The sequence below is a fragment of the Parasteatoda tepidariorum genome, chromosome 2, assembly GCF_982258835.1.
Source record: "Parasteatoda tepidariorum strain Cologne lab strain chromosome 2, Ptep-v5.0, whole genome shotgun sequence".
NCBI lineage: Eukaryota > Metazoa > Arthropoda > Arachnida > Araneae > Theridiidae > Parasteatoda > Parasteatoda tepidariorum.
The window spans coordinates 125,293,247-125,407,761 of NC_141756.1; the positions used below are offsets into that span (position 1 = coordinate 125,293,247).

Genomic DNA, 114,515 nt, shown 5'->3' on the forward strand with positions numbered 1-114,515 from the left:
CACTTTTGTTGTTGTTGTTAATTTACGTCGCACTAGAGCTGCACAATGGGCTATTGGCGACGGTCTGGGAAACATCCCGGAGAATGATCCGAAGACATGCCATCACAATTTTGATCCTCTACGGAGGGGATGGCACCCCCGCTTCGGTAGCCCGACGACCTGCGCGCGAAGTCGAGCACTTTACGGTAGCACAGTTTAACGAGGACCAATACCGCACACCCTCGGTCCCTACGCAGACTGATCCAAGTGGTCACCCACCCGCACACTGACCGTAGCCAGTGATGCTTGACTTCGGTGATCTGCTGGGAACCGTGTCTTAACGATCAGTCCCCTGCGGGACGATTCACTTTTGCATGCAGTAACAAATGGCTTTTTACAAATTTAGTATTTCCATTTGAACTGGTTAGCAACATTTGCAGAAATAGGCAACCGGAATCTTTACATAATTATGAAATCAGTTCGTAAACAAACAATAGACTGTGATGAACATTTCACTAAGCATGCCCTTAATTATTTAATGAAATAGGTAGTTTGAAATATTCCAGTATGTGCATCAGCATTAGTCAATGTTAATTAAGATTTCTGTCAGTTCTTTTGTTTTATTTCTCATAGTAATAATCGCAATAGCGTTTTTTTAATTTTTCAACATAATCATGTTTAGAATTATTTATTTAAAAGCTCAGCAATTTTGTATTGCACTTTTAAATACAAGTAAAATTTTGCGAAGAAATTAAATTTGTGTAACATAAACCCAGTGTCGGTATAAAAGCAGTTGCTTTATCTTCATAATTATACAACAGGGGTCTGTCCAGGCCGAATTTACTACCTTTTAGCGGTACCTTCACAAATTCAACTTTAGGAAAAACGGTAGTTTCACAAATTCAACTTAAGGAAAAACGGTAGTTTCACAAAATACTTTTTCTTAAAATTTTGTTTTTGTATCCCTTAAGAAACGATAAATCCATATTTTTACCATATTTTTGTGTTGATTTTTTTGATATAATTTTAAATTTTTCACAAATTATGTCTAAATTTTCACAAAATAGGTACCTCTCAGAAAAACCTAGACAGACCCCTGTACAAGTTCAATGAGCTTAAGTTGCTGTAATGACCGATCTTTTTAATACCTTTCCCCCCCCCCCTCCCTTTTTAAAATTGGTTAAACGTAGTTTTTTGCAACCCTATTAAACTTTTATTACTTTAATCACTTATTGCAGTAAGTTTATTATACCTTACTGTAGCTCATTATGGGAAGATTTCTGTATCCTGATCTATAGCTAAATAAGTTTTCAGGCAGTGGCCCTCTAAAAAAAATAACATAAAAGGGGGCCTACTGAAGGGATATTACTCATAGCCATCCTCAGACAAACTTCTACTTGTTTTATTTATTTATTTTAGTTTGCAAATTTGAAATAAATTTATAACTTTGATGATTATAGTCGGCATGATACGGAAATATTCCCCTCATTAGTACTAGATAAAAATTAACTAACAATTGTAAATAAAATTCTGTTTTCTTAGTTAATCTATCTGAAAATATTACACAATTGATAAACCTTATGTGAGGGTAAACTTATCAAGGGTAACCAAATTCATGGCTGTTGGAGTATAACTACTGACACTTTTCACTTTACTGGGCACAAGCAAAAAGTCACTAAAAATGTATACATGTGCTTTTCTTAGTTGTTATTATGTGTTTGTGTGAATATGTACTAAAGACCTAATAAATATCCATTTTTAAAAATATTTTTAAGAATATGAGTATCTAGGGGTATGAGTATCTCTATCAGTACCTACACTGAAGTGTTAGCCTATGTTGTACTTAGCATTTTAAAAACAAACTCACCACGATACCTATTTTTGTCAAATTATCTTAAAATGACCAGATCTGAAAGTGTGAGCATGTAAGGGGCAAAAATTAAATTCATAGTTCCATAATATGAGTTTGTAGTTATGTATTGTCTTGATTTTGGATTATAAATCTCAAAATACTTGAAACTCTACTTCTTTAAAAAGGTATCTAGTAAAAAATCTAAGTAAATATGTGCACTACATATATATCATCACGATATTGCAAACTCATGTTTTATCATTCGCTTTTGTTTGGACCAGAGGGGTCATTATATTAAGCGTCAACTGTATTTATATTATTTCAGTGTTTTCACTACAGCGCGAGAATCTCGCTTATTTTTTTCTTTTCTCGCATTAAAAAATTATTAACACGAGAAGATCGCGCACTCTATTAATCAATTTCAAAATGAGCGAATTTTGGAAAAAAATTAGTCTTCTGCCATTTTGAATAATATCTGTTTCACTTTTCTTCCTTGATCTTTCATTATTTTCAACACGGATCCCTGTTATGTAGCTCTTCCCTATTTACCAGTATTGTTCAGAACAGGTGCGAACAGCAAAACACAATCCCCCCCCCCTCCCCGAATGACGGAACACCTTTCAGAACACATTTATCTGCAACCACGTGTTCACGGAAGGTAAGATTTCTTCATGTAAGACATTAAAATTTTTTTCAATTTTTTCTACAAATTTTCTAAGTGATTCCGAATTGTTCAGCATCTGTTACAAGGTCATTTAGCACTCAAAACCGAATTAAGACAAAATATCGTATACAAATGACTGATAAACATTTGAGCAACCTAATGAGAAAAGCTGATGAAAAAGTAGATATAGAACGTTTTCCATATGATGATGCAGCAAAAATATTCAATGCTTTAAAAATTAGAAGATGTTAAAAGTGTATTATAATTAAAGAAATATTTTTTTTCCAAGTCTATTCACGTTTTTTTTAATTTTTAGAAATCTCACTTAACTTTTTGAGAAAGGGTGAGAAATTCTCTCTCATTTTTTTTCTGTAATGAAAACACTGTATTTTATACCATATAACTCAGCTAGAGACTGAAGCTTTAAGTGGTGTTAGGTGAAAACTCTAATATAACATTTCTTGTTCTTATAAAACAGAATGTCTGTTTTTTTTTTAATTTCTAAAACATGGTCACTGATTTTGCCTGTGAATAATTGCAGTCCTTACAATTTATGCAAATTCTTAAAAATATTTATTTATTATTATTATTTTTTATAGAATTGTTAAAATTGGAGGTGAGTTTTATCCTTGAATAGCTTTTTCTGGAGTCCTTACGCATGGCAGGGATACCCGTAATGAGTGTATCAGCACCCATTAATGATCCTGTTGCCGTTATGAATTCTTACAGCTCATATGTATCAATGCTCCAAGATCCTGTTGCAAGTAAGTTTAATACCTAATTAGTCATTGGGACTTGAAAAATCAGAATTTATTTTCACTTAAAAATTTCTCATTGCAATTTAGTAATAGAGATTACGTAGATATATTTAGTACTAAAGATGTACTTAATGAATAACTATATATTTATGGCTCATGTTTTTTTATTTTGATAATGTTTACAATTCTCATTCATTGATATTCATAAAAATAAAATAACCAAAGTAATATACTTATCAGTAAATCTTACTTATCTGCATCAAATACAAAATTATTCTTCAATATTTTTTTGTCTCTTTTTAAACACAACTATATACCAATAAATAAATCATTGTATTTATCTGCACTTGATCAAAAAGCATACTTAAATATTCTTACTTCTCATTTTTAATTTAATCATATCCACATTTCTTTTTAAAGCAAAACCTTGATCAAATATATTTTATGTATTTATTGTAGTAACCTGCAATTATAGCTTATTTTTTATTTATTTATCTATCATTAATTCACTTAAGTTTATTTATCTATCATTAATTGCTATTGATTTTTATATTGCGAAACTTTAATTTTCTCTTTTTCTTTTCTTTTATAGAGGATGAAAGTAAATTGAAAGCTTTGCAAGAATTAAGTGGAGAGGTTGAAGTAAGGTTTTAATTTAATATAGTAAAATGCTGTATTCATAATGTCATTTTATCGGGTATTCTAAATTAATTTTTTCAGTTTCAGATATGACAGTTTATTTTTCGTAATTTCACAAGTTATATATGCCACAATTGAAGTCATTGTGCCATTAAGCCCAGCAAATTCAATTTTGACTATGGAATTACAGGAACCTTTTAAACCCCACCCCATTTTCTAGTTATTGAAATTGGCCTCATATTTTTTGGTTTAATTTTTCACTTTTTTTTTTTGCCAATTTTTTTCTTCTTTCACATTAAATGTAATTGGCAGTTTAGTTTACCAATAAACGTATTTATTAAAAAATTAACGTTTTAGTACCAATTGTATCAAGGTCATTGAATTTAATTGAATGGCAAATAAGAATTTAAATTTTAAGAATTAAGAAGCATTAAAGTGATATGTTTAGCTCAAAAGCTTTTTAAAAACTGTTTCAGCAAGCTGAGACATAAAATCACTATTTATCTTCCCTCCTATGTTAGTATTAATAGACTATTAATGGTAAACATGTTATTAGTCTTATTACTCTAATGAAGGAAAAAAAATATTTATTTTGATACATCACAGTTTGAATTTGATAGTTAAAGACTAGAGGCACACCATTGAAATAAAGCATACTATGTTTATAAAATTATATATATATATATATTTTTTGAAATAACAAATAAAAATAAAAGAATTTGAATAGATGTTTGACTAACAATAATAAAAAGAATAATATTTAAATAAAATATTTATGTTATAATTTTGTAATTAATGTATCCTTTTATTTTTTCAGACTATTGTTAGCAATCCACAATATCCTTCAATTTTTGATCATGCTATAAAAATTTTCATCAGAATTTTAGGAGATGGAGAATCACAATTAATTGCAGAAAAAACTACTCATGTATGTATTTTCATGTCATACCAATGGATCATTTTGCATATTTTGATGTGTGTGTGTGTGTGTATATATATATATATATATATATATATATATATATGTATGTATTTTCATGTCATACCAATGGATCATTTTGCATATTTTGATGTGTATATATATATATATATATATATATATATATATATATATATCCTGTATTATTTTTTATGAACATAGCCAATCTAAATTTTTTTCCTTTACTCTTTTATATTTTTTTATCTATACATTGTCAATTATTAGTTAACATAACTAATAAGTTTATTGAACACAATTAATAGTCATTGATATGGGTTTAAGATACCAAAATTTGAACAAATCAAACTCATTTTAATATCTTGGCAGAACATTCAGGTTTTCTCTATTTACGCTTGATCTCAGTTTGCTTTTATACTCAAGACTGCTGTTTTTAAAAATTAGATTAAATCACTGTTAGTAATTGTCCTGATAATCTTGATGTTTCTGATAAAAAGTATTTTATCTGTGTTTGTCCTGAATTTTATGTGTGTATAGAATATTCAATTTTCCAGGAATAAAAATGCAGATTTTTGAAAAAGTAGATTTAAAGAATGGAAAAATTTTGATCCAATATCTTTTTTTTTTTTTTAATGCTTGTCAAAGTCGCAATATTTGATAGTTCCAATATAGGGACTGTCTATTGATTACTTACATGGCTTAGATATTTAGGCCTTACCCAGAGGATTCATTGTTTCAACCTCGTTGGGAATTAAGTCATTCAATGAAGAGGAAAATTGATAAGCAATTTTGCAACATCAAATTTTTATGATGTCGATTTCAAGGGTGATATGCTTACTTATTATTTTCGCCAAATACATTAGAAAATCTTGTAAGATTTCCCAGTTTTGTCTAAATTTTGATTGTTTTCTTTCATGTGATTTCAGTTAACAAGTAGTCATAAAACTTTTAAATGATGGGTTGGAGGATTGCTCACTAAAATTAGTGTTGTACATAAACGTTAAGCAACATATTCATTGCATTTTAGTTTTGAGATTATTGAAACCCTACTTTAATTAGATTAAAGAAATCTTCAACTCAATTACACATTTGAATTATGTATTGGTATGAGTAAAATATTGACGAATTAATGCTGTTCATTTTTTTTTAATGCAACAGTCCCATCAAATTTTCCATGTTTTGATTTGGAACTATTATTTGTTTTTCTGTATTGATAAAATTATTCTGGAAACTGTTAAAACGTTTTGCTATGAACAAGTAATTTTTTTGCTGTGAAATTTTATTTTGTTACTATTAAGTAGAGTAAATTATACTTTTTAATTAACTGTTCCAGAAAATGCTCTGCTGTTCCAATTTTATCCTGTTTTTATTGATGTCCTGGTTTTTTCTTTGGCCTGCTACAAAGGCTGCTTAATGTCTTCAGCTTGGGCAATGTTTGTATTTTATTTAATAATAATGCATAAAGACTTTTTTTTTTAAGTTTAAAGGTATTGCAGTTTTTTGTCTATTCAAGTTTTTAGAGATTTATTAAATGTTTTTAAATTTACTAGCAAATAGGATATTCCATATTTTCATCATATAATTTCAAAATTAAATTTGAGAACTCTACTTCTTGTTATATAATATTTTAAGCATGAAAATTTGTCTGTTGTCTAATATTTTATTGACAATTTATTAAAAATATAACATATCAGACCTAATTAGAATTTTAATATTATGATAAATTGTCATGAAACATACATATTTCACTGTGTATTACAATATTTTTCAAATTTAATTATTGACTTTGGTCAAGTTTTTATTAACCAAACAAAATATAAAATTATCATTGTTGAAAATTATCATATACTCAATATGTATTCAAATTTACTCAATATAAATCAAATATTGTTATCACAATGGTTAAGAATGAATGTTTTGTTGCTCAACTAATATGACTCTTGTTGTTTTGAAAATATTTTTTAAAAATTATTATTTAATTATATATTTTAATTTGCTTTTTTATTACGATTTCCTTAAAAAATATTTCCACTGAATTGTATTATTTTTTTCAACAACTTTGTGAGACAATTTCCGAAATAATTCACTTTCTCCCTACGAATAATCATTTGCTACCTCATAGCAAACCAACCTTGTCTTTAATGTTCAAATTATTAGAAGTAAGTGACAACTATCTTCTGAATATATATATTTAAAAAAAACTTCTTTTATTAATAAGTCGTTTGTAAATCAGCCAGCAGTTATGTATAATTTCAAATAGTAACAATTATCGATCAATTTAATTTCCCTAACAGTATAGTCAGAACAAGAACTTACAGTATATTTTTGTTCTGCATGCATTGTTATTTGTTGAGTATAATTGAAATACATGAAAATAAAGAGCATGGATCTAGAAAAGTTTAAACTTCTAGTAATTCATTTTTATAAGCCATACTGTGTGATTAAAAAAAGTGTTATATTTTACTGAAATATTGGGTACAAGCTGAAATACTAGTACAAAAATTGTGCAAAGTAAAGTTTATTTGGTCAAAATTTTGAATAGCTGAAAATATTTTTTGAAAACTAAAAATTTTCTTCTCTAGCATTATTAATTTACTTCTCTACATTTTATAATAATAAATAGAAGATTAAGAGTTTGTATTTCCTTCAAATTGTGGGAAAAGAGTGGTGCTTTTTATTACAGAATTTAAAGTGAAAATAAAATTTGACTTACTGTGCTTCATCTCAAAACCGAATTCACTTTAGAGAACAACTTATTTTACTTATTTCGTGTATTTTATATCGTATTCATAACTTTTATCCGATTTCATTCCTACCCTTTAATGTGATTTTATTCATACCTTTTATCTGATTCTGTATACAAACTTATTCCATTTACAAACTTATACAATTTTGTCAGTTATAATGGTATGACAAATAAAGTGGTGCCTGTATTTTGTCCATTGAACTGTTTTACCGTATTGTTTGGCGCAGCATGTCCTCTTTTGGACTTTGTGCCACTAAACCATACATTCAATTCAATTCTCAAAACCGAATTTTTTATTTTAAATACTTGATAATTTTTTTAAAATTTTTTCAGAACTTACCTTACTACAAAAGATTGATGTTTACATCTGAACAGATTAGCTAATACAATGTTGCTATTTATAATTTTGTTGCTTTTATGAGAACTTGAAGAGAAATTATGCAGATTCCTTTCTCAACATATATTTCCTCTATATGTTTAATGTTAGAATTTTATGACTTCTCCTATACTGATTTTATTGCTGTTTTATTATTATTCAAGTATTCATATCAAATATTCATATTTCAGTTGGAAAATGTGGAAAACATTAGTAGTTCTTAGAATAATCATAGAGTTTCATAAGGCCACCATGCAATGTGGAGGTAAGAATGTGTTATTTATATGATTTATCATTTTCAATGAATTTGCTTTTGTATTAATATATTTCACAGTTATTTGTCATTTTACATTACTGTTGCTACTATTTTTTTTATTAATGCATCTTAAACTAAATTTTTTTTTTAGATTTTACACTTGTTTGATTAATTAGTTATTTTGCTCTTAAAAGTTCAAATGTCGGCTTCCATTACATTGATAAATGCTTCTATGAATAATTCTTGATAAAATGAGGGAATGAAAGAAGTAAAGAATAGAGGAAAAAGAGGAAGATAATTCTGCAATGATTCAATTTATAAATAAACAGAGGATATAGAAACATTGCAGAGAATTAGTTCTGCAATGAATCAATTTATAAATAAAGTTTATTGGCCTATAATTTGCAATATAAATGTTAATGATCACAAGGAGTGAACTCATTTTAAATTCTCTACAGAAATTTCTTGGCAAATTGTTCCTAAAATTTTTTTGTTTTAATTTCTCAAGATTTTTAATAGACATTGCTTAAAAGAATTCCATATTTTTTTGCTTTTACTAAATGAAAAATTCTGAGGAATATTGTTTTTCCAATCCAAATTGCTCTGATCCTTAAATATATATATTTAATTATAACGAGTCTTAATCATAAATTTATTTTTTAAATGTTATAAAATGCTTTTTTTTGCACTAAATTTAAATGAAAGTCATAATGAAAAAAAAAATATTGTGGGCTCTTTTTAATTTTGGTGTGAATAACTCAAAATATTAGGGGATATAAAATATCAATGATTCCCCCACAACACAACAGGACAATTTTATTAATACTTTAAATTATTTTAACTTTTTTGACTATTTTAAAGTCCAATGTGAAAGAAACCTTTAAAATTTTCATGATTTATTAAGTACAGAAAAATAAATTTAAAAAATAATTATGGAGAAATATAGAAATACTCTCAATTCAGTGTTTATAAGTTTCTCAATTCATTGGTAATTTGTTCTAAATAAATCTTTTTAATGTAATTAAAACCTCTTTTTTTTTACTTCCATGGGTTAAATACTTCTGTTATTCACTTATTTTATATTGTTCGTTTTGGTATTCTTCACCATCCTGTTAAACCACAATATGCCAAAACATCAAGCATATTAAAATAAAACTTAACTGAGTGAGAAATCTAAGGGTTGCATGCAGTGATGTGAAAATAATGATATATTTAAAAAATTTAGCTATTACTAACACCTCTTCAACTTACAACAAATAAAAAAAATTCGTGAAGAATAGTATAATCATCGTTTGACTTCAAAGCAAAACAAAGCATGTAAAATATTAATTATGATATGGTTGTGTCGCTTGAAAATAGGGTTCAACAAATTTAAATCTATGTATTTAAATAAAGTAGATTTCATCATAAATTTAATAGCTTGCAAATATTTTAACTGAATGCAATTTTCTGCTGTATTTTTTTTTTTTAAAGAAACTATATTCTTTTTAATTTTCTTGTTGAAATTTTACGAAACATTTATGTGTTTTTTACTTCTAAAATTTTAATTAGAAATTATTGACTGTGGATGCCTTTTTTTGTTGTGTGTGTTATTTATTTAATCAGAATTGGTTTATGACAAACTCTTTATTAAAGAAGAAAAAATATGGTGTATAAATATTTAATTCTCTGCATTGTTCAATATGAATACATTTTTGTGATTATAAAACAAGCTCTACCTTTATTGTGATAACATATGAAATTACAATAATTATATGATGTGTTTACCATATCATATAATTATCATATCATATAGCATCATGATATTAATTATGATTATATTTATAAAAGGCAAAATATTTGAAAGAGCAATAGTATGATGTATGATTATTATTAGTATGATTCTTAACAGCATCATGAAATCGATTGGTTACATTATCATGCTACATACTGATTGTGTGAAGAAAATATATTCTAAATTGTAAAAAATGATTAAGCTGTTGTGATTTTCCAATTATTTTTAGACACAGATGTTTCTGCTTTGTGTAAAGAATACTTACAAAGAACTGCCTAATTACTTGCATCATATATTTGAAACACGGCCTACTCCAAAAGTAAAGGATTTATCGGCAGCTACGTTGGAACCTTCATTGAAAGAAACATTTACCATAACACCGATTCAAATTCAGACAAGTGAAAAAAGGCCCAGATTCAACTACTGAGATGGTGAGTAAGAATAATTTTAAGAGTCTTTGTATCAGTTTTTTTTTTAGTTATTAAAATAATTATTAGTTCATATGATATGAAAATTTCAAGTCTTGTGTTTAAAAGCCTTTTTAAATGCATGTAGATTAGATTATTGTATTTTTTCTCTTTCATTTCCTGAGTAAGCAATAAAAATAGTTATTTGGCTAAACCATTGTAAAATTTAAACTATTTGACGTAGCTTTGGTAATATTTAAAAATTAGCTTACTCACAAGTATAAAAGGGTTTCCATTCCTAAAAAAGCCTTAAATTTAATTATGGTTTTAGGAGCCCATTAAAAGGTCTTTTTTTTCTTACTAAACCTTCTTAAAGCTCATTCATATTTTAATTTTGAGGACTTCAATTGCAATTTATAATTGTTTTCATTATTATTCTTAGTGCTATTAAATTTCAAAAATGATATTCAAGTAAAATAAAAAAAGTTATGAAGTAACTTCATTTGAAAATTTAATGTGAGGAGCATTTTTTTCGTAATTTAATTCTAAAACATGCTTGGAATCTTTTTTCTTGCTTAGCTAATTCGAACTTCAGGTCAATTTTTAGTGGTATTTACTTTAACATCGCTTAAAAAAATCATATATGCATGCTTTCAATCTGTATAAGCCTTCAAAGTTAAGAAAAAATTTTACTATTATTATAATAGGTGCACTACCTTTTGACCTGAGGGGCCACATGCACAACAGATTGACCTATGAAGGGTTGCATGCCCAAGAATTTAGACAGGCATGCTGACAGCAATTATAGGTAGTAATTGTTTTATAAACATCATTGTTCTAGGCACTAAATTCTTTTTATCAGTTAACCTTGTAATATATTTACATTAAATTAAATACTTTTAAATATTTAAAATTAAAAACTGATTACCCAGGGGGGGAAAAACACAATCAGAAAATCAGAATCAATTTATAAGAAAAGAACAGATAATTAGAAATAAATATTAAAAAAAGGAAAAATTCATGTTTTTTTATCACATTACATAATGCAAAAGTCCATTTAAACATACATTTTAACATTAAAAAATTTTAACTTTCATAGAATTAAATTTTAAAAAAAATAAATATTCTACTTAATAAAATAAATGCAAGTTAAATTCTTTTATCAATGGAAAGTTTGTAGGGATAAAAATGATTAAAATTAAAACAAAACCCTTTCAGTGCAAAATAAGATTCAACATTTAGTAAGGAATATACTCCAACTTTAAAACATTAATTTTAAATAAATTATAAGAGCAGGGACTGGAAGAGAGAAGCAAAAGAAAACATTAATTTTGATCTTCAGAATCTATTTTTCAATTATTAGTAAATAGTATCAATTTAATCTACGGATTTATCAACTTAATTTCAATAACCAGGGCTGATTGTGCTCCGGAAAAAATCCGGATTTTTCGCTAACAGTGATCCGGAATTTTCCAGAGATCGAAGGTCCAGATGTTTCAAAAAATCATTGATCACAGAAGTTTCCGGAAATCAAATTTTCAAAGGTGGAACTTAAAAACACAGTTTATTTTGTTTGTAAGGGAGAGCCAGATACATTTTTTATTAGTAAATAGTTATAATCATAAACTCAAGAAAAAAAGACATATTTGTAAATTTTAATTACTTCTGCAGGTCATCATAGGTATGTGTAAAATTTTAAATATATTTTAAGTAAACTAAGAAATATTGAGAAAAAGGAAACAAACTTTGTTTAAATTTTTTTCTAGTTTTTCAATGTAAACTTTTTTCTTTTTTTTAAAAAAAACTCAGGAAATTTTCTGGAATTTTAACTTGGCCTCACAATTACCCCTGAATAACTTACGGAGCTACCTATGGTTTTAACTTGTAATTATACTATTTTAGAATAATTAGATACAGTACAAACCTTAAGAAATTAAACTTTTTAAAGTTTTTATTTAAGAGTTTTTATCCTTTGTTCGATGTCTTATCCCACAGTTTTGAATTACCTCTACTTGTTTAGTTTTTTTGTTGCATTTTTGATACAAAGTTTTTAAGAGTAAACTTTTTCTAAATTAAGCTGAAGATATGTTAATTTTAATGATAACAGTATTATAATAATATTTTATTTTTTGGAAAATTAAAATATTTTTTAGAATGTCAGGCATTGTTAATCTTTCATAGTATAAATATTAAATTAAATAAATATGAAAGATTTACATACAATTTCTTTTGACTACAAATTGCATAAATTTTTTTTTTTTTTTTTTACATTTATAATATTTTATAATTTTTTTTTAAAAACATGCAGTTGACTTAACTATCTTTAATTACATATTCTAGCTAAAAAAAATATTAAGTTAAATTTAGAATTTGGAAATTTACTTTTCAAACTAAGTTTTTATTATGTTTCAATTTGAATGACTTACAAAGATTGAAAAATAACCTTGTTAAGTCATTGAAAAGACACTGTATTAGTGTAATATTTATTTAACTTACAACATTACCTGTGTCCTTTTACATTGGGTTAGTTCTCTGCCTTGGAGGTTTTGGAACTTGCTCTTAGGTATTCTAGCTATATAATTCAAAAACAGAATTTTTTTTATTTGCTTTAATTTTGAGATAAATATTAGAGTTATTGAATTTTTTTTATTAACAAACAATTTTGTATTGAATTAAAACATCTTGAAAATAAACTTTAATTTTTTATGCAAGTAATTTCAATGGTACACAGACAGTTTTTTATTTTATCCTTTTAAAAAAAATTCATATGAATTTAGAAATTGAAAATTTGATTGATGATAAAATTGAAGGATCAAGCCAGAATCAGTAAGAATGTTCATTAGGTTTCCAAAAATTATGAATTGTATTCAATTATTTTTTAAAATTTTGAATCTTTTCTTGTTTGTTTTTCTTGATAGAATTATTTAAAATATTGTTAAAAAAATTATTAAATTGAGAAAAATGATGTGACGTGAAAAATATGAACTGGATTATTCAAAAAGTCAACTTTCAAATGACTGTTTACTTTTCACAAACCGAAGGACTTCAAGCAAGCTCCAAAAGCTCCCTGTCCCTGAACTCACTCATCCTCTTATAAATGTCATACTTTGTTGCTTATAATACATAATGAAGGCATAACAATTTATTGTATCGATAAAGTTTAATTGGTTGTTCTCTTGACCAAATTAAATAACATGATTCTCCAATTTTATGTGTGTTTGATGAAAAATGCTGAGCTAAAAATTACAAAATTACTTTCTTCTATACTTTCTGGCATTAAAAATTGTTACTTTGTGATTTTTTTTTTATATTGTTGATATATTTGATTTCTTTTACAGGTCAATTTAATCCCAAAGGCTACTAAGTCCTTAAAGGCACTGGCAGAGCTACCTATAATTGTTGTCTTGATGTACCAGCTATATAAAATAAGTGTTCATAAAGATGTCACAGAATTTACACCTCTGATAATGACAAGTATTACTCTACAACCCACAGCTCAATGGAGGTAACTTAATTTTAATATTACTTACATATTTTTTGATAATAGAAAGTTTAATATTAGTGACTATGCTTCAATGTTGAAATAGGCTATGAAGTGATAAAGGTTTTAATAATTGTCTCTTTGTTTGCCAAATTACTCTTGGATGATAATTTATCGATATAAGATAACTGAGAAATCTCTGGAAATATTAAAAATGTTGCACTTGCTTTAAATTCCAGAAATTGGAAGCAGTTTTCAGTTGATAATGATCATTGTCAATATTTACATAACTTTCGATTTATCTGGCATTGACTCTCATATTTGCTATAAACTATTTGCTTTATTAAAATTTTCTTGTATCTAAATAAAAACTAATTTAAATTTAGCTACATGAAATATCACTAAAATATATAATTTTGATTAATTTCAGGACAGTCATGAAAAAATAATTTTTTAATCTTATAGAAAATCTCATGCATCCAATAAAGTTTCAATTAATTCACAACATGTCCTATATAAGATAACAATAAAGTATTATCTTTGATAAAATGCGGATATATAATTTTCTAATTCTTATTCTGTTTGGATCAAATCATCTAAACTTAGAATATAATTTTTTTTAAATATCTTACAACCAGCTCATAATTTAATTAAGAAATAGTTAGCCTGAGAAATATTTGTCAATATCACAGAAAATTTGATATTTTTTAATCTTTTTTAAAGCTTATTAATCCTTTTTTAATTAAAACAACTGTTTTATCCAAATGAAATCAGATTTATTTTATGGGTCTCAGTTTTTATTCTTATCCTTGATTGAATGTCTTTTCTTTTTTCTTTGAAAAGGCTTGCAGCAAAAATATTGCAAAGTGTTAGTTTTTTCTAAATATCTTAAAACAATGTTATATATTCAACTAAAAAAATAGTCTAAGGAATATTGACGCTATCTTGTATAATGTATTTTATTACTTTGTTACACTTATTAAAAATAAAACTTTCTTAATTGAGACAAATATTTTACTTTGGAGTACAATGTAACCTATTAAGTTGATCAGCCCATTAGGTATACCAAGACTATAATTAACACCACTCTTGCATCACCTCTTAAAATACTGACCATTTCTCAAACTAGTCCATCAAATTGGTACATTACAAATGGCCAACTTGCATGATTTTTGCTGTAAAATCTATTTTATTGATTTTTGTTTTATCCTTGACTGGCTTGTCATTTTAATTTCATTTTTATAATGTTTACAGTGAAAATATTGCAGAAAATATAGAGAGAAACTTTTTAAATTAACTACTTGCATGCAGGATATACCTTAATGTCTTTCTTTTTTACTTATTTTATATTTTATACCAAATGATCAAGTCAGAGTGGTTTTATACAGTAAAACTCTACATTATTGTTTTTTACTCATTCAATTGTATTCTGTGAAAGAATTTTATGTTCAATGACTAGGTGGGACAAAGTTAAGCATTAAATTTTGTGCATTTAATTTGTTCTTGGGGAGAAAAAGACAAAATGCAGAATGTTTGCAGAAATTTTATTTTTTGTTTTGTTTTATTTTAGGAGCAATCCATCTTTCAACAAAGAAGTTTATGTTGACTTTATGCATGCATAGATAAAAACGTTATCTTTTCTGGCTTACCTAGTTAGAATATATCAAGTGAGTAGGTCAATGACTAATATATTAAGAATCATTCTCTACTTTTTTTTAATAAATATTTTTTATAAAGTCAAGCTAATGAAAATAAAAATGGAGTATATTCATATATGAAGCAAGGTAAAAGAAAGGCTTGATATGATGATATATTTGGTTAATCCCTCCACTCGTATTTCCTTGCTTACTTGTTTATTAGTTCACAATGAAGGAGGAAATTAATTTTTTTTAGAACTATTTTGACTATTGGAATTTTTTCTGATTATTAAATTTATTTTATTATGTTGTGAATGGAAAATAATTTCTGAGCATTTTATTTTATTTTTTACTACTGTGATTTAACTGTATCATTAATACAGGAACCTCCAATTATAAAATCACTGAATTGTAAAATTAGCTGCTTTTTACTATTATTTCAGTTAGAACGGAATCATTTTAATATCAAACTATGTAAAAACCATCTTCTAATAAAATTATTATCGTTATGTAAAGACAAAATTTTGTATGGCTTTTGTTTAAAACAGTGAAAAACTTTGCTTTTTTTGTTTGAATGATTAGAATTTTCTATATTCTCAAGTTTTGAATAAATATAAATAATAAATTGTTGTCTGTTGTCTATGAACAAAGTTACTGGTGTTGATTGTATTTTGTGTTGAAATTGAAGGGCAAAAGTTTAAAAAATTAGGAAAAAGGGAGTCTAAGGGAATCCAAAAGAAAACTGTTTATGGGCTAAGAAAAATTGTAAAATGCCTATCATTCAATGTCATGGATCCTCAATCATTCAATAAAGTGAATCTAACTTCAATGGATTTAAGAAGAACTCTTGATTTCTTAAAATAAACTATACTGAAAAGAAAAGGATATTTAATGTTTTAGAAACTCTGATATGTTTTCAAACTATGGTGAATCTTTAATTTGAAATTTTGCTTATCAAATATAATATTTTAAAATCCTCCTGCAAGTTAAAAAATGTTGCTCATGTTCATGTCAAATGTAGGTTTTGCAAAAATAAAACATAAATGTAGCAATCAATTTAGTTTTTAATCAATTTAATTTAGTTTAAAATTAAACTTTGAAATGACTTTTTCCTACATTTTGGTTTTTAAAATTTGCTGCTTTTTAAAATCAAGTGTTCTAAAAATGGATGTGATTTTAATAGGCAGCATGCTCTGTATTTATGTTTATCTGAGTAATATTATCCTAAATTAATTTCAAATTATCCTAAATTAATTTCAAATTTATTTAAATTAAGATAATAATTTAACCCAGCTGTGATTTTAATTTGATTTTTTTTTTGTAGAATATTGTGAATGAATATTCCTCACAGTTTGCTAAAGGAATGATAGGATTGTTGTGTCTATGTCCGCAAGAAGTGGCCCACTTGCACAAAGTATTGCTTGTAGCAGCCCGTCATATTTTAGCCACAGAGCTAAGAGATAGTAAATGCTTTTTTTATTACTTAAATATGTCTTGTTTTTTTCCTTTATCCTGAAACATGTTTTTTTTCTCTTTATTTTTAAATAAATGACTCATTTTTTTTAAAAAAATTTTTAACTTTAGATACCATTTGAAAAATATTGTTTGAAATGTTCTCTGTGTGTACTAGTTCTCCTTATTTTTTGAGAAATTCTTTTATTTTTGTACCATTTTCAGAATTGTGCATATATAACTAATTATATCTAAAAATTAATAACTCTAAGAAAAGAAAATTTAATAAAGATTTAATAGCAGGATTGTTTTAAAAAAGAATAGCAAAATTATATTTTAAAACAGTCTTTCTCAGTCTTAAATAATTTATAATTTAAATACTATTATTTTAAAAATAAACTGTGTTATTATATATCTATTATTTGATAAGATAGAGTAAAATACTTTTCATAACTATGAACGAACAATTAAAAAAAGTCTCTAATAAGTCTCTAAAAAGTCTCTAAAAAGTCTTCAATGTCTCTAATATGTCTAGTGTTACACGTCAAATTTTATTTAAGATCATTCAAAGCATTGCTCTTGGCCTGCTTGTGTGATTTTAATATAAATGTGGCATTGTGTTCATGATAATCAAATGTGGAAATGAAATCACTAGTTTTTCTCTCTTTTTGTTTCTCTGAACTGATTTTCTTTCCTTTTTTCACTGCCATGTTTAAATGTGTGATTTCTATGGTAGTCATCAGTATCATTATTAGATTAGAATACTAAATGGAAAATATTTAAAAAAAATTCTATTTTTATTACTATAAAAGTCCCTAAAATTCCTTATGTGTAAAATATTTAGTACATTATGCAAAAATTATCATGAAATTTATAATATTTCATGAAATCTACTGGAATTTTTCCTATGCTGATGGGTAAAAAACTAATTTTTTGATGATATACATTCAAATCACAACTATACAAATTTCTTACCATTTTATTTTTTGAAACTTACTGCCATGAAATAATAATAAAAACAAGTTTGTTAAAGCTGGGGGCTTGTTAAAGTCTGTCATCTGGGAGCAAAACTATCTACAAATTTAAATTTTATGTATATTTTTTCCTTAAAACTCCTTTTTGGAAATAGTGTTTTTAAAATTAAAGCTCTTGTTTTTCTTGTTTTTTTTTCCATTTAACATTTTGTACTCAACATTTATTTTAACATTTTGTGATTAATAAAGTAATAAAAGTTTCAAAATTTAAAATAAATGTTGTGATTGTCCAGTTTTGTATTACATATTGCATTGTTTAATTTTATTGAATGATTTCAGAATACAAAATGTTCCGTGTGTGATGGTTGCATCTTTCGAAGGTTTTCTTTCTATCTATGAACTGAACGTTGAAATGGGAGGAGATCGTATTTAAATAAAACAGCACAGGTAGAAAATATTTGCTTCTTAAAAATAATAATAATAAATATGAATTGTGTATTATTCTCTTCAGAGTTTGGAATTTTTTGGCTGGTAAAACTTCCCATAAAAACTGTGGTTGGTTAGATTTAAAAACATCAAAACTATCTCAAATTTTTTTGTTCATAGTTAGATTTTTTTTATATATATATTCGTCATGGAACAATCTACCCAATTTTGGGTTTACGACTACTGCTAATGTTCAACTCCGTAGCCTTTTAATGTTGATATAATCCAGGAGACAATGAAACTCCTGTATCAGTACTCCCAGAGGTATGATTTGTTATCGAAACATGGAGGACTTTGTGACTCGACAGATTTAACGTGCATCAGTCACCATTTACTACACCAGGAGTTTTCGGCCGGCGCAGATCGAACCCACGAACTCTTAGTGCTCCAGTGCCCTACCAACCAGGCTATCCCAGCCTCATAGTTAGACTTTGTAAAAGTTAAGCATTACATAATTATTGAGTAGCAATAAACTGTAACTCAAAATTAACTATGCATTATTTAAATTATTATTAAATGCTGATCAAAGTGTTTAAAAATAGTTAGTTTTTTCCTTTCTCATTTAGTTAGTCTAAAAACTAGACATTGCAAGGTAGTTTTGTGTTAAACAACTAAGACAATGGGGTTTCATCAAGCTGTAATTTCTGGAGTTTTCTTTTTTAAGATATATTTAAAAGAAATAGCTGCTTTTACAAATGACTCAAAATTGCTATGAGATTTAAGGATAAAGTTATTAGGGGTCTGTCTAGGTTTTTTTTAGGGGTACCTATTTTGTGAAAATTTAGACATAATTTGTGAAAATTAAAAGTTACATCAAAAAATCAACACAAAAATATGGTAAAATAAGAAATTATTTTCAAAAATTGTCACTACAAATAAAAATCATTTATGATTAGTAAATTTTTGTCCATGTACAGTAGAGCGCCGATTATCCGAACTGCTCGGGACCGAATGCGGTTCAGATAATGAATAGTTGGAAAGTTGTTTAAAATCTAGTTTAAATAATTATTATTTATGCACTAGCTTCCCTTCACACTTTTTCTAGGCTTAGGACTGGCAGTACTATCTAAAATAGCTCTGGCGTGTTTAAAACTTTATTTTTTAAATTTTTAAATATTTATTTGTATTACTTTTTCTTCAATTTGAATTATTTTTATCATATTTCTGCTTTTTTATCATTTTTTTGTCAATTACTGATTTTTACCACATTTTTCTTCATTTTCCATTGCAAAAGTATCCAGCAAAAACTTTTGTTTCAAAGAAGATGCTCTTTTTGTGCAGCCATATCCTTTATTCTTTTTAAATTAATCAACTGAACTGGATCAACATCATTTTGACATTCTAACCAATTCATTGCAATATCTAATAAATTGCATGCTGCTATATGAGAAAGTCCACTATCTTGAACTTGATCACCTACTTCTTCCTCTTAGTCTGTGGAGTTTTGATTTTCATTCAAAATTTCAACAACAATTTCATCATCAATTAAAATTTTAAATCCTGAGTCATTTTCATTGTCTCGACACCAGTCTTCTATTTCTTCTGCTGTATAAACCTGGCACCTTTTCACCCAAAAGAAACTTCATTCAGAAACTTCAGTTTCGTTTGTTTTTCTGTTAAGAATTTTATTCCAAGATTTAAGATTCCAAGCACTGTTATTACTAATCATTAACCATAAGTGACAACTACCCATCCTTCAATTGTAGAACTTCAGCACTTGTCTATTCATAAACACCTTCCTCGTTCCAACCATTGTAGATTGTCAAAATGAAGCTTGCGTTCTTTTAAGATAATTTTCAATTGAAGAGGGCTAAAGGGGTATGTAGGTTAAACTGCTGAAAAAGGCTGTAAATTAAATATGGTCTTCAGATGTAGTGGATATTTTTCATTCTTCTAAATTTAGAAAAATTGTCGATAAGTTAAAAAGAATTCTAAACTTAAAAAAAAAAGAAGGCGAATTCGGATGCAGTTCGGATAATTGGACGTTTGGATAATAAGGGTTCGGATAATTGGCGTCTTACTGTATTAAAAAATAATTTCGCTATTGTTACATTTCGGGCTTAAAATTGTTTCCAAATTTAAAAATCCATTGTTCACAGTTAAATTTCAACTTGCATTTAACAGTACTAGAAATAAGTTATTTTCATTATGAGAAACTTTTCGACTAGGTCATTCAAAAAAAAGTTTCACAGAGAAAAAAACGTTTCATACAAAAATAAAGATCTGTTAGAATAAATTTACAATAATGTTGAAGATAATATTCAAATGTTTAGAATGATGTTTGAATTTTGTCTTCCTTTAAAGTTTATAGAGAGAGAATCTCATTGCTTCATTTTAAAAAACTCTAGGATTTATAGTTTCTTTATGGGGATACAGAAACAAAATTTTAAGAGGTGGAGAATCTTTGAACTTACTTATTTTAAAGTATTTTGTTAAACTACCATTTTTTCAAAAGTTGGTTTTGTGAAGGTACCGCTATACGGTAGTAAATTTACCCTGGACAGACTACTGGTTATTCTTTGAGTTTATGCAATTCATTTTCTATATACTCATGCATTTTAAAACTTATTTAAATAATCTTAAAATTTCAGGATTTCAATTGGTCTGTTAAGCAAATATTTTAAATTAAATGTGAGTGAAAAGTATAGTTAGATATTCATTTATTTAGTTTTTAAAATTTTTTGAGTGCAATAAATTTTTTTGATGACAATGAATCTTGAAATCTATGACAATTCTAATGCTCATTCATACTAGTTGTTAAAGATTAAATTTTTTTGTTATAAAACTGAATGCAACATGTTCATTATTTTATTTTATAATATGTTTAATTGTTTAGATTAGTAAGTGGCCATTATTTTAAACTTTATTTTAAATCAGTTTTACTTGTAAAACCAGTTTGTACTCGTTATGAACATTGGTTAATATGTTAAGCATAGGTATAGTTTGTCTATGATATGAACTCTGCCCACCACAAAGTCTGTGGCCATCTGCTGCTATGGAACCAATAATAGTGCATTTCAGGGAGGGTAGCTTCTCTTCATTATAGGGCGAAGAAAAGGATTCCCTTTCTTTCGTCGTTTCTCGAGCCAAAAGCTGTTCTAAACAACGACCCCACTTTAAATAGTTATACTTCGTTACCCCATATAGATGGCAGCACTTTTTAAAAATTTTTACTCATTTAATGTTTTTCTGTTTTATTTTTTCAGGATTTTCAAAAAGGGGTCAGCACTTGACTTATTTCTAGAGTTTTCTTAATGATTTGGCAATTTATATTTTTCTTATATGTGGGCGTCTTTTTATTAGATCTTAGTCTGTGTACTTTTAAATCATTACTTAGACTTACGCTGTGAACTTTTAAATTGGGACTGTTTGTCATTAATTTTTCTTTGCATTTCCTTATTAATTTTTTTAATTGCTTTTTCTTATTTAGTTTTCCATTATGAGGCCTTGGGGACGCAGTCAGTTTTTGATTTCACTACTGACAACTGAAAGGCTCCTGTGTGTTGGCCGGCAATGTGTCCCCTGATGAAGTACTGTCCTGCCAGAATTGTATTTCTGACTTTATAAATTAAAATAAAACAAATTTGGATTCAGTTGCTTTTCGATTTTAATTTATTATTTTAAATATTACTTACTTATTTTGTCTTTTTCTGAATTTGTCAATTAGTTTTATTCTTTGATTAGACCTCATTACCATAGTCACCTCCACAGGTCCAGACAAATGGTTAGGGGAATTCTTACTTTAGACAAACTATATAAAGCAATGTTTTTGCGGTTAATATAAGATGGTGGCTTTTAAATGTCTAAGTGTTTAATATTTTGGTGTGACGCATGATAGAGTCGCACTATCTTATTTAATTTATGAGCTGAGGCATTCATTGATGTCTTGTGGCCAAAATGAGGCAGTGAGTGAGTCATTCATTAATGTTAATTTTTTTAATAAAATTTTCTAAAAATTTTAAATTTTTTATTTATTTTTACTTAACATATATTTTTGGAATAATTTCTAACATGGATAGATGGTTGGATAGTTGAATAAAGACCTATGTGATTTAAACCAAACAGTTTTTTTTTAACTATTTTATATAGTTAAATTTTATGTTCTTCATATAAATTCATTCAGTTTAATTGTAACAAAATAAAAAAAAAGGATATTTTCTTCCAATTTTGAACTTAATTTCTAATGGGAATCTGTATTATTTCAAATAAACATAGAAAAAGTTTTAAACAAAAATATCTATCTAAACATTGTTGGCATTTCAGCCCGGAAGAAACATACAGGGTATCTGCTCACCTGGAAAATCATGAAAATTCATGAATTTCGGTATTGAACCAAATTTGTCATGATTTTAGTTATATTTTCAAAGAAATCATGGGAAGTCATGGATTTAGTTTGCTGAAAAATCTAATTTTTTTAATTGAATTCCTCCCCCTCTGCCAATTTCATGGTGTTCCAAATATCTAAATTTCTAACAAAATCCCCAGTCACAGTCATATTTTATTAAAGTATAAAATGTTTTTATTGTGTTCTTTAAAAATTATGGTTTTCTATCAAAAAATGAAAGAACATCATTTCTAGAGCGAATTATCTTTTATACTTCTGTGATTTCAGAAATTTTGTTTTTATTTATTTTTTTATTTATTTTATAAATTTAAAATTCTAGCTAAAGCAAGCCAGTCAATGGTGAATTTTTTTATTCCGAAATGAGAGCAGAAAAATCAGGAATATCTTTCCTTTCAGATGAACAAGAAAAGTCTCTTTAGAATATAATTTTGCAGGAGAAAGAGAAAAAAAATTATTTTATTTTTATTTTTTTCAGCTATTTTAATGCTTCAACTTTTTCTTTACTCTGTTTTTTAAATTTAAAATCTGTAAATATGAAGATGCAGAGTATAACAGTTTTGGTTATACCTATCATTTCAATTAATGTTATTACAATGCTTTTTTAAATTTATGGTTGTTTTTATCAAAGAAAATAGTAACTTCATTAAGTCATGAAAATTTCTTGGAATTAGTCATGGATTTGAAAATCTAAAATGTAGCAGATACGCTGAACATATTTCTTCCAGAACAGTGGAAGAAACTGAATAAAACAAAAAAAAAAAGAGGGCGAACTGGAAAAGAATTAAAAATGACAAATACAATTGTTTAACAATAGGTATTATATAACTCGTATGTAAGCAAATTAAATTCAGTATAGTTACAAAAAGTTTGTCACATTAACTTAAAAAAAAAAAAAAAAGAAGAATTATTTGTTAGTTTTAAAGAGAATTTTAAAATCTATTTATCATATTATTCAGGAGTTGGTTTGGGTAATCATACTTAACATTATTTGATAATGAAAATTATTATGCTATTTGTAATTAATTGTGTGAATTCAATATATGATTTTAGTGGTATCAATGTTTAATATGTGATTTGTTTATTTAGTGGTATTGATAAATTGATTAGGTTCTTTTAAGTAATGTAAAATAAAGTTGTCCATAAACTATTGAAAACATAACCTAAATTCTTTTATATAAAATATTAATAAATATCACTTATTTTAATTTTTTAAGAAATTCATAATTTTTTTCTTCTTGTTTTCACTTATTTGAGAATGACATTAAATAGCTCTAAAATTAATGTTATTATTTAAACTAGATTGCTATTTTAAACTGTTTAGATATCTGATATTTCTTTTTGAAAAAGGGTTTATTCCACTTGAGTTGAAAATTTAAGAAATTGGAAATTTAAATTTAATTTGTAAGAAATTGGAATTGGATTATTTAAATTTAGCTTAGATTGATTGAGTTGATATTTAATTAACCAATTTTTTAATTACAGGCTTTAAAAAATTTCACAACAAAAGATGTTGGGGACTTTTTGGAAATCTTTAGTCAACAACAAAACTGTCCCTTATTGATTTTTTTTTTAAATGATTGAAATTTTTAATTCTTTTCCTCTCAAGTAAAATACATAACAAACATCTCATATTTTAACATTTATAACTCAGTTTGCAAATTCAGGTTGCTCAGTTTATTAATCTTAAGATTTATTTTTTGAAACCTATTAATATTTGTTTGTTAACCTTATTTATGACTTTAATTTGGAATTTTTTAATTATTTTCATAAATAAACTGAAGTCAGTCTTGAAAGAAAATCAGTAGGTAAAATTAAATTAATATCTCTTTTCAATTTGTTTTTAATATTAAAATTTATGTATTTCCTTAAAAATGTAAAAAATTTTTGCTGTTAAGGAAAAATAAAAGTTACATTTTAATGTAAACATTGGTAATTTTTATAATTACTGTGAAATGATCAAGTAATGATGTAGCAAAGAATGAGATGGAACTTCAACGCTTACCTGCGTAAACAAAATTTGTACTATTAGTGTATCTAAAGCGTTTTTTGATGCTGACCCAAGTTAAATTGAGATTATTATTTTAAAAAAAAATTATGGAGATGGAACAAAAAATAAATAATGATGAAGTGAAAAAATAAATAGAGATATGTATAACTTAGAAGAAAATTTTTGTTTATTATTTAGTGGTTGATGTGAAAAGATGTACAAGGTTAGCTGTTATTGCTTTTATCTTGTTTGCTGTAAAAAATAAATTAATATAATGAATGAAAAAAATCTTTATAATTAATTTAATATATAAGTCCTTATTATAGAAAGGTACATTCTGAAGTCAGTGAACTATAAATGTCTGAAAATTCTTCTAGATTGTGTTCATTTATCAAAAAAATAAGTTCTGTCTTGAAATATTTTTAGAGTGGGCACCCATGGTGACCACTTATTCTTCAAACCTAATGTGTCGACGACCGATATCGATTGGTCACCGACTCCCGTGGAATTAACTTTTTATATCTTTTCATTTAATACTCAATTTTTGTAAGCGTTTTTTTGCTTGGATTAAGCTATATATATATTTTTTTAAAAATCCTTACATGCTCGAAGAATAACAAAATGTTTATGATTTTAGGTTAGAAGGACCACTTAGACCTACTACAAAGATTTCAAGTCGTGCTTTGTCCAAATTTGAACCTCATTCAACGAGTCATCCTGTTGAGTCTGTGGAAAAAGAGCCATCTATCTCAAGTAATTCCTTCTTATTGTTGATGTTTTCTTCTGAGCCTTTTCAACCCAATTCTTTGGTTCCATCTTTATTTGATTCATTTCTTTTTAAAAATAGAAAATTTAAGCATATTGAATCTTTAAACGTTTTTCTTCTGCTTTTAAAAACTATGTAAGTGGTTAAATATGATTTAATTTCAATTAATCACATATTATTGTATAATACAGTCAGACCTCGCTATAGTGAACCTTCAAGGGGCCGAAATTTCAGTTCACTATAACTGGGAGTTGATTATATCCATACTGCAAACAATTTTAATTAATTTTTCCAAACTGCTCCCTTTTATTACACATTATTTAAATAAATGACCAATGAAAAGAAATACAAAAATGATTAAAGAACAATATGTAGTAACAAAAAATGTGTTCACTTATATTTTTTATTACTCATCGTCGTGCGTGCAAAAGATTTAGGGATGAAAAACTGAGATAAAAGAAGCAAATAAGAAAAAATGCTTCTGGCTACTTTTCACTCAATAAGAGGTCTTAAAAATTGGTATATGTATTTTATGTAGGAATTTCGAAATTACCAACAAATGAAGGAAAAAATCACTCAAGGGCAGAAAAAAGTTCAGAATATCCAATTTCCTCTCATCTTTTGGTTCGCTATATCCACAAAAAATGATATTATATGTGTATGGCAAGGCACGTGAGCGAGCATTTCGTTCACAATGTTCAGCAGAGTTTAACTGTATTTTATTAATTCAGGGTGATGTATTTTTTTTAATGTGACTTAGTTGTTAAAAAGTTAATCTTTTATTTTATTGATTAATAAGTTCTTCCTTTATTTTTCATTTTCCAAATATTATATTTTTTTCATTTATTCATTTATTTTGTTTAATTCAAAGCATTACTTTTTGGTTATTTATACTATTTGATTTAACTTAATAAATATGGAATAACTTTAGCCATCTATGGATTATTTATATGTTTGTTAGTTTCTTTTTTGAATGGTTTGATATTTGTTGTTAAAAATGTTTTTTGTCTTCAGTTATGTTCTTTTTAAATAAGTATCACTTGAATAAGTTTAACAATTTTTTTTATGTTTTATTTCACTCTTAAAAAAATACTTTCTACCAACCCAATAATAATAACATGGTGCATTTTTAAAAAGTACTTAAAGGTGCTTTTTTTCTTTTTTTAAAAGCCCTGAAAGATGCTATTTTCATTGAGTGTTTTTAAAAAGTGTGTAATTTTCCATTTTCGAAAATCAGATTTTTTTCTCTACCATGTTGATTTTCGACACATAGTATGCAAAAGCGTGCTTTACACATTGTTCTATTCAGCATTTCCACAATTCATCCAACCACAGGCTACTTCGGCGCATCATTGGTCTATAGAGTATGAAAGCGCCAATCTTTTTGCATGTTTAGTGAAATACTTGTGAGTTAGCAAGCACGTCCACTGAGCTGGGATAAGTGAGATTCTTGCACTCTCATGTGCAAATCATGATTTAAATCAAATGATTTTTTTTTTAAAAATCATTGATTTAAATCAACAGATTTTTTATATATACATTGATTTGAAAAGTTAAAAAACAGTGTTTAAAATTATTGATACTTTTATTATTTTCTTTTCTTAGTTTTAAAATTTATTTTAAATGAAGTGCTGCATTAATTAATTTTAGTTAACGAAATTACTTTCATTCTTGGTGTGTGATAAATTCCAACACATTAGAAATTACATTTTTAAAAATCTTTTAATGCTTGAAATTGAAAGTACAGATTAAAGAAAACATTCAGGGCTGTCTTAATATGGACTTGCATAGCTGTAGAAAGTTATTAATAAACATGAATTTTTTTCACAAAAAAAAAATACAAATAATGTTAATTTAAATTCTACCTTATGATTGAAAAAGCATGGAGGTAAAATCTTCATTATATTTTATTGGTGGAAAATGTATATTTCTAAAGCTTGAGGTTATATTAAAAAAAAATACCCTAATTTGCCAAAAATGGAATAAAAATGCTGATTGATTCAGATATTTTTTTCTGATACAGTGTCATTCTTCCCCTTTAAACTCTACTTAAAGCAGTAGGGTTATTAACTGGTAACAGTGTGCATGTTTACAGTGTACATCTTTGACATTATCAGAAAGAAATTTTCTGAAGAAAAAAAATTCCAATGAGTACATAGATAGATTTTTTAATTTTTTTTTTTGTAGCTTAACTTATCTATTTTGATTTGGAATTAAGAATTAATATTTTGCTATAAAAATTTATAGATTAAATATTTGTTTATTTTTTGATGAATGACTACATTTATAAACACAGTCTGTTACATTTATTTTGTCATTTTAAAAATCAAAAGAAAGAAAATCACAATTTTAAATTAAAATTATGGTTTGCTAATTGAAACTTTGGTTTAATAGTTTAAGTATTCTTTAAATTCTCTATTTCATCTAGTCTTTAAATTTCAATCTTGCATTTGTTTCGAAATGGTTGCTATGCTATGTATTATAATGAAAAATTGTTTTAGGTAGTTAAATCTTCTAAAATATTTTTATAATATAGTTTAATATTACTTTCATATTGATTAAACATTTATAAAGTTTTTTTTAATTATAAATCCAAGTTCTTACAATATATTTGAATAAAAATCAAAAAAATTCGATTTAAATAAAAAAAAATCTGATTTTTTTTTTTTTTTTTTTCAAAGAAAAAAAAATCAAAAAAATTACAAACCCTGCTCGTGTGCAACTCTGCTGCATTTTGCAAGATATTCTCAATTTCAAGCTTCATTTTCCACCCTCTGATATCGAGCTGAAAAATCTCTCCAGTATTTTATAATGGCTGATATAATCAAGAAAAGAGTTCTTTGTCAGAAACTTGTTATTTTATCATGATCATGTAAAGTCTTTGAAAATTATTTTGCATTTTGTTAATGTATATAGTGCTTAAAAATATTTTTTAATTGCTTAAAAAGTACTTATTTTTTGTTGAAAGATTTGACTATACACCCTGAATAAGATTTTAAATTAATTGTTCTGGTTTATTTCCACAGATATCAAGTCCAGTCCTGTCCATAATCTGAAACTGGGCTATACCTGGCCTGAAGTTGAACTGAATCCTCCTTACCTTGGTCTGACATTGAGTGAAAAATAAATTGAATTCTAACATTACATCCTAATTTGGGTGTAAGTAACGGAAACCACTTGTGTACTGTTGATGTTCCTGTTAGATATGAAATATCTTTTTGTGATACGGAACAGACATTCTCATCTGTTGCATGAAATATGTATATTTTTCATCAGATATCATATATGTATCAGCTCATCATTTGTGTACAAAAATGGAAAACATATGTAATCATATAAAAATTTCAAGGCTGTGAAAAGTTTTCATTGACAATGTAATAGTTGAAAAAAAATTATTTGAAAAAAAAATTAGCCTTATTGAAAAAAGTATCTTGATTTTGTACAATGGGCCTAAAATTTTATTTATTATTAGGTGAAAAAGTTTTTTTAATTTTTTATTTAGGTGAAAAAGCTTGGTTAAAATAGGAACGCACAACATGCGGTCCGCCAACTGTTGTTGTGCAGCCCGCAGGAGCTGAATGTATAAAAAAATTTCCTTTTAATTTAGTTTTTTTTAATATTTTATTTAGTTAAAATATTTCATTCAAATTTATATTACTCTATAAAATATGTATATTTTTAGCGCTTTCATTCTGTAAGAATTTATATCTCTCCTATATATATTAGTAAATAAACTAATTATTGAGAAAAATCGAAAAAGCTTTTTTAAAAAAAAGTATTGGTTGTTTTAGTTTTAAATAAATTCAAATAATTAAAAGTATTTAATTTTCTGAAGTATGTTATTAAGTTTTCTGACAAAAATATTTAATGCTTAGAACATTAATGTTTTTATAAAAATTATCATATTTGCCGCAGACATGACTAAATATGTATGCGGCCCTTTGTTTATCTACCTGCTGTGCAAGTGGCCCTTCACTTAAAAAGCTTGTGCACCCCTAGTTTAAAATTTTAATTTTTTTTTCAAAGCAAAAGCATGTTACAAATTTTAGTTTTTAAGTTTAAAAATTTAAGATTTAGAAAGAAAATTACTTTTTTTGAAAAGTTATGTATGAAATTTATTATTCAGGTCACCTGGAATCTGAATTAGAAATAATTGTTTTTCAGGTTTAACTGTATTTTCAATTTTCAACTATAGGTATTTTCCATCTATAGGTTAGATTACTATGCAGATTCCAGATATTTAAGTATATATTACAGAAAGTTTAAGTATAATATTTTCACATGGGACTCTTCTTACTTATTTCCTAACTTCCTAAACTTTAATGTAATGAAAGAAAATGCTGTATTGAGTATTTATTTTTCTTAACCGCTTCCCTCTATTTGGAATAGTGAATTTGTAATGAAACTGGGAAGAAGTTCTTCAATAGCAGGTGTATATGGTCATATAAAAAGAATCATTATGCATAACGTTGTTACATAGCCTTATTATTACCATAAATACTCAGAATAATAAGTTTAAAATATATTAAGTAAAACTTGCCTCCATCAAATTTTTTAAATGTTTAATATCGATATTTTCGTCATATGATCGCCAATTAGCAATCTTTCTCGGAATTGTTCCCATCCTTCTCCCAAAAGTGGTGTAATAAAGTCAGGTGACAAAGAGGGAACCAAATGCTAATTCCTGGTAAATGGATACATATGCAGTAAAAAAAAACTTCAAATAAATATGTAAATAATTTAAATGGTTACATTTTGAGCAAAATAGTTTCACATGCTTTTTTTTTTCTTTCATGATTTGGGTTGATCAGTATTTTCTAATCTCATGTCCGACTGTTACTGTACGCAGAGATGATTGTGCTCCAGAAAAAATCTGGATTTTTCGCTAACCGCGATCCAGAAATTTCTGGAAATCCAAAGTCCAGAAGTTTCAAGAAATTATTGATCACATTTATAAATAAAAATATTAGAACTAGAATTTATGTTTGACATCTCTTCCATTTGAAACTATTTTTTCTGGTAGAATAATAAATGTGATTAGAAATAAAAATAAACTTATACATAATTATTAATTTAAATTATGCTGCATGTAATTTATTTAGAATTTCATGTTGTGAAAATATCAATGGTTTAAATTTAAAAAAGACGGTAATTTTTTGAAACGTGTCATTAATGATTTTACTCAAGAAATGTTCAGGATTTTTCAGTTGGGATCACAATCACCCCTGTGTACATTTGTTAACTTAAAAACTAATATTTGTATTATGATTTGAAGAGAAATTTTTTAAAAAATTGAAAAAATTTTTTATGTATGTTTTTGAGCTTAAAAAAAAGCTTAACTTTAGGCTCATTCTAAAAGACCTAAATATTTTTGGAGAGTATGTAACTACAGCGAAAACTTTTTATGGTCTCAAAATTTTGAATATCGAAAAAAATTGTTTTTCATGATACACTCTTATGTCTATGTTTTTTTCTTTTTTAATTGAGAGTTGTAATAATTGCAGATTGTTTTCATTCACTGTATTCTCTGTCACCCAATGCTTAGACTATAAGCCATTTGTTCTTTCATTACTTATTTGTTTGTTTGTTTTTTCTGATTATTTAATTATTATTTAAGGTCTGGGATTTTATATTCAGAACACAGATATTTTGGATGAACTTAAAATATCAACAACTGAGCATAGTATGCAATGATAGAAGGGAAATTTATTTTAATGTCAAATAACGATGAAATTTATAACTATTTTTTTTAAATAACAAAATGAATTATATCTACAGCCCCTGGACAAATTATTAGACACAGTATTAGATTCTATGTAAAATCTTAATTATCAGGTGATAGACTATACAGTGTGTCTAATAATTTGGCTAGGTATGATATATTGTTAAACTATATCATGCAAAATTATATTCTTTAGTATCAAAATATGAGTTGGTTTTAGTTGTTTAAAATGCTTCTTTTTTTTTGTTTAGTTAGTAGTCTCAGATGCCCAGAATCTATAAAATTGTAATTTCTATTAAAAAAAAAAATTTTTTTTCTTCATAAATGTGTTATATTTTTGTAGTTGTGGTGGTTGTTCACATTTTCAATAAATCTGAATCTCTTGAATCTCAATTCTTATTAATAATTGAACTTTTTAAAACAGATTGCAATGCTTTCTTTTCAATAATGTGTTGTCTCTAACCCAAGTTGCAAAATGAAATCTGTTCAAAATTAATTGTTATTTTTATAGGCTCATATTTCATTTTCAATTGACTATTTCATCAAAGCAACATTTATCATTGGTTGAAATTCAACAGGGTTCCCACGGTCCTCAGAAACTTAATTTTTTTTTTTAAATGAGGGTCTTTAAATGTACTTAATTTTGGTGCAAGGCTTTTAAAAGTCCTTAATTTTTCAGTATCACTATACATGGGTGCCACTTTTCAGTCCCAGGGACTGAAATCAGTCTTGAGAAAAATCAATAAAAATCAAATTCTATCAATTAAAAAAAATTTTCTTTTTTTTTTCATTAGAAATTTTGTAATTTTTTTTTTGTCGAAATAAAAAAATATTGTATCTTAATGATAACATATGATATGGTATTGATGTCAGGACTTTAATTTATCTTCTTTTTGTCAGCTTCACTAAATCTCATTCTTTCAAGTCTTGACAAATAGGATTGCCTGAACTTTATCTACTTGTATAATTAAATTTTGTACTATTAATGAATCTAAGTCTGCTCTAATTTGCTTCCTCCACCATAACCTATCGTCATGCTGGTCAAAGTTAAATCAAGATTATTTTTTTAAAAAAGAAAGAAATTATAGTGCTAGAGCAAAAAATAAGTAATGGTGAAGTGAAAAACAGGGATATGAATGGTTTCAGGTTGTTAAGAAATATGCAAGGTTGGCTGTTATTTTCGTTTTGTTTGTTAAAAAAACATAAAATAAAAAATTAGAAAAAATAATCAAATTATTGATTTAATAGGCTAATAACAAGGAAAGGTAAATTTTGGTGTCAGTGTGCTATAAATTTCTAAAAGTTTGGTAAACAATGCTAGACAGTATTATTTGGTCAAAAAATGAGTTCAGTCTTGAAATTTTTTAGAGTGGCACCCCTGCACTATAGTCAGGGATGATTGTGCTCCGGAAAACATCTGGATTTTTCGCTAACCAGGACTTCGCTATATCTGTTCCGCAAACAGTTTTAACTAATGGTTCCAAAATCCTCCCTTTTATGACACATCATTTAAATAAATGATCAATAAAATGAAATACAAAAATGACTGAAAAATAATACGTAGTAACAAAAATGTGTTAACTTTTATTTCTTATTACTCTTCGTCTTACGTGAAAATTTTTTTTTAATAATTTCTAGCTGATGAGCAATCCTCAGCATCAAAAAGGGAAACACTTCCTGACTCTCCGATAATTTTTCCTGAATTTATGTTATTCCGCTTTTTTTAAACCTGTCTATCCAGCCATTCAAACACATAAAAGTAGTCTCACAAAATCACTTAGCGAATTCATCGGCTTTAACTTGAAGCCTTTGTCCAGATACTAGAAGATGGTGGCTTCATTGAATGCTGAACGAATTCAATAATGAAGCAAACAAAAAAAATGCTTATCGCTACATTTCATGCTGTAAATAGTTTTAAAAATCGGTATATGTATTTATTTTGAAGTAGAAATTTCAAAATATGAAGAAAATAAATCAGTCGAAGACAGAAAAAAGTTTATAATATCCAACTATCTCTCTTTTTTTGTTTCACTATATCTACAAAAAATAACATTATATGTGTGTAGCAAGGCACGGGAGCGAACATTTTGTTCACTATATTCGGGAGTTCACTATAAACCGTGTTCACTATAGCGGGGTTTGACTATATATCGAAACTAATGATCTCAGATTCCTTAGTATTTTGCATATTTTTATTAATATATACGATTTGCCTTTTGCAAAATAAATCTTAATTAACAAAGATTAATTTTCAAAATTTTTCTTTTATATGATTGTTTTTCAATTTTAAGTTTCTGACACCTTTTTTTATGATCTACTTCTATTAGAGGAAAAACATTATATGAAAATTTTTTTTTATATATATTTTAACTTAGAAGCATGAGTAGATCTGAAATATGTCATTAAAAAATACACAATTTTCGAATCTATCTTTACAAATAAAAAAAAAAACAAATTATACAGCGAAAAGGTTCTGCTTTTTATTTATATTTCAAATAAATTTACTGTATCAAAAATTAGTAATTTTTCCTCACCAATTTATATGGATTATTATATGAAATATTTCAATTATTATTTGTATTAATTTTCATTAATTAATTACATGAATTGTTATTTTTATAATTAATTATTCAATGAATAATTCAAAAGTAAATAATTCAAGCCACTTGGTAGAGCGATTGAAATCCATGCATATTTTATGTTGGAACTGTTTTTTTTCGATGCTATCTATTTTTATTTGCAAAGGTGCTAATGTGATTAGAATATATGATTTCTTTTTCAATTTGTTTTATCTGATTGTGTTGCTATTCTGTTTATTCCCTGATTATTTTTTTTTTCAATTTTGTAAAACATTTTGTGCCCAAATAAAGGATGAAATTTTTAACTACATCTTGCATTTTAATTTTTTTTGCTTTTCATCACTTTTTTTCAGCTTTTTTACTATTGAATCTTGCATCAAAAATCCGCTTGAACTGAGAAAAAAAATTTTTTATCAAAATTGTCAAATTATAATGTATATATAAGAATTTTTTTAAAAAAATATCTGTGAATGATAATGAGCCACTTTTGTAATGTAGATAGAATATAAAAATGAAGCAATGTAAGTTCCATCAAAAGGTCCATGAAGGCAAATTTCTCGCAATAGTTCGTCTAGGGTTTTTCCTTGTCTTCTGGTTTGGGTTCAAAGTTACAAGTCTACGGAGTTGAACTTTAGTAGTCGTAAACCCAAAATTGGGTTAACTGTTCAACGACGGTTATAAAGTAACTTATACTAAAGGATCTCCGAGAAAGCTGGAAACGGTTCAGCAATAGAAACTATTTTGAATTAATAAATGTACAGTGCCCAAAATAAAAAACCTGAATAACTTTTGATATAATAATCGAATTTTCACGCTCTAGGACTCAATGAATCGAGGAGGTGACTTCAAATTTGCTAATTAATTAGTGCACACAATATTTTAAGATGCGAAATCAGATGCAAAAACGTATTTTTACTCAATAATAGTCTTTTTTTTTTTCTTCAGATACGGATTTCAGACAAAAGACACGGCGTTAGCGACAATCTCGTACAAATTCTGCCAATAGTTTGGTCAGGACAGCTGTTCAAAGTTTGGACCCCTTAATGTTAATTTTATTTTCTGGGTATTTCGCCATAATTCAAATTTTTTTTAAACTGACGAATCACGCACACAAATGTAAAATTCATTTTATCAATCAAAGATAATTCCATGCGAAGAATAACTTTTATTCTATATTTTTTATTTAAGACTGGTCAAGAAAATTTTGTTTTAAAATTAATAAATTTTTTTAATTAGTTAAAAAAAAATCAAATTTTTTTTTAAACTAACTGACAAATGTTTTGCACACAAATGTAAAATTCATTATATCAATCAAAGATAATTCCATGCGAAAAATAATTTTTAATTAGCCTTTAAAAATTTTCTTCCGCAGCCATGTATGGACCATAGACCCCTACTTAGGGTCCGAGTTTGAAAATTATACCTTGATATTAAAGGGAGCTAGGGGGTCTCGAAATTTGAACCTTACTCGCGCCATTTTATATTTTTATTCTTTTTTTTTATTATTCCATTACGCTTTCTTTGCTGGATTTCATACACAGAAAACACCCCATGCATGCTAAAATATTCAAAATGTTACAAAAGAAGTCGAAAAAGAGCAAATAAATTGATTTTCCTGGATTTTTCCAGCTTTTTCACATTTTCCTAATAAAAAATATTATTTCCTACATGCAGGACCCACCAGAATATCGAAAAACACATTAAAAAAATAATATTAATTAAAATAAACAGAAAAAAAGAACATTTTTTGAAAATTTGTCCGTCCCTGGGATTCGAACCCCCTCCAGCAGCGGGCAACTGCTCCTGGTCAGTAAACAAAATTTATTTTGGCAGATTGTGGGCCCACTAATTGGTATATAAAAAAATCCTTCGGTAAAATTGTTCGATACATTAAATTCTAATTTCGGGCGGAGTTTGAAATTTATAGGTTAATATTATAGGGAGTTACGTGCCTCCTGATATGACTTCTGTCCCTTTTTCAGCCATTATTCGCTCCTTAACAAAGAAAAATATTTCTTTTCACATATAGAACACTTTATTCACTTAAAAATATTGAAAAGAAGTTAAAAAAATAATATAAATTGAAATAAATAAATAAGTAAAAATTATCCGAAATTTTTCCGTTTATTAGCTATTTTTCGCTATTTCCCAAAGAAAAAATAGTTTTTTTTTGTATACAAAAAACTTGATTCACGTTAAAATATCAAAAAATTTATTAAAAAAATAATATAAAAAAAAAGAAAAAATTTGAATGTCGACCGTCGCAGGGTTTCGAACCCATGGCCCCCGGAACAACAAATCTAACTTGCCTCACAACTTTACCAATAGCGCCATGCTTCACATGCCTACTCCGCGAATATTTAGCTTAAAACACTTTATCCCGGTTAGTAAACAAAATTTATTTTGGCCCATTGTGGGCCGACTAAGAGGTCTATAAAAAAATCCTTCGGTACAATTGCTTGATACATTAAATTCTAATTTTGGGCGGAGTTTGAAATTTATAGGTAAATATTATAGGGATTTACGGGGTGTAATGTGTGCGTGCCTCCTGATATGATTTCCGTCCCTTTTTCAGCCATTATTCGCTCTTTAACAAAGAAAAATATTTCTTTTGACATATTTGACACTTTATTCGCATTAAAATATTGAAAAGAAGTTAAAAAAATAATATAAATTAAAATAAATAAATAAATAAAAATTATCTGAAATTTATCCGATTATTAGCTTTTATTCGCTATTTCCCCAAGAAGAAATAGTTTTTTTTTATATACAGAACACTTGATTCATGTTAAAATATCAAAAAATATATTTAAAATAATAATATAAAGATAAGAAAAAATATGAATGTCGACCCGCGCAGGGTTTCGAACCCATGGCCCCCGGGACAACAAATCTAACTTGCCACACAGCTTTACCAACTGTGCCATGATTCATATGCCTGTCCCGAAAATATTTAGCTTAAAACACCTCCTCCCGGTTAGTAAACAAAACTTATTTTGGCAGATTGTGGGCCCACTAATCGATATATAAAAACATTCTTCAGTACAATTGTTCGATACATTAAATTCTAATTTTGGGCGGAGTTTGAAATGTATAGATTAATATTATAGGGAGTTACGGGGTGTGATGTGTGCGAGCCTCCTGATATGAGTTCTGTCCCTTTTTCAGCCTTTATTCACTCTTTAACAAAGAAAAATATTTCTTTTCACATATAAAAGACTTCATTCGCATTAAAGAACACATAATGGAATATTAATAAACATATAATAGATAAAAAAAAAATGGCGGGGTGGGGTTCGAATTTCGAAGCCGTCTAACTCCCTTGAATATTAAGTTATAATTTTCAAACTCGAACCTTAAGTAGGGGACTATGGTCCAAACATATCTGGTGCAGGAAATTTTTATAGATTAATTAGGGGGAGCAGGGGCCCCTCAAAGTTCTATTGGACAGCTGACAGAAGGAGGACTTCTGAAGAGAAATTGTGTCCGGCTTCTCGTGTTCTAGTGGTATTGTGGTCAGGACACGGGACTAGTAACTGACGGCAGGGGCGAGGGAGCGCAGGTTCGAATCCCAGCTTCATCAACTTTTCAAAAAAATTTCTTTTTTTTCTTCTTTCGATTATTCTGCATTATATTATTTTTTCAAGGTGTTTCTCCAAATCTCAGAGGGTCCTACATAGAGGAAATAATTTTTTTAAATTGAGAAAATGGCGAATAGTGGGTAAAAACTGGAAAAATCCAGGTAAATTGGCTTATTTCCATTGTTTTAAATAATTTTTACAATATATTCGTCAATTTCTAATGCGTAAGGTGTTCTATGAGTAAAATTGTGCATCTTTCTTTGTTAAAGAACGCATAATGGAATAATAATAAAAATATAATAAATAAAAAAAAATGGCGGGGTGGGGTTCGAATTTCGAAGCCGTCTAACTCCCTTTAATACTAAGTTATAATTTTCAAACTCGGATCCAGAGTAGGGGTCTATGATCCAAACATATCTGCTGCAGGAAATTTTTATAGATGAATTAGGGGGAGCAGGGGGCCCCTCAAAGTTCTATTGGATAGCTGACAGAAAGAGGACTTTTGATGAGAAATTGTGTCCGGCTTCTCGTGTTCTAGTGGTATTGCGGTCAGGACACGGAACAAGTAACTGACAGCAGGGGCGAGGGGGCGCAGGTTCGAATCCCAGCTTTATCAACTTTTCAAAAAAATTTCTTTTTTTTTCTTCTTTCGATTATTCTGCATTATATTATTTTTTCAAGGTGTTTTTCCAAATCTCAGAGGGCCCTACATATAGGAAATAATTTTTTTAAATTGAGAAAATGGCGAATAGTGGGTAAAAACTGGAAAAATCCAGGAAAATTGGCTTATTTCCATTGTTTTAAATAATTTTTACAATATATTCGTCAATTTCTAATGCGTAAGGTGTTCTATGAGTAAAATTGTGCATCTTTCTTTGTTAAAGAACGCATAATGGAATAATAATAAAAATATAATAAATAAAAAAAAATGGCGGGGTGGGGTTCGAATTTCGAAGCCGTCTAACTCCCTTTAATACTAAGTTATAATTTTCAAACTCGGATCCTGAGTAGGGGTCTATGATCCAAACATATCTGGTGCAGGAAATTTTTATAGATTAATTAGGGGGAGCAGGGGCCCCTCAAAGTTCTATTGGACAGCTGACAGAAGGAGGACTTCTGAAGAGAAATTGTGTCCGGCTTCTCGTGTTCTAGTGGTATTGTGGTCAGGACACGGGACTAGTAACTGACGGCAGGGGCGAGGGAGCGCAGGTTCGAATCCCAGCTTCATCAACTTTTCAAAAAAATTTCTTTTTTTTCTTCTTTCGATTATTCTGCATTATATTATTTTTTCAAGGTGTTTCTCCAAATCTCAAAGGGTCCTACATAGAGGAAATAATTTTTTTAAATTGAGAAAATGGCGAATAGTGGGTAAAAACTGGAAAAATCCAGGTAAATTGGCTTATTTCCATTGTTTTAAATAATTTTTACAATATATTCGTCAATTTCTAATGCGTAAGGTGTTCTATGAGTAAAATTGTGCATCTTTCTTTGTTAAAGAACGCATAATGGAATAATAATAAAAATATAATAAATAAAAAAAAATGGCGGGGTGGGGTTCGAATTTCGAAGCCGTCTAACTCCCTTTAATACTAAGTTATAATTTTCAAACTCGGATCCAGAGTAGGGGTCTATGATCCAAACATATCTGCTGCAGGAAATTTTTATAGATGAATTAGGGGGAGCAGGGGGCCCCTCAAAGTTCTATTGGATAGCTGACAGAAAGAGGACTTTTGATGAGAAATTGTGTCCGGCTTCTCGTGTTCTAGTGGTATTGCGGTCAGGACACGGAACAAGTAACTGACAGCAGGGGCGAGGGGGCGCAGGTTCGAATCCCAGCTTTATCAACTTTTCAAAAAAATTTCTTTTTTTTTCTTCTTTCGATTATTCTGCATTATATTATTTTTTCAAGGTGTTTTTCCAAATCTCAGAGGGCCCTACATATAGGAAATAATTTTTTTAAATTGAGAAAATGGCGAATAGTGGGTAAAAACTGGAAAAATCCAGGAAAATTGGCTTATTTCCATTGTTTTAAATAATTTTTACAATATATTCGTCAATTTCTAATGCGTAAGGTGTTCTATGAGTAAAATTGTGCATCTTTCTTTGTTAAAGAACGCATAATGGAATAATAATAAAAATATAATAAATAAAAAAAAATGGCGGGGTGGGGTTCGAATTTCGAAGCCGTCTAACTCCCTTTAATACTAAGTTATAATTTTCAAACTCGGATCCTGAGTAGGGGTCTATGATCCAAACATATCTGCTGCAGGAAATTTTTATAGATGAATTAGGGGGAGCAGGGGGCAACTCAAAGTTCTATTGGATAGCTGACAGAAAGAGGACTTTTGAAGAGAAATTGTGTCCGGCTTCTCGTGTTCTAGTGGTATTGTGGTCAGGACACGGGACAAGTAACTGACGGCAGGTTCGAGGGGGCGCAGGTTCGAATCCCAGCGTTATAATTTTTTCAAAAAATTTCTTTTTTTTTCTTCCGATAATTTTGTATTATATTATTTTTTCAATGTGTTTTTCCATATTTAAGAGGGTCCTACATATAGGAAAAAATTTTTTTAATTTGAGAAAATGGCGAATAATGGGTAAAAACTGGAAAAATCCAGTAAAATTGGTTTATTTCCATTGTTTTAAATTATTTTTACAATATATTCGACAGTTTCTAATGTGTAAGGTGTTCTAAGAGTAAAATTGTGTATCTTTCTTTGTTAAAGAACACATAATGGAATATTAATAAACATATAATAAATAAAAAAAAATGGCGGGGTGGGGTTCGAATTTCGAAGCCGTCTAACTCCCTTGAATATTAAGTTATAATTTTCAAACTCTAACCTTAAGTAGGGGTCTATGGTCCAAACATATCTGCTGCAGGAAATTTTTATAGATTAATTAGGGGGAGCAGGGGCCCCTCAAAGTTCTATTGGATAGCTGACAGAAAGAGGACTTTTGAGGAGAAATTGTGTCAGGCTTCTCGTGTTCTGGTGGTATTGTGGTCAGGACAGGGGGCAAGTAACTGACGGCTGGGGCGAGGGGACGCAGGTTCGAATCCCAGCGTTATCATTTTATCAAAAAATTTCTTTTTTTTTCTTCCGATAATTTTGTATTATATTATTTTTTCAATCTGTTTTTCCATATTTAAGAGGGTCCTACATATAGGAAATAATTTTTTCAATTTGAGAAAATGGCGAATAATGGGTAAAAACTGGAAAAATCCAGGAAAATTGGCTTATTTCCATTGTTTTAAATAATTTTTACAATATATTCGACAGTTTCTAATGCGTAAGGTGCTCTAAGAGTAAAATTGTGCATCTTTCTTTGTTAAAGAACGCATAATGGAATATTAATAAACATATAATAGATAAAAAAAAATGGCGGGGTGGGGTTCGAATTTCGAAGTCGTCTAACTCCCTTGAATATTAAGTTATAATTTTCAAACTCGAACCTTAAGTAGGGGTCTATGGTCCAAACATATCTGCTGCAGGAAATTTTTATAGATGAATTAGGGGGAGCAGGGGGCCCCTCAAAGTTCTATTGGATAGCTGACAGAAAGAGGACTTTTGATGAGAAATTGTGTCCGGCTTCTCGTGTTCTAGTGGTATTGTGGTCAGGACACGGGACAAGTAACTGACGGCAGGTTCGAGGGGGCGCAGGTTCGAATCCCAGCGTTATAATTTTTTCAAAAAATTTCTTTTTTTTTCTTCCGATAATTTTGTATTATATTATTTTTTCAATGTGTTTTTCCATATTTAAGAGGGTCCTACAAATAGGAAATAATTTTTTCAATTTGAGAAAATGGCGAATAATGGGTAAAAACTGGAAAAATCCAGGAAAATTGGCTTATTTCCATTGTTTTAAATAATTTTTACAATATATTCGACAGTTTCTAATGCGTAAGGTGCTCTAAGAGTAAAATTGTGCATCTTTCTTTGTTAAAGAACGCATAATGGAATATTAATAAACATATAATAGATAAAAAAAAAATGGCGGGGTGGGGTTCGAATTTCGAAGTCGTCTAACTCCCTTGAATATTAAGTTATAATTCTCAAACTCGAACCTTAAGTAGGGGTCTACGGTCCAAACATATCTGCAGCAGGAAATTTTTATAGATGAATTAGGGGGAGCAGGGGGCCCCTCAAAGTTCTATTGGATAGCTGACAGAAAGAGGACTTTTGAAGAGAAATTGTGTCCGGCTTCTAATGTTCTAGTGGTATTGTGGTCAGGACACAGGACAAGTAACTGACGGCTGGGGCGAGGGGGCGCTGGTTCGAATCCCAGCGTTATCATTTTTTCAAAAAATTTCTTTTTTTTTCTTCCGATAATTTTGTATTATATTATTTTTTCAATGTGTTTTTCCATATTTAAGAGGGTCCTACATATAGGAAATAATTTTTTTAATTTGAGAAAATGGCGAATAATGGGTAAAAATTGGAAAAATCCAGGAAAATTGGCTTATTTCCATTGTTTGAAATTATTTTTACAATATATTCGACAGATTCTAATGCGTAAGGTGTACTAAGAGTAAAATTGTGCATCCTTCTTTGTTAAAATATTGAAAAGAAGTTAAAAAAATAATATAAAATAAAATAAATAAATAAATAAAATTTATCCGAAATTTATCCGATTATTAGCTATTATTCGCTACTTGCCCCCAAAAAATTGTTTTTTTTTTGTATACAGAACACTTGATTCAAGTTAAAATATCGAAAAATATGTTAAAAAAAATAATATTAAAAAAAAGAAAAAATTAGAATGTCGATCGTCGCAGGGTTTCGAACCCATGGCACCCGGAACAGCAAATATAACCTGCCACACAGCTTTACCAACTGCGCCATGATTCATATGCCTGAACAGCGAATATTTAGCTTAAAACCCCTCCTCCCGGTTAGTAAACAAAACATATTTTGGCAGATTGTGGGCCCACTGATTGGTATATAAAAAAATCCTTCGGTAAAATTGTTCGATACATTAAATTCTAATTTTGGGCGGAGTTTGAAATTTATAGGTTAATATTATAGGGAGTTACGAGGTGTGATGTGTGCGTGCCTCCTGATACGACTACTGTCCCTTTTTCAGCCCATATTCGCTCCTTAACAAAGAAAAATATTTCTTTTCACATATAGAACACTTTATTCGCTTAAAAATATTGAAAAGAAGTTAAAAAAAATAATATAAATTAAAATAAATAAATAAATAAAATTTATCTGAAATTTATCCGATTATTAGCTATTATTCGCTATATCCCCAAGAAAAAATAGTTTTTTTTTATATACAGAGCACTTGATTCACGTTAAAATATCAAAAAATATATTTAAAATAATAATATAAAGATAAGAAAAAATATGAATGTCGACCCTCGCAGGGATTTGAGCCCATGGTCCCCGGGACAACAAATCTAACTTGCCACACAGCTTTACCAACTGCGCCATGATTCATATGCCTGCCCCGCGAATATTTAGCTTAAAACATCTTTTCCCGGTGAGTAAACAAAACTTATTTTGGCAGATTGTGGGCCCACTAATTGGTATATAAAAAAATCCTTCAGTATAATTTTTCGATACATTAAATTCTAATTTTGGGCGGAGTTTGAAATTTATAGGTTAATATTATAAGGAGTTACGGGGTGCGATGTGTGCGTGCCTCCTGATATGACTTCTGCCCCTTTTTCAGCCTTTATTCGCTCTTTAACAAAGAAAAATATTTCTTTTCACATATAGAAGACTTTATTCGCTTTAAAATATTGAAAAGAAGTTAAAAAAATAATATAAATTAAAATAATATAAATTAAAATAAATAAATAAATAAAATTTATCCGAAATTTATCCGATTATTAGCTATTATTCGCTATTTTCCAAAGAAAAAATAGTTTTTCTTGTATACAGAACACTTGATTCACGTTAAAATATCAAAAAATTTATTAAAAAAAACAATATAAAAAAAAGAAAAAAGTTTGAATGTCGATCGTCGCAGGGTTTCGAGCCCATGGCCCCCGGAACCGCAAATATAACTTGCCACACAGCTTTACCAACTGCGCCATGATTCATATGCCTGCCCCGCGAATATTTAGCTTAAAACACCTCCTCCCGGTTAGTAAACAAAACGTATTTTGGCAGATTGTAGGCCCACTAATTGGTATATAAAAAAATCCGTCGGTAAAATTGTACGATACATTAAATTCTAATTTCGGGCGGAGTTTGAAATTTATAGGTTAATATTATAGGGAGTTACGAGGTGTGATGTGTGCGTGCCTCCTAATATGACTTCTGTCGCTTTTTCAGCCATTATTCGCTCCTTAACAAAGAAAAATATTTCTTTTCACATATAGAACACTTTATTCGCTTAAAAATATTGAAAAGAAGTTAAAAAAATAATATAAATTAAAGTAAATAAATAAATAAAATTTATCCGAAATTTATCCGATTATTAGCTATTATTCGCTATTTCCCAAAGAAAAAATAGTTTTTTTTTTGTATACAGAACACTTGATTCACGTTAAAATATCAAAAAATTTATTACAAAAATAATATAAAAAAAGAGAAAAAATTTAAATGTCGACCGTCGCAGGGTTTCGAACCCATGGCCCCCGGAACAACAAATCTAACTTGCCACCTAGGTTTACCAACTGCGCCATGATTCATATGCCTGTCCCGCGAATATTTAGCTTAAAACACCTCCTCCCGGTTAGTAAACATAACTTATTTTGGCAGATTGTGGGCCCTCTAATTGGTATATAAAAAAATCCTTCAGTACAATTTTTCGATACATTAAATTCTAATTTTGGGTGGTGTTTGAAATTTATAGGTTAATATTATAAGGAGTTACGGGGTGTGATGTGTGCGTTCCTCCTGATATGACTTCTGCCCCTTTTTCAGCCTTTATTCGCTCTTTAACAAAGAAAAATATTTCTTTTGACATATTTGACACTTTATTCGCATTAAAATATTGAAAAGAAGTTAAAAATAATAATATAAATTAAAATAAATAAATAAATAAAATTTATCTGAAATTTATCTGATTATTAGCTATTATTCGCTATTTCACCATGAAAAAATAGTTTTTTTTTATATACAGAACACTTGATTCACGTTAAAATATCAAAATATATATTTAAAATAATAATAGAAAGATAACAAAAAATATGAATGTCGATACTCGCAGGGATTTGAACCCATGGCCCCCGGGACAACAAATCGAACTTGCCACACAGCTTTACCAACTGTGCCATGATTCATATGCCTGTCCCGAAAATATTTAGCTTAAAACACCTCCTCCCGGTTAGTAAACAAAACTTATTTTGGCAGATTGTGGGCCCACTAATCGGTATATAAAAACATTCTTCAGTACAATTGTTCGATACATTAAATTCTAATTTTGGGCGGAGTTTGAAATGTATAGATTAATATTATAGGGAGTTACGGGGCGTGATGTGTGCGAGCCTCCTGATATGAGTTCTGTCCCTTTTTCAGCCTTTATTCACTCTTTAACAAAGAAAAATATTTCTTTTCACATATAAAAGACTTTATTCGCATTAAAGAACGCATAATGGAATATTAATAAACATGTAATAGATTAAAAAAAATGGCGGGGTGGGGTTCGAATTTCGAAGCCGTCTAACTCCCTTGAATATTAAGTTATAATTTTCAAACTCGAACCTTAAGTAGGGGTCTATGGTCCAAACATATCTGGTGCAGGAAATTTTTATAAATTAATTAGGGGGAGCAGGGGCCCCTCAAAGTTCTATTGGACAGCTGACAGAAAGAGGACTTTTGAAGAGAAATTGTGTCCGGCTTCTCGTGTTCTAGTGGTATTGTGGTCAGGACACGGGACTAGTAACTGACGGCAGGGGCGAGGGGACGCAGGTTCGAATCCCAGCGTTATCATTTTATCAAAAAATTTCTTTTTTTTTCTTCCGATAATTTTGTATTATATTATTTTTTCAATCTGTTTTTCCATATTGAAGAGGGTCCTACATATAGGAAAATTTTTTTTTAATTTGAGAAAATGGCGAATAATGGGTAAAAACAGGAAAAATCCAGGAAAATTGGTTTATTTCCATTGTTTTAAATTATTTTTACAATATATTCGACAGTTTCTAATGCGTAAGGTGTACTAAGAGCAAAATTGTGCATCTTTCTTTGTTGAAGAACGCATAATGGAATATTAATAAACATATAATAAATTTAAAAAAAAGGCGGGGTTGGGTTCGAATTTCGAAGCCGTCTAACTCCCTTGAATATTAAGTTATAATTTTCAAACTCAAACCTTAAGTTGGGGTCTATGGTCCAAACATATCTGCTGCAGGAAATTTTTATAGATGAATTAAGGGGAGCAGGGGGCCCCTCAAAGTTCTATTGGATAGCTTACGGAAAGAGGACATTTGAAGAGAAATTGTGTCCGGCTTCTCGTGTTCTAGTGGTATTGTGGTCAGGGCACGGGACTAGTAACTGACGGCAGGGGAGAGGGGGCGCAGGTTCGAATCCAGCGTTTTCATGTTTTCAAAAAATTTCTTTTTTTTTCTTCCGATAATTTTGTATTATATTATTTTTTCAATGAGTTTTTCCATATTTAAGAGGGTCCTACAAATAGGAAATAATTTTTTCAATTTGAGAAAATGGCGAATAATGGGTAAAAACTGGAAAAATCCAGGAAAATTGGCTTATTTCCATTGTTTTAAATAATTTTTACAATATATTCGACAGTTTCTAATGCGTAAGGTGCTCTAAGAGTAAAATTGTGCATCTTTCTTTGTTAAAGAACGCATAATGGAATATTAATAAACATATAATAGATAAAAAAAAATGGCGGGGTGGGGTTCGAATTTCGAAGTCGTCTAACTCCCTTGAATATTAAGTTATAATTTTCAAACTCGAACCTTAAGTAGGGGTCTATAGTCCAAACATATCTGCTGCAGGAAATTTTTATAGATGAATTAGGGGGAGCAGGGGGCCCCTCAAAGTTCTATTGGATAGCTGACAGAAAGAGGACTTTTGATGAGAAATTGTGTCCGGCTTCTCGTATTCTAGTGGTATTGTGGTCAGGACACGGAACAAGTAACTGACGGCAGGGGCGAGGGGGCGCAGGTTCGAATCCCAGCTTTATCAACTTTTCAAAAAAATTTCTTTTTTTTCTTCTTTCGATTATTCTGCATTATATTATTTTTTCAAGGTGTTTTTCCAAATCTCAGAGGGCCCTACATATAGGAAATAATTTTTTTAAATTGAGAAAATGGCGAATAGTGGGTAAAAACTGGAAAAATCCAGGAAAATTGGCTTATTTCCATTGTTTTAAATAATTTTTACAATATATTCGTCAATTTCTAATGCGTAAGGAGTTCTATGAGTAAAATTGTGCATCTTTCTTTGTTAAAGAACGCATAATGGAATAATAATAAAAATATAATAAATAAAAAAAAATGGCGGGGTGGGGTTCGAATTTCGAAGCCGTCTAACTCCCTTGAATATTAAGTTATAATTTTCAAACTCTAACCTTAAGTAGGGGTCTATGGTCCAAACATATCTGCTGCAGGAAATTTTTATAGATTAATTAGGGGGAGCAGGGGCCCCTCAAAGTTCTATTGGATAGCTGACAGAAAGAGGACTTTTGAAGAGAATATGTGTCAGGCTTCTCGTGTTCTGGTGGTATTGTGGTCAGGACAGGGGGCAAGTAACTGACGGCAGGGGAGAGGGGACGCAGGTTCGAATCCCAGCGTTATCATTTTATCAAAAAATTTCTTTTTTTTTCTTCCGATAATTTTGTATTATATTATTTTTTCAATCTGTTTTTCCATATTTAAGAGGGTCCTACATATAGGAAAAAAATTTTTTAATTTGAGAAAATGGCGAATAATGGGCAAAAACTGGAAAAATCCAGGAAAATTGGCTTATTTCCATTGTTTTAAATTATTTTTACAATATATTCGACAGTTTCTAATGCGTAAGGTGTACTAAGAGTAAAATTGTGCATCTTTCTTTGTTGAAGAACGCATAATGGAATATTAATAAACATATAATAAATTTAAAAAAAAGGCGGGGTTGGGTTCGAATTTCGAAGCCGTCTAACTCCCTTGAATATTAAGTTATAATTTTCAAACTCAAACCTTAAGTTGGGGTCTATGGTCCAAACATATCTGCTGCAGGAAATTTTTATAGATGAATTAAGGGGAGCAGGGGGCCCCTCAAAGTTCTATTGGATAGCTTACAGAAAGAGGACATTTGAAGAGAAATTGTGTCCGGCTTCTCGTGTTCTAGTGGTATTGTGGTCAGGACACGGGACTAGTAACTGCGGCAGGGGAGAGGGGGCGCAGGTTCGAATCCCAGCGTTTTCATGTTTTCAAAAAATTTCTTTTTTTTTCTTCCGATAATTTTGTATTATATTATTTTTTCAATGAGTTTTTCCATATTTAAGAGGGTCCTACAAATAGGAAATAATTTTTTCAATTTGAGAAAATGGCGAATAATGGGTAGAAACTGGAAAAATCCAGGAAAATTGGCTTATTTCCATTCTTTTAAATAGTTTTTACAATATATTCGACAGTTTCTAATGCGTAAGGTGCTCTAAGAGTAAAATTGTGCATCTTTCTTTGTTAAAGAACGCATAATGGAATATTAATAAACATATAATAGATAAAAAAAAAAATGGCGGGGTGGGGTTCGAATTTCGAAGTCGTCTAACTCCCTTGAATATTAAGTTATAATTTTCAAACTCGAACCTTAAGTAGGGGTCTATGGTCCAAACATATCTGCTGCAGGAAATTTTTATAGATGAATTAAGGGGAGCAGGGGGCCCCTCAAAGTTCTATTGGATAGCTTACAGAAAGAGGACATTTGAAGAGAAATTGTGTCCGGCTTCTCGTGTTCAAGTGGTATTGTGGTCAGGACACGGGACTAGTAACTGACGGCAGGGGAGAGGGGGCGCAGGTTCGAATCCCAGCGTTTTCATGTTTTCAAAAAATTTCTTTTTTTTTCTTCCGATAATTTTGTATTATATTATTTTTTCAATGAGTTTTTCCATATTTAAGAGGGTCCTACAAATAGGAAATAATTTCTTCAATTTGAGAAAATGGCGAATAATGGGTAAAAACTGGAAAAATCCAGGAAAATTGGCTTATTTCCATTGTTTTAAATAATTTTTACAATATATTCGACAGTTTCTAATGCGTAAGGTGCTCTAAGAGTAAAATTGTGCATCTTTCTTTGTTAAAGAACGCATAATGGAATATTAATAAACATATAATAGATAAAAAAAAATGGCGGGGTGGGGTTTGAATTTCGAAGTCGTCTAACTCCCTTGAATATTAAGTTATAATTTTCAAACTCGAACCTTAAGTAGGGGTCTATGGTCAAACATATCTGCTGCAGGAAATTTTTATAGATGAATTAGGTGGTGCAGGGGGCCCCTCAAAGTTCTATTGGATAGCTGACAGAAAGAGGATTTTTGAAGAGAAATTGTGTCCGGCTTCTCGTGTTCTAGTGGTATTGTGGTCAGGACACGGGTCAAGTAACTGACGGCAGGGGAGAGGGGGCGCAGGTTCGAATCCCAGCGTTATCATATTTTCAAAAAATTTCTTTTTCTTTCTTCCGATAATTTTGTATTATATTATTTTTTCAATGTGTTTTTCCATATTTAAGAGGGTCCTACATATAGGAAATAAATTTTTTAATTTGAGAAAATCGCGAATAATGGGTAAAAACAGGAAAAATCCAGGAAAATTGGTTTATTTCCATTGTTTTAAATTATTTTAAATATATATTTGACAGTTTCTAATGCGTAAGGTGTACTAAGAGTAAAATTGTGCATCTTTCTTCGTTAAAGAACGCATAATGGAATATTAATAAACATATAAAAAATAAAAAAAAATGGCGGGGTGGGGTTCGAATTTCGAAGCCGTCTAACTCCCTTGAATATTAAGTTATAATTTTCAAACTCAAACCTTAAGTTGGGGTCTATGGTCCAAACATATCTGCTGCAGGAAATTTTTATAGATGAATTAAGGGGAGCAGGGGGCCCCTCAAAGTTCTATTGGATAGCTTACAGAAAGAGGACATTTGAAGAGAAATTGTGTCCGGCTTCTCGTGATCTAGTGGTATTGTGGTCAGGACACGGGACTAGTAACTGACGGCAGGGGAGAGGGGTTGCAGGTTCGAATCCCAGCGTTTTCATGTTTTCAAAAAATTTCATTTTTTTTCTTCCGATGATTTTGTATTATATTATTTTTTCAATGAGTTTTTCCATATTTAAGAGGGTCCTACAAATAGGAAATAATTTTTTCAATTTGAGAAAATGGCGAATAATGGGTAAAAACTGGAAAAATCCAGGAAAATTGGCTTATTTCCATTGTTTTAAATAATTTTTACAATATATTCGACAGTTTCTAATGCGTAAGGTGCTCTAAGAGTAAAATTGTGCATCTTTCTTTGTTAAAGAACGCATAATGGAATATTAATAAACATATAATAGATAAAAAAAAATGGCGGGGTGGGGTTCGAATTTCGAAGTCGTCTAACTCCCTTGAATATTAAGTTATAATTTTCAAACTCGAACCTTAAGTAGGGGTCTATGGTCCAAACATATCTGCTGCAGGAAATTTTTATAGATGAATTAGGTGGTGCAGGGGGCCCCTCAAAGTTCTATTGGATAGCTGACAGAAAGAGGACTTTTGAAGAGAAATTGTGTCCGGCTTCTCGTGTTCTAGTGGTATTGTGGTCAGGACACGGGACAAGTAACTGACGGCAGGGGAGAGGGGGCGCAGGTTCGAATCCCAGCGTTATCATTTTTCAAAAAATTTCTTTTTCTTTCTTCCGATAATTTTGTATTATATTATTTTTTCAATGTGTTTTTCCATATTTAAGAGGGTCCTACATATAGGAAATAAATTTTTTAATTTGAGAAAATGGCGAATAATGGGTAAAAACAGGAAAAATCCAGGAAAATTGGTTTATTTCCATTGTTTTAAATTATTTTAAATATATATTTGACAGTTTCTAATGCGTAAGGTGTACTAAGAGTAAAATTGTGCATCTTTCTTCGTTAAAGAACGCATAATGGAATATTAATAAACATATAAAAAATAAAAAAAAATGGCGGGGTGGGGTTCGAATTTCGAAGCCGTCTAACTCCCTTGAATATTAAGTTATAATTTTCAAACTCGAACCTTAAGTAGGGGTCTATGGTCCAAACATATCTGCTGCAGGAAATTTTTATAGATGAATTAGGGGGAGCAGGGGGCCCCTCAAAGTTCTATTGGATAGCTGACAGAAAGAGGACTTTTGAAGAGAAATTGTGTCCGGCTTCTAATGTTCTAGTGGTATTGTGGTCAGGACACAGGACAAGTAACTGACGGCTGGGGCGACGGGGCGCTGGTTCGAATCCCAGCGTTATCATTTTTTCAAAAAATTTCTTTTTTTTTCTTCCGATAATTTTGTATTATATTATTTTTTCAATGTGTTTTTCCATATTTAAGAGGGTCCTACATATAGGAAATAATTTTTTTAATTTGAGAAAATGGCGAATAATGGGTAAAAATTGGAAAAATCCAGGAAAATTGGTTTATTTCCATTGTTTGAAATTATTTTTACAATATATTCGACAGATTCTAAAGCGTAAGGTGTACTAAGAGTAAAATTGTGCATCTTTCTTTGTTAAAATATAGAAAAGAAGTTAAAAAAATAATATAAAATAAAATAAATAAATAAATAAAATTTATCCGAAATTTATCCGATTATTAGCTATTATTCGCTACTTCCCCCCAAAAAATTGTTTTTTTTTTTGTATACAGAACACTTGATTCAAGTTAAAATACCGAAAAAATATGTTAAAAAAAATAATATTAAAAAAAAGAAAAAATTAGAATGTCGATCGTCGCAGGGTTTCGAACCCATGGCACCCGGAACAGCAAATATAACCTGCCACACAGCTTTACCAACTGCGCCATGATTCATATGCCTGAACAGCGAATATTTAGCTTAAAACCCCTCCTCCCGGTTAGTAAACAAAACATATTTTGGCAGATTGTGGGCCCACTGATTGGTATATAAAAAAATCCTTCGGTAAAATTGTTCGATACATTAAATTCTAATTTTGGGCGGAGTTTGAAATTTATAGGTTAATATTATAGGGAGTTACGAGGTGTAATGTGTGCGTGCCTCCTGATACGACTACTGTCCCTTTTTCAGCCCATATTCGCTCCTTAACAAAGAAAAATATTTCTTTTCACATATAGAACACTTTATTCGCTTAAAAATATTGAAAAGAAGTTAAAAAAAATAATATAAATGAAAATAAATAAATAAATAAATAAAATTTATCTGAAATTTATCCGATTATTAGCTATTATTCGCTATATCCCCAAGAAAAAATAGTTTTTTTTTTATATACAGAGCACTTGATTCACGTTAAAATATCAAAAAATATATTTAAAATAATAATATAAAGATAAGAAAAAATATGAATGTCGACCCTCGCAGGGATTTGAGCCCATGGTCCCCGGGACAACAAATCTAACTTGCCACACAGCTTTACCAACTGCGCCATGATTCATATGCCTGCCCCGCGAATATTTAGCTTAAAACATCTTTTCCCGGTGAGTAAACAAAACTTATTTTGGCAGATTTTTGGCCCACTAATTGGTATATAAAAAAATCCTTCAGTACAATTTTTCGATACATTAAATTCTAATTTTGGGCGGAGTTTGAAATTTATAGGTTAATATTATAAGGAGTTACGGGGTGCGATGTGTGCGTGCCTCCTGATATGACTTCTGTCGCTTTTTCAGCCATTATTCGCTCCTTAACAAAGAAAAATATTTCTTTTCACATATAGAACACTTTATTCGCTTAAAAATATTGAAAATAAGTTAAAAAAATAATATAAATTAAAGTAAATAAATAAATAAAATTTATCCGAAATTTATCCGATTATTAGCTATTATTCGCTATTTCCCAAAGAAAAAATAGTTTTTTTTTTTGTATACAGAACACTTGATTCACGTTAAAATATCAAAAAATTTATTACAAAAATAATATAAAAAAAGAGAAAAAATTTAAATGTCGACCGTCGCAGGGTTTTGAACCCATCGCCCCCGGAACAACAAATCTAACTTGCCACCTAGGTTTACCAACTGCGCCATGATTCATATGCCTGTCCCGCGAATATTTAGCTTAAAACACCTCCTCCCGGTTAGTAAACAAAACTTATTTTGGCAGATTGTGGGCCCTCTAATTGGTATATAAAAAAATCCTTCAGTACAATTTTTCGATACATTAAATTCTAATTTTGGGCGGTGTTTGAAATTTATAGGTTAATATTATAAGGAGTTACGGGGTGTGATGTGTGCGTTCCTCCTGATATGACTTCTGCCCCTTTTTCAGCCTTTATTCGCTCTTTAACAAAGAAAAATATTTCTTTTGACATATTTGACACTTTATTCGCATTAAAATATTGAAAAGAAGTTAAAAATAATAATATAAATTAAAATAAATAAATAAATAAAATTTATCTGAAATTTATCCGATTATTAGCTATTATTCGCTATTTCACCATGAAAAAATAGGTTTTTTTTATATACAGAACACTTGATTCACGTTAAAATATCAAAATATATATTTAAAATAATAATATAAAGATAACAAAAAATATGAATGTCGATACTCGCAGGGATTTGAACCCATGGCCCCCGGGACAACAACTCTAACTTGCCACACAGCTTTACCAACTGCGCCATGATTCATATGCCTGCCCCGCGAATATTTAGCTTAAAACACCTGCTCCCGGTTAGTAAACAAAACTTATTTTGGCAGATTGCGGGCCCACTAGTCGGTATATAAAAAAATCCTTCGGTGCAATTGTTCGATACATTAAATTCTAATTTTGGGCGGAGTTTGAAATTTATAGGTCAATATTATAGGGAGTTACGAGGTGTGATGTGTGCGTGCCTCCTGATATGACTTCTGTCCCTTTTTCAGCCATTATTCGCTCCTTAACAAAGAAAAATATTTCTTTTCACATAAAGAACACTTAATTCAGGTTAAAATTTAAAAAAATATATTTAAAAAAAATAATATAAAAAAAAGGAAAAATTTGAATGTCGACCCGTGCAGGGTTTCGAACCCATGGCCCCCGGGACAACAAATCTAACTTGCCACACAGCTTTACCAACTGTGCCATGATTCATATGCCTGTCCCGAAAATATTTAGCTTAAAACACCTCCTCCCGGTTAGTAAACAAAACTTATTTTGGCAGATTGTGGGCCCACTAATCGGTATATAAAAACATTTTTCAGTACAATTGTTCGATACATTAAATTCTAATTTTGGGCGGAGTTTGAAATGTATAGATTAATATTATAGGGAGTTACGGGGTGTGATGTGTGCGAGCCTCCTGATATGAGTTCTGTCCCTTTTTCAGCCTTTATTCACTCTTTAACAAAGAAAAATATTTCTTTTCACATATAAAAGACTTTATTCGCATTAAAGAACGCATAATGGAATATTAATAAACATATAATAGATTAAAAAAAATGGCGGGGTGGGGTTCGAATTTCGAAGCCGTCTAACTCCCTTGAATATTAAGTTATAATTTTCAAACTCGAACCTTAAGTAGGGGTCTATGGTCCAAACATATCTGGTGCAGGAAATTTTTATAGATTAATTAGGGGGAGCAGGGGCCCCTCAAAGTTCTATTGGACAGCTGACAGAAAGAGGACTTTTGAAGAGAAATTGTGTCCGGCTTCTCGTGTTCTAGTGGTATTGTGGTCAGGACACGGGACTAGTAACTGACGGCATGTGCGAGGGAGCGCAGGTTCGAATCCCAGCTTTATCAACTTTTCAAAAAAATTTCTTTTTGTTCTTCTTTCGATTATTCTGCATTATATTATTTTTTCAAGGTGTTTCTCCAAATCTCAGAGGGCCCTACATATAGGAAATAATTTTTTTAAATTGAGAAAATGGCGAATAGTGGGTAAAAACTGGAAAAATCCAGGAAAATTGGCTTATTTCCATTGTTTTAAATAATTTTTACAATATATTCGTCAATTTCTAATGCGTAAGGTGTTCTATGAGTAAAATTGTGCATCTTTCTTTGTTAAAGAACGCATAATGGAATATTAATAAACATATAATAAATAAAAAAAAATGGAGGGGTGGGGTTCGAATTTCGAAGCCGTCTAACTCCCTTGAATATTAAGTTATAATTTTCAAACTCTAACCTTAAGTAGGGGTCTATGGTCCAAACATATCTGCTGCAGGAAATTTTAATAGATTAATTAGGGGGAGCAGGGGCCCCTCAAAGTTCTATTGGATAGCTGACAGAAAGAGGACTTTTGAAGAGAAATTGTGTCAGGCTTCTCGTGTTCTGGTGGTATTGTGGTCAGGACACGGGACAAGTAACTGACGGCTGGGGCGAGGGGACGCAGGTTCGAATCCCAGCGTTATCATTTTATCAAAAAAAAATTTTTTTTTTCTTCCGATAATTTTGTATTATATTATTTTTTCAATCTGTTTTTCCTTATTTAAGAGGGTCCTACATATAGAAAAAAATTTTTTTAATTTGAGAGAATGGCGAATAATGGGTAAAAACTGGAAAAATCCAGTAAAATTGGTTTATTTCCATTGTTTTAAATTATTTTTACAATATATTCGACAGTTTCTAATGCGTAAGGTGTACTAAGAGTAAAATTGTGCATCTTTCTTCGTTAAAGAACGCATAATGGAATATTAATAAACATATAATAAATAAAATAAAAATGGCGGGGTGGGGTTCGAATTTCGAAGCCGTCTAACTCCCTTGAATATTAAGTTATAATTTTCAAACTCGAACCTTAAGTAGGGGTCTATGGTCCAAACATATCTGCTGCAGGAAATTTTTATAGATGAATTAGGGGGAGCAGGGGGCCCCTCAAAGTTCTATTGGATAGCTGACAGAAAGAGGACTTTTGAAGAGAAATTGTGTCCGGCTTCTCGTGTTCTAGTGGTATTGTGGTCAGGGCACGGGACTAGTAACTGACGGCAGGGGCGAGGGGGCGCAGTTTCGAATCCCAGCGTTATCATGTTTTCAAAAAATTTCTTTTTTTTTCTTCCGATAATTTTGTATTATATTATTTTTTCAATGAGTTTTTCCATATTTAAGAGGGTCCTACAAATAGGAAATAATTTTTTCAATTTGAGAAAATGGCGAATAATGGGTAAAAACTGGAAAAATCCAGGAAAATTGGTTTATTTCCATTGTTTTAAATTATTTTTACAATATATTCGACAGTTTCTGATGCGTAAGGTGTTCTAAGAGTAAAATTGTGCATCTTTCTTTGTTAAAGAACGCATAATGGAATATTAATAAACATATAATAAATTTTAAAAAAATGGCGGGGTGGGGTTCGAATTTCGAAGCCGTCTAACTCCCTTGAATATTAAGTTATAATTTTCAAACTCGAACCTTAAGTAGGGGTCTATGGTCCAAACATATCTGCTGCAGGAAATTTTTATAGATGAATTACGGGGAGCAGGGGGCCCCTCAAAGTTCTATTGGATAGCTGACAGAAAGAGGACTTTTGAAGAGAAATTGTGTTCGGGTTCTAGTGTTCTAGTGGTATTGTGGTCAGGACACAGGACAAGTAACTGACGGCTGGGGCGAAGGGGCGCAGGTTCGAATCCCAGCATTATCATTTTTTCAAAAAATTTCTTTTTTTTTTCTTCCGATAATTTTGTATTATATTATTTTTTCAATGTGTTTTTCCATATTTAAGAGGGTCCTACATATAGGAAATAAATTTTTTAATTTGAGAAAATGGCGAATAATGGGTAAAAACAGGAAAAATCCAGGAAAATTGGTTTATTTCCATTGTTTTAAATTATTTTTACAATATATTCGACAGTTTCTAATGCGTAAGGTGTACTAAGAGTAAAATTGTGCATCTTTCTTCGTTAAAGAACGCATAATGGAATATTAATAAACATATAATAAATAAAATAAAAATGGCGGGGTGGGGTTCGAATTTCGAAGCCGTCTAACTCCCTTGAATATTAAGTTATAATTTTCAAACTCGAACCTTAAGTAGGGGTCTATGGTCCAAACATATCTGCTGCAGGAAATTTTTATAGATGAATTAGGGGGAGCAGGGGGCCCCTCAAAGTTCTATTGGATAGCTGACAGAAAGAGGACTTTTGAAGAGAAATTGTGTTCGGGTTCTAGTGTTCTAGTGGTATTGTGGTCAGGACACAGGACAAGTAACTGACGGCTGGGGCGAAGGGGCGCAGGTTCGAATCCCAGCATTATCATTTTTTCAAAAAATTTCTTTTTTTTTCTTCCGATAATTTTGTATTATATTATTTTTTCAATGTGTTTTTCCATATTTAAGAGGGTCCTACATATAGGAAATAAATTTTTTAATTTGAGAAAATGGCGAATAATGGGTAAAAACAGGAAAAATCCAGGAAAATTGGTTTATTTCCATTGTTTTAAATTATTTTTACAATATATTCGACAGTTTCTAATGCGTAAGGTGTACTAAGAGTAAAATTGTGCATCTTTCTTCGTTAAAGAACGCATAATGGAATATTAATAAACATATAATAAATAAAATAAAAATGGCGGGGTGGGGTTCGAATTTCGAAGCCGTCTAACTCCCTTGAATATTAAGTTATAATTTTCAAACTCGAACCTTAAGTAGGGGTCTATGGTCCAAACATATCTGCTGCAGGAAATTTTTATAGATGAATTAGGGGGAGCAGGGGGCCCCTCAAAGTTCTATTGGATAGCTGACAGAAAGAGGACTTTTGAAGAGAAATTGTGTTCGGGTTCTAGTGTTCTAGTGGTATTGTGGTCAGGACACAGGACAAGTAACTGACGGCTGGGGCGAGGGGGCGCAGGTTCGAATCCCAGCATTATCATTTTTTCAAAAAATTTCTTTTTTTTTCTTCCGATAATTTTGTATTATATTATTTTTTCAATGTGTTTTTCCATATTTAAGAGGGTCCTACATATAGGAAATAAATTTTTTAATTTGAGAAAATGGCGAATAATGGGTAAAAACAGGAAAAATCCAGGAAAATTGGTTTATTTCCATTGTTTTAAATTATTTTTACAATATATTCGACAGTTTCTAATGCGTAAGGTGTACTAAGAGTAAAATTGTGCATCTTTCTTCGTTAAAGAACGCATAATGGAATATTAATAAACATATAATAAATAAAATAAAAATGGCGGGGTGGGGTTCGAATTTCGATGCCGTCTAACTCCCTTGAATATTAAGTTATAATTTTCAAACTCGAACCTTAAGTAGGGGTTTATGGTCCAAACATATCTGCTGCAGGAAATTTTTATAGATGAATTAGGGGGAGCAGGGGGCCCCTCAAAGTTCTATTGGATAGCTGACAGAAAGAGGACTTTTGAAGAGAAATTGTGTTCGGCTTCTAGTGTTCTAGTGGTATTGTGGTCAGGACACAGGACAAGTAACTGACGGCTGGGGCGAGGGGGCGCTGGTTCGAATCCCAGCGTTATCATTTTTTCAAAAAATTTCTTTTTTTTTCTTCCGATAATTTTGTATTATATTATTTTTTCAATGTGTTTTTACATATTTAAGAGGGTCCTACATATAGGAAATAAATTTTTTAATTTGAGAAAATGGCGAATAATGGGTAAAAACAGGAAAAATCCAGGAAAATTGGTTTATTTCGATTGTTTGAAATTATTTTTACAATATATTCGACAGATTCTAATGCGTAAGGTGTACTAAGAGTAAAATTGTGCATCTTTCTTTGTTAAAATATTGAAAAGAAGTTAAAAAAATAATATAAAATAAAATAAATAAATAAATAAAATTTATCCGAAATTTATCCGATTATTAGCTATTATTCGCTACTTCCCCCCAAAAAATTGTTTGTTTTTTTTTTGTATACAGAACACTTGATTCAAGTAAAAATATCGAAAAATATGTTAAAAAAAATAATATTAAAAAAAAGAAAAAATTTGAATGTCGATCGTCGCAGGGTTTCGAACCCATGGCACCCGGAACAGCAAATATAACCTGCCACACAGCTTTACCAACTGCGCCATGATTCATATGCCTGAACCGCGAATATTTAGCTTAAAACCCCTCCTCCCGGTTAGTAAACAAAACATATTTTGGCAGATTGTGGGCCCACTGATTGGTATATAAAAAAATCCTTCGGTGAAATTGTTCGATACATTAAATTCTAATTTTGGGCGGAGTTTGAAATTTATAGGTTAATATTATAGGGAGTTACGAGGTGTGATGTGTGCGTGCCTCCTGATATGACTACTGTCCCTTTTTCAGCCCATATTCGCTCCTTAACAAAGAAAAATATTTCTTTTGACATATAGAACACTTTATTCGCTTAAAAATATTGAAAAGAAGTTAAAAAAAATAATATAAATTAAAATAAATAAATAAATAAAATTTATCTGAAATTTATCCGATTATTAGCAATTATTCGCTATATCCCCAAGAAAAAATAGTTTTTATTTTATATACAGAGCACTTGATTCACGTTAAAATATCAAAAAATATATTTAAAATAATAATATAAAGATAACAAAAAATGTGAATGTCGATACTCGCAGGGATTTGAACCCATGGCCCCCGGGACATCAACTCTAACTTGCCACACAGCTTTACCAACTGCGCCATGATTCATATGCCTGCCCCGCGAATATTTAGCTTAAAACACCTGCTCCCGGTTAGTAAACAAAACTTATTTTGGCAGATTGCGGGCCCACTAGTCGGTATATAAAAAAATCCTTCGGTGCAATTGTTCGATACATTAAATTCTAATTTTGGGCGGAGTTTGAAATTTATAGGTCAATATTATAGGGAGTTACGAGGTGTGATGTGTGCGTGCCTCCTGATATGACTTCTGTCCCTTTTTCAGCCATTATTCGCTCTTTAACAAAGAAAAATATTTCTTTTCACATATAGAACACTTCATTCGCTTTAAAATATTAAAAAGAAGTTAAAAAAAATAATATAAATTAGAATAAATAAATAAATAAAAATTATCCGAAATTTATTCGTTTATTAGCTATTTTTCGCTACTTCGCCCTACAAAAAATTGTTTTTTTTTTTTTTTGCATACAGAACACTTGATTCAAGTTAAAATATCAAAAAATATATTAATAAAAAAAAATATTAAAAAAAAAAGATGTTAAATGTCGATCGTCGCAGGGTTTCGAACCCATGGTATATAATACTATATATACACTAAATATAAAAAATATATAAAAAATTCCTTCGGTACAATTGCTTGATACATTAAATTCTAATTTTGGGCGGAGTTTGAAATTTATAGGTAAATATTATAGGGATTTACGGGGTGTGATGTGTGCGTGCCTCCTGATATGACTTCCGTCCCTATTTCAGCCATTATTCGCTCTTTAACAAAGAAAAATATTTCTTTTGACATATTTGACACTTTATTCGCATTAAAATATTGAAAAGCAGTTAAAAAAATAATATAAATTAAAATAAATAAATAAATAAAATTTATCTGAAATTTATCCGATTATTAGCTATTATTCGCTATTTCCCCAAGAAAAAATAGTTTTTTTTTTATATACAGAACACTTGATTCGCGTTAAAATATCAAAAAATATGTTAAAAAAAAATAATATAAAAAAAAAGAAAAAATTTGAATGTCGATCGTCGCAGGGTTTCGAACCCATGGCCCCTGGAACAGCAAATATAACTTGCCACGCAGCTTAACCAACTGCGCCGTGATTCATATGCCTGCCCCGCGAATATTTAGCTTAAAACACCACCTCCCGGTTAGTAAACAAAACTTATTTTGGCAGATTGTTAGCCCACTAATTGGTATATAAAAAAATCCTTCGGTAAAATTGTTCGATACATTAAATTTTAATTTTGGGCGGAGTTTTAAATGTATAGGTTAATATTACAGGGAGTTACGAGGTGTGATGTGTGCGTGCCTCCTAATATGACTTCTGTCGCTTTTTCAGCAATTATTCGCTCCTTAACAAAGAAAAATATTTCTTTTCACGTATAGAACACTTTATTCGCTTAAAAAGATTGAAAAGAAGTTAAAAAAATAATATAAATTAAAATAAATAAATAAATAAAAAATTTTCGAAATTTATCCGTTTATTACCAATTTTTCGCTACCCCCCCCCCCCAAAAAAAAATTGCTTTTTTTTTTGTATACAGAACACTTGATTCAAGTTAAAATATCAAAAAATATATTTAAAAAAATAATATTAAAAAAAAAAGTTAAATGTCGATCGTCGCAGGGTTTCGAACCCATGGCCCCCGGAACAGCAAATCTAACTTGCCACACAGCTTTACCAACTGCGCCATGATTCACATGCCTGCTCCGCGAATATTTAGCTTAAAACACCTCCTCCCGGTTAGTAAACAAAACTTATTTTGGCAGATTGTTAGCCCACTAATTGGTATATAAAAAAATCCTTCGGCACAATTGTTCGATACATTAAATTCTAATTTTGGGAGGAGTTTTAAATGTATAGGTTAATATTACTGGGAGTTACGAGGTGTGATGTGTGCGTGCCTCCTGATATGACTACTGTCCCTTTTTCAGCCATTATTCGCTCCTTAACAAAGAAAAATATTTCTTTTCACATATAGAACACTTTATTCGCTTTAAAATATTAAAAAGAAGTTAAAAAAACGATATAAATTAGAATAAATAAATAAATAAAAATTATCCGAAATTTATCCGTTTATTAGCTATTATTCGCTATATCCCAAAGAAAAATTAGTTTTTTTTTTATATACAGAACACTTGATTCAGGTTAAAATATCAAAAAATATATTGAAAAAAATAATATGAAGAAAAGAAAAAACCCGAATGTCGACCCTCGCAGGGTTTCGAACCCATGGCCCCCGAAACAACAAATCTAACTTCCCTCACAGCTTTACCAACAGCGCCATGCTTCACATGCATACTCCGCGAATATTTAGCTTAAAGCACCTTATCCCGGTTAGTAAACAAACTTATTTTGGCCCATTTTCGGCCCACTAATGGGTCTATAAAAATGTCCTCGGGTACAGTTGTTCGTCACATTGAACTCTAATTTCTGCCCCAGTTTTAAATTTATAGGTTAATATTATAGGGATGTACGGGGTGTGATGTGTGAGTGCCTCCTGATACGACTTTTGTCCCTTTTTCAGTCATTATTCACTCTTAAACAAAAAAATAATAATTTTTTTCATATACAGAACACTTTATTTACTTAAAAATATTGAAAAAAAAGTTAAAAAATAACATAAATAAATAAATAAAAATTATCAAAATTTAACCGTTTATTAGCTATTATTCGCTATTTCAGAAAAGAAAAATAGTTATTTCTATATACAGAACACTTGATTCACGTTAAATTGTTGAAAAGTATTTTAATAAACATAATATAAAATTAATAAAAAAAATTCAAAGTCGACCGTTGCAGTGTGTCGATCCCGGGACCTCCGTGCCTTCAAATCTAACTTTCTCACAGACTTTTAATGAACTTTTAAATGAAGAAATTCGAAGTCTATTTTCTGTATAAAAATATGGTCATATATCTCCCTCTTATACTAAACTATAATATTCAAATAGGACCACGTATCATATTACCGCGTTATTGAGTACCCTACCTGAGGAAATAATTATAGACCTCATAGGGGATACACAATGTGGCCCTGTTGTTCACTATGTACGCATATCTAAAATAGTGCGTTCAATCGCTTTAAAATGAGGAAATTCGTCTTCTAAAAACCTTTAGGACGAGGCGTTTCGAAGTCAATTTTCAATATTAACGCAAGGCCCGATATCAGACCTTAATATTGACCCATAATATTTTAATTGGACCACGTATTATGTTACCGGGTATTAAATAGTCTGATGATCGAATGATGGGGCACAAAACAAAAAAGAATTTTTTTATCTTTAAACTAAAAATTTTTTTATTTGTAAATAATTTATTAATACTCAAATTGCTTGAAAGATGATACGTTCCCTACTAATGACAACGAAGTTTTTTGTTTTATCCAGGCTTAACTCGATCTGCCGTCACACGCTGGCGCTGCGGCAAACGTCAGCGGCAGATCGAGTTAAGCCTTGGTTTTATTCAGTGATTTATTTATATTTATTATGTCCGACATTGTAAAAAAGAAAGTCCCGCAGTGGACTGATCGTTAAGACACGGTTCCCAGCAGATCACCGAAGTCAAGCATCACTGGCTAAGGTCAGTGTGCGGGTGGGTGACCACTTGGATCAGTCGGCGTAGGGACCGAGGGTGTGCGGTATTGGTCCTCGTTAAACTGTGCTACCGTAAAGTGCTCGACTTCGCGCGCAGGTCGTCGGGCTACCGAAGCGGGGGTGCCATCCCTTCCGCACAGGATCAAAATTGTGATGGCATGTCTTCGGATCATCCTCCGGGATGTTTCCCAGACCGTCGCCAATAACCCATTGTGCAGCTCCAGTGCGACGTAAAGTAACAACAACAACAACAAAAAAGAAAAAAAATGCATTTTTGGCCTTGAGTGACAATGGCTTTTTACAATTTGAATACTTCCATTTGAACGGGTTAGTAACATGTACAGTAATAGGCAACCGGATCCTTTACATAATTATGAAATCAGTTCGTAAACAAACAAAAGGCTGTGATGAACATTTCACCAAGCATACCCTTAATTATTTAATGAAAATAGTTTGAAATATTCCAGTATGTGCATCAGCATTAGATAATGTCAATTAAGAATGGTGTGAGTTCTTTTTTTTTTTTCTCATAGTAATAAGCGCAATAACGTGTTCTTAATCTTTCAACATTGGAATTATTTATATAAAAGCTCAGCAATTTTGCATTGCACATTTAAATGCAACTAATATATTTTAAAGAAAATTTTGTGTAACATTTTTTTATAATTGGGCCGTGGAAATTTGTCAAACCTAGTGCCGGTATGAATGTAGTTGCTTTATCTTTATAATTATACAAGTTCAATGAGTCTAAATTGCTGTAAAGTCCGTTTTTCTATAATCTTTTTAATTCCTTTTTTTCTCCCTTTTTAAAATTGGTTAACCGTAGTTTTTGCAACTCTATTAAACTTTTATTACCTTAATCACTTATTGCAGTCCGTTTATTTTACCTTGTTATATCAAGTAGCTCATTATGGGAAGATTTCTGTATCATGATCTATAGCTGAATAAATGCCTAGTTTTGGCAGCTTTCATGCAGTGGTCCTTGAGAAACTAAAAAAAATAAAATAAAAGGGGGCCTACAGAAAGGATATTACTCATAGCCATCCTCAGACAAATTTCTACTTGTTTGATTTATTTTTTTTAGTTTGCAAATTTAAAATAATTTTGTTACCTTATAGTCGGTATGACAGATCAGGATACGGAAATATTCCCCTCATTATTACTGTATAGAAACTTAACTAATAATTGTAAATAAAATTCTGCTTTCTTAGTTAATTTGTGTGGAAATATTACGCAATTGTTAAACCTTTTGTGAGGGTAAACTAATCAAGGGTAACCAAGTACTTTTTGCTTCACTGGGCGCAAGGGAATAGTTACTAAAAATGTATGCATGTGCTTGTCTTAGTTGTTATTATGTGTTTGTGAGAATATGTACTAAAGACCTAATAAATATTGACCAAATCTGAAAGTGCGAGCATGTAAATCCACAGTTCCTAAAGCAATATAAGTTTGTAGTTATATATTGTTTTGATTTTGGATTATAAATCTCAAAATAACTGAAACTCTACTTTTTTAAAAATGTATCTAGTATAAAATCTAAGTAAATATGTGCAATATAAATAAACACGATAAAGCAAACTCATGTTATCTCATTCGCTTTTGTTTGGACCGGAGGATTCATTATATTGAGCATCAACTGTATTTTTATTATTTTATGGAATATAACTCAGCTAGAGACTGAAGCTTTAAGTGGCGTTAAGTGAAAACTCTAATATAACATTTCTTGTTCTTATAAAACAGAATAATCTCTGTTTTTTTTAAATTTCTAATGCATGTTTACTAATTTTGCCTATGAATAATTGCAGTCCTTACAATTTATGCAAATTCTTAAAAATATTTAAATTTTTTTTATAGAATTGTTAAAATTGGAGGTGAGTTTTATCGTTGAATAGCTTTTTCTGGAGTCGTTAAGCATGGCAAAGATAACAGTAATGAGTGTATCAGCATCCATTAATGATCCTGTTGCTGTTATGAATACTTACTGCTCATATGTATCAATGCTCATAGATCCTGTTGCAAGTAAGTTTAATAATTAGTCATTGGGAATCGAAAAATCAGAATTTATTTTCAATTGAGAATTTCTCATAGCAATTTTGTATTTGAGATTACATAGATATTATATTTTGTACTAAGGATGTACCTAATGAATAACTATATACTTATGGCTCATGTTACTTTGTTGGTAATGTTTACAATTCTCATACATTGATATTCACAAAAAATAAAATAACCAAAGTAATATACTTATAAATAAATCTTACTTATCTACTTAAATCATACTTACTTAAAGATATACCTACCTATAAATAAATCATTGTATTTATCTGCACCTGATCAAAAATCATACTTAAATATTCTTACTTCTCATTTTTAATTTAATCAAATCCACATGTCTTTTTAAAGCAAAACCTTGATCAAATATATTTTATGCATTTATTGTAGTAACCTGTAATTATAGCTTATTTTATTTTTTATTTAATTATCTGTCATTGATTCACTTTTCCTATCGATTTTTATATTGCATAACTTTAATTTTCTCTTTTCTTTTCTTTTATGGAGGAGGAAAGTAAATTGAAAGCTTTGCCAGAATTGAGTGGAGAGCTTGAAGTAAGGTTTAAATTTAATATAGTAAAATGCTATATTCAGAATGTCATTGTATGGGAAATTCGAAATTTATTTTTTCAGTTTCAGAAATGGCAGTTCATTTTTCATAATTTTGCAGATTATGTATGCCACAATTAAAGTCATTGTGCCGTTAAGCCCAGCATTCAAATCTATTTTGACTACCGAATTACAGGAACCTTTTTAAACCTCTCCCCATTTTCTAGATATTTAAATTTGCCTCCTATTTTTTGGTTCATTTTTCACTTTTTTACCAATTTTTTTTCTTTTACGTTAAATGCAATTGGCAGTTTAGTTTCCCATATATTGATAAATTTATTTATTTGGAAATTAATGTTTTAGCACCAATTGTATGAAGATCATTGAATTTAATTGAATGGCAAATAAGAATTTAAATTCTAAGAATTAAGGAGCATTCAAGTGATTGGCTCAAAAGCTTTTTTAAAACTGTTTAAGCAAGCTGAGACATAAAAACACTATTTTTCCTCCCTCCTATATTAGTATTAATAGACTATTAATGATAAACATGTTATTAGTTTTATTACTCTAATGAAGGGGAAAAAAATATTTATTTTGATACATTACAGTTTGAATTTGAAACCTAAAGACTAGAGGCACACCATTGAAATCAAATGTACTATGTTTATAAAAATATTTTTTCAAATAATAAATAAAAATAAAAGAATTTGAATAGATGTTTAACTAACAATAATAAAAAGAATATTTTAATGAAATATTTGTGTTATAATTTTATAATAAAAGTATCCTTTTATTTTTTCAGACTATTATTAGTAATCCACAATATCCTTCATTTTTGGATCAGGCCATAAAAATTTTCATCAGAGTTTTAGAAGATGGAGAACCATAGTTCAATGCTGAAAAAGCCACCCATGTATGTATTTTCATGTCATGCCAATGGATCATTTTGTATATTTTAATGTACATATTTTTATATATATCCTGTATTATTTTTTATGAAGGTAGCCAATCTAAATTTTTTTCCTTTACTCTTTTATGTTTTTTTTATTCATATGTTGTCAATTATTTAGTTTACATAACTGATGAACTTAATGAACACAGTTAATAGTCATTGATATGGGTTTAAGATAACAAAATTTGAACAGTATTTAAAAAAATAACCCCATTATTGCTAATGTCTGTAGGTTATGTTGTGTGTATGAAATCAACCTCATTTTAATGTCTTGGCAGAATAATCAGGTTTTCTCTATTTACGCTTCATCTCACTTTGTTTTTATATTCAAGACTGCTGTTTTTAAAAATTAGATTAAATCAGGGTTAGTAATTGTCCTGATGATCTTGATGTTCCTGATTTAAAGTATTTTATCCGTATTTGTCCTGAATTTTTTGTGTGTATTGAATATTCGATTTTCCAGGAATGAAAATGCAGATTATTGGGAAAGTAGATTTAAAGAATTGAAAAATTTTGATCCAATATCCTTTTTCTTTCTTTTTTAAATGCTTGTCATAATCACAATATTTGATAGTTCCAATATAGGGACTGTCTATTGATTATTTACATGGTTTAGATATTTAGAGTCTTACCCAGAGGATTCATTGTTTCAACTTCTTTGGGAATTAAGTCATTCAATGGAAAGGAAAATTGATAAGCAATTTCGCAACATCAAATTTTTATGATGTCGATTTCAAGGGTGATATGCTTACTTATTATTTTCACCAAATACAATAAAAAATCTTGTAAGATTTCCCAGTTACACAAATATTGATTGTTTTCTTTCATGTGATTTCAGTCAACAAGCAGTTATAAAACTTTTAAATGATATATTAGGGGATCGCTTACTAAAATTAGTGTTCTGCATAAATGTTAAACGGTATATTCATTGCATTTTTGTTTTGAGATCATTGAAACCCTACTTTAAAGAGATTAAAGTAATCTTCAACTCAATTACACATTTGAATTGTATAGGCAGAACAAGAACTTGCAGTATGTTTTTGTTCTGCATGCATTGTTATTTGTTGAGTATAATTGAAATACATAAAAATCAAGAGCATGGATCTAGAAAAGTTTAAACTTCTAGGATTTCATTTTTATGAGCCATGCTGTTTGATTAAAAAAAGTGTTAAATTTTACTGAAATATTGGGCTGTAAGTCTTTAGGCAACCATGTGCCCAGGATTTGTAATCCCGTAATTATAAATAATATTCTAATTAAAATTAAATTTATCTCTCCGAGGAAATACTAATACAAAAATTATGCAAAGTGAAGTTTATTTGGTAAAAATTTTGAATAGCTGAAAATATTTTTTGAAAACTGAAAATTTTCTTCTCTAGCTCTACATTTTAAAATAATTATAAATTACTTAACTATATTAGATTGATATTTACATCTGAACTGATTAGCTAATAAAATGTTGCTATATATTAACTTAGAATTTTGTTGCTTTCATAAAAACTTAGAGAAATTATGCGGATATTTTTCTCAACATATATTTCCTCTATATGTTTAATGTTGGAATTTTATGACTTCTCCTATACTGATTTTATTGGTGTTTTATTTTTATTCAAATATTCATATTTTAGGTGGAAAATGAGGAAAACATATTAGTAGTTTTAAGAATAATCATAGAATTTCATAAGACCTTCAGGCCACCATGCAGCTTTGAAGTAAGAATGTGTTATTTATATGATTTATCTTTTTCAATGAATTTGCTTTTGTATTAATATATTTCATAGTGTACTATTTTGAAAACTATTTTATTAATGATCAACTTTTGTAAATTTTTGCATTACATTGAGTGGAATGTGTTTCTATAGGTTTTTAAACTCGTATTTTCATGGGGAAAAGAATATTGACTTGAGTGGATGTCATTTAATGTATCTTATAAGAGATTTTAGATTTTTCACTTGTTTGATTAATTAGTTATGACTTAAGACTTAGTTATCACTTAAAAGTTTAAAAAGATATTAATATAGGCTTCCATTATAATGACAGATGCTTCTATGAATAATTCTTGATAAAATGAGGGAGTAAAAAAAGGAGAAAATAGAGGAAGATAATAGTTCTGTGATGAATCAATTTATAAATAAAGTTTATAAGCCTATAATTTGCAATATAATTGTCAATGATCACAAGGAGTTAACTCATTTTAAATTCTCTGATCCTATTCTATTTCTTGCCAAATTGTTCCTAAAGTTTTCTTGTTTTAATTTCTCAAGGTTTTTTTATAGACATTGCTTAAAAGAATTTAATATTTTTGCTTTTATTTAATGAAAAATTCTGAGGAATATTGATGAGTATTGTTTTTCCAATCCAAATTGCTATGATCCTGAAGAAAATTTTTTTTTATTTAATAATAATGAGTCTTAGTCACAAATTAATTTTTTTAAATATAATATTATGCTATTTTTGCACTAAATTTAAATGAAAATCATAATGAAAAAAATGAATATATTGTGGGTTCTTTTTAATTTTAGTGTGACTAACTCAAAATATTAGGGGATATAAAATATCAATGATTCCCCCACAACACAACAGAAAGATTTTATTAGTACTTTGAATTATTTATCCTTTTTTTTATTATTTTAAAGTCCAGTGTGAAAGAAACCTTTAAAATTTTAATGATTTATAAAGTAGAGAAAAATAAATTAAAAAAAGAATTATGGAGAAACATAGAAATTCTCTCCATTCAGTGTTTATAAGTTTTTCCATTCATTGGTAATTTGTTCTAAATAAATCTTTTTAATGTAATTAAAACCTCTTTTTTTAATTTTTTTATTTCCATGGTTTAAATACTTTTTTTTATTCTCTTATTTTGTATTGTTTGTTTTGGTACTCTTCACCTGCATGGCCTGTTTAACCACAATATACCAAAACATCAAGCATCTTAAAATAAAACTTAAGTGATTGGGAAATCTAAAGGTTGCATGCAGTGATGTGAGAATAATGATATATTAAAAAAAAATTAGCTATTACTAACACCTCTTCAACTTACAAATAAAAAAAAAAATCATGAAGAATAGTATAATCAACATGTGACTTTAAAGCAAAGAGAAAACATGTGAAATATTAATTATGAATTGTTGTGTTGCTTAAAAATAGGGTTCAGCAAATTTAAATCTATGTATTAAAATAAAGGAGATTTCATCATAAATTTTATCACTTGTTAATATTTTAACTCAATACAATTTTCTGTAGTATTTTTTTTTTAAAAACTGTATATTCTTTTTAATTTGTTGAAATTTTATGAAACATTTATGTGTTTTTTTTTTTCCTTTTGAAATTTTAATTGAAAATGATTGATTGTTGATGCTTTCTTTTGTCGTGTGTTTATTTAATCAGAATTGGTTTATGACAAACTTTTTATTGAAGAAGAAAAAATATGGTGTATAAATATTTAATACTCTGCATTATTCAATATGAATACAGTTTTGTGATTTATAAACAAGCTCCACCTTTATTGTGATAACATATGAAATTATAATAATTATATGATTTATTTACCATATTGTATAATTATCATATCATATAACATCATGATATTAATTATGATTATATTAAAAAAGGCAAAATATTTGAAAGAGCATTAATGTAATGTATGATTATTATTAATATGACTCTTAATAGCATCCTGAAATCGATTGGTTACACTATCATGTTACATACCGATTGAAAGAAGAAAATATATTCTTAATTGGAAAAAATAATTAATCTTTTGTACTTTTCCAATTATTTTTAGATACAGATGTTTCTGCTTTATGTAAAGAATATTTACAAAGATCTGCCTAATTACTTGCATCTTATGTTTGAAGCACGGCCTACTCCAAAAGTAAAAAATTTATCAGCAGCTACGTTGGAACTGCTATTGAAAGAAACATTTACCATAACACTGATTCAAATTGAGAAAAGTTAAAAAAGGGATCCAAATTCAACTACTCAGATGGTGAGTAAAAATAATTTTAGCATCTGTGAATCTGTTATTATTAGTTATTAAATTAGTTATTAGTTCATGTAATTTGAAAATTTCAAGTCTTGTGTTTAAAAGCCTTTTTAAACGTATGTTAATAAGATTATATTTTCTGAGTAAGCAATGAAAATAGTTATTTGGCTAAACCATTATAAAATTTAGACTATTTGTTGTAGCCTTGGTAATATTTAAAAATTAGCTTATTCACAAGTATGAAAGGGTTTCCATTCCTAAAAAAGCCTTAAATTTAAATATGGTTTTAGGAGCCCATTAAAAGGTCTGTTTTTCTTTCTAAACCTTCTTAAAACTCATTCATATTTTAATTTTGAAGACTTCAATTGCATTTTATAATTGTTTTCATTATTATTCTTGATGCTATTGAATTTAAAAATGATATTGAAGTAAAATTAAAAAAGTTATGAAGTAACTTCATTTAAAAATTTAATGTGAGGAGCGTTTTTTTCATAATTTAATTCTGAAATGTGCTTGGAATCTTTTTTCTTGCTTAATTTATTCGAACTTCAGGTCAATTTTTAGTGGTATTTACTTTGACATCTCTTGAAATAAAAATTCATGTATGCATGCTTTCAATCTGTATAAGCCTTCAAAGTTCAGGAAAAATTTTCTTATTGTTATAATAGAGGTGCACTACCTTTTGAAGTGAAGGGCCACATGCACAGCAAATTGACCTATGAAGGGTTGCATGTCCAAGAATTTAGGCAGGCATGTTAACAGCAATTATAGGTAGTAATTGTTTTATAAACATCATTGCTCTCGGCACTAAATTATTTTTATCGGGTAGCCTTATAATATATTTGCGTAAAATTAAATAATTTTAAATGTTTAAAATTAAAAACTGATATCCCAGGGGAAAAAAACAATCAGAAAATCAGAATCAATTTATGAGAAAAGAACAGATAAATAGAAATAAATTTTTAAAAAAAGGGGAAAATTCATATTTTTTTTGTCACATTACATAATGTAAAAGTCCATTTAAACATTAAAATTTTAACGTTCATAGAATTAAATTAAAAATAAATAAATAAATATTCTAGTTAATAAAACAAATGCAGGTTAAATTCTTTTGTTTATAGAGAGTTTGTAGGGTTAAAAATTATTAAAATTAAAACAAAACCCTTTCAGTGCAAAATAAGATTCAGCATTTAGTAGGGAATATACTCCAACTTTAAAACATTAATTTTAAATAAATTACATGAGAAGAGGCTGGAAGAGAAAAGAAAAAGAAAACATTAATTTTGATCTTAAGAATCTATTTTTTAATTATTATTAATTAGTATCAATTTAATCTATGGATTTATCAACTTAATTACATGAACTTACGGAGCTACCTATGATTGTAATTATACTAACTTGTAATTTTATTAAAATTTTCTTGTGTCTAAATGAAAACTAATTTAAATTTAGCAATGTGAAATATCACAAAAATGTATAATTTTGATTAATTTCAGAACAGTCATGAAAAAATAATTTCTAATTTTATAGAAAAACTCATACATCCAATAAAGTTTCAATTAATTTGCAGCATGTCCTATATAAGATAACGATAAAGTATTCTCTTTGATAAAATGCATCTCAATGTGGATATATAATTTTCTAATTCATATTCTGTTTGGATCAAATCATCTAAACTTAGAATATAATTTTTTTTTAAATATCTTACAACCAGCTAATAATTACGAAGTAGTTAGCCTGAGAAATATTTGTCAATATCACAAAAAATTTTATATTTTGTAATCTTTCTCAAAAATAAAAGCTTGTTAATCTTTTTTTAATTAAAACAAATGTTGTATCCAAATGAAATCAGATTTATTTTATTGGTCTCAGTTTTTATTTTTTTCCTTAATTGAAATTCTTATCCTTGATCCTTGATTGACGCTGGAATGTCTTTTCTTTTTCTTTGAAAAGGTTTGCAGCAAAAATATTGCAAAGTTTGAGTAAGTTTTTTTCTAAATATCTTAAAACAATGTCATATATTCAACTAAAAAAAATAGTCTAAGGAATATTGATGATATCGTGTATGACGTATTTTATTACTTTGTTACACTTATTAAAAATAAAGCTTTCTTAATTGAGACAAACATTTTACTATGGAGGTCAATGTAACTTTTTAAGTTGATCAGCCCACTAGGTATACCAAGACTATAATTAACACCACTCTTGTATCACCTTTTAATATACTGACCACTTCTCAAACTAGGCCATCAAATTGGTACATTACAAATGGTCAGCTTGCATGATTTTTGCTGTAAAATCTATTTTACTGATTTTGATCTTGATTGTTGTTTTATCCTTGACTCCCTTGTCATTTTAATTTTATTTTTATAATGTTTGCAGTCAAAATATAGCAGAAAATATAGAGAGAAACTTTTTAAATTAACTACTGGCATGTAGGATATACCTTAAATGTCTTTCTTTTTGACTTATTTTATATTTCATACCAAATGATCAAGTAAGAGTGGTTTTATACAGTAAAACTCTACATTATTGTTTTTTACTCATTCAATTGTATTCTGTGAAAGAATTTTATGTTCAATGACTAGGTGGGACAAAGTTAAACATTAAATTTTGTGCATTTAATTTGTTCTTGGGGAGAAAAAGACAAAATGCAGAATGTTTGCAGAAATTTTATTTTTTGTTTTGTTTTATTTTAGGAGCAATCCATCTTTCAACAAAGAAGTTTATGTTAACTTTATGGCTGCATAGATAAAATACATTATCCTTTCTAGCTTACCTAGTTAGAATATATCAAGTGAGTAGGTTAATGACTAATAAATCAAGAATTATTCCTTATTTTTTGAATAAATATTTTTTATACCGTATTTTTAAGGAAATCCCTTTGCTGCTTAGAAGTACTCTAATGTGGTATAACAATGTTGAGCACACTACTAAGAAATTTTAAATAAATAATAATGTGATCTGTAATAAATAAAAGTTAAGCAAATTTTGAATAAGTTTTCTGTAATTACTTAAAACAATGTTAATTTTTTTGGTTATATATCAAACATTGTCATTCACTGGTGACTGACACGGCCAAAACAAAAGGTTCAGTGTCAGTCACTGATGGCTGATGTGAACCTCAACATGTTAAAAGACACTTTAATACTCACAGATATGATTTCAAAATCAACTCAGAGGTCAAAGGCACCAAGCTATTCATGTGCTGAAGTGGGGATAGATACTCAATCAAGCTTTAGATCCATAAGTGTGAGTTAGGAAGTAAAAGCAACTTCTGCTTAACAAAATCATGCCATTGGTTAGGAATTGTAGAATTTTAGCTTTTATGACCCTCCTGACCTACAACAGGCTGTTGTGAAAATGATTTACTACACTTTAATGATTTCAGAATGAATGATTTGTTGTCAACAGGGGGATTACTTTCAAGCAAATTAATGAGCTATCTTTACATTGAGTACTTAATGTGTGTTGAAAAATTAATTTTCCAGGCTCATTTTTTCAATACATTTTGCATTTAACATATTAATCACTAGTTAATTTTTTTAGTAATTATATAATGAAACATAGAATATGATAAAAAAATTCTGCACAATGCATTAGGAATCAAATTTTTGACTTTATAAATTAAATAGCCCTGATGCTGAACTATTTGCTCTTTGAACATTAAATAGAGGTAATGTGCAAAGTATATTACAAAATATATTATCTGGAACTCATTAAAAGGGAAAATAAATTGAAAAGTCATGCTAATAAAAATAAAGTGAACTTGATATGATATATTTGATTAACCCCCCCCCCATATTTCCTTGCTTACTTGTTTATTGGTTCAAAATGAAGGAGGTAATTTATTTTTTTAGAACTATTCTGACTACTGGAATATTTTCTGATTATTAAATTCATTTTATTATGTTGTGAACATAAAAAAAAATTTCTGCCCATTTTATTTTATTTTTTACTACTGTGATTTAACTGTATCATTAATACTGGAACCTTCAATTATAAAATCACTGAATTGTAAAATTAGCTGCTTTTTACTATTAAATCTGCAAGAACGGAATCATTTTAATATCAAACTATGTGAAAACCATCTTCTAATAAAATTATTATTACCATTATGTAAAGACAACATTTTGTAAGGCTTTTGTTTAAAACAATGAAAAACTTTGCTGTTTTTTGTTTGAATGATTAGAATTTTCTATATTCTCAAGTTTTGAATACATATAAATAATAATTTTTTTGTCTGTTCTCTATGAACAAAGTTTCTGGTGTTGATTGCATTTTGTGTTAAAATTGAAGGGCAAAAGTTAAAAATATTAGGAAAAAGAGAGTCTAAAGGAATCCAAAAGAAAACTATTTATGTACTTAAAAAAATTGTAAAATGCCTATCATTCAATGTCAAGGATCCTCAATCATTCAATGAGGTAAATCTAACTTCAATGGATTTCAAAAGAGCTCTTGATTTCTTAAAATGAACTTTACAGAAAATAAAAGGATATTTAATGTTTTAGAAACTCTTATATGCTTTCAAACTATGGTGAATTTTTAACTTGAAATTTTGCTTATCAAATATAATATTTTATAACCCTCCTGTAAGTTAAAAAATGCAGCTAATGTTAATGTCAAATGTAGGTTTTGTAAAAATAAAACATAAATGTAGTAATTAATTTAGTTTTTAATCAATTTAATTTAGTTTAAAATTCAACTTTGAAATTACTTTTTCCTGCCTTTTGGTTTTTAAAATTTGCTGCTTTTTACAATCAAGTGTTCTCAAAACGGATGTGATTTTAATAGGCAGCATGCACTGTATTTATGTTTATCTGAGTAATATTAACCTAAATTAGTTGCAAATTTAATTTTAACTCAAATTATAATAATAGCTCATATATTAATAATAATATATATAATATATATAATAGCAAATTATAATTATAACCCAGCTCTGATTTTAATTTGATTATTTTTTTTGTAGTATGTTGTGAATGAACATTCCTCACAGTTTGCTAAAGGAAGGATAAGATTGTTGTATCTATGTCCTCAAGAAGTTGCCCACTTGTGCAAAGAATTGCTCGTAGCAGCCCGTCATATTTTAGCCACAGAGCTGAGGTAGTAAATGCTTTTTTTTATTACTTAAATATGTCTTGTTTTTTCCTTTATTCTAAAACATGTTTTTTTTATAAATGACTCATTTTTTTAAAAAAAATGTTTACTTTAGATACCATTTTTGAAAAATATTTCTGCTTAAAATGTTCTCTGTGTGTACGAGTTTTCCTTATTTTTGAGAAATTCTTTAATTTTTGCGTCATTTTCAGAATTGTGCATATCTTACTAATTATATCTAAAAATTAATGACTCTAAGAAAAGGAAATTTGTAGAAGTTTTTGTAATAGCGGCATTTTTTGAAACAAGAATAGCAAAATTATATTTTAAAAGTCTTTCTCAGTCTAAAATAATCTATAATTTAAATACTATTATTTTAAAAATAAACTATGTTGTTATATATCTATTATTTGTTAAGATGAACTAAAAAAAGTTTTATTGAATAGCATAATTTGCTATCAATGTTTAAATTAAAAAATATAATGTTTCATTTGAAAAAATATCCTTGTATAGTTCTTACGATATTACATAAATTCAATAATGTAAAAGTCTTAAAAAAATTTCTACAGTAATAACTATTTCTTTATATATTTATTTAATGTGAATTTTGTTTTCCTCCAAAAAAGTCTTACATGTCTAATTAGAACAGTAAATAAAAATTCCTTTTCTAAGTGAGTCAAGTTAATAAGCCTTAAATATCCTATGAAGAATACTCGATTAAATATGTATTATTAAAAAAATACCTCGAATAATTAATAAAAAATTTAAAACTTTTTGTTTTTAGTTTATTTTGGTTTGTGAAAGTTGGAATTCAAATATTTAATTATTAGTAGTTATAGATCAACTATGTTTACCTCAAAAAGAGGGGCTGTATGTATTATTAGCATTAATTTATAATAGTTTTAATATTTAATTGGTTTTTAAACGTTTTTAGTTTCAAGAATGTTATTAGCCCTCCAAGGGTTGAGCCTCTGGGATAAATATTCCAAAATTTCCTTGCTACCCACTTTTCTATTAAATAACAAGGGGGAAAATGATTTTATGATGATTTTATTATTTTCAGCTTACAATTCAAAAACAAACTAATGCTCAAAGGTGCTTTGAAGATCACTAGTGTTTAAAAACAAACAATTCCAGAAGAGCTGTTCAAAAAAAAATTTTTTTTAAATGTATATATTTTACTTGAAAATTAGCAGTCTTCGTGAACTGCTAGTTGCTATTTAGAGCATCTCATTTCCTTGAAGCTGAGCTTACCAAACTCACAGATTTCTCCAATTCTTAAGTTTCACTTTAAACATAATTTCATCCCAGTTTACTATTGTTTTAAAGAAAATCATTCTCTAAAAGAGTGTACGATGACAAATGATATTTATTTTAGAATATTGAGTCTTGTTTATCATCCTGTGTAACTGTTGAAAATATGCAGTTGTTACAGTTACTTCTTAGAGTTTTTGAAAAAGATTGCTAGCCTTAATTTAACGAATTCCCATTTGTTATCTGGAATTTTTTTTTTAAAAGTTTGGTTTGTTGTTATAAAAATTTATATAAAACTTTAGTTTATTTTGAGAAAAACTTGAATTCAAACTAAAAATTTTTGTAAGTTTTTTGAAAGGCAAAAAGAAAAAAAAACAAAACAACTGTATGCTCTTTCCAAAAATCTAAACTCATTTCCTCTAGTTATTTTATCAAGCACTTTTTAAATCATATATCAATTAACAGGTTTGTTTCTGCCATGTCAAGTGCAGTATCTATATTTTAAATGTTGGGGGGGGATTACAAATTTTTTTTTAACATTTATTTTAACCCTATTTTCAAGTAAAATTAACAGTTTTCTATTTTCAGAATTAGTGCCTTCCCTTAAAGAGCTTTTTGATAAAAATATATTAATTGGAACTGGATGGACATCTTATGAGTCATTAAGGTGATAGTTTCGATTCTTGTGGCATTAAATTTAATTTTTTACACCATTCCATTCTCTAACTATTCGGAGAGTAAAATAGGAAAATTATATTGAAATTGAAAGAATCTCGAATCTTCAAACCAATTTTTATGATTTTAATTGTGAAACTAGTAATATATTATATTAATACAATATGTTCACTTTTTCTTCCTTTATGTAAGCCTAAGAAATTTTTAGGATTATTTATTAACATTTCTGTTTCACAAAAATTGCATGACTTAAAAAAATCATACCTTATGTCAAATTTAGATTTTTTACTAACAAGTAAATAACTTCTTTTTTTTGTTGTTGATATCTCTGAAAGCGTGTTTGATTCTGGTATCCATCCAAAAATCTAGTAAGTATAGATAGCAACTTATATGTTATGACTGAAAGTCCTTCTAATTTTGTAAAAATTTGGAAAAGGGGGTACCAGCTCAATCACTGATTATCCTTCACTCTACAAAATTCTGTAAAACTTTTACCAAGGCTGTTACAAAGCATTAAAAAGGTCCAAGTTTTGTGGCTATATTTAGGTTTGTGGTTAAAGTGGTAATTGTGATAATTTCAAATTTGGCCAGAAGGCCTCTTAGGCAAACGTGTCACATCAATAAATTCAAATAATACATGGTTCGTAGCATTTTTAAAAAGTACTTAAAGGTACAGTAGAACTCCAATTATCCGAATCAATTGGGACCGAACCCCATTTGGATCATCAAAAATTCGGATAATTGGATTTTTTTTTTTAAAAAAATGCTTATTTTAAATAATTACTGTATATATAGTGGAAATGAGGGGAAAAAATGTTTTTAGGGATTTCTTCTAAGGATTCTTAAGGATTTCAACAATTCTTCTGTGGGATGAGTTGGTGCATTATCAAAAATCAAAAGCACAGGACTTCCAACAGATTTTTGGCTTTTTTTCGCTTCAGGAATGAAAATTTCATCGTACCACTCTGTAAACAGTGCTGCAGTCATCCAAGCTTTGTATTGGTTTTTATAAAATAGGGAAAGTTTTTTGATGTTTTTAAATGCTCTTGGGCGTTTTGACTTCCCTATTAACAGAAAGGTTATTTTATGGCTCCCAGTTGAGTTCGGGCAGTTAAGCACAGTACAAAGTATTACTAGCTTTATGCCCTGGAGCAGTAGGAGGCTTTGGCACTGCACTCTCTTTTAGAGGCTAAAGTGGCTTTGGGTAAAGCTTTCCATATTAGACCAGTCTCATCGGCGTTGTATAAGAAGTCGGAATCGTAAGAGGCTGCTATAACTTTAAAATTTTCAATAAACTCGTCAGAAGCTTTGGAGTCTGCAGATAACAGCCGTTACTTGCTTTGAAAGATAAATAACCCAGCTTTTCAGCTAAGATCTTAGCTTTTCCACAAATCTTTGTCCTATCCTGTAAACTTGCTCTGCATAAATCTTTCCTTGCCTTTACTAAAATTTTATTTCATTCATATAAAAAAAGAAGAAAAAAGAGAAACTTATCTTTTTACTATATTTTCATTCTTCCATAGGAATTCTGAAAGCGATTCGGATAATCGGCGATTCGGATAGTTGGAGCTCGGATAATTGGAGTTCTACGGTACTTATTTTCGATTTTCGTTTTTAAAAGCCCTTAAAGGTGCTTTTTTCATGAGGTGTTTTTAAAAAGTGCTTAATTTTCCCTTTTCGAAAATTATAATTTTTTCTTTACCGTGTCGATTTTCGCCACATATTATGCAAAAAAGTGGTTTTCATATTGTTCTAACGTTTTTTAACAATTCATTTGACCACAATCCATTTTGGCTTACATTCGATCCGTAGCGTTTAAAAGCGCCAATCGTTTTACATGTTCGATAAATTACTTTGGATTCCACAGGTGCGTCTACTGAACTTGGTCAGGTGAGATTATAGCCCTCGCATGTGCAACGCTGCTGCATTTTGCAAAATATTTTCAATTTAAGGCTTCAATTTCTACCCTCTGAAATCGAATCAATAAATATCTCGATATTTTTATGGTGGCTAATATAATCAGGAAAAGAGTTCTTTGTCTGAAACTAGCTATTTTATCATGATCATGTAAACTGTTTGAAAATTATTTTGCATTTTGTTAATGTATATAGTGCTAAAAAATATTTCTAGAGTGCTTAAAAAGTATTTAAAAGGTGCTTATTTTTGGTTGAAAGATTAGGCTATGCACCCTGTATTATAAAAATCAATAAATTCAATTTTCCTTGTTTCCCAAAATCTATTAGATTATATAATATAGTTAGTAATTCAATAGCAAGAGGGAGATAATTAATTTTAATATAGGTTCCTAAGTTTCTAATTCTAACATATTGGTATTTTGTTAAAAATTTATTAAAAAATTATTATAATCAGTTTATTTTTTATTTATTTTACTGCTGTTTGAAATGGATAAATCATAATATACGGAGATGCTAAAAATATCTACAATATAACAGCATGAAAAAATTACAAAAAAGTTTAATTAAAAAGATTATGTGACTTTTTTATGTGATTCTGTTTTTGCTTTACTTAAAGTGCCAATATTTAATGAATTGTTTTATTGCTAAATGCTAATTTGTCAATTATGTTATTTTTAATTAAGCGTTCGAATATGTTTACTTGGCATCTAATTTTATAATCTTCTAAGCCTCTGCTTCAAATGTTGTATTTCAAGTTTTCTGAAATAATTTTCTGTGCACAAACTTTTTTATTTTCCTATCAAATTGTTTTAAACTGAATGAGATAATTCAGTGAGACACAAAAACATGATCTGTTTCTTGTGCTGAAAAACCTTAAGAGTTCACAGTTGTCCTAATATTCCAGATTGACTGGATGAAAAAAAATTTGTTCTTGTTTTTAACTTTTTGATCTAATATTCCCAATTTTTTTCGTGTATTTTCTGATCCTCCCATTTTCTACAAGCATGAACTTTAAAAGATTTGGTTTGTAGAATAAAAGGATTTTTGTTTTCAAATTTTTTATTTTATTTATTATTTTAATATAAATTGATAATGCTATTAAAATTTCAAAATTTAGTAGTTCCAACTCAGAGACCGTCTATCAGTTACATCTATTAAAGATATTTTATTGTGTGGTCTGTGGGCTAATAATAGCACTTAGATTTTAGTTGCTCTTTAAATTATCTAATTTTGTTTAAAATAATAATAAACTGTTTGGAAAGAGAAAAGGTTTATAGAATTACAATTTTTGTATTGTAATGTAAGTGTTTTTCCTTTCTTTTTGAAAAATAGTGTATTTAGTATCTAAGTATCATAGTAATTTTGTCTATGCATTAATTGATCCTACTCTAACTTTATGTGAATTTTTCACAACCAACATTTAGTAACATTTAGTGAACTTTGTTTTAGTAGAGAAAAATACACCTTTTTACTTTGTCTTTGGTATTTTTCAAAATTAATTTAACCCTGTATACTGTTCCAAAAAATATCTTGATTTTTTTTTTAATTGTTTGAGTTTTTCTTTGTTTCATTATGAGGCTTGGAAAATATATTCTAAATTAAAATTTCTTGTTAAATGTATTATATTTCACAGCTCTTTAATTGCCTTTACTGACTGCGGTATTACTTATTTTAATATTAGAATCTTGTACATTTTTAGGCCTTTTGCTTATAGTACTTTAGCTGATCTTGTGCATCATATGAGACAATATTTATAGTTGAAGGTTCTGGCTAAGGCTGTAAATGTGTTCTCAAGAAATGTTCATGATGAATCTTTAGTAACTACAATTCAAACAATGTCTTGTATGCTTATTCTGAATGTAATTGAATGCATTAGAATAAGATCTGATCAAGAAAATGTCAATGTAAGTTCTTTTTTTCTTATTAAAATATAAATTTTAGGCCACTAATTAAATTTATTATAATGCAAGGCAATAATGCTTTTAAATTGTGAAGATTTTTTATTGTGTGAATAATAGTTGCATTTTAATGAAATCATGAGAGTGGTGTGTGCAGTTAAATTTATTTTGTTACACTTCTTATGTCTATAAAAATATGATGTCAATAACCATGAGAATCTGGCAGCATATCAAAGCCTTATACTTTCAGCCATTGAATGCATTGTATTTTTACATTATATTCTTCTAGCTACGAATTTCAACCATTTTTGCACCTTAACTATTCTTAAAGTGAATTTCAGTTCAGATTATTTTATGGTATTATAACTAGTTTATAATTCATGATATTATAACTAGTTTTGTTGTTCTGGCAATGAAAATTGTTCTTTGCTAACTATTAAGTCTATTGTAGAAATTTTCCAAGTTTTTTTTTCTTTTGCAAATTAGTAATTTCCATAAGAATAATATTTGTAGCAACAGTAGTTCTGGTATATTATGTATGAAGCAGTGAAAAGTCATCTATGATGTTTATTATATTTTGAAAAAAATTTATGCTTTATTTATAGCCGTGAGTTGTTAATGAGGAGGCTTGAAGTTTTAGTTTTAAAACTACTGCAAAGCTGCAACTGCCTGTTCTGCAGAAAAAAGCGTAAGCATACATTTACTTTCTGTTAAATTTATATAGTTGCTTATAGTGCTTGTATTCACAGTAAAACTTGAAAATGTAATAACTCCTTGAAAAAAATAATAATATCCACTGTTTTTAACATCTTTTGACTAGTATTAATCATTTAGAGTAGAAAAAAAACTTGAAGGATATTTTCAATTGTCTTAAAGAATACTAATTTTAATATTGTCTATATAATATATATTGTCTAATATATATAATTGTCTAATATATAATAAATATTGTCTTAAAGAATTTGTATCTGTTCAGTGCTGATAACTGCAAATGCATTTTAGAAATCATTCTTGTCACACATATTTATAATTGAAACACAAAGAATGAAACTTTTATTTTGCTAAAAGGCATCCACTTTATTTTTTAATTTTTTATTGCAAATAAATTTCTATCTATATCATTGCCAACAGACAAAGTGCAAACATAACAAACAATTTCAATGTTAAACATCTACTCACCAAGCTTTTTTTATCATCATATTTTTTCCACTTAGTTTTGCTCCTTGAGTCCTCCCCGGTGGAGTTAAAGTAAAGACTGAAGTTCCATTAGACCGATGAGATGAAAAAGTAAGATTTGAGAAAGCAGTCGTGTTTACGCATTATAAGGTTTTTATCATTACTGTTACAGTTACTTTTTTAAAAAAAAAAAAATCAGAATTGCATTTTCATATAATTAATAAAGTTGAACCCTGCTACGAGAACAATTGACTTGATATTTTTGACTGCAACATTGTTTTCCTCACGCTGTTTCTACACAGCCTTGATCACACACAACAGCACCCCACACACACTCGACTGCTAATTTCAAGGCGAGAGCGACCGCTCTAACAACCGTGATTTTAATACAACTCTCCTGGACTCTGGCAAAACAGCAAGGAATCAACTATTGGTATCCGTTCATTGAATTCTATCACAGATAAAATTCTGGTGAGGAGTATTGTAGCATAGCTACCACTACAATCATTCACCAATATATATGACATGCTAACTCAATTCCATCTAGAGGTACCTTTAGATAGATGACAGTTGACATGGTCGGTAGCTTATCCCCTCACTGGATTGAGTTTTAAATGAATTATAATACAAAAATGATAACAGCAATCAATGAACTCAAGGTCAGTCTTCTAGTGTTAAAGGTCTTTGTCAGACAAAAAAAGGATTTCCTGTAAACGTCAGAGAATTATATAAATGTAATTTCTGAATTTATTTTAAATATCGGATCAATATTTTGGAATATCTTTTTTATTATTCATTGAAAAAATAATTATGATCAAATTAGTTAAGGTAAAGGTAGTTAAGGTTCTGTTGAATATAATTACCTTCAGTAGCAAGTCAGTTTTTGCTACAATTAAATAAAATTAAACGAAAATTATACCAAAATATTTTTTTGTTATTTAATAAATGGAGAAATTGTGTTCAAAATAACTATCCTTTATTTAACAATAAAGGAAGTATTCTTTTCCTATGTGAGAATAACCCAAATAAGGTACTGCCTGGAATGTTATTTATTCCTACTTATCTCTTAGATAGTAAAAATAAACAGAATTTGAAATGTGGTGATACTAATAACTATAAATTTTTCTGAGCTTAGTTCACTTGTTTCTTTATCTGTTTCTGATACAGTTCTTAAAGTGTATCAGAAACTCAGAGATAGTTATTATTTTTTTTTTTAAATTAAATAGATATAAATTATTTTTAAGTATCACATTTTAGGGTATATAGGCATATATACCTTCAAAGGTATTTGGCATATAGCCATTTTATGTTTTTTAGTTTCACTTAAATTTTTTATCCAGAAGTTATTAAGCTGTTAAATTTATTTATTAATTGATATTCAGAGAATATTTTAGTAAAGTAAATACAAGTGTAACTTTTCTTGGATGCCTTCTTTTTAAAGTTAAGCATAATTTTAGATTAAGATATTTAACATTTTGCATTACATCACAAATTTTTATGAATTATTTGACTTTTTGAAACAACAAATAAGTGTTGATGAATTTTTTTCTTAATTTTCCTATTAATTTTTATTATCAATACATAAAATGTATATTAAACTTTCAAATTGCATGGCTGTTTCAAAAGCAGTAATTTATTTATATCTTAATTTATTGTCATAGTTAAACTTTCTATTTTATATATATTTTCAAAAAAATATTTTTTGGGGAAATTTTAAGTTAGCTTATATTCTGTGTGATGTGAATTTAATATCAGAAATAGTGCTTAAAAATAGATTTTTTTTAAGTTAAATATTTTTTTCAGGTGATTTTTATGGCTTTTTTTTTAATTTTATGATTCTGTTTATCATGAAATGCATGTTATGTTTAGCAGAATTGTTTCTTAATTTCTTATAATTTTTTTTAAAATTTCAAGTTGATTTTTAATATTTAAAAAACAAAATTATTCTCATTGATGAATATAAACCTTTACATGTAATTTTCTTCAAATTTTTAGGCTATATTTGACTTATTTTAATGCTTTAAAAATAATATTAATTTTAATACTAAAGGGATATTTCAAACTGTTTTACATATTCCTCAATGTACATGCTTTATTGGAATTGCATGAAAGCATAGTTTATCAAAACTATTTAAACAAATTATTTTAAAAAAGTAGTTTTTTAATTTTTGTTAATTACACTGAAAAAAATATGATCAGAATCATCCCTTTTTCTATATTAATACCATTAAAATTGCATGTCTCTATGATTATATCAAAATATCACTTTGATTAGTTTTTTTTCCCCTTTATCTTTGCTGTTCGCTGTTGTAGCTCATAAAAAATGCAGCATATAACTAGTGGCATACTTTCTTAATCTTTTTGCAACTTTTTTTGTGCTATGTTGCAATGCTTCTGCAGTCACCATAGGGTGTAAGTATAAAATTTGATAGTAAGATTCTGGTAAAATTATATAGTTTTCAAAATTATAAAAGAGTTTCTAAGATTACATTCTTCTCAAAGAAAAAGTGAATGTTGTTCGTATTTCTACTATCATGCTAAAAATTGAGTTATTTCTTCTTTTATCATTATAAAAATTAAAAAAGAAAAACTACATTATTTTTTGTGTTTTATGCTATTTCTTTACAAATTAAATACTATTTTTACCTGAATATTTGACTTTGCCATTACTATTTTTTTAATATGTGTTCCCTATCAAATTATACATTTAATTTTGTTCCTTTATTTAAATTGTTTCAGATTAAAACACTAATCCAAGTAAGCAGTACCAACATAAAGAAACTCTAGTTTTTATAAGATTGATGTATGCTCTACAATCTTTGGATATTTATACATTAACAGTCCCTACTCCTGGACAAGTTGTTCAGCAGCGACCAATGACGTAAGTATTGTGTCAATTTGAATGCTTCTCTTATTTTAAATTAATTTTTCTCCCATAAAATTTAGACCATCAATAGGTCTGCTCACAGAATAACCTCATTCTTACTTATTATCTTGTCTTATTACTTATGTGCTTTTATTTATTTTAATTTTATTATTATTGTATTATTGTTATTATTACTATATTTTTTTGGTACTTTTTCATTTCACCGGCTCAAGTGAATTTGATTATTTTTTTTTATTTGTTTATTTATTTATTTGATTTTTTTTTAAAAGCTGTAAAATAAAAAGAAGAGAAAATTGTTTTAAAAAAACAGGGAAAGAAAAAGTTTATATCTATATATATATAGCATAATAAATAAAAACAAAAAAAAAACACAAGGAATATTAGGAAAAACAATAAGTTTCATTTATTGTGCATAAGCTGCGAGTAAATAGAACTTATAAAATAAGTTCAAAATGTAGCGAAAACAAGGGGAAAATTACAGAAAAATGAAAAAAGGGGAAAAAAAAAGAAAAATAATAATAAAAATAACAAAAAACTGGGGGGGGGGGGAGAAAAGAAGAAAAAATTTTAAAAAAATCCGGAAAATAAAAGATTACTATTAATAATGTCTTTTCATCTGTACAGTTGTCACCCCAAAACACATATTGAGGGCACTGGCTTTATCGTAAGCAAAAAAATACGGCACTTGATTTTGGATTTTGAGGCAATCTCTCTGAGACTGTGTAAGCTCAGAATTAAGGGAAAGTTCTTTAATTTCAGTATTGTCTGTTCTTATGCTTATGCACCAACTGAAGATAAAACAGAGGAAGAAAAGGAAATATTCTATGAAAATTTAGACAACATTTACTACAGTTGTCCAAAATATGATGTAAAAATTATTTTGGGAGATCTAAACGCTAAAGTAGGTAGAGAAAGGGAATTTAAGTTTGTAACTGGTGGATTTAGCTTGCATGATACAACCAATGATAATGGACACAAATTAATTTATTTTGCTGCTTCACATAATATGATTATAGGAAGTACATCCTTTCAGCATAAAAATATTCATAAAGCTACCTGGCATGCCCCATGTCGCACCTATGCAAATCATATTGATCACATACTAATTGTCGCAAGACATTACTCAGACTTGATGGACGGGAGAACTTATCATGGGGCTAATGTGGATTCAGATTATTTCTTGGTTATTGCCAAAGTTAGATCAAGATTATCAAATGCAAAAAAGTTTAAGGGAGAGACTTAGAGAGAATATGACTGTGATGAACTTAAAAATGAAAGGATAAGACTTGAATATTGCGAAAAAGTAAAGGAACAGTTGAATTTAAAGAATTGTGGTAGTACTGTGGAAAATAAATGGAAATGTATAAAATATAGTATCTATAAGGCTCCCAATACTCTGATTGGTAAAGTAACTAAGAAACAGGTTAAGGATTGGTATGATATTGATTGTGCCATTGCTAATGATAAAAAGAATGTTGCTTATAAACATATGATACAAACACACACAAGAAATAGTGCAGAGGAGTACCATAGATGCAGAAAAGCGGTGAAGAAACTCTTTAGGCAGAAGAAAAGGGTCTTTGATGAACAATTGTTGAAAGATGTTGAACATCTGAAATCCATTAATGAATGCAGAGCATTCTATCGGAAAATTAACCGCAGTCAATTGGACTTTAAACAGACCTCTAGTCTATGCAAAAACAAATTTGGTGAAATTATTACTGATAAACAAGACATTTTAAAACGATGGCATGAACATTTTAAAGAACTTCTAAATGAAAATTATGAGGATGTTGAAATAATTGCTCCTGAATTCATAAATTACATAGAAGTTGAGGCTCCAACTATTGAGAAGATTAGAGCTGCAATTAAAAACTTAAAGAATAAGAAGGCTGCTGGACATGATCTTATTTCAGCAGAACTACTAAAAAATTGTGAACATACATTATTGATTAATTTATTTGAACTTATTACTGACATCTGGCACTCTGAGATTATGCCAACAGATTGGAATATCAGCATTTTGTGCCCAATTCACAAGAAATGAGATCCTATGACCTGTGCCAACTATCGTGGCATTAGTCTTCTTTGTATAACTTATAAAATTCTATCTAGAATCTTATATCTTAGGCTGTTACCATTTATTGACTCACAAATATGAAAATATCAATGTGGATTCCGTGCTGGAAAATCAACTGAAGATCAGATATTTTGTCTCCTTCAGATTTTGAAGAAATCAATGGAATTTAACATTGAAACACCTTTTATTGATTTCAAGGCTGCTTTTGATAGTATCAATAGAAACTATCTTTTTAAAACAATGAATACTTTTTAAATACCTTCAAAACTCATTAAATTGATGAGACTTACATTGAAAGATACAAAGTGTAAGATTAAGTTTCTGGGGTCTCTGTCAGAAAATCTTGACACGTTTACAAGGAGATTCGCTCTCCTGTCTTCTTTTTAATGTTGCGCTTGAGAGAGTAGTTCGTGATTCAAACATCGACGCCAGTGGTTACATTTTTACTAGATCAGTACAACTACTTGCATATGCTGATGATGTCGATATAATTGCTCGTTCCCTTCCTGCCCTGAAATAAGATATGGGTTTATGTATAGTTTTCTTAAAGCATTACTTTTTGTAATGATGGATTTAACTGGTGAAGTTTCAAGTGGTGCTGTTGATCTTGCTAAGTAAAATAGACAAATTTATTTTTGAGACATAACAATATAAGTTTTATTTATGAGTTTAAAATAATTTTATAATGTATATTTCAAAGTTTAGTTAATCAAGTAATGTATGATGTATTAGTTTCCTTATTAATACTTTGTTTAGATTTATCCTGATCCTCCAATCAATATTGTTTTTGTGTATATTTACCACTATAGTTTAATATTAGTATAGTTTTATACCATTGTTACATTACTTTTTAACTTAAGCATGAATTATCATAATGTTATTTTTACTTTGACTTTTGTGCAGCATACTCACATCAAGCTTTCATGTTTTTAAATTGTACTTTCAACCTAGTTTTTCAAATTTTTCATTCTAAAACAATGATTACAAGAAAAACCAAATATTTCTCCTTTTTATATGTATTAATTGCCTTGAGTTAAATAAACTTGAAAACAAAAGAAATTGTGAATATTTTTTAATATAATGCTTTTACTTTCTTAAGTTAAAAATAAACTGTTTAATGTGTCAAGTATCAATCCGAGGCTTTTCAAAATGTAAGACTTTGCATTAGCTAAAAAAAATGACAACTGCTTTAATCAGTGGATATCATGACACAACAATATTTCCTATTTTTTATTGTAATTGATAGGTTGAAAAAGTTAGCCAATATGTCAAAAATACTACATGTTATATGCTTTTTTATTAGTTCTCATGAAAATCCTTTTTTTTTCCTTACTTATTTACAAACAATTTAAAAAGAAACGAAATGATTTTACTTCTAAATTTTTTCTACATTTTTATTTGTTTAGAAATAATTTATAAACGATGCTCACTACTTACTGTTAACATTTTCCTGGTGATGATGCAGACATGGTTGCAGCTCAAAACAAAGCTATAATTGAAGTTGTTCAGGAACTTGTACGACAGCCGACTCAACCAAATACATGAGTTAAAGATCAGAGTAAGTATTTTTAATGTCTTTTTCAATAACTTTAATAACAAACAGATTTATTTCTTTAGTTTTAATTATGTAAAAAATTAAATATTATGAACAAATATATAAATTAACGTGAATGATTTCCTTATAAATTTATATGGTATAATACTATTTATAAAAAAAGAATAATTTTTTATCACTCAAAGAATAAATTGAAAAAATTCGAGACTTCAAAGAAATTTGTCATCAGGGTTGTTAGGAGACAGACAACCCTGACTACAGAAACTTAATTTTTCAACTTAACCAAGCTTAAGTCAGTATAGAAAATTACTACTTAAATTTTAGGGACCATAATTGTTTTTCCCTAAAATGTTCATAAGACCGGAAATTTTTAGCATTAAAAGCATAAGTCAGGGTGCATAGCGTTTTTAAAAAGTGCTTAAAGGTGTTTTTTTTTTTCGATTTTCGTTTTTTAAAAGTCATTAAAGGTGCTTTTTTCTTTGGGTGTTTTTAAAAAGTTCTTAATTTTCCCTTTTTCAAAATGAGTTTTTTCCTTTACTATGTTAGTTTTCGCTTTAAATTATGCAAAAAAGACACAGTACACATTGTTCTATTCAACGTTTTCATAAACAATTCAACCCCAACCTCTTTCGGCAGTCCGTAGCGTCTGAAAACGCCATTAGTTTTGCATGATTGAAAATTTCATGATTTTTGACGATTGTCAAAAACAACGCCAAAAGTTTTTTTTTTAACAAGATAAAACCGTCATTTGTCAAAAATTTTCCAACCCTGCCTAACTATGGTATTTTTTTAAAGTGCTTAAAAATATTTTTTGAGTGCTTGAAAAGTGCTTATTTTTTCTTGAATAATTTGGCTACGCACCCTGTAAATAAATTTAGCTTATCATAAAATAGTTTAGTTTATCTTTATACAGTGTTAAGCAAAATTCTTTGAAAATTGGAAGATAATAATTTAAAATTTCATGAAGCTTAAAAATATTACAGCAAAAATAGCAATGTGTTGCATTAAACTGCAATTGTGATTTCATAAGTTATTTGTAAGAAAATTTTGAACTGAATTGTTCAAATTTCAAAAAGTAATGCTAAATGTTCATCCCTTTGCCTCCATTTTTAATAAAATTCTTCATAAGGTTCATGGATGAAAATGCATGTTTATTCGTAAAGGATAAGATTTTGAAGTCATATATTATCTCTAATATACAATAATTTGGTAAGGATATAATTATTGTAAATATTATGTAGTAAATATATTTTTTATTTGTGGCAAGTTGTAAAAAGTTTTTTCAGACAGGAAAGAGCTGGCTTGTGAGTGGTAATTTCCCTTTACCTGGTTCAATTGATGAAAATCCTTTTATGTATGATTTTTGATTAGAAAATATAATCTTAGTATTTATTATGTTTGGAGGCTTTATCAAGAATACGGAAAATTCTAATTTCTGAACATAGAGAAGCTGTTTAATGCTGTTATTAATTGGTAACTTGTAGCTCAATTATTTCAAGTTTTTATTTTTGTCAAGTCTTAAAAAAAATATTTTCAGACTGGCATGTGAGTGGTAATTATCTCAGACCTGATTTAATTACAGAACAATTACTATTGCCTCACAAGCTGTAGATAATTGCTGTAGTCATTGCTTTTCAATTTCCGTTGAATATCCAATTATAAGCGAATTTCATTGAAATCTGTATTCAAACTTGAAATGCAGGTGTTGTGGAACATATTCATAACTTTTAAACTTGTCTTATTTACTGAAAAAAATTGACTTTAATCTTGGAATTCGATACTACTAATTCTTAGCTTAGCTGGATGATCATGCAACTGATCAAATTCTGCATGTGGCAATTATTTTGAAGTTGATGTAAGTAAACAATTTAATTGTTTACTTACAATTAAACAATTTAATTGTTAGTTTATTTTTAACTGAAAACAAACTTAGCAAAAAAGTATACTTAAACCTTACAATTCCAGTTGGGATAGGTGATGTTGCTTCGATAATAATTGTAGACGATATATGTTGAAAATAAAATAAATCATAAGTGATTTAAAACAGGAACAGGGTGACTGTATGAAACTTTTATTTCATAAAATAATAATGCAGAGCTCTTGTTGCCTAGTTTACATGTAACATTTTAGGAAAAAATAATATATTTTGAATAATAATATAAGAATAAGCCATGGGAGATAAATTCACTATGACCTGTCTGATTAAATGCCAGTTAAGAAGTGCATATTTAATTGTTGGTTTGGAATACAGAAAGAGATCCATTAAAAATGGACAAAGCCAAAATTCAAGCCAATTGTACTAATCTCACAATATTTAATGTTAACAAACATTTAATTAAGCAGGCTGGAGATTTATTTCCAGGAAGTTCGTTGAAAATCAAAGTAAACCTATTAAATTGTTTTTTGTACGCAGTTGGGCCAGAATTGAATTATATTTGTTTTAGTTGCTTTACATTAAAAAGTTAACTATTGCATTTATGAAGAAAGAAAATCATAGAAATATGTACGTTTTTTTTTTTTTATAAAATCAATTGATTTGTTTAATTGTGAAATACATTCTCGTTTTTTATTTTATTTTTGGGGACTACTGAAATAAAAAAAATAAAGTTTTACAATAGTTTGTGAAATTTTAACTGAGGACATTGAGAAACTGTGTGAGATTATTGATAGATTGTAACTTGTAATCTTTATTTCAAATATATTCTTAGCATTTATTATCTGTGTAACATTGAAGGCCTCTAAACTGTTTTGTTTAAATTTCTATACATATTTACTTGAGTTAATTCAGTTTGAATATTTATAGGCTGTGCATTTATGGAAAGTAATTGCAGAAGTTAGAAATACAAGCATCACGAATATTATTTAGCCTCATAAAGAACTGCTCATTGATTATGTTCCATTGCAAAGACACAACCTACGACGAAACTACTACGAAAGCACAGCCTGTGCTATCTCCAATAGGATTGTTAGACGGGAATACTTTCCTCATCACTTTAGAACCTCGTCTTTTCTCATGTGGTATGTAAAAGAGACCTTTTAAAAGTTCTATTAATATTGCTTAATTATGTAAAACATATTAATATTGCTTAATATTATTTACAAACAATATTATAACTAAAGAACTCAATATTACTAACTCAAATGGTTAAAAAAAATTGCAAATTTATTACTGTAAAAATAAGGCAAGAACTCAATTTGTCAGTTAAATATCAAATGAAAAGTAAATAAATTTAGATTAGAAAACATCAAAAAAATAAATTATTCTAAATTGATCTTTGCAGTTCATTATTTTTTATTTCTCAAAACATAATCCTTGTCTCTGAATTAAAGGGATAATAACGATCTGTCATAAGAATAATTTGAGAAGATTGATATTTCATTTAAAACCCATCAGTAATCCTGTTAAATTTTTGGAAGCTATGGAAGCCCTTTTACCCTCTCTTAAACGAATTATTAACATTTCTCCATAATTTTTTCTTTCAGTGCATAGCTTATTATTTTACTTCAATTAGTATACATTGTGGGGATAGTAGTTAACCACAATATCAATCTTCATCTATGAAAAGGTACCCCTACATAGAATCGAGTTAACATGTCTTATATACTAGTGAATTAGAATTACAGTCAAACCTGTTTATCTCAAATCTCACGGGAAAGGCGAAAAATTTGAGATTGAGAGGTTTCAAGTTATACAGGTACTTACAGTATACTAATTAGGAAATTCTATTAAAAGTGCTTTAATTGTTTTTAGTAGAAAAATATACACATTTCTTTAAATTAATTATACCATATATATCTATTTACATAAAAAAAATTTAACATATATTTAACACTAAAAATAATTTTTCCATGATTTTTGACGTCTAACCTTATTTGTTTTGATTATTCTTTTGAGGTTAGAAAGAGCACAAATACATCAAAGCCAACATTTTCCTGGGATTCGAGAATAGTTTATAAGAATTCTACAGCTTTTTCTACCTCTTTTGCATTATGATTAATCAATATGATCTTCAGCTTCTTCCTCTTCATCTGATATTCCTGATCATTATCTGTGATTTCCGCATCTGTCAATGTTCCGCATGTTGCCAGGCAGTTGTCCACTTGTAAACATCTTCAAAATTAATGTCAACATTAAAACTAGATTTTTTTGCATTCCATTCTGGTAAATCTGGCACTGCAGTTTCATCATCTTGCCTTGTGAGCCTGGGCCTTCCTCAGAAGCTTTTCCCATTCTGCCCTTTTCCCAGCAATTGATTTCCAGTTCTTTACTTTAAGGATGCCAAAATCCTCATCCACACAGTCCTTCCATCTCTTTTTGGGCCTCCCTCTTGGCCTTTTATTGGAGGGGGTTGCATTAAAGACTCTTAATGCTGTTCGCTCTGGGCTCATTCTCACTACATGCCAGGCCCATCGCATTCTACTTAGTTTAATAAATTTAATGATATCATCGCTATTAGAGATCTTATATATTTTAAAATTATATCTTTTTCTCCAGTTGTTGTTATCAAGGATAGCACCAAAGATGATTCGTAAGACCTTCCTTTCGAAGGTTGCTAATAACTTCTCTTCCCTTTTCGTTAAAGTCCATGTTTCTAAAGCATAAGTCAAAACTGACTTGATTAATACCTTATAAAGTAAAATCTTCGTCTTTTTATTAAGTGGGATTTCAATAATGATCTTAAACCATAGAAGCAGCGATTATTCTTTTTCTGATTAATCAAAATATAAATTTACAAAACATTTATTTGTTTCATATAATTTTTAAATTTAAAAATGAGAAGCTTTATGGCATTTATCTAATTTATGTTTTACAATACTATTTATTTAATACTATTACATAAGAACTCCAACCTTAACGGAGTCAAATTAATACATATGGTGCATAGCGTTTTTTAAAAGTACTTTCAGGTGCTTATTTTCATTTTTTAAAAGACCTTAAAGGTCCTTTTTTCAGTGGGTGTTTTTTTAAAAGTGCTTAATTTTCCCTTTTCGAAAATGAGATTTTTTTCTTTACCATGTCGATTTTCGACTTGTATTATGCAAAAGCGTGTTTTTTACATTGGTCTATTCAACGTTTTACCAATTTTTTCACCCACAATCTATTTCGATGTACCATCTGTTTATAGCGTACGAAAGCGCCAAACATTTTACATGTTTGATAATATACTTGCGAGACTGCATGTGCTTTTGCTGAGCTGGGTTCGGTGAGATTGAGACTCTCATGTACAACTCTGCTGCATTTTGCAAAATATTATCAATTTCAGGCTTCATTTTCCACCCTCTAATTTCGAACCGAAAAATCTCTCGATTATTTTATAATGGCTAATTTAATCAAGAAAAGAGTTCTATGTCATAAACTAGTTATTTTATCATAATCATGTAAAGTTTCTAAAAATTATTTTGTATTTTGTTAATGTATATAGTGCTGAAAAATATTTCTGAGCGCATAAAAAGTACTTGAAAGATACTTATTTTTTGTTGAAAGATTTGACTATGCTCCCTGATCAAATACTGATTGTATATTAGGATGCACTGAGTTTTTATTTTCAAAACACTAAAGTGTTTTTTTTTTTTTTTTTTTTTTTTTTTTTTTTTAAAGAGTCTCAAGTGAAAAGAAAAACACTGATACATAGCTGCCAACTCTACTGGAGTTTTGCCAGTTTCTCCTGGTCTACTGGTTTAATAAAAATTCTCCTAGTTTCTGTACATTTTAAAAAATTCCCTAAAATTGTGTAAATTTCTTAAAAAAATCTCCATTGAAATAGATTAATGCTTGTTTAATTATTTAAACAAGTACATAATGCATAATGAAATGGGCTTCATTTAGAGATATCAATTTAAAACTTTTTCTGTTCTAAAATCGTTCAGTTAATTTTTATTCAGGACTCCGTTTGAAATTAATAAAAAAAACTCTTTTAGCTATCTTTGATGAATTAAATGCCTTTTAGTATTCAAAATTATGAAGGAATATAATACTAAACTAATAATTTTAAGTATATTTAATGTCAATCATAACTGGAAAATATTAAATTTTTTCTATTTTTATTACTATAAAAATCCCTAAAATTCCTTATGTGTAAAATATTTAGTACATTATGCAACAGTTATTATGAAATTTATATTATTTCGTAAAATCTGCTGGATTTTTTCCTATCTATGTTGGCAGCTATGCTGATGGGTAAAAAACTAATATTTGATGATTTGTTCAAATCACTTATGTCACCAAAAGTAAGTGTTTGAAAAATGAGAAATATACTTGCTAATTTATTATATTCTATAATTAAATATTCTTGCTATTTTATTTTTTAAAACTTATTGCCATGAAATAATCATTAAAAAAAAAAAACAAGTTTGTTAAAGCTTTGAGTCTCTTCTCTGGGAGTAAAATAGATATCTACAAATTTTAATTTTATGTATATTTTTTTTTCTTCTTACATAAAACTCCTTTTTGGAAATCAAGTGTTTTAAAAAATAAAGCTTTTTTTTTGTTGCTATTTAACATTTTGTACTCAGCATTTATTTTAACATTTTTTGCTTAATAAAGTAATAAAAGTTTCAAAATTTAAAATAAATACTGTGATTCTTAAGTTTTCTATTACATATTGCAATGTTTAACTTCATTGAATTATTTCAGGATATGAAATGATCCGTATGTGAGCATCTTTAGAAGGTTTTCTTTATTTCTATGAACTGAACATTGAAATGCTTGTGTTTTAATAAAACAGGAGGGAAATATTTGCTTCTTAAAATGAATAATAATAAATATGAATTGTGTATCTTCAGAATTTGGAATTTTTTGGCTGGTAAAATTTGACATTAAAAACTGTGGCTGGTTAGATTTAAAATCATAAAAACTATCTCAAAATTCTTTTGTTCCATAGTTAGACTTTGTAAAAGTTAAGCATTACATAATTATTGAGTAGCAATAAACTGCTACTCAAAATTAGCTGTATTATTTAAATTACAGTGAACTCTTGCTACTACGATATCCCATACAACAATAATTCCCTTATTACGATAATATTTCGTGGTTCCGACAAACTTGCATGCGAATGAATGTCATGCTCCTCTCATTACTACGATATTCTCTGAAACAATAAACCCCTGTAAAACTATTTTTTTTCCAAATTTCAACCTTATTTTCTCTATTTATTATCGGTTTTCAGATAATGTAAAAAATCTTATTTTATCATCTTTTACTAATTTTTTTCCATCTTTTCTGATAAGAATTTTGGGTATTCATACTTAAGATTATTTGATAATGAAAATTATTATGCTATTTGTAATTGTGAATTCAATATATGATTTTAGTAGTAACTATGTTTAATATGTGATTAGTTTATTTAATGATATTGATAAATTGGTTATGTTCTTTTAAGTAATATAAAATACAATTTTACATAAAATATTGCAAACATAGCTTAAATTCTTTTATATAAAATATATTAAAAATATCACTTATTTTAATTTTTTAAGAAATTCATAATTTTTTTTTCTTCACTTATTTGAGAATGACATTAAAAAGCTCTAAAATTAATATTATTATTTAAACTAGATTGTTATTTTAAACTGTTTAGATATTTGATAATTCTTTTTGAAAAGGGGTTTATTCCACTTGAGTTGAAAATTTAAGAAATTTAAATTTAATTGGTAAAAAATTGGAATTGTATTGTTTAAAATTAGTTTATATTGATTAAACTGATATTTATTTAACCAATTTTTTATTTCTCAGGCTTTAAAAAATTTTGCAACAAAAGATGTTAGGACTTTTTAGATGTCTTTAGTCAACAGCAAAACTGCCCCTTATTGATTTTTTTTAAATGATTGAAATTTTTAATTATTTTCCTCTCAAGTAAAATGTGCAACAAACATCTTTTATTTTAACATTTATTTCTCAGTTTGAACATTCAGGTTGCTCAGTTTATTAATGTTAAGATTTATTTTTTGAAACCTGTTAACATTTGTTGGTAAACCTTATTTATGACTTTGAATTTTTTAATTGTTTTTATGAATAAAAAATTTCCAAGTGATGTATGAATGATGATTTTTGATGTATGTCGCATTTTTTAATAATGTTCGTATAACGTTTGTTTTTAATAAATGTTAATCGTCATTATGTTTGCTTTTGTTGAACTTGGTTCATTAGGTATCTTATCTATACCTAATAGTCAGGCAAAATTTAGGTTTGTTGCATCAAAATAAAAAAGGCCCACTCTCTTTTTGTTATCTTTTTTTCTTTGCCGAGCGCGAAATAACTTTGAAAGACGATATAGTAGCCCACTTTCAGAGTAGGGGAGGAATTTTAACATGGTTACCATGTCTCAGCTTCGTTAAATCTGCCTGGAATAGAAAATTTAAATATTAACTTTTAAAATCTGTTTCCGTATCCTGTAATATTGTTTGGAAGCTATTGAGTTTATTCGTTTAGTGTGAAAATTCTAAACTATATTCTTTTATTCAAACTTTGTTTTCATACTTGTGTATCATTTTATTGAATTGTCAATTTTGAAATAAACAATGTATTCATACGCTATTGTAAAAGAGCCCAGATGCAAAACCTTCACACTGCTGCCTGCAGCAAGGTTTTTTCTCTAACAAAACATATAAACAGTTGTTTAAATAAATATACTGATAAAATTTTAAAGAATATTCAGAATAAGAGAAAACTTCTGTACAACTGCTTTTCGAGATGGTAGTTAAGATTTGCACGTAGACTAGACATTTGGGACTTTATAGATGAACTGTAATAGAAATTGTTATTTTCCAGATCATATGTTGTAACAGTTTTTTGAAATAAATATTTAAACCATGTCTTGTACAAATACATTGTTTTATTAAATGGCAAACAACTCTTGTAAATATCTTGAATAAACTTTTAATTTTGAAATTATTTTTAGTGTTGTTGCTTAATATTACTTCTATATAGTACATTTCAATTTTTAAAGGCCGCTCAAATATTTTACCAGCGAGTTTTCGTAAATTTGGCACTAACCCCCCTCTTGTTAGCAAAATAAGAATTGCACTTCCATCGCTTATGTAGGAAAGTCTAAAACTTTTTTTTTTCATTAACTTGAAAATAAAATACTTTTGTGAAAAATCAGCTTCAAATTAAAATAAGCGATGCAAGTTAGCAAAACAAGTGTTCCATTTTATAAAGTTTCCTGTTTCTTTAGGAATCTTGAGTTTACTTTCAGTGGTAAAGTCTTGACCTCGGGAAAAGGAAATTTAGTCCAATTCTTTATTTCGTAACTTTAAATTTGAAATAAAGTTTACTAAGTGCAATTTTTTTCAATTGAGAAGTTTTGAAAATGTGGTTTTAATGTTATCGGTAAGCATTTCTCAAACTCCTCACCCTTGTGGGCAAAATAATCTCAAAACCATCTGCTTTGCTTTTGTAATATTTGAACGACCCCTTATAAATTTGAATAGTAAATAAAATTGATCAATTAAGCTACTAAATGCAGCCTTCCAGAAAGTCTAAAACTCATTTTGCATTAAATGTTCATGTTTTCAAGCACATAGTGATAGAATTCGTTTTGCACATCGTGCTTTTTTTGTGGATTTTTTGCTAATAAATTCTGCCTTCAATATATAGCGGATACTTACTTAAATGCATATGAGTATTATACGCTATCCAAACTACAGAAATAGTGGCAAAAGTCAAAATAAATTAGTAAATTTGAAAAATATATCTCTACTGGTATTTTCAAAGTACATCCTGATAAACATATGTGCATCAAATACGAGAATATCGCCTACAATGATATTGAATATGAAAAAGTCAGTATCATTATTTGTAACTATAATTATAGATTGTTAGAAAAATTAAATGTCAAGGATATCATCTTAAATAGTATGTGATAATTTTTGAATACGATATTGTGAGTCTTTAGAAATTTTGCTTGTTGCAATAAAAATATCGACCCATGTAAAAATATGAATTAAATTTCACAAAAGTATATCAGGTTTTTTGAGAATACTTGGTGATAATCATATCCAATCGGTAATAGGAATTGATGTTCTTATTGGTTGATTAATCTGAAAAGCTGTCACCAACATGCTGTTTGTAAAACTTATATAAGTACCCTAAAATTTATGACATTAGTTTATCATAGCTCTTATTTAAAATTTTTGGCATAAATTTTGGCATTTGTAATAAAAGTTATAATTGAAGAAAAGATTAGAAATTGAAACAACTGCTAAAACTAAGTTACTTTTCCTGGATCAAATGACATCTGGATTTTGAGCGATAGTAGGAGTGCAATCCAGCACCTTTCAGATTGGCATGGGGTGGGTGACAGTGATGGAGTTTCAATTTTAAACAAGCTGAAGACCCTTTCTTTCTCCCATAACATACACTTGCAATGGATCCCATCTCATGTCGATGTTGAGGATAATGAGATTGCCTTGGCTAAGAGCGGAACTGATCTGCCCCTGCATTCTTCGGCATCTCTGACTTTCTCGGAGCTCCACTAACAGGCTTCGTGATCCTGTGGCCCCTCCTGTTCATCATTGGTATCAGTGCAACCGCCCAGGTGGCAGCCTGACCCTTCAGTGCAGCAGGCGGGATCAGACGGTTATATCAAGATTTCGAAGCGGTCACCTAAGAACTATGTTGTTCAGTAATGGTTCAAGAGTTTTCCCTGTTTGCACTAAGTGTAACGACCAACAAGCTACTCCTGAACATATACTTCAATGCCTAAATATCTCTAAAGTGGACCTCTTTTCAGATCCACTTTTTGTTACAGACTTGCTCAGAGTCTCTGGAGTCATGGACTTGATTTAGCTCCGCTAACCGTGTGGGCCAGCAACAACAACAAGTAACGAAAGTCACGGAGGCTTTTATGGGATTTCAAAACAGAGTATCATCATGGGGGACATTTCAGAACGGTCATACCTGTGACTGCTGTGATATTTTCCCCAGAAAGCATGCAACCTTGTGTTCTTTTTAGTGACACGAAAACGTTTGTACTAAAAACCTTTTTTCAATGAAGCAAAAGTATTGCTGTTTCAAACCTTTCATCCTAAAATGATTAAAAATTATTTTTTAAAGCTTTTTTTTAAAAAAAAGTATTGTCGCTTAAGTAAAATGGTCACTTAGATCCATAATGACGTTTTAGCTAACGTCACACTAGCGATAGGATCAAATGGCATTGTCCATTAAAATTTCATGACAAGGTGGATTTTAGCTGAGTATACAAGACTTTGCGAAAGGAAACTTTGTAATTAGGGTAAACCAACCAGTGAAGGAACATTTCATATATATTGATTAAAAATAAGAATTTGAAAGTTTTTCTTTAGATTGATTGGAAACAATAGCTTACTGCCAAACAATAGGAAGTCATCTAGCAATGTTTTGGATTACCTGGTCAAATAGACTTCTCTGGAAAAATTTTTGAATTTGTTATTATCTCTGCAACACCTTGTTTCTTTGAAAAAAATATAAGGTGAATGTTTGTATTTATATGTTTGAAGTGGAATTAATTGCATGTAATAGTTTTATTTTTCGCACTGTGAAATATAGTTATACTTCAAAGCACTTCAAAATATAGTTATTGAACTTGCGTTTTATTTTTTTTAAGCATCATAGCATGATAAAGTACTGAGATAAGGGGGGTGTTTATTCACTGGATCACCAAACGATGAAACAGCAGTGAAGGAACAAGTGTTCCTTTACTGGTTTTTTTTTCTAAGTTAATGACAATAAAAGATAAACTTTAATTTTCTTGTAAATTTAGGGATGTTATGTTCCGTATCAAAAGTATGTTAAAAATACGAAAAACAACTTCTAACCAGTGAGCGAACAGGCATGTTCCTTTACTTTGCATAGATTTCCGAGTGAATGAACAGTATGTGTTAATATGTTGACACATTAATTTTCAATTTATGATTACAAAAAAAAAGTTAACATTTTCCAAGTATTTATATGTTATAATTACACAAATAGTCTTGTTTTTATATATTTGTATGGCTAATAAATTCATAAAGAGCATTAAAAAATAACCAAAATTAAGTGTTCCTTTACTGAGTGTTCATTCACTGGTAAGAGCTGTTCCTTCACTGGGTCTTCTTACTACTTGCTATATGAACCTCCAAAACTTTAAAACAATATTATGTAAGTTCTCTAAATTTTTTTTTACATAATTTGCAATCAGTAACAAATATGTCGACACTGTCATTTAACTAAAATTACGAGTTTTGAAATTAATATGATTTTTTAAAAGGCAAGCGAGGCTTAAGTGTTCCTTCACTGGTTAGTTTACCCTACCTAGATTTAAGATTATTTTTACCTTGAGACTAGCTTTGATAAAGGATGTTTTTACGCTTGAAAACCCTAAGTACACATTGATTTAAGGTTAATTTCATCCTAAAACCTCGATTAGAGGTTTTTATATCGAAGGATGTTTTCCAAGGTTTTGGGTTAGGGTAATGTTTGTAGAATGGAGCAGATTGTCAGATCTCGTTTTAAGGTTAGAAAGTTTACATGTAAACCACATAACAAACCTTTTGAGGTTTATGTTAAAAGGTTTCCTGAGTTAAAATGAACCTTATTTTGCTAACTGGGAAGTAACAAAAGTCACAATCATGGAGACTTTTATGCGATTTCACGAGACAGAGTATCATCAGTCACCTTATGGCCTCTGAGAAACATTTCAGAACGGTCATACCTGTGACTGCTGTGATATTTATGACTCTTTATGACGTCACTGTGACAATCTGGGTGAAGAAGAAGGGTTATGCGTAAGTATTCTGAGCAGTATCTTGCTTCTAAAAAAGAGGTCACTTTTAGATGTGATTACTCTTCACTGTATCCAAGGCCGGATTTACGTATAAACTAAATAAGCTGTTGCTTGGTGCCCCGAGATGACAAGGGCCCCAGATCCTACTCCCCCCCCCTCTTTTTTTAAAGTTTTATTCGGAGCTGGGGCCCTCAGAAGCCCAAAATGCATTTTTGTTTCTTTTTTACATTGTCGGACATAATAAATATAAATAAATGACTGAATAAAACAAAAAACTTCGTTGTCATTAGTAGGAAACATATCATCTTTCAAGCAATTTGAGTATCAATAAATTATTTATAATAAATTATTTATATGTAAATATTTATTATTTATAATAAATTATTTATATGTATTTGCCCCATCATTCGATCATCAGACTATTTAATATTTGTTTTTAAGGATCAGAATTCCCTTTTATTTTACTTTAAAATTGTACAAATGATGTATTTAATGCTTTCATGTGATATGCAGGGTTTTAAATAGCACTTTAAAATATCTAAAAAAGTACAGAAATTGTCAGTTCAAAAAAAAGAAAAAAATTTAACTAATACTTTTGAATAAGAATTTAAATAACTACACACGTTTGTTTTGCTATCTCATTCTATATAGCATTATTTAGAGTAGACAGTTGCGTGTGGGTGTGATGATGACGTAATAAAAGAGGCATACAGAAAAAGCAAATTTCATTTCAGTTAAAATCCTCAATATCATATTTTTAAATTCCTCGAAAATGTAGTAAAAGAGGTATAAAAATTAACTGTCGCAAACAAATTAAAATTAAGTAAGAACAAAACAAAAATGTTATCGAAATATGCTGAATCACTGATGAGACCAGGATAAAAGACATCGAAACCTATTTGATTGTAATAGTATAAATAGAAGTTGTTTCTAAAATTCTGAAATCTATCAGGCTTTAATTTTTTTTTTCTATCACAAACTTCATCAGTAATTAAAAATAATAAACTCTTTAGATTTCAATATTGGTTCTGTTTTTTCGTTGATTAAATGTTAAACATTAACAGATATTTGTCTTTTAAAACATTTCATTCTATAATAAGATAATTATTCTACAATTGTAATTATCTAAAACTAATTGATATAAAGCTTTAGTGTGTTCCACTAATATGTTGAATGCTCGTTTTGGCTGGATGCCCGGAACAGTCGCTGTTTCACATCCTAGCCACTATACACCATCAAGAGCAGAGCTGATATTTCAAACACGCATGACATTTATTCTCTCTGATATTTAATAGACCCTTTAATAAACCCTTATAAGCCAAAAATTTACATAAATAATGAAAAAAAAAATTTCTTGCACTAAGATTTAACAAATGTACTTCAAATATTTAAAAGGAAAGCAAAAATAATGAAGAAATATTTTCAATATAAACATCAATTAAGTAATATCATCTTACGAAATGTTCTTTTTATTTTAACAAACAGTATTAATGTAACGACCCTCACCTGCTCCAGGGACTACTGGATTGCGTTTAAAATGACAAGGCCAAGGAGTTGAATATTAGTAGTCGTAAACTCGAAATTGGGTCGGCTGTGCAATGACAGTTATAAAATAAACTAATAAATTTGGCCGGGATAGCCTGGTTGATAGGGCGTTGGACTCGTGTTGGTGAGAGTGGGAGATTGAATCCAACCGGCAGAAGAATACCCATGTATAAAATGGTGACTGGTGCATGTTAAAACTGTCGGGGTCACAAAGTCCTCCAAGTTCTCATAACAATTAAATACCTCTGGGTACAAATCTAGCAGTTCCCTTGTCTTCTGGATTCGGTTCAAAATTACAAGGCCACGGTGTTGAACATTAATAGTCGTTAACTCGCAATCGGGTCGGTTATGCAATGACTGTTATAAAATAAACTAATAAATTTGGCCTGGTTAATAGGGCGTTTGACTCGTGTTGGTGAGAGTGGGAGTTTGAATCCAACCGGCAGAAAATACCTATGTATAAAATGGTGACTGGTGCATGCTAAAACTGTCGGGGTCACAAAGTCCTCCAAATTCTCATAACAAATAAATACCTCTGGGTACAAATCTAGCAGTTCCCTTGTCTTCTGGATTCGGTTCAAAATTACAAGGCCACGGAGTTGACTATTGGTAGTCGTTAACTCACAATTGGGTCGGTCGTGCAATGACTGTTATAAAATAAACGATTAAATTTGGCCTGGTTAATAGGGCGTTGGACTCGTGTTGGTGAGAGTGGGAGTTTGAATCCAACCGGCAGAAAATACCTATGTATAAAATGGTGACTGGTGCATGCTAAAACTGTCGGGGTCACAAAGTCCTCCAAATTCTCATAACAAATAAATACCTCTGGGTACAAATCTAGCAGTTCCCTTGTCTTCTGGATTCGGTTCAAAATTACAAGGCCACGGAGTTCACTATTGGTAGTCGTTAACTCACAATTGGGTCGGTTGTGCAATGACTGTTATAAAATAAACGAATAAATTTGGCCTGGTTAATAGGGCATTGGACTCGTGTTGGTGAGAGTGTGAGTTTGAATCCAACCGGCAGAAAATACCTATGTATAAAATGGTGACTGGTGCATGCTAAAACTGTCGGGGTCACAAAGTCCTCCAAATTCTCGTAACAAATAAATACCTCTGGGTACAAATCTAGCAGTTCCTTTGTCTTCTGGATTCGGTTAAAAATTACAAGGCCAAGGTGTTGAATATTAGTAGTCGTTAACTCGCTATCGGGTCGGTTGTGCAATGACTGTTATAAAATATACTAATAAATTTGGCCTGGTTAATAGGGCGTTGGACTCGTGTTGGTGAGAGTGTGAGTTTGAATCCTACCGGCAGAAGAATACCCATGAATAAAAGGTGACTGGTGCATGTTAAAACTGTCGAGGTCACAAAGTCCTCCAAGTTCTCATAACAAATAAATACCTCTTGGTTCAAATCTAGCAGTTCCCTTGTCTTCTGGATTCGGTTAAAAATTACAAGGCCAAGGTGTTGAATATTAGTAGTCGTTAACTCGCTATCGGGTCGGTTGTGCAATGACTGTTATAAAATATACTAATAAATTTAGCCTGGTTAATAGGGCGTTGGACTCGTGTTGGTGAGAGTGTGAGTTTGAATCCAACCGGCAGAAAATACCTATGCATAAAATGGTGACTGGTGCATGCTAAAACTGTCGGGGACACAAAGTCCTCCAAATTCTCATAACAAATAAATACCTTTGGGTACAAATCTAGCAGTTCCCTTGTCTTCTGGATTCGGTTCAAAATTACAAGGCCACGGAGTTGACTATTGGTAGTCGTTAACTCACAATTGGGTCGGTTGTGCAATGACTGTTATAAAATAAACGAATAAATTTGGCCTGGTTAATAGGGCATTGGACTCGTGTTGGTGAGAGTGTGAGTTTGAATCCAACCGGCAGAAAATACCTATGTATAAAATGGTGACTGGTGCATGCTAAAACTGTCGGGGTCACAAAGTCCTCCAAATTCTCGTAACAAATAAATACCTCTGGGTACAAATCTAGCAGTTCCCTTGTCTTCTGGATTCGGTTAAAAATTACAAGGCCAAGGTGTTGAATATTAGTAGTCGTTAACTCGCTATCGGGTCGGTTGTGCAATGACTGTTATAAAATATACTAATAAATTTGGCCTGGTTAATAGGGCGTTGGACTCGTGTTGGTGAGAGTGTGAGTTTGAATCCTACCGGCAGAAGAATACCCATGAATAAAAGGTGACTGGTGCATGTTAAAACTGTCGAGGTCACAAAGTCCTCCAAGTTCTCATAACAAATAAATACCTCTTGGTTCAAATCTAGCAGTTCCCTTGTCTTCTGGATTCGGCTAAAACTTACAAGGCCAAGGTGTTGAATATTAGTAGTCGTTAACTCGCTATCGGGTCGGTTGTGCAATGACTGTTATAAAATATACTAATAAATTTGGCCTGGTTAATAGGGCGTTGGACTCGTGTTGGTGAGAGTATGAGTTTGAATCCTACCGGCAGAAGAATACCCATGAATAAAAGGTGACTGGTGCATGTTAAAACTGTCGAGGTCACAAAGTCCTCCAAGTTCTCATAACAAATAAATACCACTTGGTTCAAATCTAGCAGTTCCCTTGTCTTCTGGATTCGGTTAAAAATTACAAGACCAAGGTGTTGAATATTAGTAGTCGTTAACTCGCTATCGGGTCGGTTATGCAATGACTGTTATAAAATATACTAATAAATTTGGCCTGGTTAATAGGGCGTTGGACTCGTGTTGTTGAGAGTGGGAGTTTGAATCCAACCGGCAGAAAATACCTATGTATAAAATGGTGACTGGTGCATGTTAAAACTGTCGGGGTTACAAAGTCCCCCAAGTTCTCATAAAGAATAAATACCTCTGGGTACATATCTAGCAGTTCCCTTGTCTTCTGGATTCGGTTCAAAATTACAAGGCCACGGTGTTGAATATTAGTAGTCGTTAACTCGCAATTGGGTCGGTTGTGCAATGACTGTTATAAAATAAACGAATAAATTTGGCCTGGTTAATAGGGCGTTTGACTCGTGTTGGTGAGAGTTGGAGTTTGAATCCAACCGGCAGAAAATACCTATGTATAAAATGGTGATTGGTGCATGTTAAAACTGTCGGGGTCACAAAGTCCTCCAAATTCTCATAACAAATAAATACCTCTGGGTACAAATCTAGCAGTTCCCTTGTCTTCTGGATTCGATTCAAAATTACAAGGCCACGGAGTTGACTATTAGTAGTCGTTAACTCGTAATCGGGTCGGTTGTGCAATGACTGTTATAAAATATACTAATAAATTTGGCCTGGTTAATAGGGCGTTGGACTCGTGTTGGTGAGAGTGTGAGTTTGAATCCAACCGGCAGAAAATACCTATGCATAAAATGGTGACTGGTGCATGCTAAAACTGTCGGGGTCACAAAGTCCTCCAAATTCTCATAACAAATAAATACCTCTGGGTACAAATCTAGCAGTTCCCCTGTCTTCTGGATTCGGTTCAAAATTACAAGGCCACGGAGTTGACTATTGGTAGTCGTTAACTCACAATTGGGTCGGTTGTGCAATGACTGTTATAAAATAAACGAATAAATTTGGCCTGGTTAATAGGGCGCTGGACTCGTGTTGGTGAGAGTGGGAGTTTGAATCCAACCGGCAGAAAATACCTATGCATAAAATGGTGACTAGTGCATGTTAAAACTGTCGGGGTCACAAAGTCATCCAAATTCTCATAACAAATAAATACCTCTGGGTACAAATCTAGCAGTTCCCTTGTCTTCTGGATTCGATACAAAATTACAAGGCCACGGAGTTGACTATTAGTAGTCGTTAACTCGCAATCGGGTCGGTTGTGCAATGACTGTTATAAACTAATAAATTTGGCCTGGTTAATAGGGCGCTGGACTCGTGTTGGTGAGAGTGGGAGTTTGAATCCAACGGGCAGAAGAATACCCATGTATAAAATGGTGACTAGTGCATGTTAAAACTGTCGGGGTTACGAAGTCGACCAAGTTCTCATAAAGAATAAATACCTCTGGGTACAAATCTAGCAGTTCCCTTGTCTTCTGGATTCGGTTCAAAATTACAAGGCCACGGTGCTGAATATTAGTAGTCGTTAACTCGCAATCGGGTCGGTTGTGCAATGACTGTTATAAAATAAACGAATAAATTTGGCCTGGTTAATAGGGCGTTGGACTCGTTATGGTGAGAGTGTGAGTTTGAATCCAACCGGCAGAAAATACCTATGCATAAAATGGTGACTGGTGCATGCTAAAACTGTCGGCGTCACAAAGTCCTCCAAATTCTCATAACAAATAAATACCTCTGGGTACAGATCTAGCAGTTCCCTTGTCTTCTGGATTCGGTTCAAAATTACAAGGCCACGGAGTTGACTATTGGTAGTCGTTAACTCACAATTGGGTCGGTTGTGCAATGACTGTTATAAAATAAACGAATAAATTTGGCCTGGTTAATAGGGCGTTGGACTCATGTTGGTGAGAGTGGGAGTTTGAATCCAACCGGCAGAAAAATACCTATGTATAAAATGGCGACTGGTGCATGCTAAAACTGTCGGGGTCACAAAGTCATCCAAATTCTCATAACAAATAAATACCTCTGGGTACAAATCTAGCAGTTCCCTTGTCTTCTGGATTCGATTCAAAATTACAAGGCCACGGAGTTGACTATTAGTAGTCGTTAACTCGCAATCGGGTCGGTTGTGCAATGACTGTTATAAAATAAACTAATAAATTTGGCCTGGTTAATAGGGCGTTGGACTCATGTTGGTGAGAGTGGGAGTTTGAATCCAACCGGCAGAAAAATACCTATGTATAAAATGGCGACTGGTGCATGCTAAAACTGTCGGGGTCACAAAGTCATCCAAATTCTCATAACAAATAAATACCTCTGGGTACAAATCTAGCAGTTCCCTTGTCTTCTGGATTCGGTTCAAAATTACAAGGCCACGGTGCTGAATATTAGTAGTCGTTAACTCGCAATCGGGTCGGTTGTGCAATGACTGTTATAAAATAAACGAATAAATTTGGCCTGGTTAATAGGGCGTTGGACTCGTTATGGTGAGAGTGTGAGTTTGAATCCAACCGGCAGAAAATACCTATGCATAAAATGGTGACTGGTGCATGCTAAAACTGTCGGCGTCACAAAGTCCTCCAAATTCTCATAACAAATAAATACCTCTGGGTACAGATCTAGCAGTTCCCTTGTCTTCTGGATTCGGTTCAAAATTACAAGGCCACGGAGTTGACTATTGGTAGTCGTTAACTCACAATTGGGTCGGTTGTGCAATGACTGTTATAAAATAAACGAATAAATTTGGCCTGGTTAATAGGGCGTTGGACTCATGTTGGTGAGAGTGGGAGTTTGAATCCAACCGGCAGAAAAATACCTATGTATAAAATGGCGACTGGTGCATGCTAAAACTGTCGGGGTCACAAAGTCATCCAAATTCTCATAACAAATAAATACCTCTGGGTACAAATCTAGCAGTTCCCTTGTCTTCTGGATTCGATTCAAAATTACAAGGCCACGGAGTTGACTATTAGTAGTCGTTAACTCGCAATCGGGTCGGTTGTGCAATGACTGTTATAAAATAAACTAATAAATTTGGCCTGGTTAATAGGGCGTTGGACTCATGTTGGTGAGAGTGGGAGTTTGAATCCAACCGGCAGAAAAATACCTATGTATGAAATGGTGACTGGTGCATGTTAAAACTGTCGGGGTCACAAAATCCTCCAAGTTCTCATTACAAATAAATACCTCTGGGAACAAATCTAGCAGTTCCCTTGACTTCCGGATTCGGTTCAAAATTACAAGGCCAAGGAGTTGAATAATAGTAGTCGATAACTCGCTATCGGGTCGGTTGTGCAATGACTGTTATAAAATAAACTCATAAATTTGGCGTAGTTAATAGGGCGTTTGACTCGTGATGGTGAGAGTAGGTGTTTGCAACCGGCAGAAGAGTACCCATGTATAAAATGGTGACTGGTGCATGCTAAAACTGTCGGGGTCACAAAGTCCTCTAAATTCTCATAACAAATAAATACCTCTGGGTACAAATCTAGCAGTTCCCTTGTCTTCTGGATTCGATTCAAAATTACAAGGCCACGGAGTTAACTATTAGTAGTCGTTAACTCGCAATCGGGTCGGTAGTGCAATGACTGTTATAAAATAAACTAATAAATTTGGCCTGGTTAATAGGGCGTTGAACTCGTGTTGGTGAGAGTAGGTGTTTGAATCCAACCGGCAGAAGAATACCCATGTATAAAATGGTGACTGGTGCATGTTAAAACTGTCGGGGTTACAAAGTCCCCCAAGTTCTCATAAAGAATAAATACCTCTGGGTACAAATCTAGCAGTTCCCTTGTCTTCTGGATTCGGTTCAAAATTACAAGGCCACGGTGTTGAATATTAGTAGTCGTTAACTCGCAATCGGGTCGGTTGAGCAATGACTGTTATAAAATAAACTAATAAATTTGGCCTGGTTAATAGGGCGTTTGACTCGTGTTGGTGAGAGTGGGAGTTTGAATCCAACCGGCAGAAAAATACCCATGTATAAAAGGTGACTGGTGCACGTTAAAACTGTCGGGTCACAAAGTCCCCCAAGTTCTCATAGCAAACAAATACCTCTGGGTACAAATCTAGCAGTTCCTTTGTCTTCTGGATTCGGTTCAAAATTACAAGGCCACGGAGTTGAATATTACTAGTCGTTAACTCGCAATCGTTTCGGTTGTGCAATGACTGTTATAAAATATACTAATAAATTTGGCCTGTTTAATAGGGCGTTGGACTCGAGTTGGTGAGAGTGGGAGTTTGAATCCTACCGGCAGAAGAATACCCATGTATAAAAGGTGACTGGTGCATGTTAAAACTGTCGGGGTTACAAAGTCCCCCAAGTTCTCATAACAAATAAATACTTCTTGGTACAAATCTAGCAGTTCCCTTGTCTTCTGGATTCGGTTCAAAATTACAAGGCCAAGGTGTTGAATATTAGTAGTCGTTAACTCGCAATTGGGTCGGTTGTGCAATGACTGTTATAAAATAAACTCATAAATTTGGCGTAGTTAATAGGGCGTTTGACTCGTGATGGTGAGAGTAGGTGTTTGCAACCGGCAGAAGAGTACCCATGTATAAAATGGTGACTGGTGCATGCTAAAACTGTCGGGGTCACAAAGTCCTCTAAATTCTCATAACAAATAAATACCTCTGGGTACAAATCTAGCAGTTCCCTTGTCTTCTGGATTCGATTCAAAATTACAAGGCCACGGAGTTAACTATTAGTAGTCGTTAACTCGCAATCGGGTCGGTAGTGCAATGACTGTTATAAAATAAACTAATAAATTTGGCCTGGTTAATAGGGCGTTGGACTCGTGTTGGTGAGAGTGGGAGTTTGAATCCAACCGGCAGAAAATACCTATGTATAAAATGGTGACTGGTGCATGTTAAAACTGTCGGGGTCACAAAGTCCTTTAAATTCTCATAACAAATAAATACCTCTGGGTACAAATCTAGCAGTTCCCTTGTCTTCTGGATTCGATTCAAAATTACAAGGCCACGGAGTTTACTATTAGTAGTCGTTAACTCGCAATCGGGTCGGTTGTGCAATGACTGTTATAAACTAATAAATTTGGCCTGGTTAATAGGGCGTTGGACTCGTGTTGGTGAGAGTGGGAGTTTGAATCCAACCGGCAGAAAAATACCTATGTATAAAATGGTAACTGGTGCATGTTAAAACTGTTGGGGTCACAAAGTCCTCCAAGTTCTCATAACAAATACCTCTGGGTACAAATCTAGCAGTTCCCTTGTCTTCTGGATTGGGTTCAAAATTACAAGGCCACGGAGTTGACTATTAGTAGTCGTTAACTCGCAATTGGGTCGGTTGTGCAATGACTGTTATAAAATAAACTCATAAATTTGGCCTGGTTAATAGGGCGTTGGACTCGTGTTGGTGAGAGTGGGAGTTTGAATCCAACCGGCAGAAAAATACCTATGTATAAAATGGTGACTGGTGCATGTTAAAACTGTCTGGGTCACAAAGTCCTCCAAGTTCTCATAACAAATAAATACCTCTGGGTACAAATCTAGCAGTTCCCTTGTCTTCTGGATTGGGTTCAAAATTACAAGGCTACGGAGTTGTATATTAGTAGTCGTAAACTCGAAATTAGGTCGGCTGTGCAATGACTGTTATAAAATAAAGTAATAAATTTTGCCGGGATAGCTTGTTGATAGGGCGTGAACTCAAGATTGAGTCGGTCTGGAAAAATGTGGTGTTGTATATGAACTTTTGAATCATTTATGTGTAGTGGTGCAGAAAATATGTTTAAATGAATAAAAAACAATAACTTTGAGCATTTACTTAGCCACTACTAGAATACATTTTTACCAAAAGCGTAGAAAGTCGGCAGATCTGTATACCAAGTGAATATTTTTTTTTCCTTACGTATCACTTAAACCAATGGTTCCTGAACTTTTTTGTCTCGCAGACCCCTTGCCATGTTTTTCAGTTTCGGATATTGATTTTTTTTTGTCCGTGATCTTGCGCGCAGATAAAGTTGGAAGTCTAGCTAGCTAAAGAGTTGACACAGGTTAGGCTACGATTTACCGCGGACAAATACTTTTAGTTACAAAATAAAACTTTACACGCAGAGAAACTAAAAACGTACGCGGGCAGAGCTGCAGGCAGCAACTAGTTTATAATAATTCCTTATACTGATAACTTAAAATTTAATAAAATTTTTACTTTATAACTACTTTTATAAATTATGTAGATAGATGTCTTTGTATTATAAGGTAGTGTAATGTAAGTAAATAGGTATAATCAGTGTATGTTGATTATTCCATTCATGAAATGTCAAAATTAAAAGACACGAGCTGCTCATAAGCGATCCACTATCTTGGGACCCCTTTTTCTTCTATATAGACCACTTTGGGAATCACTGATCTAGACAATCAGTTGCGAAGAACTTCAAAACGCTTGAAGTATAAGCTAGTGAAATGTGACTAACCAGAAATGCTGACAAAACTAAATATATAGAGATAAACAGAGGGCTCACTAAGGCAATGCCTACCCTTGCATGGGAATGACAATGGATTTTAAGCTTTTGATGAATTTCAATATCTTAGGACTACTGTAACCTGCAAAAATGACATAAATACCGAAATCGATAGTCGTTTAGCAATGGCAAATAAGTGCTACTTTGTTTTAAAAGTCCAACTAAAAAAGAAAGTTTCTTAAACAAAAGACAAACATTAACATATACAAAACAGTCCTACGGCCTGTGATCCTATATGGCGGTGAGTGCTGGATTTTTAATAATAATGAGGAGAACAAATTGCTGATTTTTGAGAAAGGGATACTTAGAAGAATTTTTGGTGCAGTCTATGAGAATAGCAAATGGCGCACCCTTTACAATCATGAGTTACATAAAAAGTATAAAAAACCAGACATAGTTCATGTTATTAAGGTCAATCGCAATCGATGACTGGGACACCTTTACAGATCTGAAGACTTGAAAAATAACTTTTTTAAACCAGAAAGTGCAAGAAAAAGCGGTCGTCCACCAACTAGGTGGCTGAACGCAGTTTGGAGGGGCCTAAAGATAATAGGAATAACTAACTGGAAGGCCATGGTACAGAATAGATCAAGATGGCAAAAACTTATTGGGTCGGCCTTGACATGTCATGGGCTGTAGTGCCCAAGAAGAAGAGGAATTTATATTTTTTAATATAAATATTTTCTATTGTGGCGGCATCTATTGGATAACCAAGAAAGCGAAATATCATGAAAAAATATTTATTATTTATATTTTGTAATATTAATATTTTGTAATATTAATATTTTCTATTGTGGCGTCATCTATTGAATAACAGAGAAAGCAAAATATCAAGAAAAAAGTTATTATTATTTGTATTTCGTAATATTAATATCTTCTATTGTGGCGACATCTACTGAATAACAAATGAAGCAAAATATTATGAAAAAATATTTATTATTTATTTTGTGTAATAAAAATATTTTCTATTGTGGCGGCATCTATTGAATAATACGAGGGTTGCTATTTATATTTCTGGCCTAATAATGAAAAAACAAATATGAAGGATCGAAATTGGTTTTATAGTTTTTCAAAATATTCTCCATGATGATCAATAAATACACTTTTGCATGCGTTGGAACCAATTTTCAAAGCACTTTTTCCAGTCCGATTGAGGTAACTCCGAAACATGCGTTTTGAATGCATCAACTGCTTTTTCGGGGGGTCGAAAATCGTTGTCCACGTAATTTATTTTTGATGTGTGGGAATAAGAAGAAGTCATTGTTTGCCAAATCAGGACTGTACAGCGGATGACCCATCAGTTCGATCTTTCGCTCCGTCAGAAATGCCTTTGTTTGAGTCGATGTGTGAGAGCTCGCATTGTAATGATGAAGAATGATTCGCCTGTTCTTCTGCTTTTTTCGAATTTCTCCGATGACTTCTGGCAAACAAATGATCGTGTACCATTCAGAATTGACCGTCCTGCGTTGCTCTAACGCCACTGTTGCCACATGACCGTTAATGCCGAAGAAACAGGCAATCATTTGTTTCGATGTGCTTCTTCCTCGAACAACTTTTGTTGGTTTTGCCTCGTCTTGGAAGACCCATACAGTTGATTGCTGTTTTGTTTCCGGCTCATATGCATAGATCCATGATTCGTCACCTGTGTAGATGTTATACACAGCCTTTGATGTACCTTGAACGTATTTTTCCAACATTTCATTGCACCAATCGACACGAGCCTTTTTTGGAGCGTTTGTCAGATTATGCGGGATCCAACGCGAACAAATTTTTTTTACGCTCAATTGTTCATGCAATATTTAGGCATATTAATATGCTCATGCAATGTTCATGCAATACTAGGCGGCTGGACGCAGTTGGGAGGGACCAAAAGATAACAGGAGTAACTAACTGGGAGGCCATGGTGCAGAATAGATCAAGATGGCAAAAACTTGGGTCGGCCTTAACCTGTCATGGGCTGTAGTGCCCAAGATGAAGAGGAATTTATATTTTTTAATATAAATATTTTCGATTGTGGTGACATCTATTGAATAACAAATGAAGCATAATATCAAGAAAAAAATATAACTTTTATTATTTATATTTTGCAATATTGATATTTTCTATTGTGGCGACATCTGTTGAATAACAAATGAAGCAAAATATCATATATATAATTTGTAACATTAATATTTTCTATTGTGGCGACATCTATTATATAACAAAGAAAGCAAAATATTAAGAAAAAAATATTTAATATCTATATTTTGTAATATTAATATTTTGTAACATTAATATTTTGTAATATTAATATTTTTGTAATATTTTATTTACTATTGTGGCGGTATCTATTGGATAACAAAGGAAGCGAAATATCAAGACAAAAATATTTATTATTCATATTTCATAATATTAATATTTTCAATTGTGGCGACATCTATTGAAAAACACGGAAAACAAAATATCAAAGAAAAAAATATTTATTATTTATATTTTGTAACATT

The 114,515-nt window shown here is 29.8% G+C and overlaps 1 protein-coding gene and 1 long non-coding RNA gene across 35 annotated transcripts; both read left to right on the top strand.

Moving 5' to 3' along the window:
- Window positions 1-338: 338 nt before the first annotated feature.
- Window positions 339-97,591, top strand: LOC147816171 (transcription-associated protein 1-like). 34 transcript variants are annotated; one of them, XM_087158297.1, is made up of 18 exons: window positions 343-584; window positions 3,095-3,259; window positions 3,846-3,895; window positions 4,710-4,820; window positions 8,143-8,216; window positions 10,211-10,412; window positions 11,096-11,196; window positions 13,727-13,893; window positions 15,440-15,536; window positions 16,831-16,969; window positions 67,804-67,887; window positions 69,960-70,163; window positions 72,860-72,957; window positions 75,133-75,266; window positions 77,103-77,181; window positions 80,805-81,009; window positions 81,609-81,691; window positions 84,919-85,060. In XM_087158297.1, exons 2-5 carry the CDS (start codon window positions 3,154-3,156, stop codon window positions 8,173-8,175), a joined length of 300 nt encoding a protein of 99 aa, XP_087014423.1. In that variant the 5' UTR covers window positions 343-584; window positions 3,095-3,153; the 3' UTR covers window positions 8,176-8,216; window positions 10,211-10,412; window positions 11,096-11,196; window positions 13,727-13,893; window positions 15,440-15,536; window positions 16,831-16,969; window positions 67,804-67,887; window positions 69,960-70,163; window positions 72,860-72,957; window positions 75,133-75,266; window positions 77,103-77,181; window positions 80,805-81,009; window positions 81,609-81,691; window positions 84,919-85,060. The 34 variants fall into 34 exon arrangements, 23 of the variants coding, with proteins under 23 accessions (XP_087014409.1, XP_087014410.1, XP_087014411.1 ...); XM_087158283.1 differs by lacking the exons at window positions 13,727-13,893; window positions 15,440-15,536 and adding an exon at window positions 6,163-6,262 and having other exon boundaries at window positions 339-584; XM_087158284.1 differs by lacking the exons at window positions 13,727-13,893; window positions 15,440-15,536 and adding an exon at window positions 6,163-6,262 and having other exon boundaries at window positions 339-544.
- On the top strand, window positions 21,917-34,127 carry LOC147816172 (uncharacterized). The gene is made up of 3 exons (XR_015431841.1): window positions 21,917-21,948; window positions 25,388-25,503; window positions 28,543-34,127. It is a non-coding gene; the product is annotated as an uncharacterized LOC147816172 (long non-coding RNA).
- Window positions 97,592-114,515: the final 16,924 nt, after the last annotated feature.

Bases quoted from the DNA above. Each gene is read 5' to 3' on its own strand.
- LOC147816171 (XM_087158283.1), top strand. From the start codon at position 3,154: ATGGCAGGGATACCCGTAATGAGTGTATCAGCACCCATTAATGATCCT. The intron at 3,260-3,845 runs GTAAGTTTAATA...TTTCTTTTATAG, and splicing joins GCTCCAAGATCCTGTTGCAA to AGGATGAAAGTAAATTGAAA. The intron at 3,896-4,709 runs GTAAGGTTTTAA...TTATTTTTTCAG, and splicing joins AATTAAGTGGAGAGGTTGAA to ACTATTGTTAGCAATCCACA.